Genomic DNA, 144179 nt, shown 5'->3' with positions numbered 1-144179 from the left:
AAATAAGTATTTGGTCACCTACAAACAAGCAAGATTTCTGGCTCTCACAGACCTGTAACTTCTTCTTTAAGAGGCTCCTCTGTCCTCCACTCGTTACCTGTATTAATGGCACCTGTTTGAACTTGTATCAGTATAAAAGACACCTGTTCACAACCTCAAACAGTCACACTCCAAACTCAACTATGGCCAAGACCAAAGAGCTGTCAAAGGACACCAGAAACAAAATTGTAGACCTGCACCAGGCTGGGAAGACTGAATCTGCAATAGGTAAGCAGCTTGGTTTGAAGAAATCAACTGTGGGAGCAATTATTAGAAAATGGAAGACATACAAGACCACTGATAATCTCCCTCGATCTGGGGCTCCACGCAAGATCTCACCCCGTGGGGTCAAAATGATCACAAGAACGGTGAGCAAAAATCCCAGAACCACACGGGGGGACCTAGTGAATGACCTGCAGAGAGCTGGGACCAAAGTAACAAAGCCTACCATCAGTAACACACTACGGCGCCAGGTACTCAAATCCTGCAGTGCCAGACGTGTCCCCCTGCTTAAGCCAGAACATATCCAGGCCCGTCTGAAGTTTGCTAGAGAGCATTTGGATGATCCAGAAGAAGATTGGGAGAATGTCATATGGTCAGATGAAACCAAAATAGAAAATCTCAACTCGTCGTGTTTGGAGGACAAAGAATGCTGAGTTTCATCCAAAGAACACCATACCTACTGTGAAGCATGGGGGTGGAAACATCATGCTTTGCGGCTGTTTTTCTACAAAGGGACCATGACTACTGATCCGTATAAAGGAAAGAATGAATGGGTCCATGTATCGTGAGATTTTGAGTGCAAACCTCCTTCCATCAGCAAGGGAAGAAGATGAAACCTTTCAGCATGACAATGATCCCAAACACACCGCTCGGGCAACGAAGGAGTGGCTTCGTAAGAAGCATTTCAAGGTCCTGGAGTGGCCTAGCCAGTCTCCAGATCTCAACCCCATAGAAAATCTTTGGAGGGAGTTGAAAGTCCGTATTGCCCAGCAACAGCCCCAAAACATCACTGCTCAAGAGGAGATCTGCATGGAGGAATGGGCCAAAATACCAGCAACCGTGTGAAAACCTTGTGAAGACTTACAGAAAACGTTTGACCTCTGTCATTGCCAACAAAGGGTATATAACAAAGTATTGAGAAACTTTTGTTATTGACCAAATACTTATTTTCCACCATAATTTGCCAAAAAATTCATTAAAAATCCTACAATGTGATTTTCTGGATTTTTCTTATTTTGTCTGTCATAGTTGAAGTCTGCCTATGATGAAAATTACAGGCCTCATCTTTTTAAGTGGGAGAACTTGCACAATTGGTGGCTGACTAAATACTTTCTTGCCCCACTGTATCTCTTTCTATTTCTCTCTTGCTTCATTTTGGAAGAAATGTATTTGTTCAACTATTGTTTTCTCTGAGTCAATTACTCACCACATTTTACACACTGCAGTGCGAGCTAGCTGTAGCTTATGCTTCCTGCAATCAGAATAAGAGTGACATGTCAGTTCATGCTGCAAGAGCTTTGATAGGTTGGAGAATGTCCTCCGGAAGTTCTCACAATTACTGTAAGTCTCTGGAAGGGGTGAGAACCGTAAGCCTCCTCGGTTTTGTATTGTAATCAATGTACCCAGAGGAAGATGGAAGCTAGCTGTCCTCCGGCTAGACATGGTGCTACCCTACAGAGTGCTGTTGAGGCTACTGTAGACCATTGGATAATAGTGTGTTTTAATCAATTATTTGGTGATGTGATTATATTTAGTTTTATATAAAAAGGGTAACTTTTAATGCTTAAATATTCATATTTTTATGAAATTCACTGAGGATGGTCCTCCCCTTCCTCCTCTGAGGAGTCTCTACTGCTTTTAACGTCAATTATCTATCTGTTTCAATTTTGCGTATGTTGTAGCTTAGACCCTATTTGACATAATCTGAGGTGTTTATGTTCCCACCATCGGTTAAGACACAGCATGCTCTTAAATACAGGGTTGGTGTCATTTCAATCATAGAAATAGAATTCATAGAATGGGCATGACCATTGAAGTTTTAATTGACTAAAAATGCTCACTTCTAATTACTATCACAAAGACGCCGGACCACCCACCGTCAACTTAAATGTGAATATCTCTATTTCAGTAGATTTCCTATGGAAGATTGATGGTATTTAAAGCAACTGATATACCCATTCAAGTTAACATTCTCTAATGTGTGGTCCTCCAACTGTCTTTGCTACCATTTTGAAAGTTGAAATATCAACTTTCTCATTTTAGTACAGCCAAAACATGACACCCACCCTGTGTTCAAGAGCATGCTGTGTCTCAACTGATGGTGGGCACAACACGAACACCTCAATGTAAAATAGGGTGTAAGCTACACCATGTGCAGAGTTTACGAGTTTTTAGATAATTTACATAAAAAGTTCAATAATATATTTTCTCTCAAGAAATATAGAATAGTTTGATAAGCTTTTTAAAGGATATCATTCTCAACCTTTTATATTTTCCAGTGATGAAGACATGGAGGTCTCGTGGTAGGGTGGGTAATAGGAAATAGTCTTAAAAGTTGAACAATTTTCCAATTGCTTTGGCATTCAGGTCCAAAAAGTCATTTCCTGATCTTCTCCCATGGGCATGGAAAGTTTTGTTTAAAACAAAAGGGATTCTGTCAAGTGATTGAAATCAAATGGAATGACCCCATTTAGCAGGCCTTTTCTAGCTGACAGGCCCTTAACCCAGACGATAAGGGTATGATGTTGGTAAATGTGTGCATGCCTGAATGACATGGCTAGTATAGATCTCACCTACTGAAGCTCCTTTGTTAACTGTCACAACACTCACATGTCTCTCTCTACCAATCTAGCTGTCCAGCTTTTCCAGGTATGTGTGTGTGAGAACACTTACAACTTCCAGCCAGCTGCAGTAGTTGAGATTTTACCTCTCCAACCCGCACCTCAGTCCTGACCCAGCAGGTCTGAATTCCAAGCAGGGAGGCGGGTGTTCAGCACCCGGGGGTTGGGTGTTGATGGCGCTGCCTACCTGCCACTAACCATGTTAATCCCTGTCAGTGCATGATGGGAAGGTCTGCTACATCTCACCTGCAGCAGCAGGTCTGTTCCCCCGACTCACAGAACTGCCAGAACGGAGCAGACTGACTGCCAGAACAGACATCATGAATATGTGCTGGACTCTGCTGCTATGGTAACACCCTCTGTGTATCCCAATGAAATCCAGAGCTATCAGAGAGGCACAGTTTCTCTCTCAGCCCTGTCAGCATATTATGTGATTGTGTGTGTGAGAGTGACTCGGGATTGATGCTGAGGTTGTGTGTGTTGTTGGGAAGGTTGTGCTCTGTGTGTGTGTGGCTGACGCGGAGTGTTAAGAGCACAGAGGGAGAAGGCGCTCATGTGGAAAATTCCATTAGGACAGCAGTTTGTGACCGACAGAAGGACAGACCGTGAGTGAGAGGCATTACCCAGAAAACACTGCTTCTGTCAGTGCCAGTCCCTCTAACTGTAACCAGTTAGACATTTTACACTGGAACACACTAAACTGATTCTCAATTGATCCAAAACCAGTCTACACTGATACACCATCTCACAAACCAGATTGTACTCATACACCACGATCTAGTACAGTACCCTCTGAGACAGGATTAGTCCTAGGTGACCTTGGTGCTGGAGTAATGTAACACATTACTTTTAGTTTACACAATTTATAGTATGTCCTATCAGATTTACTATAAGTACAGACTCCATTTCCTTCATTGTGTATTCACAGTGTGTATGTGTAGTTTTCCTCACCTGGTAAATCATTCTAAGTGTCTGCCTGACATTGGTTATTTTCTTCACTGTAATGGTGACATTGAGGGATTCCAGTTTCTCTTGAGTTGCATATAGTGTGGCTCTGCTATCTCTCTGTTTCTCTGCGGCAGTGTGGATTAGAGGTCGACCGATTTTATGATTTTTCAACACCGATACCGATTTATTGGAGGACCCAAAAAAGCCGATACCGATTAATCGGCCGGTTTTATTTATTTAATAATCTTTTTACATTTATTTATTTGTTATAATGACAATTACAACAATACTGAATTAACACTTTTATTTTAACTTAATATAATACATCAATCAACTCAATTTAGTCTCAAATAAATAATGAAACATGTTCAATTTGGTTTAAATAATGCAAAAACAAAGTGTTGGAGAAGAAAGTGCAATATGTGCCATGTAAAAAAGCTAACATTTAAGTTCCTTGCTCAGAACATATGAAAGCTGGTGGTTCCTTTTAACATGAGTCTTCAATATTCCCAGGTAAGAAGTTTTAGGTTGTTATTATAGGAATTATAGGACTATTTCTGTTAGGGCAGGGTGGAAAATGATTGTGGTGGGTAAACAAAAGCATCAAACCATTTTGAAGATGGCAACAAAAGCATCTGCATTTGTAGGATAAAATAAATGCTTCTGAAGTGCTGGATTTGGAGTGTTACTTTTTGCAAATGGGTCCATTGTACATTGTAGTAATTTGTCTCCGTTTACTATCAGTCTATATACACGACTGTGAAATGGTCTCATCCCTGGGTGGGGACTCTTGTCTGTTATCAGCTTAGTCTCATCTGTCGTCTGTCTTTTTATGCTCTTCATTTCATTCCCTCTTTTTATGGACGAGGTGCTCCAGTGAACCTCCTCCACCTAATCATTCCCGCACAGAGCAGACCGGGAGGCTAACGTTGACATGTGCATTGTTTCCATTTATATCAGCAGATGCTCTTATGCGGCGTGGCATAAAGGGTCAAAGTTCGAACAGACTCAGCAGCCGTGTTGCGTAATGTCCTGTAATAACCGCTGGGAAACCACCGACCTACTGAGGGGAGTAGAGGGAGGCAGGGCACTGATCCTGCTATTCCCAAGGTCACCAGTCTACTTCTCCATTCACATCCACGGTGACTGAGCTGTATGCTGGAATTAGAATCAATCTAGGTGTCCTGTCTGCTGATACATATTCATGTACGAGACCCCAGGTCACCATAAGACTAAAATCATTTACAATCACAATTTAAAATGCCACGGTTGTTTAGCGTATTGAAAGGATTACTTGAGGACAATGTGGAGCATCGCTTGGAGAGAAGCTGCCAGCCTGCACGCATTTCTCACATTTCTAAGGAAGCAGAAGCAGAGATGGTGCCAGACAGTTTGCCGGTGTTGTGCCGAAAATCTCATCTGCCAGAATTCTACCCCCCTTCGCGTGAACGCGCACACACTCAATTCGTCATTGCAGTGACTTGCTTGCTAGTTGATTTCTGCTCTTCACCGTCAGTTTAGCCTCCATTTCACTGATCTTAGTAGCAGAAAGCATGTTTTTATTTGTGTCCTTCAAGGCAGCTGTCAATGATCATGTTAGGCTGCGTTTCATTTGATATTTTTATGTTGGTTTGATCGCGGGGGGAGGCACTAGTAATGTCTGCGGTTTGATCGCGGGGGGAGGCACTGGTAATGTCTGCAGTTTGATCGCGGGGGGAGGCACTAGTAATGTCTGCAGTTTGATCGCGGGGGAGGCACTAGTAATGTCTGCGGTTTTCGGTTTGGTTACTTGTTTCAACTGTATTAGTCTATAAATAAGTCTCTTTGCCAAAATTAGTCTTCTCTCTCCCATGTCTTATTCGACTAGTTGTTCTGAAACGTTTGCTTGCCTACATTTTACTCCCTCTATGTTTAATGTAACACACAAACATGAATTATTCACTTTGGTTGCCAATCCTGAAGTTTGTTCTATAGAAATTATTTGACTCTGTGCCACAAAGTATTTCGGCACCACCTGTCAGTTGTTTAGGCCGTGAGCCGATTGCTTTGAACTTGATGTCGGCATTTGAACTCGGCCTTGTAAATCTACTAGCCTAACGGCAAACTGTTTTATGCAGCTTCATCTAAAGTCAATTGAATTGACCTTGCCAAAATTATAAAATTACTCCTGTCTATACAAAAAACACTACACCAGAGAGCATGATTTAGGCCACAGAGGATCATTAGCTTCTTTAAAAAAAATGGCTATCGATTGTATGAAAATCGCAAGGCCAGGGCATAATCTCGAGTCAGGGTAGTGTGCAATTTGGGCAGCGTGCGCAGCATTTCAAATGGCTGATTTGTTGATTTGCGGGCTGTCAGTGAAAGCATCTTAAATAAGCCTATCGCAATATTGCATAATACAATCGCTAGAAAAACAGAGGAGACCAAGAAGAAACTCAAACCTGTCTCTTTCTTTAGGCTATCAAAATCCTCATCCCAGTTGGCTACTGTTTGCTCAATATCTTATTTTATTGCCACTTGTTCTCAACTGGCCAACCAGGTTAAATAAAGGTGAAATTAAAGAAATATCCCCGGTGAGTGCACCTATTCACGGTCTTCATTGGGTGAGTCCTTTCTCTTGAATTTTTGTAATTTTTTTTTTTTGTGACAATTTCCTCCAGGTTAAACGTCATAGCCTACAGTGTGTCTCCCCTTTTCAAAAGCCTCGATTAGATTGATAGCATTCTAGACAAGGCCGTTTTTCTATTAATCCCAGTTTGTCAGTGTCAGCAGAGCAGCCTACCCTGTCATTATTTGTGGTATTAAAGATTCTGCTGGATTCACATACATTTATTGTGTCTGACTTCATAACTGTTATCCCAACAGGTTTTATTCATTCATGGAGTACATGTGGGCCACAGCAACCTCATTTAGCTGCCTCCTTTTTAGTGGGTTGGGGGGGGGGGGGGGGGGGTTGGGTTGGTTATCACCAAGCACATGGAGTCTCATCACAATAGGCATAAAATACACTAGTCTACATGTTTTTTAGCCTGGAGAAAAGTCTCGTTTTTCACTGCCTTAGATTTAATGATCTAATTAAAGTTAATCAGCCTTGATCAATACTGTGGACAGAGGGCCATAAAACACTGTACTTGGTTGCTATGGTGACCGAGGATGTGCAGTGCAGTTATGCGTGAGGAGACATATCCACACAGGGGGAGGTGTGTGTGTGTAATCCCATCTGTGAAATAGGCCAAAGTGTTTTTACCTCTTCTGTTACAACTCTAGTCCATAGTCTAAGCTCTCTGTTGAAGTTACCTTTTTACATAAAAAAAATGCTATTACCAAATCAGGTTTCTCTGGGGTTAATTTAAAAACAAGTCTGAGTCAGTGAACCAATGAGGAATATTTTGTTTGCTCATTTAGTTAATAGCCAGCAGTTGTGTGAATCTGAGTGTGTTAGGGGGAGTTGAGAACAGTGTGTGTGTGCAGCAGGATGGAGCAAAAGGAGGACCAGGACGGGGGAGAGAAAATAGTGCTTATGCTTTGCCATTTTGTTTTATCACGCTGACTAGTAGGCTGGAAAAACAATTAGAAAGTAAACAGATGAATGTTTATGGGCTCGTAAAGTAGGTTCCACCCCATCTCTGCACCAATGTGTTTGTACGTACAATCTCCTGGGCTTGCAGTCCAAAGTCTACTCTTCCCCCTCTCTGCTTTTCTCTGCATAATAAATGTTGTATGCATCCGAAATGGCACCCTATTCCCTAGTGCACTACTTTGGATGAGAGCCGCTGTGTATAGTGCACTATGCAGGGACAATAGTATTCCATTTAAGACACAGGGAAAAGACTGAGTCGTGTTATGTGTTGTAGAATCAGGAGGATCCTGGATGTGTAGGGAGGCCCTCTGTGTTAATAATGCAGTGGCCTCCTCTATTACCAGAACTGGTGTGTGTGTATATACTACCCTATCATATGGCTAATAACACAAAAGTCAGCTTCTCTGTTTTGTTGATGCATCTGTGTCTCTCTCTCTCCAGCATCAAGTTACTGGCAGTACAAGACCTGGTAGATCGGGAAGCCCTTGACAAGGTACAGTGTAGCAATCCCTTTCTTCACCTACTAGAACAAATAACTTATTGATTTGGGGAGCAAAGTTCTGTGTACCGATTAGTCCACAAGTACAGAATCTTTATGTTCGTGATAATTAAGAGATGCTCTTGTCATTAAAAAAAACATGTAGAGAACCTCCATTGTTCTCTCTCACCCACCCACTTAACCTTCTGTTTTTTCTCAATTATGCACAATTCTTTCTCGCTCTCTATCTCCTGCTTTTTCTCCTATCTTGCGCTCTGCCCCTCTAGCTCTCTCTCGCTCTGTCCCTCTCTCTCGCGCTCTGTCCCTCTCTCTCGCGCTCTGTCCCTCTCTCTCGCGCTCTGTCCCTCTCTCTCGCGCTCTGTCCCTCTCTCTCGCGCTCTGTCCCTCTCTCTCGCGCTCTGTCCCTCTCTCTCGCGCTCTGTCCCTCTCTCTCTCTCTCTCGCGCTCTGTCCCTCTCTCTCGCGCTCTGTCCCTCTCTCTCTCTCTCTCTCGCTCTGTCTCTCTCGCGCTCTGTCCCTCTCTCTCGCGCTCTGTCCCTCTCTCTCGCGCTCTGTCCCTCTCTCTCGCGCTCTGTCCCTCTCTCTCGCGCTCTGTCCCTCTCTCTCGCGCTCTGTCCCTCTCTCTCGCGCTCTGTCCCTCTCTCTCGCGCTCTGTCCCTCTCTCTCGCGCTCTGTCCCTCTCTCTCGCGCTCTGTCCCTCTCTCTCGCGCTCTGTCCCTCTCTCTCTCGCGCTCTGTCCCTCTCTCTCTCGCGCTCTGTCCCTCTCTCTCTCTCGCGCTCTGTCCCTCTCTCTCTCGCGCTCTGTCCCTCTCTCTCTCGCGCTCTGTCCCTCTCTCTCTCGCGCTCTGTCCCTCTCTCTCTCGCGCTCTGTCCCTCTCTCTCTCGCGCTCTGTCCCTCTCTCTCTCGCGCTCTGTCCCTCTCTCTCTCGCGCTCTGTCCCTCTCTCTCTCGCGCTCTGTCCCTCTCTCTCTCGCGCTCTGTCTCTCTCTCGCGCTCTGTCCCTCTCTCCCTCTCGCGCTCTGTCCCTCTCGCGCTCTGCCCCTCTCGCACTCTGCCCCTCTCGCGCTCTGCCCCTCTCTCTTGCGCTCTGCCCCTCTCTCTTGCGCTCTGCCCCTCTCTCTCTTGCGCTCTGCCCCTCTCTCTCTTGCGCTCTGCCCCTCTCTCTCTTGCGCTCTGCCCCTCTCGCTCTTGCGCTCTGCCCCTCTCGCTCTTGCGCTCTGCCCCTCTCGCTCTTGCGCTCTGCCCCTCTCTCTCTGGCTCCCTCGGTGTAAACTATATTCTATTTCCAGGCTTAAATTTAGAGTGAAGGAGGCCAGTCTCCTGTGCTTTCACCGCTATAAATAAGTTGGTGGTTGCTACAGTGTAGAGAGAGAGGGTGTCTTCTTTATGAGAGTGAGGAGATAAGAGACACTGCCCTGGAAGAATAACCTGATTCTCTATTACTGAATGTTATGTAATGTCCTCAACCCATTAGGGTTCTCTATGTATGTCTGCGCTCTACTTTGGTCATGAGGTTAGGATAATGTAGCTGTGGACAGAAGTCAGAGAAGGTCCTCTCTCTAAGGACTGCCTGATGTACGATAATGAAGCAATATGAGACTGTCTGGTGAACATCCACTCAATTAGTTAAATAGATCTATAGATTTCAGATCTAGTCTGAAGATCATGTGTGTGTTCAGAAGTATACAATTTGTTTCAGAAAGTATTCAGACCTATTGACTTTTTCCACATTTTGTGATGTTAACATAACATCAATCGACACAATGTAATTCTAAAATTGATTAAATGTTTGTTTTTTCCCCACCATCAATCAATACATAATACCCCATAATGACATAGCAAAAACACTTTTTTAAACAATTTTGCTAATTTATAAAAAATAGAAATGTAATATTTCAGGTTAACATAAGTATTCAGACCCTTTACTCAGTACTATGTTGAAGCACCTTTGGCAGTGATTACAGCCTTGAGTCTTAATGGATATTTCATTTTAACTTTTTAAAATTTAACCTTTTATTTAGCTAGGCAAGTCAGTCAAGAACAAATTCTTATTTACAATGAAGGCCTACACTGGCCAAACCCGGACGATGCTGGGCCAATTGTGCGCCGTCCTATGGGACTCCTAATCACGGCCGGTTGTGATACAGCCTGGATTCGAACCAGGGTGTCTAGTGACGCCTCTAGCACTGAGATGCAGTGCTTTAGACTGCTGCACCACTCGGGGTTTGAAGCTACAAGCTTGGCACATCTGTATTTTTAGAGTTTCTCCCATTCTTCTCTGCAGATTCTCTCAAACTCTGTCAGGTTGGATGGGGAGAGTTGCTGCACTGATATTTTCAGCTCTCTCCAGATGTTCAAGTCTGGGCTCTGGCTGGGCCACTCAAGGACATTCAAAGACTTGTCCCGAAGCTACTCCTGCGATGTCTTGGCTGTGTGCTTAGGCTCTGTGTCCTGTTGGATGGTAAAACCTTTGCCCCAGTCTTGGGTCCTGAGGACTCTGGAGCAGGTTTTCATCAAGGATCTTGCTGTACTTTGCTCTGTTCATCTTTGCCTTGATCCTGACTAGTCTCCCAGTCCCTGCTGCTGTAAAACATTCCCACAGCATGATGCTATAGCGCATATCCAAGATCGAACAAAGCCATGAGGTTGACGGAATTGTCCGTAGAGCTCCAAGACAGGATTGTGTTGAGATCTGGGGAAGGGTACCAAAAAATATCTGCAGCATTGAAGGGCCCCAAGAACACACTGGCATCCATCATTCTTAAATGGAAGAAGTGCTGCCGAGATGGTTCCCCAGATCTGTGCCTCGACACAATCCTGTCTTGGAGCTCTATGGACAATTCCTTCGACCTCATGGCTTGGTTTTTGCTCTGACATGCACTGTCAACTATGGGACCTTATATAGACAGGTGTGCCTTTCCAAATCATGTCCAATCAATCGAATTTCCCATGGGTGGACTCCAATGAAGTTGTAGAAACATCTCAACGATGATTAATGAAAACGGATGCACCTGAGATCAATTTCGAGTCTCCTAGGAAATGGCCTTTTTACATTTGCAAAAATGTCGAAAAACCTGTTTTCACTTTGTCATTTTGGGGTATTCTATGTAGATTGCTGAGGAATTTGATTTAATGAAGCAATTTTAGAATACGGCTGTAACAAAATGTGGAAAATGGGCAGGGGTCTGAATATTTTCAGAAGGCACTGTATGTTGGCATTGGAGATTATTAGGAACCCTGTCTAGGTCCTAAACCAGTGTCTGTAAATTCTATTTAAGTAATAAGGCCCGAGGGGGTTTGGTATATGGCCAAAATACCACGGCTACGGGCAGTTCTTAGGCACAACGCAAAGCCATATACCACAAACCCCCGAGGTGCCTTATTACTATTATAAATTATTAAATGGTCACTAAAATAATTAGACCAGTAAAAAAAATCATGTTTTGATACACCAAAATTGGCTCTCAGCCAATCAGCATTCACGGCTCGAACCACCCAGTTTATAATGTTGTTTATATCAGTGCTGGAGCAGACTTTTAGAAACAGCTGTAGGAGCTGTTTGGGATGAGAGGGAGAGAGATGAGCCTCCCGTCTGTCGGTCTGTCTGGTACAGTATGTGAATGTGAGGCGCTCCTGGAGAGAGAAATAGGTCGACAGAGCAGAGCTGCTGTCTCTCAGAGAGCGAGAGAGTTAGAGTGAAAGCTCCTCTCTGAAGAGAGGGATTGATCATTTCTTTCTAAAAGAGGAAAGGAGAGCGGGAGAGAGAATGGAGGTGAGAGGAAGATATTCTTTCCTAAGGCAGAGAAGAGAGCTGGATTGGAGGATGCTTTATAAAGAGAAATGATCCATCTCGCTCTATTTCTCTTTCCTCATCTTCTACAGATAAAATGTTCCCTCCCTCTATCGCTGCAGTACAGGCAGCCAGTGAGTCACGAAGTGTGCGTGTGAAATCAGAACCATTATGTCCAAACCCACAGGCTCCTCAAGCTCCCAGAAATGGTCTCAGTCACGACTCCAACACCACACTGGTCTTGTCTTTTCCCTCCATTCCTCAACTCCCTGTAGAGATTTAACTGCCCACTGGAATTTCACAACTTGGAATATTCCATAAAATTTAAAAACTGAAATCCCCTTTTTCTGGTTTCATTACTTGCAGTGGAGAGTTCCCCCCATGATAAGACAAAACAAGATATAACTGTAAATACAGGCCTACATGAGAATAACATTAAAATGTCAAAATATAGGCAAACATTAACGGTACCTACTCTTTCAATAAGACTGATCAGGTGAATCCAGGTGAAAGCTATGATCCCTTATTGGTGTCACTTGTTAAATCCACTTCAATCAGTGTAGAGGAAGGGGAGGAGACCGGTTAAAGAAGTTTTAAGCCTTGAGACAATAGAGACATGGATGCTGTATGTGTGCCATTCAGAGGGTGAATGGGAAAGACAACAGATTTAAATGGGGTATGGTAGTAGGTGCCAGGCGCACCGGTTTGTGTCAAGAACTGATTGACCGATAAAGATTAGAAAATGAGACGAGGAGATGAATGAGAGGGATGAAGTGAGTGGTGGGGGATTGAACTCCAGGACAATGTGGTTCAGGGACGGCAACACTACCACTCGACCAGCGCCCCATAATGTTTACCTTTAATCTCTATATGGTAAACACATCAACGGTCTACATCTGTGATGCTGCATCACACACCACACACTGACTAAACCGACATTTTGAGTTGGCATGTTTACTAACAGTTGACATTTTTCACTGTTTAGTCACTCTAAGCACGTGAAGCAGTATTATTCACTTTTTTTCACTGTTTTGTAGCTAAGGAACCTTCTGTGGTTTGGTGAATCACTGAGCGATGAGGAGTCTTTTCCCCCAAAATATCAGTCTTGGTCTTATTCTAGTTGTTTACCAGACTTCGCTAGTTTGAAGTTCAAAACCACGACTTTGTCCACCTGAGTGACATTAGGGCTGATTCTGACTGACATTAGGGACTTTCACACACACACATTTTCTTAGCGCAGTGTTATCCTTAACCCTGGGTTAAATCTGACCCAGAGGTGGCTTAAACAACATGCAGGAGTAGAGTAACATGGTGGGGTAGCCATCATCTAGCCAGTTGGTTACATCACAACACACCCACACTATTTACCAGTTCACTCTCACACACACTAATACACACCCACACTTTCTCTCTTCCCGTTTCACACTCCTACACACTTCCTTTGTTTTCTTTCCCTCAGACCTATATTATCTATTGACGCAACATGGTGGGCAATGGACATGTTTTTATTTGCCACAGCGATTATTCCTTATTTCCATTAAAACTTGTAACGATTGGAAATTAAGCTTAATTTCCTCTTACTCACTGCTGCTAAAACGTGCGTGTGTGTGCCAGCCAGCCGGACTGTTATCCATACCAAGAGGACTCTGGCCACTGGAAATCTATGTCAGTAGCAGCATATCGGTTAGAAACAACAAATCGACAGGGTCTGGAAAATCTGAACTGTTATGCTTTGAATCCCAACCCTTCTGAGTGTGTGAAGTGGTATGTTGTGTACTCATGTTTCAAGTGTTGCTGCAGAGTAGAGACTGAGGAACTATAACTGAGCTGGAGAAAATGGACTGTCAGTCTGCCTGTGGTTGTAGGGAGTAACCTGTTAAAGTAGTTTTATTTTTTTAATAATGCGACTCAATCATATTCAGAATAAACACATTCAGGATAGATTTAAGAAATATTTCACAGCGCCTCCCTTTTTACTGCACTACACATCCGTGGTCTCCATGGTGACCAGAAATGATTTATGGCCCCCATTCACAGTATTGATCAACACCGATCAACTTCAATTAGATAATTACCTTTACGGAATTGAAAAATTTTACTCCATTTTATTCCGGGATAAAACATTTAGTTTACTGTAGATGGCAATCTCCATCTGTGTGCTAGCTAGGTGATTACACATATAGTACCAGTCAAACGTTTGGACACACCTACTCATTCAAGGGTTTTTCTTAAATTTCTCTGTTTTCTACTTTGTATAATAAAGTGAAGACATCAACTATGAAATAACACATGGAAACATGTAGTAACCAAAAAAGTGTTAAACAAATCTAAATATATTTGAGATTCTTCAAATAGCCACCCTTTGCCTTGATGACAGCTTTGCACACTCTTGGTATTCTCTCAACCAGCTTCATGAGGTGCATTTCAATTAAAAGGTGTGCCTTGTTAATTTGTGGAATTTCTTTCCTTAATGCATTTTAGCCAATCAGTTGTGTAGTGACAAGGTAGAGGTGTTTTACAGAAGATAGCCCAATTTGGTAAAATACCCAATTCCATATTATGTCAAGAACTACTCAAATAAGCAAAGAGACAACAGTCCATCATTACTTAAAGATATGAAGGTCAGTCAATCCGGAACATTCAACAACCGTGAAAGTTTCTTCAAGTGCACTCACGAAAACCATGAAGCACTATGACGAAACTGGCTCTCATGAGGACTGCCACAGGAAAGGAAGACCCAGAGTTACCTCTGCTGCAGAGGATAAGTTCATTAGTTACCAGCCTCAGAAATTGGCAACTAACTACACCTCAGATTGCAGCCCAAATAAATGCTTCACAGAGTTCAAGTAACGGATACATCTCAACATCGACTGTTCAGAGGAGACTGTGTGAATCACAGGACACCAATAAGAAGAGACTTGCTTGTGCCAAGAAACATAAGTGATTGACATTATCCTGGTGGAAATCTGTCCTTTGGTCTGATGAGTCCAAATTTGAGATTTTTGGTTCCAACTGCCGTGTCTGTGAGATGCAGAGTAGGTGAACGGATGATCTCTGCATGTGTGGTTCCCACCGTGAAGCATGGAAGAGGAGGTGTGAGGGTGCTTTGCTGGTGACGTTGTCTGTGATTTATTTAGAATTTAAGGCACACTTAACCAGCATGGCTACCACAGCATTCTGCAGAGATACCCCATCCCATCTGGTTTGCGCTTAGTGGGACAATGTCCCAACACAGCGCCAGGCTGTGGAAGGGCTATTAGACCAAGAAGTAGAGGTGATGGAGTGCTGCATCAGATGACTTGGCCTCCACAATCACCTGACCTCAGCCCAATTGAGGGTTTGGGATTAGTTGGATTGCAGAGTGAAGGAAAAGCAGCCAACAAGTGTTCAGCATATGTGGGAACTCCAAGACTTTTGGAAAAGCATTCCAGGTGACTACCTCATGAAGCTGGTTGGGAGAATGCCAAGAGTTTGCAAAGCTGTCAAGGCAAACAGTGGCTACTTTGAAGAACCTAATAGAAATATATATACAAAATATTTAGAGTTTAAAACATTTATTTGGTTACTACATTATTCCATATTTGTTATTTCTTAGTTTTAATGTCTTAACTGTTATTCCATAATGTAGAAAATAGTCAGAATAAGAACCCCTGGAATGAGTACTGTAGGTGTGTCAACTTTTGACTGTTACTGGGTGTAAGATATGTCTGTATATCTCGCACACACGCACACACACACACACACACACACACACACACAGGTTTTGGGAGCTGTGCCAAGGCCTCCTCTATACCCACGTCTTGGTTCATCACTGGTTGAATTATGGCTGTGGGTTTGTTCAACCTAGAAATAGCTGCCTTCCATCCATCCTCATCTCTCTCCACTTCTGCCGGATCCAGGCGTCATGACGATAGTAAATTGTTTGTTTTCTACCGGCTGCCATTTTGAAATGTTATTAGCGTCCTTTATTATAGGCTGCTTGGCACTGTGTCAGCTGGAGTTGGTGCTTGACATTAATATAGGGCCTGCAGGAGAGAATGATGGGGTATTTATTGATGATAGTCACTGGTACAGGTAGCTTTCTTTCCCCAGTCAGAGAGACGGTATTAGCAGACAGTATGAGGACACACACCCATTAGTAGGAGAAAGTCAGACTGACAATAGGAGCAGTATGAGAGACCGGGAACTGACCTGATCAATGACAGTTGCTGAGGTGTCTCTTTCTCTCTGAACAGGAAGACAGGGAAGTGAGTGGATATAACCAGCATGAAATGACAGCTGTGCTATAGGTTAATTCATGTCACTGTCTTCAACAATCTCCCTGGGTGGGGTGGAGGTGAGGGCTAGGTAAGAGCCAGGGAAGGGACCCTCTTCTTATGCCCCCATAGGGAAGCTCTCCCTCTGGGACCTGGTAGCAGGTCAGTGAAGGAATGCCAGACAGTCTCAAAACCAAGTTTTCTTCTCCCATTCCATCACTGCCAACTTCTTCAGTGACCTCTCACATTACAACACTGCTGGTGTCTGAGGCACACTAAAATACATTTGGTAATTTTTCTTCTCTTTCCAAATCATATGGTACTATTTTAGGTCATTTCAAAAGGTGTCATTTGAGGAGTCATTTCACTTCATACCCAAAACGGTGCTAATTTCAAGTCGTTAAATATCTGCTGTGACTGACTATTTAAAAAAACGATTGTAGCGGATAAATAAACGCAGAGACAAAAATAGTGTGTTGACAGTAGTTGTGATCTACTACTGCTATGTCCAGTCAGCTGCTGTTTAACATGCCCCTACATCCATTGCATTGCCCACTGCATAGAAATAGAATGACTGAATGACTACTACACTATTTCTATGGTCTTCTGTCCAGTCTGGTGTTGTGTAATAATACAAATCCCTCTATTGTGTTGCAGTTCTGTGTGGAACTGAACCAGGGCTCGTTGGACAGCGTGAGGAAGTGGAGAGGACCACGGGGGGTCTGGAAGAGTACCGTCTCTGAGAAACCCACAGTACTGTCCAACAAGGTAAGGATACTTGTGACCTCACTGCACGAAACACGAATTTCTTCTGTCTTTCTTGCTTCTCTTCCCCTCTCTCTCTTTCCGTCTCTCTCCCGCTCTGTTTCTTCCACCCCAGCCCCTCTTACAATCTCACATCCCATCTGAAACAGACCACCCTTCTCAATTAGTTCACACAGCCCAGAAGTAAACAGACATTATTGCTGAAAAATATGCTAACCCTTTACGCTCAAACATAACCTCTTTACTAAGGGTCTGTTAACAGTGACCAGATGTGGCACAATAGATCCCTTGATCTAAGGCCTGCTGTAGTGGTCAAAGGTCAGATGGTCTAGTACAGTATGATTTAAAGCTGGTTGATTTATGGGAGCCTTAGAGAGGTCCTTTCTGTTCCCATAATGTCTGTCCAACACCATAAAGAATCTCTGAGGGCACACACACTCTGTCTTCCCAAACACCACAAGGACTAGATAGCAGTGTTTAACCTCCAAGGAAGCCTGTCTTGAAATTGACCCTTGAAGTAAACTTGAGCTTTATTCTGTCTCTGTGCCTGATGGCTCCTGTCAAGTAAGAAGGATAATACAGATAATGTGGAGGGGGGTCAGTAAACAAACCCTCCTAGTCCTCCCCTCTGACCACACTTACTGTCAGCCTCCCAGCCCTGTCCTCACCTCTGACCTCTAGTACTGTCAGCATGAAATCCCTCCCTCTCCTAGTCCTGCCACTGTCAGCCTTCCAGCCTCCCTCTCCTAGTCCTGCCACTGTCAGCCTTCCAGCCTCCCTCTCCTAGTTCTGCCACTGTCAGCCTTCCAGCCTCCCTCTCCTAGTTCTGCCACTGTCAGCCTTCCAGCCTCCCTCTCCTAGTTCTGCCACTGTCAGCCTTCCAGCCTCCCTCTCCTAGTTCTGCCACTGTCAGCCTTCCAGCCTCCCTCTCCTAGTTCTGCCACTGTCAGCCTTCCAGCCTCCCTCTCCTAGTTCTGCCACTGTCAGCCTTCCAGCCTCCCTCTCCTAGTTCTGCCACTGTCAGCCTTCCAGCCTCCCTCTCCTAGTTCTGCCACTGTCAGCCTTCCAGCCTCCCTCTCCTAGTTCTGCCACTGTCAGCCTTCCAGCCTCCCTCTCCTAGTTCTGCCACTGTCAGCCTTCCAGCCTCCCTCTCCTAGTTCTGCCACTGTCAGCCTTCCAGCCTCCCTCTCCTAGTTCTGCCACTGTCAGCCTTCCAGCCTCCCTCTCCTAGTTCTGCCACTGTCAGCCTTCCAGCCTCCCTCTCCTAGTTCTGCCACTGTCAGCCTTCCAGCCTCCCTCTCCTAGTCCTGCCACTGTCAGCCTTCCAGCCTCCCTCTCCTAGTTCTGCCACTGTCAGCCTTCCAGCCTCCCTCTCCTAGTTCTGCCACTGTCAGCCTTCCAGCCTCCCTCTCCTAGTTCTGCCACTGTCAGCCTTCCAGCCTCCCTCTCCTAGTTCTGCCACTGTCAGCCTTCCAGCCTCCCTCTCCTAGTTCTGCCACTGTCAGCCTTCCAGCCTCCCTCTCCTAGTCCTGCCACTGTCAGCCTTCCAGCCTCCCTCTCCTAGTTCTGCCACTGTCAGCCTTCCAGCCTCCCTCTCCTAGTTCTGCCACTGTCAGCCTTCCAGCCTCCCTCTCCTAGTTCTGCCACTGTCAGCCTTCCAGCCTCCCTCTCCTAGTTCTGCCACTGTCAGCCTTCCAGCCTCCCTCTCCTAGTTCTGCCACTGTCAGCCTTCCAGCCTCCCTCTCCTAGTTCTGCCACTGTCAGCCTTCCAGCCTCCCTCTCCTAGTTCTGCCACTGTCAGCCTTCCAGCCTCCCTCTCCTAGTTCTGCCACTGTCAGCCTTCCAGCCTCCCTCTCCTAGTTCTGCCACTGTCAGCCTTCCAGCCTCCCTCTCCTAGTTCTGCCACTGTCAGCCTTCCAGCCTCCCTCTCCTAGTTCTGCCACTGTCAGCCTCCCAGCCTCCCTCTCCTAGTTCTGCCACTGTCAGCCTCCCTCTCCTAGTCTTGCCACTGTCAGCCTCCCTCTCCTAGTCTTGCCACTGTCAGCCTCCCTCTCCTAGTCTTGCCACTGTCAGCCTCCCTCTCCTAGTCTTGCCACTGTCAGCCTCCCTCTCCTAGTCTTGCCACTGTCAGCCTCCCTCTCCTAGTCTTGCCACTGTCAGCCTCCCTCTCCTAGTCTTGCCACTGTCAGCCTCCCTCTCCTAGTCTTGCCACTGTCAGCCTCCCTCTCCTAGTCTTGCCACTGTCAGCCTCCCTCTCCTAGTCTTGCCACTGTCAGCCTCCCTCTCCTAGTCTTGCCACTGTCAGCGTCTGCAGTTTGTCAAGGAGCCGTATTGTATTGTGAAGATGCTCTGGAATGGGCCTATAACTCTTCTGCTGCTGCTCTGACCTGTTCACTATAGAGCAGGATCTCCGTGTACGATTCGATTAGTTTTTATAATGGCTTTTGGTGTGTGTGTGTGTGTGTGTGTGTGTGTGGTGCAATTTGATTGATTCGTTTTTTTGTTCAAGTGTTTGTGTCTGCTTTCTGGTTTAGAAAGCTCCAATAGCAGCAGGAAGATGTAGCCAGTGGCTATCATATCTGTCTGAGGCTCCGCTGCAGTGGCCTTGTTCTCTGGCTTTAATTATCTATGACACACGTCTGTCTGTTTCTCGCTCTCTGTCGCTCTCTGTCGCTCTCTCTGTCTGTCTCAGTCTGTGATGCTGACCATGTCTCACCCTCCTCACCCTCCTGCCCCAGGGGCAGACCCACCAGAACTCAGAGAGGCCTATACTTCCCTAGGTGAGAGACCTCATTTAACTAACAGAGAGGAGAACTGAAGATACAGCCATGCCTTCATCTTCAGTATACAGGCCAGACATCCCCAGGCTCTCTATATTTAGAGAGGGCAGATCAGGAAACACTTAGCCTCCCCCTTCTCCCTAGTAATATAGAGACTGAGCTCAGGCTTTGGGAACTTCACTGAAAACTGAGTTGACTCCAATTCTGGTTCAAGGGTTTTCTGGAAGTTTAACTAGTCTCCTTTCTTCACTGCTGTCTGTCTGTCATCTCTTCCATCAGGGAGTCAGTTATTCTGGGTTCCTGTGGGACAGCTCTTCTGGGATCGACCTGAAAGATGCTTCTGTCCTGGAGAGTCCTGTTGGCAACGGGAAACACGCCCGGCTGTATCTTGCCCACTTTTATGTAAGTCAACATGGAGTGTGTGTTTTGTGGGATCTCCCTATGCTGAAATGTTGATCATAAAATGACTAACATAATGCATTACTCATTTTATTGCCCCTATCAATACCATTATAACCATATAATGTCCTGCCGGAGAGACTAACATTATGTTAATGATTAATATGTGACTAGATTAGATCGTCTGAGCTGACGATTGTCAATGTCCACATGAGAGCTCCGGCCGTATCTGGGGCTGAGGAGTCCAACGTTAGGAACCACCACTCGGAGGAAGTCAAGGCCCACAGACTGACCTCTAGTATCCAGAAGGCACTGAAAGGTCAGTAGCTAAAGGTCACCCTATTCTGTCTTTTCAAAACTTATGTCCTCTTTCTCTTCCATTATTCTTACCCTCTTTCTCTTCCTCAGTGGGTTATTGCATTAGGGTATTTGATGTCGCTACATGGCTAATGTCCATCTGTGGTTTCTGTGTGACAGTTCAGAAGGGCCTGGTGGTGTTGGGGGACTTTGGCCTTTCCCCCCAGAGCAGTGAGCTAGATCAGCTGAGGAAGGAGCGGCTGAGCCCCCTGGTTCCCCCCAACATGTTCACCAACATCAGCACCCGCTTCCCCCAGGGCTCCCTCTGTCTGGACAACATCTGGGTCAGCAAGTCACTGAAGAAGATCTACGCAGGTACGTCTGTCTACAGATGTAACTGTGTGTGTCAGAATATGTAGCATTCTTACCGTTCTATTTATGCCCACTGCAATAAGATACCAATCTAACCATTGGCACATGAATGCTCGATTTACATGTCTGTTATTGTGATGAGCTTGGCTATGGGGTGATTTGAGTGACACCAAGAATTTTATCTGAATGTTTAACCTCTGACCTGTATGTATCTCCATGTATATGCTGCCCCCTGCAGGTCATTGTGTGGTGGTGCGGGAGGGCCTGACCAACCCCTGGATACCTGACAACTGGTCGTGGGGCGGGGTGGCGTCCGACCATTGTCCTGTCATGGCCGAGTTCTTTGTGGACGTGGCGCTGAAGGAGCTGAGAAACAGAGTTAGCGTGGTAGAGAGAGGCGAAAGTATGTCGAAACACGAACGGTGACGACCACTCGCCGGCGCCACGGACATACAGATGTGGCGGTTGTGGAAGGAGATTGTGACATCATGACATGTCAAACTGACCTGACTTTGCTCTGGACTGGATCCTGCTTTGGCCTGGTTGTTGCAGTGGAGCAAAGGGTGGATTTACCTGACAAATGTGAATTGAAGCACCGAGATTGCCTTTTTAGTTTCCTTTATCAATGTACAGTAGACTACCATGACATTGTTTTTGAGTAAATCATTTAAGAGGCGTGTGTGTGTGTGTGTGTATATATATATATATATGTGTGTATGTTATAGACAGACATGAGTGTGCCAAAAACATTTTTAATATGTATATGAAATAAAAGGAAATTAACAGACATTCCCTTTGTGTCCAGTCGACTGATCTTAGATATGAGATCCAACCACCGGAGCCCTGGCTTGTTCAATACAATATGATACAAGCAAACACAACTAAGGTGAATTTCACATGATTCTATTGTACTTGTGCCTGTGACCTACCTAGTGGCTGTAGCTTATAGCTTGCACACTGCTGCACAGTAATAGTAGTACATTGAAGTCAGTGAGTGAAATGGGAGGTTGGAGCTTAGCTGTTGAAGCCATTTAAAGCTGTTCTATTCGTGTGTGTGTGTGTGTGGAAAAATGAGGAAATTTGGCATAGCATACAGTGTGTGTATGCATACACACACAAACAACTCTGAACTACTGTATACAGTGCCTTCAGAATGTATTCACACCACTTTACTTTTTCTACATTTTGTGCTATGTGGGATTAAAATGGATTTAAATGTATTTTCTTGTCAATTACACAACATACTGTTTTCTTTTTAAATGAAAAATAAAACCCTAATATATCTTAATTACGTAGGGGGTTGAACAATTGAGTCAACATGTTAGACTCTCCTTTTGCAGCGATTACAGCTGTGATTCTTTCTGGGTAAGTACCTCACAAAAATTTACAGATGCACCATTGACAGCATCCTGTCGGGCTATATCACTTCCTGGTACGGCGACTGCACTGCCCACAACCGCAGGGCTCTCCAGAGGGCGGTGCGGTCTGCACAATGCATCACCATGTGCACTGCCTGCCCTCCAGGACACCCACAGCACCCGATGTCGCAGGAAGGCCCAAAAGATCAAGGACATCAACCACCTAAGCCGTGGGCTGTTCACCCCTCTATCATCCCGAAGGTGGCCAGTGCATCAAAGTGGAGACTGAAAAACAGCTATCTTAAATAGCCATCACTAGCTGGCCTCCACCCAGTACCCTGCCCTGAACTTCTTCACTGTCTGTAGCTGGCTACCACCCGGTTACTCAACCCTGCACCTAAGATGCTGTTGCCCTATGTACGTGTATATAGACATGGAATCACTAGTCACTTTAATAATGTTTACATACTGTTTTACCAATTTCATTTAGTAGCAGTCAAAAGTTTGGATACACCTACTCATTCAAGGGTTTTTCCTTATTTTTACTATTTTCTACATTGTAGAATAATAGTTAAGACATCCAAACTATGAAGTAACACATGGAATCATATAGTAACTTTTTCTTTTTAACAAATCAAAATATACACTGCTCAAAAAAATAAAGGGAACACTTAACATAATGTAACTCCAAGTCAATCACACTTCTGTGAAATCAAACTGTCCACTTAGGAAGCAACACTGATTGACAATACATTTCACATGCTGTTGTGCAAATGGAATAGACAACAGGTGGAAATTATAGGCAATTAGCAAGACACCCCCAATAAAGGAGTGGTTCTGCAGGTGGTGACCACAGACCACTTCTCAGTTCCTATGCTTCCTGGCTGATGTTTTGGTCACTTTTGAATGCTGGCGGTGCTTTCTAGTGGTAGCATGAGACTGAGTCTACAACCCACACAAGTGGCTCAGGTAGTGCAGCTCATCCAGGATGGAACATCAATGCGAGCTGTGGCAAGAAGGTTTGCTGTGTCTGTCAGCGTAGTGTCCAGAGCATGGAGGCGCTACCAGGAGACAGGCCAGTACATCAGGAGATGTGGAGGAGGCCGTAGGAGGGCAACAACCCAGCAGCAGGACCGCTACCTCCGCCTTTGTGCAAGGAGGTGCAGGAGGAGCACTGCCAGAGCCCTGCAAAATGACCTCCAGCAGGCCACAAATGTGGATGTGTCTGCTCAAACGGTCAGAAACAGACTCCATGAAGGTGGTATGAGGGCCCGACGTCTACAGGTGGGGGTTGTGCTTACAGCCCAACACCGTGCAGGACGTTTGGCATTTGCCAGAGAACACCAAGATTGGCAAATTCGCCACTGGCGCCCTGTGCTCTTCACAGATGAAAGCAGGTTCACACTGAGCACATGTGACAGAAGTGACAGTCTGGAGACGACGTGGAGAATGTTCTGCTGCCTGCAACATCCTCCAGCATGACCGGTTTGGCGGTGGGTCAGTCATGGTGTGGGGTGGCATTTCTTTGGAGGGCCGCACAGCCCTCCATGTGCTCGCCAGAGGTAGCCTGACTGCCATTAGGTACCGAGATGAGATCCTCAGACCCCTTGTGAGACCATATGCTGGTGCGGTTGGCCCTGGTTCCTCCTAATGCAAGACAATGCTAGACCTCATGTGTCTGGAGTGTGTCAGCAGTTCCTGAAAGAAGAAGGCATTGATGCTATGGACTGGCCTGCCCGTTCCCCAGACCTGAATCCAATTGAGCACATCTGGGACATTATGTCTCGCTCCATCCACCAACGCCACGTTGCACCACAGACTGTCCAGGAGTTGGCGGATGCTTTAGTCCAGGTCTGGGAGGAGATCCCTCAGGAGACCATCCGCCACCTCATCAGGAGCATGCCCAGGCGTTGTAGGGAGGTCATACAGGCACGTGGAGGCCACACACACTACTGAGCCTCATTTTTGACTTGTTTTAAGGACATTACATCAAAGTTGGATCAGCCTGTAGTGTGGTTTCCACTTTAATTTTGAGTGTGACTCCAAATCCAGACCTCCATGGGTTGATAAATGTGATTTCCATTGATAATTTTTGTGTGATTTTGTTGTCAGCACATTCAACTATGTAAAGAAAAAAGTATTTAATAAGAATATTTCATTCATTCATATCTAGGATGTGTTATTTTAGTGTTCCCTTTATTTTTTTGAGCAGTGTATTTTAGATTCTACAAAGTAGCCACCATTTGCCTTGTATACAGCTTTGCATACTCTTGGCATTCTCTCAACCAGCTTCACCTGGAACACTTTTCCAACAATCTTGAAGGAGTTCCCACATATGCTGAGCACTTGTTGACTGCTTTTCCTTCACTCTGCGGTCCAACTCATCCCAAACCATCTCAATTGGGTTGAGGTCGGGTGATCTGATGAAGCACCATCACTCTCCTTCTTTGTCTAATAGCCCTTCCACAGCCTGGAGGTGTGTTGGGACATTGTTCTGTTGAAAAACAAATGATAGTCCCACTAAGCGCAAACCAGATGGGATGGCGTATCGCTGCAGAATGCTCTGGTAGCCATGCTGGTTAAGTGTGCCTTAAATTCTAAATAAATCACAGACAACGTCACCAGCAAAGCACCCCACACCACCTCCTCCATGCTTCACTGTAGGAACCACACATGCGGAGATCATCCGCTCACCTACTCTGTCTCACAGACACGGCGGTTGGAACCAAAAATCTCAAAGTTGACGACTCAGACAAAAGGACAGATTTCCACCAGGATAATGTCCATCGTTTATGTTTCTTGGCACAAGCAAGTCTCTTCTTATTGGTGTCCTTTAGTAGTGGTTTCTTTGTAGCAATTCGACCATGAAGGCCTGATTCACACAGTCTCCTCTGAACAGTTGATGTTGAGATGTCTGTTACTTGAACTCTGTGAAGCGTTTATTTGGGCTGCAGTCTGAAGTGCAGTTAACTCTAATGAACTTCTCTGCAGCAGAGGTAACTCTGGGTCTTCCTTTCCTGTGGCGGTCCTCGTGAGAGCCAGTTTCATTATAGCGCTTGATGGTTTTTGCGACTGCACTTGAAGAAACTTTGAAAGTTGTTGAAATGTTTCAGATTGACTGACCATGTCTTAAAGTAATGATTGACTGTCATTTGTCTTTGCTTATTTGAGCTGTTCTTGCCATAATATGGACTTGGTCTTTTACCAAATAGGGCTATCTTCTGTATACCAACTGATTGGCTAAAATGCATTAAGAAGGAAATAAATTTGACAAATGAACTTTCAACAAGGCACACCTGTTAATTGAAATGCATTCCAGGTGACTATGGTTACTATTGCTCAATACTGCCGGTCACATTATGACTGAATGTGTTCAAAGTAAAATGCTCCTTTTGTAATATTCATGATTCTACTTTCATCATTGACATGATGTTCATGATTCTACTTTCATCATTGACATGATATTCATGATTCTACTTTCATCATTGACATGATGTTCATGATTCTACTTTCATCATTGACATGATGTTCATGATTCTACTTTCATCATTGACATGATGTTCATGATTCTACTTTCATCATTGACATGATGTTCATGATTCTACTTTCATCATTGACATGATATTCATGATTCTACTTTCATCATTGACATGATGTTCATGATTCTACTTTCATCATTGACATGATGTTCATGATTCTACTTTCATCATTGACATGATGTTCATGATTCTACTTTCATCATTGACATGATGTTCATGATTCTACTTTCATCATTGACATGATGTTCATGAATCTACTTTCATCATTGACATGATGTTCATGAATCTACTTTCATCATTGACATGATGTTCATGATTCTACTTTCATCATTGACATGATGTTCATGATTCTACTTTCATCATTGACATGATGTTCATGAATCTACTTTCATCATTGACATGATGTTCATGATTCTACTTTCATCATTGACATGATGTTCATGATTCTACTTTCATCATTGACATGATGTTCATGATTCTACTTTCATCATTGACATGATGTTCATGATTCTACTTTCATCATTGACATGATGTTCATGATTCTACTTTCATCATTGACATGATGTTCATGATTCTACTTTCATCATTGACATGATGTTCATGATTCTACTTTCATCATTGACATGATGTTCATGATTCTACTTTCATCATTGACATGATATTCATGATTCTACTTTCATCATTGACATGATGTTCCTGATTCTACTTTCATCATTGACATGATGTTCCTGATTCTACTTTCATCATTGACATGATGTTCATGATTCTACTTTCATCATTGACATGATGTTCATGATTCTACTTTCATCATTGACATGATGTTCATGATTCTACTTTCATCATTGACATGATGTTCATGATTCTACTTTCATCATTGACATGATGTTCATGATTCTACTTTCATCATTGACATGATGTTCATGATTCTACTTTCATCATTGACATGATGTTCATGATTCTACTTTCATCATTGACATGATGTTCATGATTCTACTTTCATCATTGACATGATGTTCATGATTCTACGTTCATCATTGACATGATGTTCATGATTCTACGTTCATCATTGACATGATGTTCATGATTCTACTTTCATCATTGACATGATGTTCATGATTCTACTTTCATCATTGACATGATGTTCATGATTCTACTTTCATCATTGACATGATATTCATGATTCTACTTTCATCATTGACATGATGTTCATGATTCTACTTTCATCAATGACATGATATTCATGATTCTACTTTCATCATTGACATGATATTCATGATTCTACTTTCATCATTGACATGATGTTCATGATTCTACTTTCATCATTGACATGATGTTCATGATTCTACTTTCATCATTGACATGATGTTCATGATTCTACTTTCATCATTGACATGATGTTCATGATTCTACTTTCATCATTGACATGATGTTCATGATTCTACTTTCATCATTGACATGATGTTCATGATTCTACTTTCATCATTGACATGATGTTCATGATTCTACTTTCATCATTGACATGATGTTCATGATTCTACTTTCATCATTGACATGATGTTCATGATTCTACTTTCATCATTGACATGATGTTCATGATTCTACTTTCATCATTGACATGATATTCATGATTCTACTTTCATCATTGACATGATGTTCATGATTCTACTTTCATCATTGACATGATGTTCATGATTCTACTTTCATCATTGACATGATGTTCATGATTCTACTTTCATCATTGACATGATGTTCATGATTCTACTTTCATCATTGACATATTCATGATTCTACTTTCATCATTGACATGATGTTCATGATTCTACTTTCATCATTGACATGATATTCATGATTCTACTTTCATCATTGACATGATGTTCATGATTCTACTTTCATCATTGACATGATGTTCATGATTCTACTTTCATCATTGACATGATGTTCATGATTCTACTTTCATCATTGACATGATATTCATGATTCTACTTTCATCATTGACATGAGGTTCATGATTCTACTTTCATCATTGACATGATGTTCATGATTCTACTTTCATCATTGACATGATATTCATGATTCTACTTTCATCATTGACATGATGTTCATGATTCTACTTTCATCATTGACATGATGTTGGGGGCTAAGTTTACGCTTTATTTCCGTTTTTAAGTGATTCTTCACATTTCAGTCAAATCATTTCTCTCCCTTATGGAGTTGTGGAGAAAGTAGCAGACGTGACGGTCCTCTAGTGGTGAAGAATGTGGACTGCAGAGGCCTCCCCTCCTTCAGCCCACCCACACTTCAGCTGTCACCCCTGTCCTAAAAACATCTAACCCACTTCGACCAAACAAGCCTCTAAAACAAAATGTCTCTGTGAAATATTTATGGTTGGCTTCCAAGCCATGTGAAATACACTTCACGCCCTAACAAAATGAAAACTCTTAACTGGAGCAGAGTGGAAGCCCAGGATAAGAGGCCCTGTTCTTGTGGGTCGTCTCCGTGTGGACAGAGGCCAATTGTCCAGCATGTCAGTGCTTGTAGGTGCCTTTTAACATGGAGCCCCAATGGAGTCCAGTTTCACAGTGAAACCTGAGATGAATGAATGGGACAAGGCGACTTCAACACCTCTGACCCCAGATTAAGAACAGACAGAGACACAAAGCCAAGTCTCCAAGGTGATAAATCCACTTTATTAGGGATTCCCAGGGCTTCAGTGACCATCAGGAGGCATTAAGATACAGTACAGTTACAGTACAATACATAGCGCAATGTCACTTATAAACACTAGTGCTCATCATACAGTTAGATCATACCCAGGGCCATTTGTGGTGAAGTAGCGGCAGCAAACATGCTACCTACATCAGGTCAAAGTTATCCTGGTCCCAGATCAGTTTGTGCTATCCTGCCAACTCCTATGGTCATTGTAAATAACTTTTGGCAAGAGAGCACAAACTGATCTAAGACCAGGCTAGTTGAAAGTGTCAATTGAACAATATTTATCAAATATCACAGTGTTCAGTTCTCAAAACACGTACCAAAAGCCATAAAATCAACAACCTGTCAATCATGTTTGACAAAAAGGAGAAAAACATTACAGTACAATATTAGTTACACCCTGCCTTTAAAAACACTATGCCTATTGGTTTGTTTTAAAATGCAGGAGGGAGAGTTCATCAGTGTAAGGTTATAAGGTTATCTCTAAGGAAACTGCCAGAAATAAAGCAGTTCAACGCTGGAGAAAAAAGTGCAAATCGTAAGAAAGTGGTTGTTTTGGAGGGATTGCTGCGCCAAGGTAACCTCTTGCAGGATATGTCAACAGGGGACAAATACATATGATTCGCAATGCATTTCTATACTGTCCCAATCCTACTATCTCAGCACTATGCTGCCGTCTTGTGCTTCATTAGTTTTGCCTCTTCCACATGCCTTTCTCCACTGTGACCTGGCCACATCATGAGTCAATGTTGTGCTTTTATGATACCATAGCCGTCTCTCTTCTGTATGTCTCTCACTGCAGCCCGACCCTGACAAACACACACACTCTCTGGTTCATGGGTCATTACCTGAACATCAACTATAACAACAGCAACCAACCAGTACGGTAAAACTCTGTTTAGAAACATTAGTATAGAAACCCCTTAGTCTTTTGAACAGGAGATTGAAAATGCAATTACACTTGGCTTTGGGGTGCATATAGAAATGGAGAGAGAAACCCTACATACAATACAGTACACTGCACAAGTCATGTCACGTCACACAGCTACCATATGTGGTGGAAAGCCAGTTTACAACCAGGAAATGACATCATCATGACATCACATGCAATTTTGCCTGTGTTGGGGATGGTACTGGTGGTGAGATGCAGGAATGTCACTGTGAATGATGCCACTGACTTTAATGAGGTTCCGGTAGCTCATTAGCTTGGTGGAGGTAAGGTGTGCTGGAGGGTCAGGGGTCACCTCTTTCTAGGCATGCTCAGATGAGGAGCGTATCATCACTTCTCATAGGGTACCCGGGCCAGAAGGACCCGCACATTCACTTACTTCAACACATACCTCATAACAACCTCTATGCCTTTGTTATATACATAACATTTCAATCCCAAATGGATCTTGGTCAGGTTGCTGTTAACCTGTACAAGCTATGTGTTGGAGTAACTGAGTGGGCAGGCCCTCTACTCCTCCATGTCTCAGATGAGCACCCTGAGCTCCTCGTCAGTCAGCTGGTTGACCTCCATGATCTTCTCCAGCTGTTCAGCGTAGCACGTCATGTCCTGCAAGAAGTGAGGTATCCTCACATGCTCCATCAGCGCCAGGCCTTTCAGACGATCCACGTCCTCGTACGACACCTGGGCAGGCGGGCAGACAGGAACAATCAAGATGGAAATCATGCGAATGTATTTTAGAACAAGCAAAATAAAACAGACAGACAGAAACAATCAAGATGGAATTTGTGCTAATTTAATAAAATAAGGTTTCTATTAAGCAGGGAGTGCCAGTGGCCAACCCCCTCCTGGCAGGCTTTTGTTCCAGCCTTACTCTAACACACCTGGAACTGCCCAGATGAGCAGCTCATTGATGTGTTCGAGCAGGGCAGGAACAAAAGCCTGCATACCAAGTAGCTCTCTAGGAGGGTTGGCCACCTGTGCTATACAGATAAGCCTAGGAGGACAGACAGTAGTAACACTGGAAGCCTATCTGTGTGAAACACATTGTGAGTCATGTGTTCCCTCCCTATGCCTGAAGTCATTCTTCTTCTCAGGCAGAATCACATGGTCTGCTCTGCTCTCTCATACAGCTGTAGTTACATAAGCTTATTCAACCTGGCATCTCATTCAATTTCATGTGCAAATAAGCATTGTCGTTATGGTGAAGGAGAGAGGAAGAGAGGAGAATAATATGAAAGCTGTGCAGTCAAACACATCCAACGTATTGCCTTTGTCTCCTGTCTGCAGTGTAATGCAAACCCTTTGAAAAATAATAATTATGCACAAAAAGGCATAGGATGCAGACCATAGAATAAGAATTGGTTACCTTGTTAGCCGGTTAGGCAGCCTCCTGATAAACCTACTCTAGTCTGACACATTAAACAGACCCCGTTACCCACCTTCCCCAGGGACATGAGCAGCTGGAAGTTAATCCTCTCTCTGTGTCTTAGGATCTTCAGGATGCCGTCCAGGTACACCTGGTCCTTCCTGAAACAGCCTGAAATATACAACAAGCCCATCAAGATGACAGCAGTACGTACTGAAACAAGCTGAAATATACAACAAGCCCATCAAGATGACAGCAGTACGTACTGAAACAAGCTGAAATATACAACAAGCCCATCAAGATGACAGCAGTACATACTGAAACAAGCTGAAATATACAACAAGCCCATCAAGATGACAGCAGTACGTACTGAAACAAGCTGAAATATACAACAAGCCCATCAAGATGACAGCAGTACGTACTGAAACAAGCTGAAATATACAACAAGCCCATCAAGATGACAGCAGTACGTACTGAAACAAGCTGAAATATACAACAAGCCCATCAAGATGACAGCAGTACGTACTGAAACAAGCTGAAATATACAACAAGCCCATCAAGATGACAGCAGTACGTACTGAAACAAGCTGAAATATACAACAAGCCCATCAAGATGACAGCAGTACGTACTGAAACAAGCTGAAATATACAACAAGCCCATCAAGATGACAGCAGTACGTACTGAAACAAGCTGAAATATACAACACGCCCATCAAGAGGACAGCAGTACGTACTGAAACAAGCTGAAATATACAACAAGCCCATCAAGATGACAGCAGTACGTACTGAAACAAGCTGAAATATACAACAAGCCCATCAAGATGACAGCAGTACGTACTGAAACAAGCTGAAATATACAACAAGCCCATCAAGATGACAGCAGTACGTACTGAAACAAGCTGAAATATACAACAAGCCCATCAAGATGACAGCAGTACGTACTGAAACAAGCTGAAATATACAACAAGCCCATCAAGATGACACCAGTACGTACTGAAACAAGCTGAAATATACAACAAGTCCATCAAGATGACAGCAGTACGTACTGAAACAAGCTGAAATATACAACAAGCCCATCAAGATGACAGCAGTACGTACTGAAACAAGCTGAAATATACAACAAGCCCATCAAGATGACAGCAGTACGTACTGAAACAAGCTGAAATATACAACGAGCCCATCAAGATGACAGCAGTACGTACTGAAACAAGCTGAAATATACAACGAGCCCATCAAGATGACAGCAGTACGTACTGAAACAAGCTGAAATATACAACGAGCCCATCAAGATGACAGCAGTACGTACTGAAACAACTGAAATATACAACGAGCCCATCAAGATGACAGCAGTACGTACTGAAACAAGCTGAAATATACAACGAGCCCATCAAGATGACAGCAGTACGTACTGAAACAACTGAAATATACAACAAGCCCATCAAGATGACAGCAGTACGTACTGAAACAAGCTGAAATATACAACAAGCCCATCAAGATGACAGCAGTACGTACTGAAACAAGCTGAAATATACAACAAGCCCATCAAGATGACAGCAGTACGTACTGAAACAAGCTGAAATATACAACAAGCCCATCAAGAGGACAGCAGTACGTACTGAAACAAGCTGAAATATACAACAAGCCCATCAAGATGACAGCAGTACGTACTGAAACAAGCTGAAATATACAACAAGCCCATCAAGATGACAGCAGTACGTACTGAAACAAGCTGAAATATACAACAAGCCCATCAAGATGACAGCAGTACGTACTGAAACAAGCTGAAATATACAACAAGCCCATCAAGATGACAGCAGTACGTACTGAAACAAGCTGAAATATACAACAAGCCCATCAAGATGACAGCAGTACGTACTGAAACAAGCTGAAATATACAACAAGCCCATCAAGATGACAGCAGTACGTACTGAAACAAGCTGAAATATACAACAAGCCCATCAAGATGACAGCAGTACGTACTGAAACAAGCTGAAATATACAACAAGCCCATCAAGATGACAGCAGTACGTACTGAAACAAGCTGAAATATACAACAAGCCCATCAAGATGACAGCAGTACGTACTGAAACAAGCTGAAATATACAACACGCCCATCAAGAGGACAGCAGTACGTACTGAAACAAGCTGAAATATACAACAAGCCCATCAAGATGACAGCAGTACGTACTGAAACAAGCTGAAATATACAACAAGCCCATCAAGATGACAGCAGTACGTACTGAAACAAGCTGAAATATACAACAAGCCCATCAAGATGACAGCAGTACGTACTGAAACAAGCTGAAATATACAACAAGCCCATCAAGATGACAGCAGTACGTACTGAAACAAGCTGAAATATACAACAAGCCCATCAAGATGACACCAGTACGTACTGAAACAAGCTGAAATATACAACAAGTCCATCAAGATGACAGCAGTACGTACTGAAACAAGCTGAAATATACAACAAGCCCATCAAGATGACAGCAGTACGTACTGAAACAAGCTGAAATATACAACAAGCCCATCAAGATGACAGCAGTACGTACTGAAACAAGCTGAAATATACAACAAGCCCATCAAGATGACAGCAGTACGTACTGAAACAAGCTGAAATATACAACAAGCCCATCAAGATGACAGCAGTACGTACTGAAACAAGCTGAAATATACAACAAGCCCATCAAGATGACAGCAGTACGTACTGAAACAACTGAAATATACAACGAGCCCATCAAGATGACAGCAGTACGTACTGAAACAAGCTGAAATATACAACGAGCCCATCAAGATGACAGCAGTACGTACTGAAACAACTGAAATATACAACAAGCCCATCAAGATGACAGCAGTACGTACTGAAACAAGCTGAAATATACAACAAGCCCATCAAGATGACAGCAGTACGTACTGAAACAAGCTGAAATATACAACAAGCCCATCAAGATGACAGCAGTACGTACTGAAACAAGCTGAAATATACAACAAGCCCATCAAGAGGACAGCAGTACGTACTGAAACAAGCTGAAATATACAACAAGCCCATCAAGATGACAGCAGTACGTACTGAAACAAGCTGAAATATACAACAAGCCCATCAAGATGACAGCAGTACGTACTGAAACAAGCTGAAATATACAACAAGCCCATCAAGATGACAGCAGTACGTACTGAAACAAGCTGAAATATACAACAAGCCCATCAAGATGACAGCAGTACGTACTGAAACAAGCTGAAATATACAACAAGCCCATCAAGATGACAGCAGTACGTACTGAAACAAGCTGAAATATACAACAAGCCCATCAAGATGACAGCAGTACGTACTGAAACAAGCTGAAATATACAACAAGCCCATCAAGATGACAGCAGTACGTACTGAAACAAGCTGAAATATACAACAAGCCCATCAAGATGACACCAGTACGTACTGAAACAAGCTGAAATATACAACAAGCCCATCAAGATGACAGCAGTACGTACTGAAACAAGCTGAAATATACAACAAGCTCATCAAGATGACAGCAGTACGTACTGAAACAAGCTGAAATATACAACAAGCCCATCAAGAGGACAGCAGTACGTACTGAAACAAGCTGAAATATACAACAAGCCCATCAAGATGACAGCAGTACGTACTGAAACAAGCTGAAATATACAACAAGTCCATCAAGATGACAGCAGTACGTACTGAAACAAGCTGAAATATACAACAAGCCCATCAAGATGACAGCAGTACGTACTGAAACAAGCTGAAATATACAACAAGTCCATCAAGAGGACAGCAGTACGTACTGAAACAAGCTGAAATATACAAAAAGCCCATCAAGATGACAGCAGTACGTACTGAAACAAGCTGAAATATACAACAAGCCCATCAAGATGACAGCAGTACGTACTGAAACAAGCTGAAATATACAACAAGCCCATCAAGATGACAGCAGTACGTACTGAAACAACTGAAATATACAACGAGCCCATCAAGATGACAGCAGTACGTACTGAAACAAGCTGAAATATACAACAAGCCCATCAAGATGACAGCAGTACGTACTGAAACAAGCTGAAATATACAACAAGCCCATCAAGATGACAGCAGTACGTACTGAAACAAGCTGAAATATACAACAAGCCCATCAAGATGACAGCAGTACGTACTGAAACAAGCTGAAATATACAACAAGCCCATCAAGATGACAGCAGTACGTACTGAAACACCCAAGGCCTGGTAGAAAATGCTGACTCCAGGAGGATACAAAGCTAAAGCTAGAGATAAGTGTGTGCCTGCATGCAGGAATGCCTATGTATGGGCGTGTGAACAAATGTGTGTCTGTGTTAGTTACCAGGCTGTGCGGTGTCGCTCTGCCCCCTCTTGGCTCGTACACAGTAGTCCCAGCGTGTGTTGGGTTCCTGGACGAAGCGTCCCAGGCTGTGGAACAGCTGAGAGAAGGACATGCGGCTGGCCTGGTACACAGTGTAGTAGAGCAAGGCAGCCCTCCACAGGGTAGGGTCCTTACGGAACAGGACAGAGTGTATGCTGGCCAGCCCCTCCTCAGTAGGGTTCAAAGGTCGGAGGTTGTGCTTTTTCCTTCCGACTCCGCTGCTCCACGGCTGCTGGGCGTTGTTGATGCCCCGGAAGTAGTGTGTGCCTGGGGAGAGGGCACAGACACAGGAAATGACCACAGTGGCTACATTGCACCAACAGGGTGAAGAGACCCATTGACAATGTACTTGGAAGCTGAACTCATCCTCGAAAAAATAACTGTGCTGCTGAGTACAGCAGAGCAGACTAGTGGGCCGAGGCAGCACACAGCAAGTTCAGTATTGAGTGGACCAGTACCATGAGTAATGATTGTGTTCATTTAAATGTGCTGTGGTTGAGTATGTGCTTCTTATGAACCAAGACATGTTTTGAACCTAACACTCCTGACCCGTTCTCCGTGATCCAGGAGAAACTCTGTGCATCGAAAGACCCTTGAAAGACATTACTGTGTGGCTGTAATACTGGAAAAACACTGGGATTTGTGCACCTCTTGACAAAACTAAGCATGATAGAGGTATAATGGAGTTATACTACCCACTGATCTCATGTCGTAGCATGCCCTCCAGCCAGTGTTCCCGGGCTGTGGCAATGTTGATGGTCAGAGTAGGCCGGCTGTTCACCACCGTCATGGACGCTCTGGAGAGGAGGTCGTCTGTCACATTGACCACTATCTGACAACAGACAGAGGGAGTGATGTTGAGACTCACTTTATATGGAGCACTATCTGGTAAAGACACCACAGAGAGATATGTAGTTATGGAATGTGTACCTTAATAAGCGCTACGGTACCAAAGCAGGATATGGGGTTACTATGTGAGGAGGGGACTGTGTGGCGGTTACGTCATATGAGGGAATTGTTTTGATTGGGGTGTGCAGAATGTTAATGTTAAAACATAGCTGACCCAGGATCTGTGGTAAGGGGTACCTTCTACCTTTCTCCAGGTAAAAGTTGCCCTTGACCACAGATCTAGGATCAGATTACTCAAGACGCTCTCTCACCTCCCCAATACAGCCCTCCTTTTCCATGTACTTCTTGACCAGGTACCAGATCCGGCCCTTGGTGAGCAAGTTTCCCCCTGTGGCCTGCTCAAACTTCTCATAGTTCCCATACTTCTGGAGGGCCAACTCCATGATACGCACCGCCTGTAGGGGGAAACACAATGACATGCCGTCAACTAACAGACAACATTAGGCTCAAATCTAATGATGGACTCCGGTATTATCTTGGTAAGGATACAGCTATAAAGGCTTGATTCCATTCGAGTGCAATTTGTGTTCAGATGATATTGAGGGAAATAACAAGAACTTGTCTCGTCCTTCAGTTGATTTGTTTGAAGGGACATACTGCATAGAAAACAGCTCCCTATAATTAGGCTATATCGGGGATGGGCAACTTTAATGGGGGTTGGGGACTCTAAAAATCTGAACTCATCATGAGGGGCCACAGTTGCCCCTAAGTTTTAGAGTTAATTTTGTGCAATTCCACACATGTTTCCATAGGGTGTAGAGAAAATGCCATTTTACAGCTAATTTCCTACAATTCTACACATTTCACCACAGGGCTTTAATTTGCCCTTGATTACTTCACATTTAGATAGCAGTCCGCTAGAATAACTTAACAATTGACAAATGTTTTGCTGACATGGGCTAATTGAGTGACTATCAGTGACTGACATAACAATAGAAAAACTGTTGATTTTTGAATTCGCACCTTGAGCAGGGCCCTGTGGGCTACCAGTTGCCCCTCCCTGAGCTATATAAATAGCTCCCTATTGGGAATTGCACTTGGAGTCATTTTGTCCAGTAGCCAGGGCAGGGCAGAACAGGTCAGTGCTTTCTCCATTCTCTCTAGTGTGTGTTCAGGGCTGTGGACTAGGCTTAAGAGACAGTCCCTACTCTCTACAGGTCATTAGAGATCATCCTCTCTCTCGCCCCAGCACACACGCCACAGAGATCAAGTAGAGACCAGAAATCAAGTCAGTTCTGTGAAATGTACAGTAACTGGAGTTGTTATGCAATAGTACAATTACCTGTTCACATCACATAGAGTAAATCAGTTTCTAAAGTTGGGCAGATAGCCTAATTTGTGTTTCATCGTTTATTTAAGTTTAATAACAGTTCATTCTGATCATGGAGTATGTAACAAAAAAGGTGTCCTTTTCTACATTAAATCTACATCAGTAGAATGAATGGACACACAGTTGTACATACTGGGAGTGTGTAAAACAAGACTGGTGCCAGGAGTGGAAGAAAGAAAACATGATAGCACAAACGGCAATATCCTCCACAGGATCACTTTACAGTGCATTTCCTGTAGTCTTCACTCAACTAAAGAGGCTGCCATATGTTACTATCAGTATACTAGTGTTACCCAGGTAGCTAGTATGCAACAGAACACCTCAGGGGATGCTACTAAGTTCAAACTGCACTCGAAACACTAGACCAGACTACATTCTATTAATTCTACAGAACTATAATTTAGACAGAGGCCTATCTATTACAATCCTTGTGATTTACAGTAGTACTCATTACTTTAAAGCATAAACCTCAGGCCTTTTATTGGAAACGTATTTGTCCCTCAATTCATTCTTGTAGCTCCGCTAACTATCTATGTATCGTACAAAGATGTGCATTCCAATTCATGTATCCATTAAGCTATACGGCGTCTGATTTCTCTTGTCTTTCCTGTTGGCGTAATCACAACATGACTTTTAACATACTCAACTATTGATCTGTCGGTAGAGTAGCTTGTTGGATATCTGCCCAGAATAAGGGCTAATGTGGATATCCATTTGATACATACTAATGTGGATAGATATTTTCTGCCTCAACCCTACAGCTCAGACAGAGAGAGCACTGGTGTCTTTTTCTATCTCCTGACTGGTGTGCTAAACTGGAGTTTTAAAGCAAGTTTTTCCCAAATAATCCATCCAATCTTGTCTGACAGGATTTGTCTGCTACCTGGTTGCGTGGCTTTCACTGAGTGGCCAGATTTACTTCAGCTCAGTCTACCTCTTGCCTTTGCTGAAAATAGTTGTATAAAACCTGTGTCCCGTTCCTGGCCTTACACTTACCTGTGACAGTAATTGACATGGTAGTTCACTCCTCACCTCTCCACTGTGTTAGCTGATGTGTAGGTAGATTTCTGATTTAAAATGGCCGAAAAGTGCTATTAATTCATTAACATGGGTCTCACCTGTGTCAGAAAGCGGTCGGAGGCGTTGTTGTGGCGAGCCAGCACCAGCGGAGACACAGGGTTGCTGTACTCAAACTGAGGATTGTAGCTGAAGTCCGACTTGAAGAACTTCACCTTCTCCTTCTCCACGTTGGACGGCTTGATGGCAGTGAGGATGCAGAGCTTCTTGACCCCGGCATTCTCCCCTTCCCGCATCACCCCTCCTCTGGGCAGAGAGGGCAGCTTGGTACGGGGTGAGCTGGTGAAGCATGTTTTCCGGGGCCGGGAGACAGGGCTGGGGGACAGGCACGTGGTGCTACCCAGGACCTTGATGCTGTGGGCTGGCTTGGGCCCGCTGGGGAAGCCCCCTGAGGCGGAGGAGAAGACATGGTGGTGGGAGGAGAGCCTGGTGTCTCCGCTGCCCTGCTGGCCCAACAGTAACAGAGGAGTTACAGACGGACGGCGGTGGCTGTTGTGTGACCTGCAGGTTGTAGAGGCACATCTCACAGTCTTCTTGGGCCTGCGGTACGGGGAGTGCATGGGGCTCTGTCTCTCCTCCTCCTCGGCCTGCAGGAGTACATTGTAGCTGCTGGTTCCCGTGGTGAAGAGGTCCTTGAGTATGCTGGATGACAGCTTCTCCAGGCACACCTGAGTGGGGCTCACAGGCCGCTTGTCTGGCACCCTGGGGCTCGAGTACTTCTTAGAGATCTCCATCTCTACCGGCACCATCGAGCTAAGGAGGAACTTCTTAGACTGCTCCATCTTTGGCCAATGGAGCCTTTCTGAAACAACAAGTGATGATGACTGACCGAGGGTTGAGTCAGTAATGCTGACGCAGCAGCTTACTTATTTTAGATTCTCTCACTCGCTCGCTGAACAGTACCTACATAGAATAATCCTCTTACAGAACAAGACACAGAGGAGTGTCTTCAGTCTGCAGCCAGTTCAGCTCTAAAGCTAGACTTATGTGAATTCTGTCATGTGTGCGTGCGTTGTTCAGAGAACCCTAACAGAGGTTTATTCAATAGCTCAGAAGGTGATATCATCGGTTTGGGTTTGCAGTGCAACACTGACTCAATCAGCCTCGGGCAATAAAGGCTGCTACTATCCTCCTCCCCTTCATACAATCACAGTGCATAGACCTCAAATGGACATATCCAACATACTCTGCAGTTACAGCTTTATAGCAATTGTATCAGCAGTCCTTAGTGGGACTAGCAACTATGCTTCATTGATTTCTCTATGCACAAAGCACAGTCAGTTATGATGTAGGCCTAGTCACCTAATTATTCCCATCATGTCTCCAGAGTCTGACAGGGTAGCAGCCCTTGTGCAGAGCCTTGTGTCCTGACCTCCAGTGGGATGGCTGGATGACCAGGAGCATCATCACACTCTGTATAACCACTCTGTTCAGACAGGAGCGCTGATGTGGAAGTTATGCAACCACTGCACTAACAACACAACCACTTCAGGGCTTCAGCAGATCACATGGCAACAACAGATTTGAAAACAAACCATTCCAGATAACATTGCCAAGCTGAATCATTCCAAAAGATAAGGGAGTCAGTAGCTGGTCACAGAACAAATACATTAAGAATGGATAAATATCCCTTTTGACCATGTCAATGTTTTCTGCTTTATTACAGCAACAGGTGTCTTTTGCAGTTCTTCTACAAAATAATTGTCGTGGTGCACTGCAAAATAGCTTCGATTTTTGAGGAAGTATAGTTCCGACAAGTAATGCAGTACAATAGCTACTGGAAGTTAGAATGCATATTTAGACTGTTATAACAATTTGGCTGTACTTTTAAATAGCTATTTATTTGAATGTGTGATTTTATTTAAAGTGACGTTGGGCGTCTTGAAAAGCGCTTAAAATAAAATGCATGATTATTATTAAGCATGTAATTACTTTATGACAGCTTTGTAATTATGTCTAAAATAACTTAGTGTCAAAACAGTTGCAGAATGATAGGAAAATGGAGCATATATGCAGCACAACTGTTATAAACCTAATAACGAAGACACTTTAAAGTCATCATAAAGTATGCTTAGCTACATAACAGTAACCAATAAAGCATTGTATCTGTTTGAAGTTCCGTGTGTTTCTGTTGCTGCCGGCGTTCTGACCAGGTTGGACATATTCAAGTGAATTCAAGGCATAACACAGATCAAGTGCATACATACCAGTGACGTTTATTGATTCGAGCATCCTCTGAGACTTTGTTCCGCGGACAACCACTTGACAACGTCTTCCAAGCAAAAAACAAGTAGCTTGCTATTATAGCTAGCTAACAATTAACGTTAGCTAGCTAACAAGCTTGCCAACAGTCACTAACCTAACCTAGCTCGCTAGTTAGCTAGGTCAAACTGAACAAGACTAGCTGGCTATGGTCGATAACAGCAGCTACCCAGCTAGCAGAGAACGTCCTCCGTTGAGCTCCTCGGCATCAGTCGTGTCGCTGTAGTTCTGGAGCTGTGACAAGATACGAGCTGTTTCCATGGTGCCCCGGCAACGTCACACAGAAACACTTGTGCTTCTGTGAGACTGTTATTTTCAGTAAAAATAAGATACAAGATTTTTTAGTTATAGTTATACATAGTTTATACTAATGTATCGCTGAATATAGGGCTTTGAATGTGCAGGATACAGCTAAGTAAGCTGTCCCATTGGCTTTGTGTGGTTGAGAGAAAGTACAATCGACAGACACAGACAGACAGACAAACTATTCTGTTCTATTCTAGAGATATATAATATAGAAAAATTCAGCTGATCAGATTCAGAGATATTTCTCTACATGTGACATCGGCTCTAAATGGTCTCTATGTACTGTGTGTGTGTGTGTGTGTGTGTGTGTGTGTGTAATGTTTACTGTTCATTTCTGATTTCAAATCAAATCAAGTTGTATTAGTCACATGCGCAAAATACAACAGGTGTAGGTAGCCCTTACAGTGAAATTATTACTTAAGAGCCCCTAACCAACAGGGGGGGTAGCCATTTGACTAGATGTTCAAAAGTCTTATGGCTTGGGGGTAGAAGATGTTTAGAAGCCTCTTGGACCTAGACTTTGTTATTTCACTTTGGTTTATTATCTATTTCACTTGCTTTGGCAATGTAAACATATGTTTCCCATGCCAATAAAGCCCTTTGAATCGAATTGAGAGTGAAACTTGAATCTGATTGGCTATAATGCGTCTGTCTACGCCCATTGTGTTCATCATTGGCTGTTTCGTGAATCCTGCGCGATTCCAACCGTCGGAGTCTGCGCAGTGAACAAAGCGCTGAAATTCAAATCTTGAACAGATGTTTCTTTAAAAAAAAAAAACAGGAACGGAGGCGACTGGTTTGGAGAAACGTCGGTTCATAAACTTTCCGCGTTTGTGGAATTAGGATAGATAAACGATAATTATTTAATATAGCTAAGTCAGTAGATTTGAACAAAGATAAACTATTATTGGAATGGATCCGTTTACCGAGGTGAGTGCACATTTTCTTTATTTTATCTACTATAGCTAATAAATAATGGTTAACATTTGCTAGCTAACGTTAGCTACCATGCCATGGCCAGCTAATGTTAGCTTTCAAAAACTATTTGCTTGTTGCATTAAGATGTTAAACTGGTTTGATAACCACAATACTCAGTGACTGTCATTAAACTACATATTTGTAGCACTGAAATAATGTTGTAAAACCTGCATGCAAGCTGGCGTTAATCGCGTGTTAACTTAGTGGGCGTTAGGTAGCTGTTAACTACCTCGTTCATTTGTTCTTCAACAAAAGGGAATTTAAATATTTTGTTAACTAGCTAAAACTGGCCGATTTCAAATGTATAACCTCAACTGAACGTTGTTGGAAACGTTGCATGTTAGATAGCCAAGTCAGCTGTTTTAGAAGTTACATCTAAACTCTGACACCTTCCATACCGTAGCTCCTGTTCTGAAGGTATTTTTCCTCTTCATAATTATAATGCTGTACGTAACATGCCCGCATAAAGCAGTCGGGTGATTCTTCTTGTCAACAAGCCCCTCCCTTAACGTGCGAGCAGGGAGAGAGAAATCTACAATTCCCTTATTGGGAATGAATGAATGAATGGATTCCATTCTCCCCAGGACAAGTTGGAGCTTGGTATAGTTCCAACCTTTGACTCCTTTAGTCAAAACTACTATGACAAAATTAAGAGTTTGAATATGAATACAGGAATTAATGTTAGTGTTTTCAGTTACACTGTGTGTTTTAACCTTAATTTCCATACAGCAGCTGCATGACAATTTCACTATCAATTTTACCAAATGCACCATGAGGACTAGCTAGATTTCATTTTAAAATTCACCCTGGTTTGGTACTGGTTGTGTTCCATGACAACTCCGATATAGAAGAAGCAGCGGCCATCGGCAGTATACAAAATCCCTCAAATTTCCACTCCAACCAGTAGAAAGGCCTCTGGGGATTTCAAATCCAGTAGCTACAACATGACAGGGGTGGCTCATTCCTAAGGAATGACGACCACTTTAACAAGTTTTCCACACAGCCTGGCCGGGTGAGAGAGCTGTTAAGGGAACTCTGAAACAGGCAGGAATGTGTTGTCTTGCACTGTAGCAGTCAGGGCTCTGGCCCATGGCAATAAATCATGCCTCAGGACTGTTTGCCTTGGACTGGGGGGCCAGCTAGGGTTTTAGTGTACAGATGAGAAGAACAGACATGACATGAGGAGGCCAGGGAGAATAAGGTTCGAGGCAATGACAGCCTTTTATCGCTGCCAGACCCAGTCATTTTTGTTGACCCTGTGATGTGGACGAAAACGTTTTCACTATTTGAAAGCCATAGACCCCCTCCATCCACTGTTCACTATGGGTTCAATAAAATAGAACAGAAAGGAAAACATACTAAAATGGCACCAACTTAAAGGGCAACTCTACCACTTTTCAACCTCATGTTCATTATCTCCAGCACCAAACCAATGTCTACATATGTGAAAACAGTGTGTTTCTGATGATGTGGTTAAAAAGATGAGAAGGTCCTAATCAATGTTTCTCTGTGATATCAGTGTAGAATTTAAACGTAAGAAAGTGATTTTCAAAACCTGCAACTAGTTTCTAGCCAGAGGGAGTGTATTTTCTTGCCCACCACATCACTGCAAATCTGTGTTTGAAAATAACTGTCATTGGGTAGAGCTTTATACAGTGATATTTTTCTAGACATTTGCCACTAAGTTACAGTACCAGTCAATAGTTTGGACACACCTACTCAAGCGGTTTTCTTTATTTTGACTATTTTCTACATTGTAGAATAATAGTGAAGACATCAAAACGATGAAATAACACATGGAATCATGTAGAAACCAGAAGGGTGTTAAACAAATCAAAATATACATAATATTTTAGATTCTTCAAAGTAGCCACCCTTTGCACACTCTTGGCATTCTCTCAACCAGCTTCATCAGGTAGTCACCTGAAATGCATTTCAATTAACAGGTGTGCCTTAAGTTAATTTGTGGATTTTTCCCCCTTAATGCGTTCAAGCCAATCAGTTGTTGTGACAAGGTAGGGGTGGTATAGAGAAGATAGGCAAAATAAGCAAAATAAGCAAAGAGAAATGACAGTCCATCATTACTTTAAGACATGAAGGTCAGTCAATCCGGAACATTTCAAGAACTTCAAGTGCAGTCGCAAAAACCATCAAGCGCTATGATGAAACTTGCTCTCGTGAGGACCGTCACAGGAAAGGAATTCCCAGAGTTACCTCTGCTGCAGAAGATGAGTTCATTAGGTACTAGCCTCAGAAAGCGGCAATTAACTGCACCTCAGATTGCAGACCAAATAAATGCTTCACAGAGTTCAAGTAACAGACACATCAACATCAACTGTTCAGTGTGAATCAGCCTTCATGGTCAAATTGCTGCAAAGAAACCACTACTAAAGGACTCCAGTAAGAAGTGACTTGAAACATAAGCAATAGACACATAGGCAATAGACATTAGACCGGTGGAAATTTGTCCTTTGGTCTGATGAGTCCAAATTTGAGATTTTTGGTTCCAACTGCCGTGTCTTTGTGAGACGCATTTTAGATTCTTCAAAGTAGCTATTATTTGCCTTGATTACAGCTTTGCACACTCTTGGCATTCTCTCAACCAGCTTCACCTGGAATGATTGTCTAACAGTCTTGAAGGAGTTCCCACATATGCTGGGCACTTGTTGGCTGCTTTTCTGTTACTCTGCTGTCCAACTCATCCCAAACCATCTGATGCACTCCTTCTTGGTCAAATAGCCCTTACACGGCCTGGAGGTGTGTTGGGTCATTGTCCTGTTGAAAAACAAATGATAGTCCCACTAAGCGCAAACCAGATGGAATGGCTTATCACCACAGAATGCTGTGTTAGCCATGCTTGTTGTGTGCCTTGAATTCTAAATAAATCAGTGTCACCAGTAAAGCACCCCCACACATCACAATTCCTCCCCCATGCTTCACGGTGGGAACCACACATGCAGAGATTATCCGTTCACCTACTCTGCATCTCACGGCGGTTGCAACCAAAAATCTCAAATTTGGACTCATCAGACCAAAGAACAGAGCCTCTCAGAGCCTGGTTACTCTCTAGGTTTCTTCCTAGGTTCTGGCCTTTCTAGGGAGTTTTCCCTAGCCACCTTGCTTCTACACCTGCATTGCTTGTTGTTTGGGGTTTTAGGCTGGGTTTCTGTATAGCACTTTGTGACATCGGCTGATGAAATAAATGTGATACTCTATGTAGACATAGGGCTGGGCGATGTGGCCTAAACATCTAGATAAAAATAATAAATAAATATAGATTTAAAATTTTTATTTTACTTATGGGCAATCCAAAATATCAAGATTTGTGAAATTTTAAATGTAAAATGCACTGTATTCAAAAAGTCAGCAATAATCTATTAATTCAGGTCTTGTGAAATTATGCCTAGGTTAAGAGTAAGCCTTCCACAACCATACAACCCACTAGTAATTTGTTGCAATAATCACTGATCTGACTTTCAAGTACCCTTTTGTTTACACATTTTTACCAGAACCATGCATAATGGACCAACTTCTTGTAGCAGGCATTATGGAAAATTAACACAGGTCTCATAAACAATCTCTCAAGCAACAGCCCACATGCTTGTGAGTAGCAAGCTGATCTTTATATTTAAAGTATAGCTAACTTGGATCTATTTGCTAGCTAACAAGATAGAACAGTTGAATTGTTATGAACACACCGTTCTGTTAGTCTCCAACTGTTTGAACAGCATGTTAGCCTGTCCACTTTGTTCAGATGTTGACATCAAGTGGCCTACCTTATTTCTCAGAATGAGAATGAGTTGCCAATTCAATTTTATGCTTATTGCACATTTACAAACAGACTAGACAGCTACTATAACAGTCTGTGGCTAAAATGCTTCTAGTTGTATGTTGGACTGAGCATCAGAAACGTAGCATGAATTTTCCAGAATCCGTGTTAATTGATACTCCCGTTTTAGTGCAGTCTGCTCTGGAGGAGTTGGAATTTGAGGATTTGATACATAAAAAGGCTGTTAGTAATGTTAAATTCTCCTTTATTACAGTAAAATGTATTCATGTGTTTGTGTCCATATGACCGATTCTGTTGGACCAATGCAAATAGTGAGTTGAAAGAAGTGATCGTTCATATTTGTTACTGTGAGTGGGATGGGCTTGGTGTGCATGTGTAATTGGGAATATGCTCAGTAACGGTAGATGGGGCGAAGGAGACGAGACCCATAAGACATGAGAACAGACGAACATAAACGCTCATCAAAAATGTTTACAAAATATGGAATATCGCACAAAAACATGCATTAGAATTAATCAAATGAATTTGATATCACCCAGCCCTATGTGGACACTGGTTGGGTGTTGGAGATAATGAATGAGGTTGAAAAGTGGCGGAGTTGCACTTTTACAATGGTGTGGAATGTCCCTCAGGATGTCACTTTTATGTGCTAGTCAATGCTGACTGGACAGTACGGTGGCTACTACTAAGTCCTGTTCTGATTAGATTCAATCAAATTAGAAAATAAGAGAATGCACACAGTGCTCTAAATGTAAATGTTATGTCATAATGAAGTATTGTTTTTCTTCCCTGTTCAGAAACTCCTGGAGAGGACCCGTGCTCGCAGGGAGAACCTGCAGAAGAAAATGGCAGAGAGGTCCACTGCTTCCAACAGACAGATGGCCAAGAGAGCTAGGGAGCCTCTGGCTGAGACCTGCAACAGCCTGGTCACAGAGCCTGTCGTCGACAAAGGTAAGGAAGGCTTTCCTACAAAAAGATCATGCATTTCATGTTGTATCCCTTTGAGAATAAAAGTGTATCAATTATTATTTGCGAGCGCAGTGCTCCCTCTGGTTGCGAAAGTGAATATGGCGTAGATTAGTTTTGTTTTATTTGAAACCCCAGATGGTTCCATTAGCCTTCAGGAAGTGGTTGAACTTCCTGACCTGCATGTGCAGAGCTTTCCATACAGGAAGCTTGACTGTTAAAACTGCTCAGAGAATGATCTGATCAAATCAGAGTGGGATGTGTCTAGTCTTGCAGCTTTCCCGGTGCTGTGTACAAAAATAGACAAAATGGTGACGTTTCAGATTGTCTGTATATCAAATACTTATATTCATTTTATGGATTGGAAATCTTCCAGTGTGTGAACTTAACTGGTGATGTTTCTTACTTGTCCCCCAGGCCCCCAACATTCCACCAAGCACTCTCCCTCCAAGCGGAGTCGTTCAGGTGAACTTGACAAGCCCACCATTATTGGTGAGGAGAACAGGGAGCCTGCAATGCCTCCTCGCAACCTGACCCCTACTCTGTCAGATCCCCAGACTGACCGGAAGCCCCCAACGGGCCCAGCCAGCATTCTCTCTGCCTCTTCTCTAGAGAGGGTGGATGTCTGCCCTGCTCTTCCCGTTCCTGAACCAGAGCCCATGGTGGCAACACGGCTTGTCCCAGAGCAGGTCAGGGCCACGGAGGTAGAGCGCCCTGCCCCAAAACCAGAGAAGTTGGCTGTAAGTGCTGCTCCACAGAGTACCAGGGATGTGGAGGTGGTGCCTACTAGCACAGTTCTTCAGAGGAACAGAGAAGAGCAGAGGGAGGCTCCCACCTCCTCCACCCCTGCTGCCATGAAGTCTCGCCTGGCCAGACTAGCTGAACAGAGGCATTACTGGGACTCTGAAGGTAAGGAGCATGATCTTTTGACTAACTTGATCATTTCATTTGTACATGCAGCACCTGCTAAACCATTTATAGATGACCTGGAAAAACATTTTTTTTATGCAACTTCTAATATCAGTTTTGAATTATACTACAACAATCATACTAAACAGTGTTTTGGGCTAACAAATTTGAATATCTATGTTTTTCCTTCCAAGGTACCTCTGAGGTTCCAGACATCCCAGCAACTCTGTCCCCAGTGAAGAACCAGACCCAGCCGAGGCAGGCCGTAGCCCCAGTCCCCACACCCGTCCATGCTGCTGCGTCCTCAGAGGCCCCTGTAGGCAGGAAGGGTCGGCTGGCCAACCTCGCAGCCACCATTGGGTCCTGGGAGGATGACCTCAGCCACGCGGCCCCTCGCAGCAGCAGAGACAATGCACAAGAGAAGCCTGGTAGTGTCAGTAACGCCACCCCTGCTTGGAGGAGAGAGGCTGGTGCTGGAGCCAAACCCACCTCTGCTGCTGCAGACCGTCCACAAATGACTCAGTCATCAAACAGAAAGCCTGCTCTGGATTGCAACCAGGTGAGTCACCAATCAATCAAATGTATTTATAAAGCCCTTTTTACTTCAACCGATGTCACAAAGTGCTATACAGGAACCCAGCCTAAAACCCCAAACAGAAAGCAATGCCGATTTAGAAGCACGGTGGCTTGGAAAAACTCCCTAGAAAGGCAGGAACCTAGAGAGGAACCAGGCTCTGAGGGGTGGCCAGTCCTCTTCTGGCCGTGCCGGGTGGAGATTATAACAGAACATGGCCAAGATGTTCAAATGTTCATAGATGACCAGCAGGGTCAAATAATAATAATCACAGTGGTTGTAGAGGGTGCAACAGGTCAGCACCTCAGGAGTTCATGTCAGTTGGCTTTTCATAGCCGATCATTGAGTTTGAGACAACGGGTGCGGTAGAGAGAGAGAGTCGAAAACAGCAAGTCCAGGAAAAGGTAGCACGTCCGGTGAATGGGTCAGGGTTCCATAGCCGCAGGCAGAACAGTGAAAACTGGAGCAGCAGCACGACCAGGTGGACTGGGGACAGCCAGGAGTCATCAGGCAGTCCTGAGGCATGGTCCTAGGGCTGACAGATTTTTTTTTCTCACACCAAATAAGATGGGAGAAATACTCCAGATATAACAGACTGACCCTAGCCCCCTGATGCGTAAATACAACAGTTGACTTAGTCACTAATCATAATGTTCCTAACTGTATGTCAATATGTCAATGCATGGGAGAAACTGATTCTATACAGCCATTTTGAAATTGAAATATAAGAAATGAAGATATGTATTGGTGATGCTTTGCAAGAAAGCGGTGTGCAATAACTTATTTTAAATAGTTATGTTTCAACGCACATGCACAGGACTTTGAGATTTACTGAACAGTTTGGTTAATTATTTCCCTCTTGCATTTCTTCAGCAGCCTGTCCACTCTCCAGTCAAGTCCACCAGAGCATTTCCCCCCAGCCCTCAGAAGACTGAAGTACCTGAAGCCAGACCAGCTCTACGGACAGGCAGAGGTCTCCCCTCTCCTGTATCCAATCCCCAAAGGAGTTACCAGGGGAGAGCCTCAGCCTTCACCCCCAGCCCCGAGAAAGGTGCTCTCTCCTCAGCCTCACCTGTGCCTCAGAGCCCCCTGAAGAACCAGGCCCTGTTCCGAGCCATGGAGATCAACGGTAGCCCCGAGAAGCCAGAGCTCCCCACACAGCCCTCTACCATAGGGCCCACTGGACCCTCTGTCCTGCAGACCAGGGAGAGGTTCACCAAGGAGACCACCCCGGCCACTCCCCTGCAGCAGAGAGGCACAGCTGGAGCAACTGGACCATCTGTCCTGCAGACCAGGGAGAGGTTCACAAAGGAGACCACCCTGGCCACTCCCCTGCAGCAGAGAGGCACAGCTGGAGCAACTGGACCATCTGTCCTGCAGACCAGGGAGAGGTTCACCAAGGAGACCACCCCGGCCACTCCCCTGCAGCAGAGAGGCACAGCTGGAGCAACTGGAACTCCAGGTGAGCGAGAATTAGCACTCAACTTAGCTTTGTTGTGTTTCCTACGCTAAAGTCGACAGCTTATTAGGATGTTCTGAAATATCAGATGTTTTAATATGTCCACTTCCATTGTCCTCCAAGAGTTACTGAATATTTTCTATTCTATTTCCAGCAGATGTCAAGTCGTTCATGGAGCGTTTTGGGGAGAGGTGCCAGGAGCGTTCTGGCCTGAGTTCCCCTGCTACCTGCCATGGAGCAGCCACTCGTAACCCAAACATAGTGAACCCGTCTGGGGCAGACCTGGCTGGTCGTACCCCTGTAGTGAGCCAGTCTGTGACCCCCAACACCAGGCTGGTGCAGGAGAGGCTGAGAGGTGCCCAGGCTGCCAACACTGCCACCACTGCCCTTACACAGAAACATAAACTGGTATGTACAGTTCACTTTATTTACCTAGACCATCTACCTTAATGTCTTTAGTTTTGCCTTTGTATAGCACTTAGGTGTTTATTTTTGTAATAAATAGCTTATTTAATTTTTAAATTAAGTATTACATTTATGACATTTGTTTTGTGACCAGACTGATGGAAAGTAGTCCTTTTCTTGTTCTTTATTGCAGGAGCGTGAGTCAGAACTGGCTCAGATTCGTAACCGTTTCCAGAAAGGGAACAACATTTGGAAGAACAAGGAGGAGGTGGCAGACACCAAGAAACTCACACAGGCCAAGGTTGGTGGGGAAGTATATTTCTTTCGATCCCGCTTGGACAAAACTTAATATCTGCAGACTGGTGTATGATGGATGACTGCAAAGCACTTATGAAGGAAATGTTATTGAGCCTGTAATAATTTCTCTCAGGATCTGATTGAGCATCTTGAGGAGAGAGGGCCTGTTGTCTCTAAGCCTGATGAGCCAACAACTTCCACTCTGGATAGCCTGAATGCTGCACCCAAGAAACCTTCTGAGGAAGAAACACAGGAGGAAGAATCGGGTACTGTATTTACTGAGTACACTACTTGATCATACTGACTTGGCTTTCTTAAGATTACACTGATCATAGAGGTCTTTGGATGCTTTATTCGGAAATTTTCGGTCATTAACAAACTTAATCAGAGCAGTCCCCCTTATAGTTTAAGTGATGGCCTCACGGTAACATTCCACTCACTATTGTCTCACTGCAGATGAAGAAGAGAGTCATGAGATGGAGATGAAAGTGGACCCGTCCAACAACTCTGAGATCAACAACTTTGATGGGTTCCATGACCAGATTGAGGAGCTGAGTGGTGAGGAGGGTGAAGGAGAAGAGGAGGAAGATAAACTGAACATCTCCTCGATGTCCATCCTGGCCCCCTTCTCTGAGTCGGTGGCTGCTGTGATCAAGAGCCCAGTAAGGAAGATGATGGTGAGTTACAGTACAAAGCTGGAAACCAAATGGGGGGGGGGGGGAATGCTAAGCATACAAAGTATAATAATCTTTCAGCTATTTAATGTATTGGACTGCTTTTGAATGGAAGCGTGTCATATTTTGTTTGTGCCCATGGACTAATGTCATGGCTAATAATGACATTTTTGGGCCAACCTAATACATCTTTATGTATATCCCTGCCCAGACGTCGACCCCAGCCAGTTCATTCAACGCTAAGAGCCAGACTCCTGACATTGTTTCCAGACCCAGTAAGTTCCAAAGGGCTCGCTTGCTCCGGGCTGGGTCATCAGACAGCCTAGAGACAGACGAACATGAGGACCACAACCTGCCCTACAGGTAACCAACCACTCAACGCCACATATCCTAACTGGTGCCTTACTGACTTGATGGTATCTCTACTGTAACTGTCTGAGTTTCACCCCTTCAAATGATACGTCAACTACTTTTTTTATTTGTCACTTTAGTTTCACTGAGTTCAAGATAACGACCCCTAACTATTTTCTCTTAGGTCGTTCAGACTCTTGTATCCAATTAACACTCTGATACTCTTTCTTCTAGTATTGATGCGTACAGGTCGACCAGGATCAAGGAGAGTACCGAGAGGCCCTGTGTGAAGCAGGTCATCGTGAAGGAAGACGTGTCTCGGAGAGCAGCAGAGGAGCCCAGGAGCCAAGGACACACCAGCATCAAACAGAAGATGAAGGTAAAGGCACGACAGACCGGTCGTGACAACAGACTGCTCCAAAACCGACATAAAAAAGCCAGGGGCTGGCAGAATCATGTTGTGGGGGTGCTTTGCTGCAGGAGGGACTGGTGCATTTCACAAAATAGATTGCATCATGAGGCAGAAAAATGACGTGTATATATTGAAGCAACATCTCAAGACATGAGTCATGAAGTTCAAGCTTGCTCGCAAATGGGTCTTCCAAATGGACAATGACCCCAAGCATACTTCCACAGTTGTGGCAAAATAGCTTAAGGACAACAAGGTCAAGGTATTGGAGTGGCCATCACAAAGCCCTGACCTCAATCCCATAGAACATTTGTGGGCAGAACTGAAAAAGCGTGTGCGAGCAAGGAGGCCTACAAACCTGACTTAGTTACACCAGCTCTGTCAGGAGGAATGGGCCAAAATTCACCCAACTTATTGTGGGAAGCTTGTTGAAGGCTACCCGAAACATTTTACCCAAGTTAAACAATTTAAAGGCAATGCTACCAAATACTTATTGAGTGTATGTAAACTTCTGACCCACTGGGAATGTGATGAAAGAAATAAAAGCTGAAATTGTTCTCTACTATTATTCTGACATTTCACATTCTTAAAATGAAGAGGTGATCTTAACTGACCTAAGACAGGGAATTTTTACTTGAATTAAATGTCAGAAATTGTCAAACTAAGTTTAACTGTATTTGGCTACGGTGTATTTAAACATCCGACGTCAACTGTAGGTGTTCCTTTTGTCAAGATGGGAAAGGGCAGCGTTGAGTGCAATAGAGATTGCATCATCTGTTGGGGGGCTATGCAAATTGGATTTGGGTCTAGGGATTCTGGGATGATGCCTACAGACGTGAGTGCTACTGGTCGGTAGTCATTTAGGCAGGTTACCTTTGTGTTCTTGGGCACAGGGACTGTGGTGGTCTTCTTGAAACGTGTAGGTATTACAGACTCTGCCATGGACAGGTTGAAAATGTCAGTGAAGACACTTGCCAGTCGGTCACCGCATACTCGGAGTACACATCCTGGTAATACGTCTGGCTCTGCGGCCTTGTGAATGTTGACCTGTTTAAAGGTCTTACTCACATCGGCTACCGTTAGCGTGATCACTTAAGAGAGAATCTCAGAGGTGGCCCTGTCATATTGTTGGGAATAGTAAGGGATGTAGTAGTAGAGTATAAAATGTCATTCTGTACAAAAACAGACTTCATAGATTCAAGGTGTAAGTGCTCTGAGTGCAAAATATGTTACTACTTATAAGTACATCCCTTGGGATCTATTCCCCCTCATTCCATGTTGGTTCTTCTGACCACCGATGTTGATTTCCTCGTGACCAATAAGATTTTTCTTTCTGATTGATTACTTGTAGGTTCTGACCTATGAGATGAACCTGCAGCAGACTGTGATCAGCCAGGCCAGCCAAGCCTTGAACTGCTGTACTGATGAGGAGCATGGGAAAGGCTCGCATGTGGAGGCAGAGGCTGAGCGGCTGCTGCTCATAGCCAGTGAGTTCCCTTCCGCCCCTACAACATCGGTGCCCACACTTACAGCCAATCCCAATTTGCTCCATACCCCTTGGGGATGGGCTTTTATATCTTAAGATTATCGACATGCATTTCGCATAAACACTGCTTTCTGTTTTCTTCAGTCTTTCTTATGTTTTTTTCTTGTCACCCTCCAGCGGAGAAGCGGGGGGCACTGAAGGCTGAGTTGGACCGTCTGAAGGGAGAGGGTCCTAGCAGTCATAGGAGGGGGCAGGGTGGGGACATGGGGGTATCCGCCTCCAAGGGATCCATCTCTCTCCTGGAGCTACGATTGCCCCTCAAGGCTGACTTTGTCTGCTCCGCTGCTAGCAAGCCAGGTAGAGAACCAACAATTGTTACTTAATTATCTCTTCTAACCACCTTTTTAATTTTTGTTGGTGAATGATGTATGTCTTTAGTGTGCAACGTGCCTTCAACCAAATTGCCTTTGTGGACAATACAGTTATATTGATCTCCTGTTTTCTACATTGTACTGTCTGATACAAGTACATTGTTCAATCCAATTGTAATATACATCATGTATAGTGTTAGACTGAACTCATGACATTTTCCACTTTATGTATGTGTTTATTCCAGAGTGTTCCAGCCATTACTTCTTCATCATGATCCGTGCTGGAGCTGAGAATACAGTTGCTACTCCCCTAGCCAGCACAAGTAGCGCTATCAGTGGAGACGCAATCACCTTCTCTACCAAGTTCACCATGTGAGTTAAACTGCACCGATTCTCTCTGAAATTCTGTAGAATAGTACCACTGTCATGTTCTAATGCCTTTCTCGCTCTCTTCCATTTTAGGCCTGACGTCTCTAACGACTTTGCAATTGATATTGAGGTTTACTGCCTGGTGAGTTTTTGCTGCTTTTTGTAAATGAAAATGTGATGATTGTTATTGTTTGAGGAGGACTCTGACTGAGCTGAGATATTACTCACTCTAACCCTGGTTATTTCTTCAGGTACAGAAGCGTGAGTTGAACCCTGACAAGAGGAAGAAGCCCAGCAAGTCAAAGGTGTGATTTAATCAAATATAGTGTAACAAACTGTACAATTCAGTTTATTGAATATTTGAACTGGGAATAGTCTTATTTCCTTCTAGTTTCTACTTGAATACAGTGCAATTGCTATGTATCAGAATATGCATTTAGACCATTGCATTTACAGATATGTTTAAACCACATCCTGTCTCTAAGATGAGATTTGGTGGAGCCGTGTTCACGAGGCCCATGAGTTGTGCTTGGCAGTAGGGACTCATTTTAAAAACCCCACTCACCTTTTGGTGTGGGTGTACTGTAATTTTACTGCTCGGTAGTAGAACAGCTAGCTGTAGGCATACCTGGGCCTACTGTTTCCCAACACACATTAGGCTCCACGTTCCATTCCAACACACAGTGAAGGGTCTCTTTTTGAAAGGCTTTGTTCACAGCTCTCCATGGCAGGGTTGGCTTAGTCAGTGTTTTGAATTACCCATTCATTCACTTGTCTATGTCCTGATGTAACCATTCTGAAACGGAATCACCTTTTCTCTTTCTAGGCCATCACTCCCAAGAGGTTCCTTTCTGTAAGCTTTCATTCTTACCCTCCTTCTCTAATACTGCCTTCTGGTCATATACAGAATGTTTGTTTGAACACTTATCCTATCTGTTTGGTAGGAATGATCACCACATGGAAAATGTAGAAATTCATTATACTATTATTCTGTTACTGTTGTCATATATGATGTATGCAGTATGTAAAGTCAGCGATCTTGTAAATTATTCTAAACATGCCTCCTCTTCATAACCTCTCTTTGCCCCTGTAGAAGAGCAGTTTGACTCCAGGTAAGGATACTTTTTAAATAACTGCTGCTGTTGGATAATGTTAATTTTTCTACTTGCAGTAATTGTGATGTGTGGTTCAGTTGAAAATTCTAGTTAATTTTGCAAGTCTCGATGTGACAAATGTAGCTTAAACAAAAAATCATCTCTCTTTGCAGTGGTGGCTAGTCCCGGGGGCCCTAATACTGTCCGCACCAGTAACTTTGTCCTGGTCGGGTCTCACAAGCTGACTCTTGCCTCAATTGGGAAAAACAAGTTCCTATTGGAGAAGGTAAAATCCGAAGACTTTTGTAACATTTTAACTTTTCTGTTCTGACTCTTCACTTCCATCTCTATCCTGAATTCACCCTCTATTTCCACTTAGGCTGACCTCTGCTGTGTCTCTGCACATAATACCAGCTGTCCAGGGTAATCGTAGGGTAGGGGGTAACATTTGTACAAGTTAGAACTGACAGTCCTGATAGAGGCCGGAACAGGGAGGCTGGCCTCCAAATCTGAAACACAACACACACACAGTCTTTGTTCTCCCACCTGCACTGTCTGTGTGCTGCCTGCCCGCCTCGGACGCTTATTTACTCACGCACTCTCCTTGTTTCTCTCTTTTAGATCAAATATGAAGGCATTGAGAGAGCGCTTCTTAGAGACATGTTTCACAGCAAGGTTGCTACTCCATCCATGACCACTTTAATATTTTGGGGTGTGTGTGGTGGTTTGTGACAAAAGAATCTGCTTCTGTTGTGGCACTAACATTTCTAACCTCAATCTACAAGTTGGTTGGTATTGTCGTGAGGAAAGTAAGTTGTGCTGGATGTCTTTTGTATGTTTTTTTTTTATGGGTGTTTCAGGCACAGTGTCCAGTTAAGTTCTCACCATCCAGCCAATTGACTCTTATTAGAAGACAACAGGCTTGCAATTCTGCCTAAAACCTCATTAACCCCATCTGTCCTGTCACCCAGCATTTTGTGGAGGTGTTTGTTTTTCAGCTGAGGCCTGTGTTACATGTCCTGTGTAATCTGTTCCAGGTGCCTTTCCTGTGCCCCATGGAGGGCCATATCTACCTGAAGATGCAGTGTGAGGTGGGCTCCCTGGTGGAGGAGAGAGGCTTCCTGGTGAGTACACGAATGCATCAGATGCAGTGTAAACATAGCCTAAACAGATTTACAGATCACCCATGCCCTCAGGTTGTCAGACTAACATTTTGTTATTTAGAGGGGAGACGTATGAGATTTCACGTTTACTTAATCTGTTTTTTGTTTTACAGACTATGTTTGAGGATGTGAGTGGATTCGGAGCATGGCACAGGAGATGGTGTGTCCTGTCAGGATACTGTATCTCCTACTGGACCTACCCTGATGATGAGAAACGCAAGGTAGGAGGATGTTGAAGCCAACTATTGGAGTTTAGTTTTGAATGATGAGCCCTGTGAGTCTTAATTTTTCAATACCGTAGGACCGGTGGGAATAGGCATTCGGGTTTTGTGGTTATTGTTGACGGTTTTAATGTACCAGTATGTCAATTCATGTTGCTACCAATTAGAGTAGCTTTTTATGTATTTTAATTGTCATTTACATTTCTTTGGGTGGGTTCATGTCTTTCTAGAACCCAATGGGTCGCATCAACTTGGCCAACTGCATCAGTCGTAAGGTGGAGCCAGCCAACCGAGAGTTCTGTGCCAGGCCCAACACCTTCGAGCTGATCACTGTCCGGCCTCAGAGAGAGAACGACAGAGAGACGCTCGTCAGCCAGTGTAAAAACACCATGTGTGTCACCAAGTAAGTCACTGGTCGAAGTTGCTATAGTACCCTGTGTTGTTTTGTAGGCAAATACCTTGTGTGGAGGAGTTATTTGAAGTCTTGAAGATTGATGGCTGATTTTATGACATTTGACACACTGAAGCTCAAGTTTTCTATTTTCTGTACTCTACTCCCTGAAGTGAGCACTTGATTTCCCCCCCCCCCCCCCCAGATTAAAAAACAATTGGATGTGTGTATGCAGTGTTTAGTGTTACCATATTTCTTAAACCAATCCAATGCCTTTAAATCATTCAGGGAAGTGACTTGGGTCTCTGAAACGCATAATGACTCTTCCCGTGTACCTGCAGGAACTGGCTGTGTGCTGACACAAAGGACGAGAGGAACCTGTGGATGCAGAAGCTCAACCAGATCCTGGTGGACCTGCGCATGTGGCAGCCAGACTCCTGCCACAGGCCTGTGTGAGAGCACAGCTCCCCCGCCTGGACTAGAGGGCTAATAACACCCTGCATGGTTATGGGTCTCGCATATGGACTGTCACAATCAGTGACACTTACGATGACTAAGTGCAATACAGTATTCAAGTTATTAAATAGGATTTACATGTGTATTATATTTTTAGATGCTTTAGTGGACAGTCAAGACAGTTTAAGTCAGGGATGGGCAACTGGGGGGCCCCCATTCTCCAACTCATTCTGGGTCTCATCCAGCCACATTTTAATTTACAAGACATTTTGAGAAATCTGCCGGACCCATATGTATTGGGTGCGTAATCTGATTATGGTGTCCACCCACAGTGCTCAGAATGACAAATCACATTTTGTTTATGGTAATTCATATTAACAGACCATTCAAGTCAGATACAACGATGTGCGGTCCTGATTCTGATGGCCACTTTGAAGATGTTAGAATAAGTGTCTACATTTATCTTTCCTCGGCCAACAACATGAGCAACGGACAGCAAAACCACTAGCTATGTTAATCTGCTATCCTTCATAGTAGAAAAGTTAACCTATTTTATTGGTCAGCTTGTTGAGAAATAGCCTATTCCAAATAGACTCTGAGACTGTTATGGGAAGATGGCGCCCAAATTCATACAATCAGTAGGTCTAGGCTACATTTAAAAAATTACCTTAAAGCAATGAATCTGAAACAACCAATCCAAACGTTTAGCTTAATGTTGATAAACTATGATCCCATGGCGCTTGCAATGCCAGGGTTGTGGGTTCAATTCCCACATGGGACCAGTGCGAAAATATATGCACTCACTACTGTAAGTCCTACTGAATATGAGCGTCTGCTAAATGACAATTGTATTGACATTATAAGCTATGTGCACATGTTTGTTCCATAGTACAGTTAGTGGGAAAACACCAAAAGGGCACTGCACCTGCAAGCAGTTTCATGTGATCGATGAAAATATCTGTTAGACATTTAAAAAGAGGAGATCTAATAGGCTAGGTTCAGGTTTCAAACAATTAAGTATATGTTTTCAAAATGCATAGCCTACTGCCTCCAAAGTGGTGTGACGCGCTGATGAAGCCTGCCTTCTGTTGCCATTTGAGATGCTGCAGCAGCTCTCACTGTCTGACATATTTTCCGCTCTGTCTGCATGCTTTAGGTGTGTGATAAATAAGATGCATGAAGAATGTACTGTAGCCTATGCATGCGCCAATAAATTCCACTAAATGAGGCAAATGAACCTATAGACCTATAAGCATAAGTCAAATGTATTTCCATCAATGAATAGTCCCCCCCAAAAAAAATCACAAAGGGATCCCCCTGGACAATTTGCAGGTGCAACTTTTATATCGGCTTTTCTATTTACTGGTCTCAACTTACCGTTGAGAGATGAAAAAAAATGAAATTTGGTTGTGCATCAGCAGTTTCTGTTAAAGCAGTCACTCAATTATCCCATGGTAAGTTAGTCATGGTCAAATTACAGATTGGGGGGCCCCATTTAGATATTTTGTTACTCAGATATATTAACTGCAAATACTCCTCTCCGCCGCCTGGCAAAATGTGTAGAATTGCAGCAAACTTGCTTTAAAACTGACATTTTCTTTGTGCTCCATAGCAAACTGCAGAACATGTTCTCCCAAACGTACTTTTCTTCTCTCCGCTGTCAAGGGGGGGGGGCGTTTAAAAATATTTTTCTCAAGGTCACTGCATGTGTGGTTATGGATGTGGGTACTCAGACCCACAAGCCACTGGAGCCCCTCATGATGGGTTAAGATTTTGTAGCCCCCACCCTTATCAACGTTGCCTATCCCTGGTTTAAGTTGTGAGAGAAATATCAGTAAAGCCATACTTGTGTAGATATTTCAGTATTGACTAGGGCTGCTGGTGCTTTTACACAGTCCACACTGACCCTGTATTTTATACGCATGTCCAAAGTTTTGGGAGGCCATACCCTCAAATATTTGAGAGAATTGAGAAAGTAGGATTTTGGTTGTCTATGCTTATACTCCCACGATGCAGCTTGCTGACAAGATATGGCTTCATACGTTGACTTTGTTTTGTCTGATTTAATGTTTTGAATCAATATTTAACTTGATGTGTCACAACCAATTCTAGAATTGTCTGCGTCGGTGCCAAGGTTATGCACCAGAATGTTGTGTGTTTTTTGTGATTCCCTTTTTTCTTCCTTTGCAATCTTAGCTAACCTTATATTTATCATGTGGTGCACTGTGGGTAGAAACTTCTGAGCTGTCGAGACTACCGAACAAAAAAGCCTTTAATATTGTTTGTATTTGTCAATGTTTTCTATTTTTGTGTCCAGGTTTTAAAGGGTTACAGTTAAACAGGGGGTGTGGATCTGCAGGTATTGGTATAGTATACCACCATTCTATTGTAATGGATAACTTTGACAGTTGAGATTATTGCAAATCCTTTTTTGTATGAGCAGATTTCTATTCTCATTTTAGTATAGCTAGCTCTACACTAAGTTGAAAGCTTATTCTCAGTTCAAGTTTTAAGCATGTGCTTGGAGGACTGAAGATGCTACTTACGCTTGTGATTTTACAGTGATGTTTTGGGGAGGATAATATGCCTTATCTACCCATTAATTAGTGCACAAAATGTTAATTATTCTCCAAATGTTGACAGGTCTATCATATCCCCTGATCTGTCCTGTCTAAATGCCAGTCTTTCATTTGAACAACAAGCACTCCAAAGATTCATTGAATGTACTGGTATTTCTAAAATGAGACTTAAATAAATGCCAGCTTTAACCAAAATAGTTGGTTTTCTTTCAAGCTGATCAGAGTTGCAGTTTCATGTTCTTTAGGGTACTTTTTCTTTTTTTTAGACCATGTAGAAGAGCATGTCAATATAAAATAGGCTATTAAGGGTGAGAAACTTTACATTTTTCTGTGTTTACTTGCCTGGAACCATGTACAATTTAACCAAATAGAATGGCTAAATTTAAACTGCATGTCCTCGATAGAATAAAGCCGAAACCACACAGATTCAGTAAACGGTGTCGACATTTGCGTGAGATTAGAGCGCATTAATTCACACACTGCTTAGCTTAAGCCATGTGGAATATGTGGACACCCCTTTTTTAAATGTGTGGATTTGGCTATTTCAGACACAAACGTTGGCAGTAGAATGGCCTTACTGAAAGCTCAGTGACTTTCAACATGTCACCTCTGTAGAATGCCACCTTTCCAACAAGTCAGTTCGTTACATTTCTGCCCTGCTCGAGCTGCCCCGGTCAACTGTAAGTGCTGTTATTGTGAATTGGAAATGTCTAGGAGCAACAACGGCTCAGCCCCGACGTGGTAGGACACACAACTTCCAGAACGGGACCGGCGAGTGCTGAAGCGCTTAATGCGTAAAAATCGCCTGTCCTCTGTTGCAACACACACCACGAGTTCCAAACTGCCTCTGGAAGCAACATCCGCACAAGAACTGTTCAGCCGGAGCTTCATGAACTAGGTTTCCATGGCAGAGCAGACGCGCACAAGCCTAAGGTCACCATGTGCAATGCCAAGCATTGGCTGGAGTGGTGTAAAGCTTGCCTCCCATTGGACTTTGGGGCAGTGGAAATGCGTTCTCTGGAGTGATGAATAGCGCTTCATCTGTCAGTCCAACTGAAGAATATGAGTTTGGCGGATGCCGGGAGAATGCTATCGGCCCAAATGCATTTTACCAACTACATTTTGGTGAAAGGAATAATGGTTTGGGCTAAGCCCTATAGTTCCAGTGAAAGGAAACCGTAACGCAAGAAATGCATAGTGACAGAATTCAGAACATGGCCTGTTCTTAGTGTTCTCCCTGTACACCCACACAGACAGTATAGTGAAAAAGGCGCTACAACGACTCTTCAACCTCAGGATGAAGAAATGTGGCTTGTCACCTAAAAGCCTCACAAACTTTTACAGATGCACAATTGAGAGCATCCTGTTGGGCTGTATCACCGCCTGGTACGGCAACTGCACCGCTCTCAAACGCAGACTAACAATAACGAGGCTATATACAGGGGGCACCGGTACCGAGTCAGTGTGCGGGGTACAGGTTGAGGTCATTTGTACATGTAGGTGGTGTTGTCGTGACTATGCATAGGTAACAAACGGCAAGTAGCAGCAGTGTGCAAAAGGGAGGGGTGGGGGATCCATGTAAATAGTCTATTGCCGATTTTAATGAATTGTTCAGCCAACTTATGGTTTAGGGGTAGACGCTGTTGAGGAGCCTTTTGGTCCTAGACTTGACGCTCTGGTACCGCTTGCCGTGAGGTAGCAGAGAGAACAGTCTATAACTTGGGTGACTGGAGTATGACAATTCTATAGGCTTTCCTCCGACACCGCCTACAACATAGGTCCTGGATGGCAGGAAGCTTGGGCCCCAGTGATGTATTGGGCTGTTCACACTACCCTCTGTAGCACCTTACGGTCAGATGCCGAGCAGTTGCCATACAAGGAGGTGATGCAACCGGTCAGGATGCTCTCGATGGTGCAGCTGTAGAACCTTTTGAGGATCTGGGGACCCATGCCAAATCTTTCAGTCTCCTGAGGGGGAAAAGGTTTTGTCATGCCCTCATCACGACTGTCTTGGTATGTTTGGACCATGATAGTTTGTTGGTGATTTGGACACCAAGGAACTTGACTCTCGACCCGCTCCACTACAGCCCCGTCGATGTTATTGGGGGCATGTTCGGCCCGCCTTTTCCTGTAGTCCACGATCAGATCCTTTGTCTTGCTCACATTGAGGGAGAGGTTGTTGTCCTGGCACCACACTGCCAGTTCTCTGACCACCTCCCTATAGGCCGTATCATCGTTGTCGGTTATCAGGCCCACTACTGTTGTGTTGTCAGCAAACTTAATGATGGTGTTGGAGTCGTGTTTGTCCACGCAGTCGTGGGTGAACAGGGAATACAGGAGGGGACTAAGTACACACCCCTGGGGGGCCCCAATGTTAAGGATCAGCGTGGCAGATGTGTTGTTGCCTACTCTTGTCACCTGGGGGCTGCCCTTCAGGAAGTCCAGGATCCAGTTGCAGGAGGTGTTTAGCTTAGTGATGAGCTTCGTGGGCACAATGGTGTTGAACGCTGAGGTCAATCAACAGCATTCTCACATGGGTGTTCCTTTTGTCCAGGTGAGAGAGAGCGGTGTGGAGTGCGTTTTAAAATTGTCATCTGTTGGGGTGTTATGTGAATTGGAGTGGGTCTAGGGTGTCCGGGAGGATGCTGTTGATCTGAGCCATGACCAGACTTTCAAAGCACTAAATGGCTACTGACGTGAGTGCCACGGGGCGGTAATCATTTAGGCAGGTTACCTTCGCTTCCTTGGGCACAGTGACTATGGTGGTCTGCTTGAAACATGTAGGTATTACAGAGTCTGTCAGGGAGAGGTTGAAAATGTCACTTGAAGACACTTGCTCGCATGCTTTGAGTACAAGTCCTGGTAATCCCTCTGGCCCAGCGGCTATGTGAATGTTGACCTGTTTAAAAGTTTTGTTCACATTGGCTCCGAGAGCGTTATCACAGTCATCCAGAACAGCAGGTGCTCTCGTGCATGATTCAGTGTTGCTTGCCTCGAAGCGAGCATAAAAGGCATTTAGCTCATCTGGTAGGCTCACGTCACTGGGCAGCTCGCATCTGGCTTTCCCTTTTGTAGTCCGTAATAGTTTTCAATCCCTACCACATCCGGCGAGCGTTGGAGCTGATGTTGTAGGATTCAATCTTAATCCTGTATTGACGCTTCGCTTGTTTGATCAAATCAAATCAAATTTATTTATATAGCCCTTCATACATCAGCTGATATCTCAAAGTGCTGTACAGAAACCCAGCCTAAAACCCCAAACAGCAAGCAATGCAGGTGTAGAAGCACGGTGGCTAGGAAAAACTCCCTAGAAAGGCCAATACCTAGGAAGAAACCTAGAGAGGAACCAGGCTATGTGGGGTGGCCAGTCCTCTTCTGGCTGTGCCGGGTGGAGATTATAACAGAACATGGTCAAGATGTTCAATGTTCATAAATGACCAGCATGGTCGAATAATAATAAGGCAGAACAGTTGAAACTAGAGCAGCAGCACAGTCAGGTGGAAGTTGAAACTGGAGCAGCAGCATGGCCAGGTAGACTGGGGACAGCAAGGAGTCATCATGTCAGGTAGTCCTGGGGCATGGTCCTAGGGCTCAGGTCCTCCGAGAGAGAGAAAGAAAGAGAGAAGGAGAGAATTAGAGAACGCACACTTAGATTCACACAGGACACCGAATAGGACAGGAGAAGTACTCCAGATATAACAAACTGACCCCAGCCCCCCGACACATAAACTACTGCAGCATAAATACTGGAGGCTGAGACAGGAGGGGTCAGGAGACACTGTGGCCCCATCCGAGGACACCCCCGGACAGGGCCAAACAGGAAGGATATAACCCCACCCACTTTGCCAAAGCACAGCCCCCACACCACTAGAGGGATATCTTCAACCACCAACTTACCATCCTGAGACAAGGCTGAGTATAGCCCACAAAGATCTCCGCCACGGCACAACCCAAGGGGGGGGAGAGCCAACCCAGACAGGATGACCACAACAGTGAATCAACCCACTCAGGTGACGCACCCCCTCCAGGGACGGCATGAGAGAGCCCCAGCAAGCCAGTGACTCAGCCCCTGTAATAGGGTTAGAGGCAGAGAATCCCAGTGGAAAGAGGGGAACCGGCCAGGCAGAGATAGCAAGGGCGGTTCGTTGCTCCAGAGCCTTTCCGTTCACCTTCCCACCCCTGGGCCAGACTACACTCAATCATATGACCCACTGAAGAGATGAGTCTTGATGGTTCATCGGAGGACTTAGCGGGATTTCTTATAAACGTCCAGATTAGTGTCCCGCTCCTTGAAAGCGGCAGCTCTAGCCTATAGCTAAATGCGGATGTTGCCTGTAATCCATGCCTTCTGGTTGGGATATGTACGTACAGCCACTGTGGGGACGACGTCATTGACACACTTATTGAAGCCGATGACTGAGGTGGTGTATTCCTCAATGACATTGGATGATTCGTGGAACATATTCCAGTCTGCTAGCAAAACAGTCCTCTAATGTAGCATCCGCGTCATCTGACCACTTCCGTATTGAGCGAGTCACTGGTACTTCCTGCTTTAGTTTTTGCTTGTAAGCAGGAATCAGGAGGATAGAATTATGGTCAGATTTGCCAAATGGAGGGTGGGGGAGCGCTTTATGCATCTCTGTGTGTGGAGTAAAGGTGGTCTAGGATTTTTTCCCCCTGGTTACACATGTGACATGCTGGTAAAAAATAGTTGAAACTGATTTAAGTTTGCCTGCATTAAAGTCCCCGGCCACTAGGAGCGCTTTTTTTCCCTTTGCTTTTGGCATTATAGAATTGCTTGAGGGTGGTCTTAGTGCCAGCTTTGCGGTGGTAAATAGATGGCTACAAATAATACTGATACTCTCTTCGTAGATAGTGTGGTCTACAGCTTATTATAAGGTACTCTCTCAGGTGAGCAATACCTCAAGACTTTAATATTAGACATCGCGCACCAGCTGTTATTGACAAAGACACACACCCCCACCCCTCGTCTTACCGGAGGTAGCATCTCTGTTCTGCCGGTGCATGGAAAATACCGCAAGCTCTATATTGTCTATCTTCGTTCAGCCACATCTCGGTGAAACATAAGATGGTACAGTTTTTTATTATTTACCTTTTATTTAACTAGGCAAGTCAGTTAAGAACAAATTCTTATTTTCAATGACGGCCTAGGAACAGTGGGTTAACTGCCTGTTCAGAGGCAGAACGACAGATTTGTACCTTGTCAGCTCGGGGGTTTGAACTTGCAACCTTCCGGTTACTAGTCCAACGCTCTAACCACTAGGCTACCCTAGTGTCCCGTTGGTAGGATAATCTTAATCGTAGGTCATCCATTTAATTTTCCAATTAGCAAGAAGAATGGAAGGCAATGGGGGAGTATACTTGCTCGCCTCCGGATTCTCAGAAGGGTGTTTCCGGAGTCTTTTCTTCACAGAAAAGGTGTGGATCTGGGCCTGTTCCAGTGAAAGCAGGATATTCTTCTCGTGGGACTCGTTAAAGGGAAAAGTTTCTTCCAGTCCGCGGTGATAATTGCTTTTCTGGTGTCCATAAGTTATTTTTGGTCATAGGAGATGGTAGCAGCAACATTATGTACACAATACGTTTTTTGTTAAACAAGTTAAGCAAAAAAAATAGCACAATTGGTTGGGTGAATGAAAAACGTCATCAATGTTCTTCGGGGCCATCTTATAGACTCAATCATTGGCCGCTTTAATAAATGGATCACTAGTCACTAAATAATGCCACTTTGATAATGTTTACATATTTATTGGACGCCAACCGCCATTAAACATCGAAGAAGACAAAGACCGAAGAAGCCTGAAGGAGGTGATTACTGGAAACGAACTCGGGTTGCCCTTTATCTGTGGAATAGTAGAGGAACTTGTATTTCAGGTCAAACAACAACCCAATGTTTATATCCCAGGACAAATTAGCTAGCTAAATTGCTATAATGTTCAATGCTTTTCGACCTGTTTCCAAATGAACATAGTTGGTTCAGAGTTCGTTTTGATATTTCCACCTGCGTGTACAGTTCGCATCTGTTGTGGTTGGACAAAATCAACATGCGCGCGCGATGACTGATGCACGTGAGCGGTCTGTCTGACGCGCAGTAGAAGCTCGCGGTCTGTTTCCGCTCATTCATTACGGCGCATTTTAATTCACGTTTGTTCACGTCCGTCATTCCCCCCACCAATTAGAGGAACAAATATCAGAATTGGGCTGCCTGTGTGAACTCAGCCATACGAGAGAGACCTTTTTTTTATTAGGTTGACCCCATTTTGCCATTTTGAAATCTAATACCATTCGCATTATATATGTATCTATGTTTATATAAGAACATATGTCTATTGTCACATGTCACCTTTGGCTGGAAAACTAACTAGAATGTATGTGAAATCTGATTATCTCAAATTTAAGTGTAAATTGATGTAATCTTAACCTGATGTTGCAAGTCACGCCCATCTTCCAGTTCAGGAAGTACGTTTTCAGTGCACTAGTTTTTTCTCCGTTGCATCTTCCGCCGCTGAGAATAATAATTCTGCTTCACCCTTTTGTGTCCACGAAATAAAGGTATGTCTTTCGGTATACTCTCTGCCATGCCTTTTAATCGAATGTGTCTTTCATTTCTCGTATGGAGATAACTGTTACTCGTTCTTTCTATTGCCGGGTGTTTTGTGCGTCATGATAAAGCCAAATGGAATATACCTTTACACAGTATTTGTTTATTAAATGTGATGGGGACTCACATTATGAAACAGTTTCCGGTGTGTAACTTGCCTAAACGGTTTTTTACCATTTTTATATATGGGTAATGATCTGGATCCAACTGTGTTTTTTTTTTGTGTGTCACGAATCGATAAATAATACTAAGTAACATGACGTCAATGATACTGTAAAGAAACAGGCAGGGAGCTGGTCTCGAACCCTCAACCTTCTGGCCCGAAGTCCAGCACGCCATCAACTGTGCCCCAAAAGTATGCTCAAGGGGTGAAGTCGATATCAGCACTCATAAACCCAGGGTCGTTACAATACATCTATCGTGAGGCTTGTCCAATTCTATCATCGGCATTCCTGGATGTGATTCAGCACTCAAGCAGCTGTCAATCTGCTAATGCTGTAGTACAAAGTTTGGAAAGCAATGTTTTAAAATCTCACTTACTGCTGAATTATATTAAATCCACAGCATAATACTTTTTTGACATATAGTTTAGTAATAAAGTATGACAGTGGTATTTTATTGAACCTTTATGTAACTAGGCAAGTCAGTTAAGAACATTCTTATTTACACTGACGGCCTACACTGGCCAAACCCTGGGCCAATTGTGCGCCGCCCTATGGTACTCCCAATCACGGCTGGTTGTGATACAGCCGGGATCGAAGTTGAACATTTGAAAAGAACAGTTGCTGAAGGGGCACTAGTCTCTTGTTGCATGTATTTATTAACCCCCTGTCTCTTTCTCCATTTATCCTTTCCCTCCCCCTCCCCTCTCTCTCACCTCTTCAGGTCCAGGATGTGTGGTATTTGGGCCTTGTTTGGCAGTGATGAGTGCATGTCGATTCAGTGCACCAACGCTATGAAGATCGCCCACCGGGGCCCAGACGCTTTTCGTTTTGAGAATGTCAACGGCTTCACAAACTGTTGCTTCGGCTTCCATCGCCTGGCTATAATAGACCAGCTGTATGGCATGCAACCCATCCGCATCAAGAAGTTCCCCTACCTGTGGCTTGTCTACAACGGGGAGATCTACAACCACCACACGGTATGTCTAGCCTGGAATCCACATTGTTTCACAAATCCCAGGCTCAATAGGTCTACAAACCCCACAGTAGTTATGGCCAATAGACACAAGGTATAGCCTGGGAATTGTGATGTGAAACTACGTGGATTCCAGGCTATACCTTGTGTCTATGGGCCATAACTACTGTGTGGTTTGTAGATCTCCTACCATAGCCTGGAATTTGTGACGTGAAACTAGGGTAGGAGATCTACAAACCACATAGTAGTTATGGCCCATAGACACATACGGTATAGCCTGGAATCCAAGCTTCTGGACCACAGGCAACTGTCGGTATTGAGATGGGACTAGGCCTCTGGGAACTGGACACGTTTTGGTGTGGAACATATTCAGTTTCTACTTGCTAGTCACGAAGCAGGGACATACTAACGTTAGTGGGTTGATGGCTTTAGGCCAGGCAACTCCTCTTTTCTTGAAAAGGCACTATCTTTTTGCCAAAGGGACTTAAAGTACCAGTCAAAAGTTAGGACACACCTACTCATTCAAGGGTTTTTCTTTATTTTGACTATTTTCTACATTGTAGAATAATAGTGAAGACATCAAAATATGATATGACGTTTTTGGCCTATATGATATCCGATATTTTCCTTGCCAAAAAAAAGATACCGATAACCAATAAACATATTTAGGGGCCTTTTAAGTGTTCTAGTACAGTTAAATAGTTTACACACACACATGGACACAGCGGTCTAAGCCACAGTCCCTGGTTCAAATCTAGGCTGTATCGCATCCGGCCGTGATTAGGAGTCCCATAGGGCGGTGCACAATTGGCCCATCGTCGGCCGGGGTAGGCGGTCATTGTAAATAGGAATTTGTTCTTAATAAATCCTCTTAAATATTGGCCCCTTTTTTCAATTTTCACCTAAAATGACATACCTAAATCTTAACTGCCTGTAGCTCAGGCCCTGAAGAAAGGATATGCATTTTATTGGTACCATTTGAAAGGAAACAGTTTGACATTTGTGGAAATATGAAAGGAATGTAGGAGAATATACCACATTAGATCTGGTAAAGAAAATGCAAATAAAAAAACTTTTTTTGTACCATCTCCTTTGAAATGCAAGAGAAAGGCCATAATGTACAGTTGTGGCCAAAAGTTTTCAGAATGACACATATATGAATTTTCACAGTCTGCTGCCTCAGTTTGAATGATGGCAATTTGCATATACTCCAGAATGTTATGAAGAGTGTTCTGATGAATTGCAATTAATTGCAAAGTCCCTCTTTGCCATGCAAATGAACTGAATACCCCAAAAAATATTTCCACTGCATTTCAGCCCTGCCACAAAAGGACCAGCTGACATGTCAGTGATTCTCTCGTTAACACAGGTGTGAGTGTTGACGAGGACAAGGCTGGTCATGCTGTCATGCTGATTGAGTTCGAATAACAGACTGGAAGCTTCAAAAGGAGGGTGGTGCTTGGAATCATTGTTCTTCCTCTGTCAACCATGGTTACCTGCAAGGAAACACGTGTCGTCATCATTGCTTTGCACAAGAAGGGCAAGGCTAGGATATTGCTGCCAGTAAGATTGCACCTAAATCAACCATTTATCGGATCATCAAGAACTTCAAGGAGAGCGGTTCAATTGTTGTGAAGAAGGCTTCAGGGCGCACAAGAAAGTCCAGCAAGCGCCAGGACCGTCTCCTAAAGTTGATTCAGCTGTGGGATTGGGGCACCACCAGTATAGAGCTTGCTCAGGAATGGCAGCAGGCAGGTGTGAGTGCATCTGCACGCACAGTGAGGCGAAGACTTTTGGAGGATGGCCTGGTGTCAAGAAGGGCAGCAAAGAAGCCACTTCTCTCCAGGAAAAACTTCAGGGACAGACTGATATTCTGCAAAAGGTATTTTTATTTTTTTATTTCACCTTTATTTAACCAGGTAGGCTAGTTGAGAACAAGTTCTCATTTGCGACCTGGCCAAGATAAAGCAAAGCAGTTCGACACATACAACAACAGAGTTATACATGGAATAAACAAACATACAATCAACAATACAGTAGAAAAATCTATATACAGCATGTGTAAATGAGGTAGGATTAGAGAGGTAAGGCAATAAATAGGCCATGGTGGCGAAGTCATTATAATATAGCAATTAAACACTGGAATGGTCGGATGTGCAAGTTGAGATACTGGGGTGCAAAGGAGCAAGATAAATAAATACAGTATGGGGACGAGGTAGATCTACAGATGAGATATGTACAGGTGCAGTGATCTGTCAGATGCTCTGACAGCTGGTGCTTAAAACTTCTTAGGGCTGCAATCCCGTTAACGGGAGCGATATGACAACAGCCAGTGAAAGTGCAGGGCGCCAAATTCAAAACAACATAAATCTCATAATTAAAAATCCTCAAACAGACATGTATTTTATACCGTTTTAAATGTAATCCTGTTGTTAATCCCACCACAGTGTCCGATTTTCAAGTAGGCTTTACAGCGAAAGCACCACAAACGATTATGTTAGGTCACCACCAACTCACAGAAAAACCCAGCCATTTTTTCAGCCAAAGAGAGGAGTCACAAAAAGCACAAATAGAGATAAAATGAATCACTAAACTTTGATGATCTTCATCAGATGACACTCATAGGACTTCATGTTACACAATACATGTATGTTTTGTTTGATAAAGTTCATATTTATATAAAAAATTCTCAGTATACATTGGTGCGTTACGTTCACTAGTTCCATAAACATCCGGGGATATTGCAGCGAGCCACATCATTTTAGAGAAATACTCATTACAAATGTCGATGAAAATATAATTGTTAGACATGGAAATATAGATATACCTCTCCTTAACTTGTTATGGCTGCAATCCCAATATCGGGATAAGTGTCATCAACAACCGCTGAATAGCATAGCGCTACATACAATAAATATTACTATAAATATTTGTATTCATGAAATCACAAGTGCAATATAGGAAAACACAGCATAGCCTTTTGTTAATCCACCTGTCGTGTCAGATTTTGAAATTATGCTTTACAGCGAAAGCAATCCAAGCGTTTAAGTTTATCGATCGCACGATAAAACATTAAGTACACTTAGCATCAGGTAGCTCGGTCACAAATCAGAAAAGCAATCAAATGAATCGTTTACCTTTCGATCTTCAGATGTTTTCACTCACGAGACTTCCAGTTACACAACAAATGTTCCTTTTGTTCCATAAAGATTATTTTTAGATCCAAAATAACGTGACAAACAAGCAGAGGTATGTTCAGAAATCCACAGGAAAGAGCGGTCACGACAATGCAGACAAATTCCAAATAGTTTCCATAATGTCCACAGAAACAACTTTGATTTTCCTCAGGGTTTTGCCTGCAATATCAGTTCTGTTATACTCACAGACAATATTTTGACAGTTTTGGAAACTTTAGAGCATGTTCTATCCAATACTAATAATAATATGCATATATTAGCAACTGAGACTGAGGAGCTGGCCGTTTACAATGGGCACCTTTTCATCCAAGCTACTCAATACTGCCCCTGCAGCCATAAAAAGTTAATGCAACCGCTGTGTCAGATTTCAGAAAAAGCAAACCATGCAATAATCTGAGACAGTGCTCAGGAAAAAAAAAATTGTCCGCCATGTTGGAGTCAACAGAAATCAGAAATAACATTATAAATATTCCCTTACCTTTGATGATCTTCATCACAATGCACTCCCAGGAATCCTAGTTCCACAATAAATGTTTGATTTGTTCGATAATGTCCATTATTTATGTCCAAGTAGCTACTTTTGTTAGCACAGCCGAACGTCGGACGATAACTTCAAAAAGTTATATTACAGGTCGAAGAAACTTGTCAAACTAAGTATAGAATCAATCTTTAGGATGTTATCGTATATCTTCAATGTTCCAACCGGAGAATTCCTTTGTCTGAAGAAAAGCCTTGGAACGCAGGTCGCTATCATGTGAAATGAGCGTGACCAGGACCTGGCTCTCTGCCAGACCACTGACTCAAACCGCTCCCATCCGGCCCCACATCACAGTAGAAGCCTCATTCAAGTTTCTAAAGACGGTTGACATCTAGTGGAAGCTTTAGGAAGTGCAACATAACCAATATCCCACTGTGTATTCAATAGGGGCTGGGTTGAAATTGACCATCCTCAGATTTCCCACTTCCTGTTTGGATTTCTTCTCAGGTTTTTGCCTGCCATATGAGTTCTGTTATACTCACAGACATAATGCAAACAGTTTTAGAAACTTCAGTGTTTTCTATCCAATACTAATAATAATATGCATATATTAGCAACTGGGACTGAGGAGCAGGCCAATTTGTTGAGTAGGGTGTTGGAGGCCACAGAAGGGGAGTTGTATGGCATTGAAGCTCATCTGGAAGTTAGCCAACACAGTGTCCAAAGAAGGGCCAGAGGTATACAGAATGGTGTTGTCTGCGTAGAGGTGGCTCAAAGAAGCACCAGCAGCGAGAGCGACATCATCGATGTATACAGAAAAGAGTGTCGGGCCCGAGAATTGAACCCTGTGGCACCCCCATAGAGACTGCCAGAGGTCCGGACAGCAGGCCCTCCGATTTGACATACTGAACTCTATCGGAGAAGTAGTTGGTGAACCAGGCGAGGCAATCATTTGAGAAACCAACGGATTGGACTGCTGAGGACTGGGGTAAAGTCATTTTCTCTGATGAATCCCTCTTCCGATTGTTTGGGGCATCCGGAAAAAAAGCTTGTCCAGAGAAGACAAGGTGAGCGCTACCATCAGTCCTGTGTCATGCCAACAGTAAAGCATCCTGAGACCATTCATGTGTGGGGTTGCTTCTCAGCCAAGGGAGTGGGCTCACTCACAATTTTACCTAAGGACACAGCCATGAATCAGGAATGGTACCAACACATCCTCTGAGAGCAACTTCTCCTAACCATTCAGGAACAGTTTGGTGACAAACAATGCCTTTTCCAGCATGATGGAGCACCTTGCCATAAGGAAAAAGTGATATCTAAGTGTCTTGGGGAACAAAACTTTGATATTTTGGGTCCATGGCTAGGAAACTCCCCAGACCTTAATCCCATTGAGAACTTGTGGTCAAGCCTCTAGAGGTGGGTGGACAAACAAAACCCCACAAATTCTAACAAGCTCCAAGCATTGATTATGCAAGAATGGGCTGCCATCAGTCAGGATGTGGCCCAGAAGTTAATTAACAGCATGCCAGGGCGGATTGCAGAGGTCTTGAAAAAGAAGGGTCAACACTGCAAATCTTGACTCTTTGCATCAACTTAATGTAATTGTCAATAAAAGCCTTTGACACTTATGAAATGCTTGTAATTTTACTTCAGTATTCCATAGTAACATCTGACAAAAATATCTAAAGTCACTGAGGCAGCAAACTTTGGAAATTAATATTTGTGTCTTTTGGCCACGACTGTATTATTCCAGCCCAGGTACAATTTAGATATTGGCCACTAGATGGCAGCAGTGTATGCAAAGTTTTAGTCTGATCCAATGAACCTTTGCATTTCTGTTCAAAGTTTTACTGCCCAAATGTGCCTAATTTGTTTATTAATAACTTTTCTTGTTCAAAACTGTGCACTCTCCTCAAACAATAGCATGGTATTCTTTCACTGTAATAGCTACTGTGAATTGGACAGTGCAGTTAGATTAACAAGAATTTAAGCTTTCTGCCATTATCAGGTATGGCTATGTCCTGGGAAATGTTCTTGTTACTCACAACCTCATGCTAATCACATTAGTCTACGTTAGCTCAACCGTCCAGCAGCGGACCCACCAATCCTGAAGAAGTTGTTCATCTGACTTGCCTAGTTAAATAAAGTTTACACACACACCACACTAACCAAAAAGTTATTTTGTTGGTATTTACATATGTCCCCATTTACTAGTAAAACATAATCAAAACCTATTTCTTTCACTTACTTGCTGTGCGGTTTCATTCATTTGTTCAGTCGTTTCATTCTAAACCAGGATTCATCATACTATGTAACGCCGTTTGGGTGTTTGCGTGTCAAATAACACTGTTTGACATGTCAAATAACACTGTTTGACATGTCAAATAACACTGTTTGACATGTCAAATAACACTGTTTGACCAATCAAGACCTGAATATGACTGCATATCCCAATAATTTAATGCATTATTTTTTACGTAGTTATTACACGCCCTCGTATTTCATATGTCACAACTATTCATCGATACATATGCTATGATGCTGGTAAAGTTGTCTCGCGCATCTACAGTGCTGGTCATAAAAAAAAGCTATCTAGCTCTTGGATGCAAACAATGTTCTTCCACAAAAACATAGCAAAATGACATCTGTTTCCATAGCTATAGTAAGCAAAATTTTAACAAGGCACACCTGTTAATTGAAATGCATTCCAGGTAACTACCAAGAGTGTGCAAAGCTGTCATCAAGACAAAGGGTGGCTAATTTGAAGATTCTCAAATCTATAATATATTTTGATTTAACACTTTTTTTTGGTTGAGTAGGTGTGTCCTAACTTTTGACTGGTACCAGTGTGTGGCCAAAGAAGTTTAGGCAATCTTTTGTTCATGTGAGTTTGAGACCCAGGAGCGAAGATAGTAGGAAGATCATATTGATAATGGTTTTCTCTGTCTTTAAAAACAATGCACTAACTTATTATATTGCACATCTTATGTACCCTGGGTTTGTTGGATTTGATTGTGCATACCCTTCCTACAATCCATTGTGATTATCAGCCTGTATGTCATGAGCATGTACACTCCCCTATGTATTTATGTGGACAGTGAAGCTGAAACTTTTCACTAGGCTCTATACGCCACCTTTTTATTTTAGGTTATTTTCATACATATCTGTTGTACCGTTTAGATAATGAAGAGTGACCGCAATTACATTTTATAATACCTGGCAACCTTTCCTATCCTTTGTAGGAGACATGGACCTAGCTAATTTCACAACTCCATAAACCAACCCAAATGACAATATATCACCTTTTTAAAAACTTTTAGTTTGAATATATCTTTGTTTCTTTTTGTTATTTGATTATATTACTGAAATTCTATATCATGCCTGCTTTAAGTCTGATATTGGGATGGGGGGATCTGTGTGTATTCTGTTGGAGTGGGTTTAATGTGGTAGGGGATCTGTGTGCGTTTTGCCCTCTGCCCATTTGAGAGGGAACTAAATGACAAATGAGAAAGTAACAGAAGCATAAATAGCATACCCCCCAACTGAAAATGCTAACGGCCCCTGTTATTTGTTGTAGTGAGAGGATGGGATGTTCTGGTGGCATGATCTTTGTCACTCATCATTATTTAAGATTTCAATCATGATTATCTGTAATCATGGTATCATCCACATTAATGTAGAAGTGTTGCGAAACAATTCCATTGTTAATTGCAATAAAAGTGATTCCAAAATGACACTACATTATTTACTATTAATTTCTATTGGGCACAAACTGCAAATGCATCCAAGTTTGTAGTCACAAGCTTGGTGCAGTCATTACGTGCTAGGAATATGGGACCAAATACTATACTTTTGACAATTTAATAAACTATAAAAAATGTGTCCAAATACATATGACCCCTTCAAATGGGGAGACAACATACATAAGGCACATTAATTTCTAATCGGTAAAACAGATATGTATGAAAATACCTTCAAATAAAAGGTGGTGTTCTGTCGCCTCATAGAAAACATTTCATCTCAAATCCAAAATGCTGGAGTATTGAGGCAAAAAAATGGTGCTTCACTGTACAAATTTTTATTTATTTACCTTTATTTAACCAGGTAGGCAAGTTGAGAACAAGTTCTCATTTACAATTGCGACCTGGCCAAGATAAAGCAAAGCAGTTCGACAGATAAAACGACACAGAGTTACACATGGAGTAAAAACAAACATACAGTCAACAATGCAGTATAAACAAGTCTATATACAATGTGAGCAAATGAGGTGAGAAGGGAGGTAAAGGCAAAAAAGGCCAAGATGGCAAAGTAAATACAATATAGCAAGTAAAATACTGGAATGGTAGTTTTGCAATGGAAGAATGTGCAAAGTAGAAATAAAAAAATAATGGGGTGCAAAGGAGCAAAATAAATAAATAAATAAAAATTAAATACAGTTGGGAAAGAGGTAGTTGTTTGGGCTAAATTATAGGTGGGCTATGTACAGGTGCAGTAATCTGTGAGCTGCTCTGACAGTTGGTGCTTAAAGCTAGTGAGGGAGATAAGTGTTTCCAGTTTCAGAGATTTTTGTAGTTCGTTCCAGTCATTGGCAGCAGAGAACTGGAAGGAGAGGCGGCCAAAGAAAGAATTGGTTTTGGGGGTGACTAGAGAGATATACCTGCTGGAGCGTGTGCTACAGGTGGGAGATGCTATGGTGACCAGCGAGCTGAGATAAGGGGGGACTTTACCTAGCAGGGTCTTGTAGATGACATGGAGCCAGTGGGTTTGGCGACGAGTATGAAGCGAGGGCCAGCCAACGAGAGCGTACAGGTCGCAATGGTGGGTAGTATATGGGGCTTTGGTGATAAAACGGATTGCACTGTGATAGACTGCATCCAATTTGTTGAGTAGGGTATTGGAGGCTATTTTGTAAATGACATCGCCAAAGTCGAGGATTGGTAGGATGGTCAGTTTTACAAGGGTATGTTTGGCAGCATGAGTGAAGGATGCTTTGTTGCGAAATAGGAAGCCAATTCTAGATTTAACTTTGGATTGGAGATGTTTGATATGGGTCTGGAAGGAGAGTTTACAATCTAACCAGACACCTAAGTATTTGTAGTTGTCCACGTATTCTAAGTCAGAGCCGTCCAGAGTAGTGATGTTGGACAGGCGGGTAGGTGCAGGTAGCGATCGGTTGAAGAGCATGCATTTAGTTTTACTTGTATTTAAGAGCAATTGGAGGCCACGGAAGGAGAGTTGTATGGCATTGAAGCTTGCCTGGAGGGTTGTTAACACAGTGTCCAGAGAAGGGCCGGAAGTATACAGAATGGTGTCGTCTGCGTAGAGGTGGATCAGGGACTCACCAGCAGCAAGAGCGACCTCATTGATGTATACAGAGAAGAGAGTCGGTCCAAGAATTGAACCCTGTGGCACCCCCATAGAGACTGCCAGAGGTCCGGACAGCAGACCCTCCGATTTGACACACTGAACTCTATCAGAGAAGTAGTTGGTGAACCAGGCGAGGCAATCATTTGAGAAACCAAGGCTGTCGAGTCTGCCGATGAGGATATGGTGATTGACAGAGTCGAAAGCCTTGGCCAGATCAATGAATACGGCTGCACAGTAATGTTTCTTATCGATGGCGGTTAAGATATCGTTTAGGACCTTGAGCGTGGCTGAGGTGCACCCATGACCAGCTCTGAAACCAGATTGCATAGCAGAGAAGGTATGGTGAGATTCGAAATGGTCGGTAATCTGTTTGTTGACTTGGCTTTCGAAGACCTTAGAAAGGCACGGTAGGATAGATATAGGTCTGTAGCAGTTTGGGTCAAGAGTGTCCCCCCCTTTGAAGAGGGGGATGACCGCAGCTGCTTTCCAATCTTTGGGAATCTCAGACGACACGAAAGAGAGGTTGAACAGGCTAGTAATAGGGGTGGCAACAATTTCGGCAGATAATTTTAGAAAGAAAGGGTCCAGATTGTCTAGCCCGGCTGATTTGTAGGGGTCCAGATTTTGCAGCTCTTTCAGAACATCAGCTGAATGGATTTGGGAGAAGGAGAAATGGGGAAGGCTTGGGCGAGTTGCTGTTGGGGGTGCAGTGCTGTTGTCCGGGGTAGGAGTAGCCAGGTGGAAAGCATGGCCAGCCGTAGAAAAATGCTTATTGAAATTCTCAATTATGGTGGATTTATCAGTGGTGACAGTGTTTCCTATCTTCAGTGCAGTGGGCAGCTGGGAGGAGGTGTTCTTATTCTCCATGGACTTTACAGTGTCCCAGAACTTTTTTGAGTTAGTGTTGCAGGAAGCAAATTTCTGCTTGAAAAAGCTAGCCTTGGCTTTTCTAACTGCCTGTGTATAATGATTTCTAGCTTCCCTGAACAGCTGCATATCACGGGGGCTGTTCGATGCTAATGCAGAACGCCATAGGATGTTTTTGTGTTGGTTAAGGGCAGTCAGGTCTGGGGAGAACCAAGGGCTATATCTGTTCCTGGTTCTAAATTTCTTGAATGGGGCATGTTTATTTAGGATGGTTAGGAAGGCATTTTTAAAAAATATCCAGGCATCCTCTACTGACGGGATGAGATCAATATCCTTCCAGGATACCCCGGCCAGGTCGATTAGAAAGGCCTGCTCGCAGAAGTGTTTCAGGGAGCGTTTTACAGTGATGAGTGGCGGGCGTTTGACCGCTGACCCATTACGGATGCAGGCAATGAGGCAGTGATCGCTGAGATCTTGGTTGAAGACAGCAGAGGTGTATTTAGAGGGGAAGTTGGTTAGGATGATATCTATGAGGGTGCCCGTGTTTAAGGTTTTGGGGAGGTACCTGGTAGGTTCATTGATAATTTGTGTGAGATTGAGGGCATCAAGTTTAGATTGTAGGATGGCTGGGGTGTTAAGCATGTTCCAGTTTAGGTCGCCTAGCAGCACGAACTCTGAAGATAGATGGGGGGCAATCAGTTCACATATGGTGTCCAGAGCACAGCTGGGGGCAGAGGGTGGTCTATAGCAGGCGGCAACGGTGAGAGACTTGTTTTTAGAGAGGTGGATTTTTAAAAGTAGAAGTTCAAATTGTTTGGGTACAGACCTGGATAGTAGGACAGAACTCTGCAGGCTATCTTTGCAGTAGATTGCAACACCGCCCCCTTTGGCAGTTCTATCTTGTCTGAAAATGTTGTAGTTTGGAATTAAAATGTCTGAGTTTTTGGTGGTCTTCCTAAGCCAGGATTCAGACACAGCTAGAACATCCGGGTTGGCAGAGTGTGCTAAAGCAGTGAATAGAACAAACTTAGGGAGGAGGCTTCTAATGTTAACATGCATGAAACCAAGGCTATTACGGTTACAGAAGTCGTCAAAAGAGAGCGCCTGGGGAATAGGAGTGGAGCTAGGCACTGCAGGGCCTGGATTCACCTCTACATCGCCAGAGGAACATAGGAGGAGTAGAATAAGGGTACGGCTAAAAGCTATGAGAATTGGTCGTCTAGAACGTCTGGAACATAGAGTAAAAGGAGGTTTCTGGGGGCGATAAAATAGCATCAAGGTATAATGTACAGACAAATGTATGGTAGGATGTGAATACAGTGGAGGTAAACCTAGGTATTGAGTGATGAAGAGAGAGATATTGTCTCTAGAAACATCGTTGAAACCAGGAGATGTCATTGCATGTGTGGGTGGTGGAACTAATAGGTTGGATAAGGTATAGTGAGCAGGACTAGAGGCTCTACAGTGAAATAAGCCAATAAACACTAACCAGAACAGAAATGGACAAGACATATTGACATTAAGGAGAGGCATGCTTAGTCGAGTGATCAAAAGGGTCCGGTGAGTGGAGAGGTTGGTTGGTGATTTAGACAGCTAGCCAGGGCATCGGTAGCAAGCTAGCATAGGATGGAGGTCTGTTGTTAGCTACCTCTTGCGTTCCGTCAGTAGATTAGTGGGGTTCCGTGTGGTAGAGGGGATTAATCCAAATCACACAACAACAAAAATAAAAACAATAGATATAGTTATAGAGGCCCAAGAAGAAAACATAATAATAAAAAATAAAAAAATATATATATAAAAAAAATTGTCCGATTGTCTATTCAGATAGCAGCCGGTAAGACAGCTAACGGTTAGCAGGCCGCAGATGGGCGTTCAGGTAACGTCGCGACGGAGGAGCCAGCCGAATAACTCCTTCGGGTAGATAACGTCGGCAGTCCAGTTGTGAAGGCCCGGTGGGGCTCCGCGAAAGCAGTAAAACGGGTCCGGATAGGTGACTGCAGCCCAGGTGTGATTGATGGAACTCAGGAGTGATTGACGGAGCTTGCTAGCTCCGGAATAATTGATGTTTGCTCCGGAATCGACGAAGGCCGATAGTCACACGGATAGCAGCTAGCTAGCTGTGAGATCCGGGTATGAATGTCCAGAGAGCAGTCGAAATCCAGGGACATGGAGAGAAAAATTGGTCCGGTATGTTATAAATAAATATGTAGGGGAGTGTATGTCATGAGCATGTATGACCACTTGTAATGTCTTATCTCATAATAACGCTGATACTTTTCTTCATATTTGTCCTTCTTTAGCTGAAGAAGCAGTTTGAGTTTACGGACTACCAGACCAAAGTAGACGGTGAGATCCTGCTTCACCTGTACGAGCGGTTCGGCATTCAGAAGATGGCGACCCTATTGGACGGCGTGTTTGCCTTCATCCTCCTGGACACAGCCAATAGGAAAGTGTTCCTGGGGAGGGATACGTATGGTGTGCGGCCCATGTTCAAACTACTGACCGACAACGGCTTCCTGGCTGTGAGCTCTGAGGCTAAAGGTGAGGGGGGACTACTTACTTGACATCTCATTTGGGGTTGAGTGGTTTTAGTTGCTACACAAGTGGATTAAAGAACAATCCCTATTCAGAATAGAATTAACTTTAATGTTTGCGTAAAAAATATATATATTGTGTAATTGCAAAAACGGCTCAATTCTATTGCTATGCAACTGAAATTCAATTAGTAAAGTACAATGTAACAGCTTGTTAAAGATGATAGTAGTGTCTAATGATAGTGTTACTACACGTTTAACAACAACGTCATGTAAAGTGTTACCATGTTAGTTGTTAAACATGTATTGTGTGTTTGTTCCCAGGTCTGACTGATATCACCCACTCCATGTCTTCTCCTCCTAAGATCACTCCGTTCCTCCCGGGGCACTTTGAGGTGTTTGACCTGAAGCCCACTGGGAAGGTAGAGTCTATTCAGATGGACCGCTTCCACTACTGCACCCAGGAGCCCAGCCACGCTGTCTATGACACGGTAGAAATGCTACCCTCCGGTACGCACACACACACACACACACATCCATAGTATTTCCATAACGTCAGCATCTTGATTGACAGCAACCATAATGTGGGTCAAGGTTACTGATTATGTAATAGTACCACTACCTGTAGCTAGCTATCAGTGAAAGGTGATACATGTTGTTTGACACCTAAGATGAAGGGAGGAATGGCTTACTGATTATTGTTTCAGGATGTACGTTTTTGGTATTGAGGGTATTGCCATGAATGAAGCCTCTTGTCCAACTGAAATCATTGTAGTCACTGACAATAGGAGTTGGATGTGTAGTATGTCGGAGTTGATTTGCCGGTCCTTAACCATTCAGTTGACCGGTCCCTGTGTGATGACAGTAAGATCTCTTGCTGTCTTCTGTAGGTTTTGTCCCAGAGACAGTGAAGAGCAACATTCGGTTGTTGTTTGAGAACGCTGTCCGGAAACGCCTCATGGCCCACAGGAGGATCGGCTGTCTTCTCTCAGGTACAAATAATGGCTATTGCAGAGTATTTTTGTCTTCTTTGTGTAGTGTCACACATGGAATCTTGCGTAAGTAATGCTTCAGATCTGTTACTTGTCTTTTTTCACTTATGCTTGTCTGTGCAAATACATTATAATACTTGCTAATTATCATTACACCAAAGGTCAAATTACATGTTTGATAAGCTAGTAAATCATGTTCATGACTGTTACTATATATTTCTACCAGGTGGTCTGGACTCCAGTCTGGTGGCAGCTATGCTGGTCAAACTGGCCAAAGAGGAGAAGTTGAAGTACCCCATCCAGACCTTTGCTATCGGGGCTGAAGACAGCCCAGACATCCTGGCTGCTCGCATGGTGAGAGGCTCCCTCCAGCCTCCATAGAGAGACTGCATTATAATAATAATGATTATGATATTGTGATGAACAGTTTGTGTAGGTTAGGTCTTAGCAGCATGATTCGACACTTCCACACTCCATCCCCCAGGGGGCAGCAGCAACCGTGTCTAGGTACTCTGTCTAGCCTTGATAAAGCGCAATCAGGTGCAGGCGGAATCCTTCAGAGGTGGCCGTAGAGCCTGCCGGCCTTTGTTTTTTTTGTTTGATATCTTTAGTTTTGGAGCGGCTTTAGAAGTTTATTTTTGTAAGTATCTATGTTGTTCACCCTTTTCAACAACAAACAATAATCATTTTGGGCTAGCCAACCCATAAGAGTCAGGACGGAGCCGGCCCTGGATCCTGGTAAGTTTGCTGTCTCCTGGGCACATGTACATACAACACGGTCCTCATACGCTGATTTCTCACATAGATGCACACCTTAAATCTAGGACTCCTAGACTTAGCTAGTGCAACAATATTAGCAGGCTAGTCAATTGGTTTCATAACAGTATAACGTCATAATCAGTAATAGCTCACAGGCCATTACAAATGAGCGTTTCAATTAATACAGAAATAACAATAGAATACAAATATAATGATAAATACTCCTTTGTGTAGCCGCTTGTGAACTCACTGCTCCCTCTTGGTCAGGCCGTAATTGGAAAAGAGAATTATCTTAAGTTGAAGGCAATAAATAGATAATACGTGAATGAATGTCTTGGTGAATGTCTCGTGGTGTTCCAGGTGGCGTCGTACATCGGCAGTGAGCACCACGAGGTCAACTTCACCCCTGAGGAAGGTTTCAAAGCCGTGGAGGAGGTCATCTTTCACCTGGAGACCTATGACATCACCACCATACGCGCCTCTGTCGGTGAGAGAACACTATCCCGTCTTACATCAACCTCAATCTCCAAACACCAAGCAGAAGTGCTGTCCCACTTAAGCTAAATGAATAGGCTACGAGGGTGACGCATTTGTGAAATACCTAGAAACTAGACAGTTTTGTTGTACCTTCTCAATGTGCCCACTGACCTGGACAAAGGGAGTCTGGTCAGGCTGCATACCTTTTCCTTCTGATTGGCTGTTTTGAATCTTAGTGGAATCCTGGGAGATTAGTGAGTGTGGCCTACTTCAACTCAATCCTGTTTCCAATAATCTTTTCTCATTTTGCAGGCATGTACCTAGTGTCAAAGTACATCCGTGAGAAGACTGACAGCGTGGTGATTTTCTCTGGGGAGGGCTCTGATGAGCTGACACAGGGGTACATCTACTTCCACAAGGTAAGTTTGTTGCACATCAGAGATGTCATTCTCTCTCACTCACCAATTTCCATGTACCAGTCAGGGTTGTGCTGAATGCAGCAGTCAATTCAGGAAGTGCATGAATAAATAAAAAAAATGGAAATAAAAAGGAAATTTGTGGTTAGACTAAATTGAAAATGGAATTGAACCCAACCCTGGAACCAGTTGTTATGTCTGGGAATATGAACTGAGTTGTTGCTTCCTGCTCCAGGCTCCCACACCCAAGGCAGCAGCAGAGGAGAGTGTTCGTCTGATGAAGGAGCTCTACCTCTTTGATGTCCTGAGAGCCGACCGCACAACCGCTGCACATGGGCACGGGCATCTTCTTTTTCAATACATTCATTCCTTTTTACATCCTTTCCTCAAACTCATCAGACCACTATCTGCTCTCTTTCTTTTGAGAAGCCATAGATAATTACAGAAGATGTACGTTTTAAAGATGGCACCTAACTGACTTCCTCTTCTCTCCTCTACAGTCTGGAGCTGAGAGTGCCTTTCCTGGACCACAGATTCACAGCGTACTACCTCTCCCTGCCTGAGGAGATGAGGCAACCTAAGGTCAGTCTCCTCCGCCCCAATCACCATATCCTCACTCCCTATCCTGTAGATGTGGCTCTGATGAGATAATGGAGTATGAAAGTAATGTATTATTGCAAAAGTCTCTTGAGGGATTGTTGTCAGTGTTGTGTATCCAAATCAGAGTCCTTGAAGCAAATATCAGTTTCCAAACATGTAAAGGATTCCGGTGCTATAATTCCAAACACGGTTCAGTTTCACTAAGGGGTATATATGTGTGTGTGTAACCAGGATGGAGTGGAGAAGCACCTCCTCAGAGACTCATTTAAAGGTCTGAACCTGATCCCAGACGAGATCCTATGGAGACGTAAAGAGGCCTTCAGCGACGGAATGACTTCTGTCAAGAAGTCCTGGTACAACAGCCTGCAGGACCAAATGGAGTCTGAGGTACACACACACACACACACACACACACATGCATGCAGCAGGCACGCACGTACACACACAGGCACGCTGGCATACATGACATATGCACACACACATTCTGACTCCTTCTTTCTCTCCTCCAAGGTGAACGACTACGATCTGGAGAAAGCTCCTAAGACATTCCCGTTCCTCCCTCCCAGAACCAAAGAGGCGTACTTCTACCGCCAGGTGTTTGAGAAGCTTTACCCGGGCCAGGCTAAGTGGCTCAGCCACTACTGGATGCCCCGCTGGATCAATGCTACAGACCCCTCAGCCAGAACCCTCTCCATCTACAAGCCTGACAAAGACCAGTGATACAGAAACAAGTGGCTCTTTTCCATTACCCTCACTAGCGTAGCACTTAGAATGAAGCAGTCCATTGAGCATGCATGCATTATAAGTGGTATGCTAGTATGGATATTGGAACCTAGACCGTGTCAGCTGTCAATTACCCCTGTCACCATTACTACAACTCCTCTTCACAACAAACCTATCTAGAATTTGTCTCATGCTAGAGTTGTGACGATTGTGGGATTTTAGGGTAACAAATTGTAATTTTTGTTGAAAAATGTTTTTGACCTTGTAATGCATCTTTAGCTACTACATACCTAATGAATACAACACTGCTTTGGAACTTTGGAAATGAACCTGACCGTGCTGCTAGCAAAATGCTATTGGATAAACTATGTCTACTTGAATTTAAAGTTGAATCCCCTCTTCTCCTAAAATAAAGGCATTAAGACTATGATGAAAATGATTTATTCACAGTTATTGTCAGTTAGATGATTAGATGATAATTGTGCCAGGCCTATGCAGGAATCATCTAGTTCTTGGGATCAGTGTGAATTACAGTTACAGGGTCAGTTCTGATTTGGGGAAACTTGTTTCAGTAGGAATAGTCGATAATATTAGAAGACTGGAATGATGCTTAGTTAAATAAACAATGCTGTCGTTTATCTCGCTGGGGTTCAGTAGCACTACTACTGAAATGCTTTCATACATTATAGTACCATACCTAGATATGATTACATAATACAGATGTATATATAGATGTAAATTACATAAGCTTCAGACATAAGCCAAACCTTAACACAATTCTTAACCGTTCCTAATGAGTTCTGTTGGCAAAATATGTCTTTTCCTCTCATTCACATTATTATGAAGTTGAATGCATATAACAGGTAATGTAAAGATGTGTTTTTTTAAAGCCACTTACCCAGAGGTTAGATATAACCTGTGATTTCTGTCTGTTTGCCTCTGACCCAGACAGGAAGGAGGCAGCCTTTTAAAATAAAGTAAATGTTTCTTTCCTGCCTGCTGTAATTAGGTGACATTTGTCAGGTCCAGTTCTGTGCAGATGAGGCTGGGCTAATTGTAATGGCTGGAATGGAATAGTCCAAGGTGATTGCCATGTGTTTGATACTGTTCTGTTTATGCCATTCCAGCCATTACAATGAGCATGTCCTCCTTTAACTCCTCCCAAACTGACAGAGAGGTACCCTAATTGAACTAATTTACCTTTTAAACATCTTTTAAATGTCAGAACAGTTATGATGAAACTTAAGCTTTCATGCATTGATCAAGCCCCAAAGTTATCTTTCTTATTGAAAAGGAAAAGGCACAACATTCACAGTTTATTGAATCAACTATTGAATCAACTATTGAAAGCTTGATTGTTTGTCCTTCATCAGGATATGAATTTGAACATTTCTTACTCATTTTGTCTCCCCCACTGTTTTTGTTTTAACTTGTCATCATACTCATGTCATATGAGAAAGGCTAATGCTTCTGATGTGACTTAGCCATTCTGTACTTAATAAGTGGCCACACAAACTGATCAGACAGATAATGTACCTATCTGGAATAACGATGACAAAAGGACGAGGTGTTTGTTGCCCGTTACATACTGTCCTTTACTGGAGTGTGTTGTGTTAAAGAGAGCAAAGACCATGGCATGGCGTAATAATGGTCTATAAATCATTTTCACAAACGTTTACGTAAACTGTGCTATGCGTGTGTTCTTGCGTGAGCGTGTCATTAAGATAATGATAGAATGTGTAACAGATTGAATATCACGCTGGGAACAACATGAATCAATTGAAGATGAAACATGATTGGGACAGGCTGGTATAATGGGTTCCATAAGGAAGCCCACTCAGACCAAAACAGGTTTGGATGCTAAACATATTGCATTGATTGCACTTTGTTTTCTGAACTGCAATCCATCTAGACTCTAGATGGAAATGTATGAAACTATAGCATTACATGTCTAAAGTGATAGTATCTATCTGCTGTATTAAACTGCTTCTGAAATAAATGTGCTCCACACCCTTGACAATATCTATCTCACTTGTTATTGTTTTGTTTTTTGTGTGGTCATGATTATAAGTTTGCATTACAATATTCACACTGGTATACCACTTAAGTACAAAGCAATATATTGGGCATGTATTCTAAGTGGTATGGATATTGGGTCATATGCACTTGTGTGAGAGGGAGGGGTTGCCCAATTTGGCAACTGCGTGCTACTTTCTTTGTCCACTAGAGGGTAGACCACTCCACATTATCAACACCCTCTACACAGCATAGTCCACCAGTGAAAATAAGAAATTAAAGTTCCACCAATAAAGAAAATAGTTTTAATGTATCAAGCCACAATTACATACAAGTATTCTGTCATACCATACATCTTGGTTTCATAAACATGACAGTTTGATTTACAGTCAATTTAAATGAGAGCATGTCCTGATGGAGCAGCATGTCTGTAGTGTACCATAGTATTTAGTTTATTTACAGCACAATCAGTTGTGATTAAAACAGTTGAGGCACTAGACAGTGGGATTGGCAGTGCAATTTTCTACATACCCTGGGGTAGAGCTTTGCTTTGATGGTCCACGACAACAGTATTCTCTGGAACCGATGATATGGTGATGGTACTAATACTTTGACATACATTAAATAACATAATGTTTCTGTAAGGTACGGTAGGAATATCAGTTCACACCGAGGGTGACAACAGTCCACTATCTTCCACAAATTTACCAGGTTTTCCCAGAAATCCTAGTTGGAATATTCTGGAAATGTCCGTCTTATGATTTCCCTTCAAATTCCCATCTTTCAACCGGAATTTCTGGAAAACCTGGGAATGATTGGGAAAACGAACAGAATTTTGTAACCCTATTCAGATCACACTCCTGCATTCTTCCTGAACAAGTCACATTGGCACAGTCAGGTACAGTACAGATACAGCACCACGATGTGAAAACAGACATTTTATTACGGTAATTTACAATAAATTTGACGACACATATTTTGGAGGAAACAAAACTACGCATCAGACACCCCTTCCAATCTTCTGTAGGAATGACTTGTTGAGAGGCGGACCAATAGCAGAGGACTGAATACAGATTCACTGGTTAGCGGCGCTTGTTCTGTTGTGTGTTCCACTCAAATGAATCTATGGTTGAAGAGAAAGCTTGTAAATAACACAGCACAGATTCTTAGCCCAGTTCCAGCAATTATTGTGGATTCGTAACCAGGCCAGCTAAGAACAGCTTGGTTCAGCTCGGTTCGACTCAGTAGTGTAAAAAGCCAATATGAGGCTTGTACCTGGTTCGTCTTGGCTCCTCTTGCCCATCAATCCAACAAAGGAGTTAATTTTATGCCCTGAAAGAGAAGACAGCCAATACCATTGACACTGCAATTACAGACAATGAGTGATGCAGTGACTAGTGTGCAGAGCAAAAAGGTGCGAGTTCTTCCAGTAACTGCCAATATTGTTTACATCCTGACCCTAAACTTAACCCTAGCCCTAACCTTAACCCTAGCCCTAACCGTAACCTTAGCAAGCGGTTGCTTATCAACAGATAGTGTGTTGACTCTACGACCATCTGTAGAACATCTATCTGGACTATCCAAATAACGTGTGACCAATCATTTTCATCAGTGATGCAATGAATAGTGTATAACCTAAATGGTGAGAGGAGAGTGTGTAGAATAGTGTAGAATCATATCTACACTCCTCCTACTCTGGCAGATATCTAGTCTTGTGCAAATTGATGGATGGACTCAGTCCCCGTCCCCTTGCCCTAGTGACTGAGAGATATAGAAGCCGCCACCCACACGTTTTGGAAGGAAGGGTAGTGGTTGGAGATTGTTTTTCCTAGGAGGGCGGGATAGGATGCATGTACTGAGGGGACACTTGCGTCACAGACTGACGGATGTCTCTGTCAGACTCTGTCAATCACACTAATGGAATAGAATATAAAGGTGGAGGGAATGGGGGAGACAGGGGAGAAGGGTAGGTGGTGTGGTTATAAAACTCTGCGTGAGACCCCTGGGATACCCTATCTGTCAACATACCCTCTCTGGCAACACATCAGGGGTTTGGGAATCATGATGATCGTAGCGGGGCGACGGCATCCTGTGCCATTTCCATTGGTGGTCTAGTCACGAGTCACTTGAAATTTCCCCTCCGGACGTCATAAGTGCTTGGCCCCTCCATTGTGTGTTATATACTGTGATATATTATAATGTATATATTATATGTATACTGTATATATATAATATCTATACTGTATAATGTATATATTATATTCAACAGTTTGTGTGGAAGGGTGAGATGCTTGGGTCCATCTTTCCATCATCCGCGTAACCAATCTAATTTAATGCCTAAATGTCCTTGGGGCATTGATTGAAGCACTCTCTCTCTCCCCCTTTCTCTGTCTCCCTCTCTCGCTCACCTTTGCTCTCTCCCCATCTCTCTTCTTCCATTCATCTCTCTCCCCTCTCTCTCTCTTCTTCCATTCCTCTCTCTCCCCTCTCTCTCTCTCTTCTTCCATTCCTCTCTCCCCTCTCTCTCTTCTTCCATTCCTCTCTCTCCCCTCTCTCTCTCTTCTTCCATTCCGCTCTCTCCCCTCTTTCTCTCTCTTCTTCCATTCCTCTCTCTCCCCTCTCTCTCTCTTCTTCCATTCCTCTCTCTCCCCTCTCTCTTCTTCCATTCCTCTCTCTCCCCTCTCTCTCCCCTCTCTTCTTCCATTCCTCTCTCTCCCCTCTCTCTCTCTTCTTCCATACCTCTCTCTCCCCTCCCTCTCTCTTCTTCCATTCCTCTCTCTCCCCTCTCTCTTCTTCCATTCCTCTCTCTCCCCTCTCTCTCTCTTCTTCCATACCTCTCTCTCCCTCCCTCTCTCTTATTCCATTCCTCTCTCTCCCCTCCCTCTTTCTACTTCCATTCCTCTCTCCCCTCTCTCTCTCTTCTTCCATTCCTCTCTCTCCCCTCTTTCTCTCTTCTTCCATTCCTCTCTCTCCCCTCTCTCTTTCTTCTTCCATTCCTCTCTCTCCCCTCTCTCTCTTCTTCCATTCCTCTCTCTCCCCTCTCTCTCTCTTCTTCCATTCCTCTCTCTCCCCTCTCTCTCTTCTTCCATTCCTCTCTCTCCCCTCCCTCTCTCTTCTTCCATTCCTCTCTCTCCCCTCTCTCTCTCTTCTTCCATACCTCTCTCTCCCCTCTCTCTCTTCTTCCATTCCTCTCTCTCCCCTCCCTCTCTCTTCTTCCATTCCTCTCTCTCCCCTCTCTCTTTCTTCTTCCATTCCTCTCTCTCCCCTCTCTCTCTTCTTCCATTCCTCTCTCTCCCCCTCCCTCTCTCTTCTTCCATTCCTCTCTCTCCCCTCTCTCTCTTCTTCCATTCCTCTCTCTCCCCTCCCTCTCTCTTCTTCCATTCCTCTCTCTCCCCCCTCTCTCTCTTCTTCCATACCTCTCTCCCCTCGCTCTCTCTTCTTCCATTCCTCTCTCTCCCCTCTCATTCCTCTCTCTCCCCTCCCTCTCTCTTCTTCCATTCCTCTCTCTCCCCTCCCTCTCTCTTCTTCCATACCTCTCTCTCCCCTCCCTCTCTCTTCTTCCATTCCTCTCTCTCCCCTCTCTCTCTTCTTCCATTCCTCTCTCTCCCCTCCCTCTCTCTTCTTCCATTCCTCTCTCTCCCCTCCCTCTCTCTACTTCCATTCCTCTCTCTCCCCTCCCTCTCTCTTCTTCCATTCTTCTCTCTCCCCTCTCTCTCTCTTCTTCCATTCCTCTCTCTTCCCTCTCTATTACTCTCTCATTGCTTCTAATGATGAGTGATGTACAGTCATGCCTGCATTAAGGCTCCTGCCACACATTGGTCTATACCAGATATTCAGTCAATTCAGAACATATTCAGACCCCTTGACTTTTTCCAAATGTTGTTACGTTACAGCCTTATTCTAAAATGTATTGTTTTCCCTCAACAATCTACACACACATTACCCCATAACGACAAAGCGAAAAACAGAAATACCTCATTTACATAATAACACAATAATAACAAAATATCAAATCAAATTGTATTTGTCACATGCGCCGAATACAACAGGTGTAGACCTTACCACGAAATGTTTACTTATAAGCCCTTAACAATGCAGTTCAAGAAATAGAGTTAAGAAAATATTTACTAAACAAACTAAAGTTGAAAAAAAAAATCTGCAAATCAAAAAGTAACACAAGAAAATGACACAACAATAATGAGGCTATATACAGGGGGAACCAGTCCAGCAACATTTTCTAAAGACCCCATGGGAAATATCACATTTACATAAGAATTCAGACCCTTTACCCAGTACTTTGTTAAAGAACCCTTGGCAGTGATTACAGCCTCGAGTCTTTTTGGGTATGACACTACAAGCTTGGCACACCTGTATTTGGGGAGTTTCTCCCATTCTTCTCTGCAGATCCTCTCAAGCTCTGTCAGGTTGGATAGGAAGCGCCGCTGCACAGCTATTTTCAGGTCTCTCCAGAGATGTTAGATCAGGTTCAAGTACGGACTCTGGCTGGGCCACTCAAGGACATTCAGAGACTTGTCCCGAAGCCACTCCTGCGCTGTCTTGGCTATGTGCTTAAGGTGGGTCCTAAATGCCCCTGGAGCAAGTTTTCATCAAGGATCTCGTAGTACTATGCTCCATTCATCTTTCCCTCGATCCCGACTAGTCTCCCAGTCCCAGCCGCTGAAAAACATCACCACAGCATGATGCTAGCACCACCATGCTTCACCGTAGGGATGGTCCCAAGTTTCCTCCAGATGTGATGCTTGGCATTCAGGCCAAAGAGTTCAATCATGGTTTTATCAGACCAGGGAATCTTGTTTTTAGGTACCTTTCGGCAAATTCCAAGCGAGCTGTCATGTGCCTTTTACTGAGGAGTGGCTTCCGTCTGGCCACTCTAACATAAAAGTCTGATTGGTGAAGTGCTGCAGAGATGGTTGTCCTTCTGGAAGGTGCTCCCACCACCATAGAGGAACTCTGGAGCTCTGTCAGAGTGACCATCGGGTTCTTGGTCACCTCCCTGACCAAGGACCTTCTCCCCCGATTACTCAGTTTGGCTAGGCGGCCAGCTCTAGGAAGAGTCTTGGTGGTTCCAAACTTCTTCCAATTGAGAATGATAGAGGCCAATGTGTTCTTGATTTTTGCTCTGACATGCACTGTCAACTGTGGGACATTATATAGACAGGTGTGTGCCTTTCCAAATCATGTCCAACCAATTGAAATTACCACAGGTGGACTCCAATCAAGTTGTGCAAAAAATTAAAAAAATCAGTTTTTGATTTGTCATTATGGGGTATTGTGTGTAGGTTGATGAGGATTATTATTTTTAAATCCATTTTAGAATAAGGCTGTAACTTAACATATTGTGTTAAAAGGGATTAAGTCTGAACACTTTCTAAATGCACTATACAGTATGTATTTATGCTGCACTTGCTGCCTCCTTTCGCTGAGTAGGGGAGTCTTTTAAGAAATACCTAAATGACTGAACAGAGGGGATGTGGGATATCCCTCTCTCTCCCCCACTGGGCACAGATGTCATTTCAAAGGCTAGTTTTGATTTACATTTGGTTGAGTTAACTACAGTGAATTCAGCATGAAAAAAAATATGATATCACCATGTAATTGGATTTAGGTTCAAAGTTATTTGATAAATTTCCTTTCATTGATTACTTTTTCCATGTTGATTCAACAACATCACATCTTTTTACTCAGTGGGGGTCAAGGGGTCTTCAAGGCAGAATTAACACTACCATCCTAGTGAAGAAATGGAGTGGTCTCCAAGGCAGAATTAACACTACCATCCTAGTGAAGAAATGGAGTGGTCTCCAAGGCAGAATTAACACTACCATCCTAGTGAAGAAATGGAGTGGTCTCCAAGGCAGAATTAACACTACCATCCTAGTGAAGAAATGGAGTGGTCTTCAAGGCAGACTTAACACTACCATCCTAGTGAAGAAATGGAGTGGTCTTCAAGGCAAAATTAACACTACCATCCTAGTGAAGAAATGGAGTGGTCTTCAAGGCAGACTTAACACTACCATCCTAGTGAAGAAATGGAGTGGTCTTCAAGGCAGAATTAACACTACCATCCTAGAGAAGAAATGGAGTGGTCTTCAAGGCAGAATTAACACTACCATCCTAGTGAAGAAATGGAGTGGTCTTCAAGGCAGACTTAACACTACCATCCTAGTGAAGAAATGGAGTGGTCTTCAAGGCAGAATTAACACTACCATCCTAGTGAATAAATGGAGTGGTCTTCAAGGCAGAATTAACACTACCATCCTAGTGAAGAAATGGAGTGGTCTTCAAGGCAGAATTAACACTACCATCCTAGTGAAGAAATGGAGTGGTCTTCAAGGCAGAATTAACACTACCATCCTAGTGAAGAAATGGAGTGGTCTTCAAGGCAGAATTAACACTACCATCCTAGTGAAGAAATGGAGTGGTCTTCAAGGCAGAATTAACACTACCATCCTAGTGAAGAAATGGAGTGGTCTTCAAGGCAGACTTAAGACTAGTATCCTAGTGAGGGAATAGAGGTCTTTATTAAGGCAGAATTTAAAGGATGTACCCTAGTGAGGGAATGTTGGGGTTTTCAAGGCATTGAAGACCACCTACTGGCTCCTTAAATCCCTCAAACAACCTGTTAGCTGTGTGGGTTGTGATTTAATTAAAACATCTGACATTTTTTTTTCTCTCTCTCCCTCTCTTTCGTTTGACTTTTACTTACCATTATGCAAAATAAATATAAATTTTTCAACCCATGCATTTTCTTATTTTGCTGCTGGGCAACATTTGGTGTGTGTTCTCCCTCCCACGCATGGTTAGCACGAACCTCTACAACCCACATGGTGAACTACAGGTGAACAGTACTCATGGCGTCAACGTCATCAAACGTCATAACTTGTAACACCTGACCTGATGTGCAAATAATCCCCAACCTTGCCTGACAGGCTACCAGCACCTGCCTAGCCGACACACGTGTGCCTCACATGCTCAGTTATGCACAGTCCTTGTGCCTTTGTAACATGTCAGTAAAACTAATTATAACTTAATAAACCATGGCTTCATATTTCGGTATGCAAGGACAATTATTGGGAAATATTCTCCAATATTAATGAAAAAGATGAATTAATTATGAGTTTGTCACTTACTTTTTCGGGTTATCTGTGCATTCGCTGTTGGAAGAAAAGGGGGAAAAGCATCAATCAATGTAGGCCTACAATAATGTAATTTCCTTTATGAATAGACAAAAAACGTGCGTAAAGATATTGATATACAGTTTGTAATTATGAATTGCAATAATACTGCATATCAATTCATGTGATTCATTTTAATGGCAACAAACGGGAAAGTGTCTTATAGAGACTGAAGAATGGCGACAGGGCGAGGCGCGAGGAGGCACGGTCTTACCGGAGGAGCGTTTCCCCATCAGGCCAAAGAACTGATGAGGCCGCGGTTTCCGCGTCATCCTCCGCAGTATCTCTCTGAACGGGTCAGACGACAGCCACTCGTCCTGCACGAGGGAGGAAATCAAATTAACGGAACATTAGACATAGGGTATAGGAGGAGGGGGAGACAGACTCCTTTATAGCCTACAAGCCTATAGCTCTGCGTAAAATATCGTATTTTTTTTTAGCTCTAGATCTAATCTCGAAGGGCAATCTATATATATCAGTAAAGACACCCCGTGTGAACTTTCATATCCGATCCTATTTTTATCTGACGATGTAGCCTATATTTCTAGAGTCAACATTAGTCTAAAAGCAGGGGCCCAACAGCTGCTAATGACCACGGGCTCATTAAAGTGTCCATCACTTATCCAAGACATCCCAGGTCCTTTGGTTCCTTCCTTATTGAATAATATAACCCACCCGCCTTGTTACAACGCTCTGTGTTTCCTCAGCGGCGAGGCAATGATTACATAGGCCTACCTGCTGAATGTTCCCAATCTGACTGAAGTTTATGAGAAATATGCCCCAAGATCCGCCCAGAGACTTGGCAGTCGCCCAACCCGCAATGTCAAAGGTTGAACGTGCGCTACATGTGAATGAAGCTTCAATCTGGGACTAAAGTAAACTGAGCTAAAAGCTCACAATTTACGCCCAATGAATCATAACAAATCTTTCACCCGACATTATGTTTAATCCCTATACATGCTTCATTACGCATCACCAAACTCTCCGAAACAGGTGAATTAAACTATAACAGACATCAGCATACAAATATTTTATAACATGTGTGATAAAAAAATTGGTTTAAACAATTTTGGTGAACAAAACACAAGGCTGTGCCATTAAATAAACAGTATTTTTTTTGTCCAATAGTTAAGCAATCATACATTTTTGCATGTTCATTTTTTAAATTCGTTTAATAGACGATTCTAACGGAAAAAAAACAATATAATTGTCTTGTTATGTCAAATCATTAAATCATTCCTACCGTAATTTGATCGTTTGTCCAATAATCAAGATCTTCTTTTGGACCAATTTCTTCACAAAAAAATTGGGCAATAGCAATAAAAGCTATCACAAGCGGTAGAAGTAATTTCATGATGCAGCTATCTGTTGCGCGCAACTCTTCCGCCCTAAAACTATTCTTTCTTCGTTTGTTTCTATTTTAAAAAGTAGAAATAGGCTATTACAGCACTTGTAAACTGAGTTTAAATGTTTTTCAACCACTCTCTATGACTTTTGAGAGCTCGATGTTTACACCTGCGGAAATTGGTATCGTCTCCTCTCCATATAAGTGTCTTAAGCGTACGCAAAAATGAAATGTTCCTTCCTTGGTTGAAACCTCCGCTCAGTTCCCTCTCTACTCCAGTCCGCGCGCTCTGCCGCTCTACAGCGCCTACACCTTGGTCCTGTTGGGTCTTTGTGACAACACTGTAGTACTGCACTAGGTTATATAGCAAGGGGTAGAAGTGCGACAGGTATCTTAATTCTCTTTAAATCAAGTACATTTACTTGACATGCACTTCCTCGGAGCTGTGTGATGACTAACATCCGTCGTGGTATTTTGCATATGGTCGATATTACTTTCAAACGTTCCCCTATGACCCTCCTTAGCACTCTGCTTATTGTTCCCGTTGTAATCGGAATGTCCAAGTGAAGCGAATGGAGTAGGAGAGTCTGATGACGCACTGAAGTTCAAGGTTTCTACGTAAGTACTTATGACTGTCCTACGCCAAAGCAACAAAATCATTATAAAACGTAAATTGATTTGCATCTTATATATCAGTGGAAGATGTTTTCAACAAACATTCCATAATCTTCACATTGCAGTTGACAAGTTTGGATTCTAAAAGTCACTTTTCTAAACTTGTAAAAATGAATAGTTGTAAATCGAATAATTAGAATTGCTAAACCATGTCAACAGGAGTCTCATCTTTTTTTCTGATTTCATATATTACTTTAGAAAGTAAACATGTTTAAATAAAATCTTAGATAGGCCTATAGAACTTTATACTTTTTTAACCCCCCTAACAACTCTAAAATCACACAGACAAAGTCCCCCAATCACTTATAGGCTTCTCTCAGAAGAGGATGCTGTGTGCTTTCTTCCTTTCTATCCAGATATAGGCTATTTGACAATGGTTCTGGACACATAGTGCTGTAGGCCTACATGACACTCCCACAGAGCTTTTAAACAAAGTCTAAATCATGGAGGTTGAAAGAAAGAGAAAGAGAGAGAAAGAGAGAGCAAAAACATACAGTGCCTTGCGAAAGTATTCGGCCCCCTTGAACTTTGCGACCTTTTGCCACATTTCAGGCTTCAAACATAATGATATAAAACTGTATTTTTTTGTGAAGAATCAACAACAAGTGGGACATAATCATGAAGTGGAACGACATTGATTGGATATTTCAAACCTTTTTAACAAAGCAAAAACTGAAAAATTGGGCGTGCAAAATTATTCAGCCCCCTTAAGTTAATACTTTGTAGCGCCACCTTTTGCTGCGATTACAGCTGTAAGTCGCTTGGGGTATGTCTCTATCAGTTTTGCACATCGAGAGACTGACATTTTTTCCAATTCCTCCTTGCAAAACAGCTCGAGCTCAGTGAGGTTGGATGGAGAGCATTTGTGAACAGCAGTTTTCAGTTCTTTCCACAGATTCTCGATTGGATTCAGGTCTGCACTTTGACTTGGCCATTCTAACACCTGGATATGTTTATTTTTGAACCATTCCATTGTAGATTTTGCTTTATGTTTTGGATCATTGTCTTGTTGGAAGACAAATCTCCGTTCCAGTCTCAGGTCTTTTGCAGACTCCATCAGGTTTTCTTCCAGAATGGTCCTGTATTTGGCTCCATCCATCTTCCCATCAATTTTAACCATCTTCCCTGTCCCTGCTGAAGAAAAGCAGGCCCAAACCATGATGCTGCCACCACCATGTTTGACAGTGGGGATGTTGTGTTCAGGGTGATGAGCTGTGTTGCTTTTACGCCAAACATAACGTTTTGCATTGTTGCCAAAAAGTTCAATTTTGGTTTCATCTGACCAGAGCACCTTCTGTGTCTCCCAGGTGGCTTGTGGCAAACTTTAAACAACACTTTTTATGGATATCTTTAAGAAATGTCTTTCTTCTTGCCACTCTTCCATAAAGGCCAGATTTGTGCAATATATGACTGATTGTTGTCCTATGGACAGAGTCTCCCACCTCAGCTGTAGATCTCTGCAGTTCATCCAGAGTGATCATGGGCCTCTTGGCTGCATCTCTGATCAGTCTTCTCCTTGTATGAGCTGAAAGTTTAGAGGGACGGCCAGGTCTTTGTAGATTTGCAGTGGTCTGATACTCCTTCCATTTCAATATTATCGCTTGCACAGTGCTCCTTGGGATGTTTAAAGCTTGGGAAATCTTTTTGTATCCAGATCCGGCTTTAAACTTCTTCACAACAGTATCTCGGACCTGCCTGGTGTGTTCCTTGTTCTTCATGATGCTCTCTGCGCTTTTAACGGACCTCTGAGACTATCACAGTGCAGGTGCATTTATACGGAGACTTGATTACACACAGGTGGATTGTATTTATCATCATTAGTCATTTAGGTCAACATTGGATCATTCAGAGATCCTCACTGAACTTCTGGAGAGAGTTTGCTGCACTGAAAGTAAAGGGGCTGTATAATTTTGCACGCCCAATTTTTCAGTTTTTGATTTGTTAAAAAAGTTTGAAATATCCAATAAATGTCGTTCCACTTCATGGTTGTGTCCCACTTGTTGTTGATTCTTCACAAAAAAATACAGTTTTATATCTTTATGTTTGAAGCCTGAAATGTGGCAAAAGGTCGCAAAGTTCAAGGGGGCCGAATACTTTCGCAAGGCACTGTATATAGTCCCTTGACTTTTTCCAAATTTCGTTACGTTACAGCCTTATTCTAAAATTCATTCAATTGTTTTTTTCCCCTCATCAATCTACACACAATACCCCATAATGACAAAGCAAAAACAGGTTTTTAGAAATTTTAACAAAGTATTAAAAATAAAAACTGAAATGTGACATTTACATAAGCATTCAGACCCTTTACTCAGTACTTTGTTGGCAGCGATTACAGCCTCAAGTCTTCATGGGTGTGACTCTACAAGCTTGGCACACCTGTATTTGGGGAGTTTCTCCCATTCTTCTCTATAGATCCTATCAAGCTCTGTCAGGTTGGATGGGGAGCATCGCTGCAGAGCTATTTTCAGGTCTCTCCAGAGATGTTAGATCAGGTTCAAGTCTGGGCTCTGGCTGGGCCACTCAAGGACATTCAGAGACTTGTCCCGAAGCTACTCCTGCATTGTCTTGGCTGTGTGCTTAGGGCCGTTGTCCTGTTGGAAGGTGAACCTTCGCCCCCAGTCTGAGGGACCTGAGTGCTCTGGAGCAGGTTTTCATCAAGGATCTCTCTGTACTTTGCTCCGTTCATCTTTCCCTCAAGCCTGACTAGTCTTCCAGTCCCTGCCACTGAAAACATCCCGACAGCATGATGCTGCCACCACCATTTCTTTACATTTGATATTGATTTATTTCACCTTTATTTAACCAGGTAGGCCAGTTGAGAACAAGTTCTCATTTACAACTGCGACCTGGCCAAGATAAAGCTAAGCAGTTTGACACATACAACAACACAGAGTTACACATAAACAAACATACAATCAATAATACAGTAGAAAAATCTATATACAGCATGTGCAAATGAGGTAGGATAAGAGATGTAAGGCAATAAATAGGCCATGGTGGCAAAGTCATCACAATATAGCAATTAAACACTGGAATGGTAGGATGTGCAGAAGATGAATGTACAAGTTGAGATACTGGGGTGCAAAGGAGCAAAATGAATAAATAAATAAATACAGTATGGGGATGAGGTAGATTGGATGGGCTATTTACAGATGAGCTATGTACAGGTGCAGTGATCTGTGAGCTGCTCTGACAGCTGGTGCTTAAAGCTAGTGAGGGAGGTAAGAGTCTCCAGCTTCAGAGATTTTTGCAGTTTGTTCCAGTCATTGGCAGCAGAGAACTGGAAGTAGAGGCGGCCAAAGGAAGAATTGGCTTTGGAAGTGACCAGTGAGATATACCTGCTGGAGCGCATGCTATACTTCACCATAGGGATGGTGCAAGGTTTCCTCCAGATGTGATGCCTGGCATTTGGGCCAAAGAGTTCAATCTTGGTTTCATCAGACCAGAGAATCTTGTTTCTCATGGTCTGAGAGTCCTTTAGGTGCCTTTTGGCAAACTCCAAGCGGGCTTTCATGTGCCTTTTAGTGAGGAGCCAGGCACCCCAGCATTGCACACTCCTGCCATCATCATTACGCACACCTGCCTTCCCCCGTCACGCATGTCAGCGATGATTGGAGTCACCTGGACTCAATCATTACCTTCCCTATATCTGTCTGGTTCACTGCTCTGTTCCCTGCTTCTGCATTGATTGTCATATGTCCTTGTATACCCGTGTGCTGACGCTGGTCCTGTCTTGTTTTCTGTGTTTCCTGATTATATGTTTGACTCCCCGTACCTGCTTCTCATCCCCGGCGTCGGTCCTTACATGTGGTGTTGATGGTACCCTAAATTCAATTATAAAATATACAGACCACACATTCCAATTGGCTATACTTTTAACATCACCCTCAGCTCTGGCATCGCCCACAATATTTGGAACCAAGAACGGATCATCCCAATCCACAAAAGCAGAGACAAATTTGACCCCAATAAATCCAGCGGGAGATGCATTAACAGCCACCTTGGGATAGTCCTCTGCATTATCATCAACAGCCACCTTGGGATAGTCCTCTGCATTATCATCAACAGCCACCTTGGGATAGTCCTCTGCATTATCATCAACAGCCACCTTGGGCTGGTCCTCTGCATTATCATCAACAGCCACCCTGGGATAGTCCTCTGCATTATCATCAACAGCCACCTTGGGGCAGTCCGCTGCATTATCGTCAACAGCCACCTTGGGATAGTCCTCTGCATTATCATCGACAGCCACCTTGGGATAGTCCCCTGCATTATCATCAACAGCCACCTTGGGATAGTCCTCTGCATTATCATCAACAGCCACCTTGGTAAAGTACTCTGCATTATCATCAACAGCCACCTTGGGATAGTCCTCTGCATTATCATCAACAGCCACATTGGGATAGTCCTCTGCATTATCATCAACGGCCACCCCGGGATAGTCACCTGCATTATCATCAACAGCCACATTGGGACAGTCCTCTGCATTATCATCGACAGCCACCTTGGGATAGTCCCCTGCATTATCATCAACAGCCACCTTGGGATAGTCCTCTGCATTATCATCAACAGCCACCTTGGGACCGCCCTCTGCATTATCATCAACAGCCACCTTGGGGTAGTCCTCTGCATCATCATCAACATCCACCTTGGGATAGTACTCTGCATTATCATCAACAGCAACCTTGGGACAGTCCTCTGCATTATCATTAACAGCCACCTTGGGACAATCCTCTGCATGATCATTAACAGCAACCTTGGGACAGTCCTCTGCATTATCATTAACAGCAACCTTGGGATAATCCCCATGCATTATGATTAACAGCAGACTCACACATTTCCTCAGTGAAAACAATGTAATGACCAAATTTCAGATGGGCTTTTTACCAAATTACCGTACGATAGACCACTTATTCACCCTGCACACCCTAATTGATAAAACAAACAAACCAAAACAAAGGCAAAGTCTTCTCATGCTCTGTTGATTTTCATATGAGGATCTGCTATACAAATTGATGGAAAGAGATGTTGGGGGAAAAACATACAACATTATAAAATCCATGTACACAAACAAGTGTGCAGTTTTTAAAAACATAGCCCATGACAACAAAACTTAGTAAGAAAAAAATATAGGCTTGCCAGTTGCCAGCACCACAAATACAAGTTCCGTCTAGACACCGTTACCCTAGAGCATACAAAAAACTATAAATACCTCGGCCTAAACATCAGCGCCACAGATAACTTCCACAAATCTGTGAATGACCTGAGAGACAAGGCAAGAAGGGCCTGCTACGCCATCAAAAGGAACATAAAATTCGACATAACAATTAGGATCTGGTAAAAAAAATACATGAATCCATTATTGAACCCATTGAACCCTTTATTGAACCCTTTATGGCTGTGAGGTCTGGGCTCCGCTCACCAACCAAGAATTCACAAAATGGGACAAAGACCAAATTGAGACTCTGCATGCAGAATTCTGCAAAAATATTCTTCCTGTACAACGTAAAACACCAAATAATGCATGCAGAGCAGAGTTAGGCCGATATCCGCTAATTATCAAAATCCAGATTCTACAACCACCTAAAAGGAAGCAATTCCCAACCTTCCATAGCAAAGCCATCACATACAGAGAGATGAACCTAGAAAAGAGTCCCGTAAGCAATTTGGTCCAGGGGCTCTATTCACAAACACAAACAGACCCCACAGAGCCCCTGGACTGCTACACAACTAGACCCAACCAAATCATCAGAAAATAAAAAGAGAATTACTTGACACATTGGAAAGAATTAACAAACAAAAAAAGAGCAAACTAGAATGCTATTTGGCCCTAAACAGAGGGTACACAGTGGCAGAATACCTGACCACTGTGATAGACCCAAAATTCAGAGAAGCTTTGACTATGTACAGACTATGTACAGTGAGCAGAGCTTTGCTATTGAGAGAGGCTGCCATAGTCTGTCTTCTCTTGGGAGCCAGGTCTGCCTATGTGCACACTGCCCAAAAAATGAGGTGGAAACTGAGCTGCACTTCCTGACCTCCTGCCAAATGTATGACCAGATTAGAGACACGTATTTCACTCACATTACACAGACTCACAAAGAATTAGATACCAAATCCAATTGTATCTAATGTCCCATATCTATTGGGTGAAATACCACGGTGTGCCATCACAGCAGCAAAATGTGTGACCTGTTGCCACAAGAAAAGGGCAACTAGTGAAGAACAAACACCATTGTAAAATACCACCCATATTTCTGTGTATTTATTTTGTACTTGAACCCTTTGCCTGGAGGTGAATAACCCTGCAAAGTGGAGAGGAGCCAGGTCATTTGTTTTGCAGAAAGTTGTTGGCTGTGAAGAGAGAGATACACCGACAACACAGTGTCCACGCAGCTCAATTAGTGCTTGACAACTCAAGTGCCTTTATCCCAGCAATAATGGACTCCTTTTATTCAATCAATGGCAAAATTCTAATGTTAATAATATAACACGTGAGTTGCAAAGCCTGTCTGTCATTCGCAATAGATGGAATGTCATTGTCATGTACATGTACTGTATCTATAGTCTATGGATTATATAAAAGGTCACCCAGTGACTATTAATCACATAGTGGGATGTGTGCATTTCTAATACATAAACCATGATGTAAATAGTCCTGAGTACATGTACAGACAGAGATACAATGATGACGTTATGTCTGAACTGAAATCCACAGGTTATTCATGTACTTTAGGATCGACCCAGTCAGAATGTGGCCTTTTTACAGAGATCCAACCTATAGGATGTGTTGTAATGACACCTGAATCTACTCCTCTTTTTGACATTTGACCTTTTGCCACGTCACATTGTGCCTGTCGTCAGAGCACATACATATATTATTAAAATGTTCTGTTTATAAATAACAAATATTACATTTATGGATCAGGATTAATAAATCAGCAGTGACTTAAAATTCCCTGCTGCCTGGCAGGTCTGGAGACAAAGTTATGGTGGATCGATTTACGCTGCTGCTAATATTAATGACATTATCCGTGATGCCATGGTATCTGTGGTCACCAAGACGCTTTAGATGGATATTAATCATCTGATTAACAGAGGGAAGAGGAGAGGGAGGAAGGGGAAAGGGCTATTAAATCAGAAGAAGCGGGTATCCTGTAGGATAAAAAAATGGGAGATGGAGACAGAGAGAAAGAGAGTATGAAAGAGAGAAGAAGAGAGGCAGGGGGTAGAGGGGGAGGTGTGGGAGGTAGAGGGAGGTAGGGGGGAGAGGTGGGAGGTGGGAGGTAGAGGGGGAGAGGTGGGAGGTAGAGGGAGGTAGAGGGAGAGAGATGGGAGGTAGAGGGGGGAGGTAGAGGGGGAGAGGTGGGAGGTAGAGGGAGGTAGAGGGAGAGGGAGGGAGGTAGAGGGGGAGGTAGAGGGGGAGAGGTGGGAGGTAGAGGGAGGGAGAGAGGTGGGAGGTAGAGGGAGGGAGAGAGGTGGGAGGTAGAGGGAGGTAGAGGGAGGTAGAGGGAGAGAGGTGGGAGCGGAAGGAGAGAGGTGGGAGGTAGAGGGAGAGAGGTGGGAGGTACAGGGAGGTAGAGGGAGAGAGGTGGGAGGTAGAGGGAGGTGGAGGGAGAGAGGTGGGAGATAGAGGGAGGTGGAGGGAGAGAGGTGGGAGGTAGAGGGAGAGCCGTGGGAGGTAGAGGGAGAGAGGTGGGAGGTAGAGGGAGGTAGAGGGAGACAGGTAAGAGGTGGGAGATAGAGGGAGAGAGGTGGGAGGTAGAGGAAGAGAGGTGGGAGGTGGAGGGAGTATAGACATAGATAGAGGGGGAGGCAGGGGTAGAGGGAGGTAGAGGGAGGTAGAGGGAGAGAGGTGGGAGGTAGAGGGAAAGAGGTGGGAGGTAGAGGGAGGTAGAGGGAGAGAGGTGGGAGGTAGAGGGAGGTGGAGGGAGAGAGGTGGGAGGTAGAGGGAGGTGGAGGGAGAGAGGTGGGAGGTAGAGGGAGAGGGGTGGGAGGTAGAGGGAGGTGGAGGGAGGTAGAGGGAGAGAGGTGGGAGGTGGGAGGTGGAGGGAGGTAGAGGGAGGTAGAGGGAGAGAGAAGGGAGGTGGGAGGTAGAGGGAGGTAGAGGGAGAGAGGTGGGAGGTAGAGGGAGGTAGAGGGAGTATAGACATAGATAGAGGGGGAGGCAGGGTGAAGAGGCAGGGAGAAACAGACAGAGATATGCTTATTATATAGAGAACTGTGGTGATACGATGGCAGGAGGGCAATACGACACGGCATGGCAGGTGACCGGGTGAGGCTCTATGTCACCACCATGTAGATAACAGAATCAGCTTGATCCCCAGCAGGTATCACTCAACATGTCACTATCTCCATCTGATAACAGGACAAGGGATCGAATGGGACTCTGAGATTACAGAATCACAACCCATCATCATCAAGTTGACTACCATGTCAGAAAACCTGGTGGAAAAAAACATTTCATATTTCTGTGTTTGGGCTTTAACTTGAACAAAATCATGTTTTCTTGCTTTTTTTTTTTTCATTCTACCTCTCTTTCTCGCTCTTTCTTTTTTCCTCTCCCTCTCCCTCCTTTCAGAAACAGAGTCTCTCCCACAACAATGAATCATAAAATATACAGTGCCTTGCGAAAGTATTCGGCCCCCTTGAACTTTGCGACCTTTTGCCACATTTCAGGCTTCAAACATAAAGATATAAAACTGTATTTTTTTGTGAAGAATCAACAACAAGTGGGACACAATCATGAAGTGGAACGATATTTATTGGATATTTCAAACTTTTTTAACAAATCAATAACTGAAAAATTGGGCGTGCTAAATTATTCAGCCCCCTTAAGTTAATACTTTGTAGCGCCACCTTTTGCTGCGATTACAGCTGTAAGTCGCTTGGGGTATGTCTCTATCAGTTTTGCACATCGAGAGACTGAAATGTTTTCCCATTCCTCCTTGCAAAACAGCTCGAGCTCAGTGAGGTTGGATGGAGAGCATTTGTGAACAGCAGTTTTCAGTTCTTTCCACAGATTCTCGATTGGATTCAGGTCTGGACATTGACTTGGCTATTCTAACACCTGGATATGTTTATTTTTGAACCATTCCATTGTAGATTTTGCTTTATGTTTTGGATCATTGTCTTGTTGGAAGACAAATCTCTGTCCCAGTCTCAGGTCTTTTGCAGACTCCATCAGGTTTTCTTCCAGAATGGTCCTGTATTTGGCTCCATCCATCTTCCCATCAATTTTAACCATCTTCCCTGTCCCTGCTGAAGAAAAGCAGGCCCAAACCATGATGCTGCCACCACCATGTTTGACAGTGGGGATGGTGTGTTCAGGGTGATGAGCTGTGTTGCTTTTACGCCAAACATAACGTTTTGCATTGTTGCCAAAAAGTTCAATTTTGGTTTCATCTGACCAGAGCACCTTCTTCCACATGTTTGGTGTGTCTCCCAGGTGGCTTGTGGCAAACTTTAAACAGCACTTTTTATGGATATCTTTAAGAAATGGCTTTCTTCTTGCCACTCTTCCATAAAGGCCAGATTTGTGCAATATACGACTGATTGTTGTCCTATGGACAGAGTCTCCCACCTCAGCTGTAGATCTCTGCAGTTCATCCAGAGTGATCATGGGCCTCTTCATCTCTGATCAGTCTTCTCCTTGTATGAGCTGAAAGTTTAGAGGGAAGGCCAGGTCTTGGTAGATTTGCAGTGGTCTGATACTTTCAATATTATCGCTTGCACAGTGCTCCTTGGGATGTTTAAAGCTTGGGAAATCTTTTTGTATCCAAATCCGGCTTTAAACTTCTTCACAACAGTATCTCGGACCTGCCTGGTGTGTTCCTTGTTCTTCATGATGCTCTCTGCGCTTTTAACGGACCTCTGAGACTATCACAGTGCAGGTGCATTTATACGGAGACTTGATTACACACAGGTGGATTGTATTTATCATCATTAGTCATTTAGGTCAACATTGGATCATTCAGAGATCCTCACTGAACTTCTGGAGAGAGTTTGCTGCACTGAAAGTAAAGGGGCTGAATAACGCCCAATTTTTCAGTTTTTGATTTGTTAAAAAAGTTTGAAATATCCAATAAATGTCGTTCCACTTCATGATTGTGTCCCACTTGTTGTTGATTCTTCACAAAAAAATACAGTTTTATATCTTTATGTTTGAAGCCTGAAATGTGGCAAAAGGTCGCAAAGTTCAAGGGGGCCGAATACCTTCGCAAGGCACTGTATATAACATGATAATGTCTCTTGGCTGGGATCATATTGTGGTTTTTATACCATATTGAAAATGTCAGTGGATTTGAAGTGCAAGCCATTACGTGGTGCATAAAATGTGTAATTAACAAGTCAGCCTGCTACAGATAGATACAAACAGCCGGTAAGCGTAGAGGACAGTCTTATTGTGTGGACATTTTTACACATCTCACAGTGATGCTGTTTGGCAAAACGGAGTGAATTCTGAATTGTTCTGTCAAAAAAGACCGATTCCATCAGATTGAGGTAACAGCTTTGTTCGACATCCGCATAGCAGATGTTTAGGCAGCTTTGCAGGTGTAAGTACGGTATGAACTGACATATCGGTGAGCCGCTGCTCTCCTGAGTCACAAACCAGTCCCTTCCTTATTATCCCTACTGCGTTAGAAGTTCAAAATGGTGCTGGAAAGTGCAGGCTCTATTGATGTGAGAAGTAATGGCTCTCAAATGTCAAACCATTGATGTTAGGATAAGGCATGTCTGTGTTTGTCCTGTGGGAATTGAAACAAATTCAGCTCCATGTGTCCATGATAACTAGGGTTGTGTCTGAAACGGCACCCGATTCACAATATAGTACACCACTTAGTGCACTATATAGGGAACAGGGTACCAGTTTGGTTTCAACCTTGGGTCACAGCAGGGGAAACTGCTCTCCATTCATGTGCGTCGTCTCTCCTGTCACTTGATTCATTGTAACAGTGTTGTATAATGAGTTTGAGTGAGATGATTGATGACTTGGCTTAGTTTAAGCAAAATGGCGTCTCCGTCACGAAGGGATGACATCAGTGTTCATGCTAACAAGGTGACCAATCATACCGGACTGGTGGTCTGACCACACTGCAGTGGTTCACTCTATATTTAACAGTAGGGTTATTTAGTCTGGTCCGACCACACTGCAGTGGTTCACTCTATATTTAACAGTAGGGTTATTTAGTCTGGTCTGACCACACTGCAGTGGTTCACTCTATATTTAACAGTAGGGTTATTTAGTCTGGTCCGACCACACTGCAGTGGTTCACTTTATATTTAACAGTAGGGTTATTTAGTCTGGTCCGACCACACTGCAGTGGTTCACTCTATATTTAACAGTAGGGTTATTTAGTCTGGTCCGACCACACTGCAGTGGTTCACTCTATATTTAACAGTAGGGTTATTTAGTCTGGTCCGACCACACTGCAGTGGTTCACTCTATATTTAACAGTAGGGTTATTTAGTCTGGTCCGACCACACTGCAGTGGTTCACTCTATATTTAACAGTAGGGTTATTTAGTCTGGTCTGACCACACTGCAGTGGTTCACTCTATATTTAACAGTAGGGTTATTTAGTCTGGTCTGACCACACTGCAGTGGTTCACTCTATATTTAACAGTAGGGTTATTTAGTCTGGTCTGACCACACTGCAGTGGTTCACTCTATATTTAACAGTAGGGTTATTTAGTCTGGTCTGACCACACTGCAGTGGTTCACTCTATATTTAACAGTAGGGTTGTTTAGTCTGGTCTGACCACACTGCAGTGGTTCACTCTATATTTAACAGTAGGGTTGTTTAGTCTGGTCTGACCACACTGCAGTGGTTCACTCTATATTTAACAGTAGGGTTGTTTAGTTTGGTCTGACCACACTGCAGTGGTTCACTCTATATTTAACAGTAGGGTTATTTAGTCTGGTCTGACCACACTGCAGTGGTTCACTCTATATTTAACAGTAGGGTTATTTAGTCTGGTCTGACCACACTGCAGTGGTTCACTCTATATTTAACAGTAGGGTTATTTAGTCTGGTCTGACCACACTGCAGTGGTTCACTCTATATTTAACAGTAGGGTTGTTTAGTCTGGTCTGACCACACTGCAGTGGTTCACTCTATATTTAACAGTAGGGTTATTTAGTCTGGTCTGACCACACTGCAGTGGTTCACTCTATATTTAACAGTAGGGTTGTTTAGTCTGGTCTGACCACACTGCAGTGGTTCACTCTATATTTAACAGTAGGGTTATTTAGTCTGGTCTGACCACACTGCAGTGGTTCACTCTATATTTAACAGTAGGGTTATTTAGTCTGGTCTGACCACACTGCAGTGGTTCACTCTATATTTAACAGTAGGGTTATTTAGTCTGGTCCGACCACACTGCAGTGGTTCACTCTATATTTAACAGTAGGGTTGTTTAGTCTGGTCTGACCACATTGCAGTGGTTCACTCTATATTTAACAGTAGGGTTATTTAGTCTGGTCCGACCACACTGCAGTGGTTCACTCTATATTTAACAGTAGGGTTGTTTAGTCTGGTCTGACCACACTGCAGTGGTTCACTCTATATTTAACAGTAGGGTTGTTTAGTCTGGTCTGACCACATTGCAGTGGTTCACTCTATATTTAACAGTAGGGTTATTTAGTCTGGTCCGACCACACTGCAGTGGTTCACTCTATATTTAACAGTAGGGTTGTTTAGTCTGGTCTGACCACACTGCAGTGGTTCACTCTATATTTAACAGTAGGGTTGTTTAGTCTGGTCTGACCACACTGCAGTGGTTCACTCTATATTTAACAGTAGGGTTGTTTAGTCTGGTCTGACCACACTGCAGTGGTTCACTCTATATTTAACAGTAGGGTTATTTAGTCTGGTCCGACCACACTGCAGTGGTTCACTCTATATTTAACAGTAGGGTTATTTAGTCTGATCCGGGCAACACATTGGTGGTGGATGAGGTGACTTTCTCCAGTATTATGTAAAGCACTTTGAGGTATATGAAGTTTTAATTTCCTTTTCAATAACTTTCCATCTTGACCAACTGAATCACAAACATGAACTGGCTCCTGTAATAATCTCCAAGCAATCGTTTTCAGTTTATTAACAGTTTCGGTTGTCAACTATTTCACCTGTTTCTCCTATTCATTTCAACTTCAGCCCAGGACTGACTGTCCCGCCATCAGCCACCTTATATGGGCAACACAAGACAAAGATCCTATTAGTGTCTGCCTGTTTCTCAGAGGGAGCCTCATCATCATTCAGATTGTGGTTGGTGAGTCACAGACAACATCACTACATTGGCTCCGCTCCAGTGTTGTCATTGATGGTGTGCCTGTGTGTGTGTGTGTGTGTGTGTGACAGGTTGTGTGTGGCGGAGTGTGTGTAAGAATACAGAGGAGGAAAAGGAAGCTTGCTGATGGATATAAAGGTTGAGGACAGTCCATAGACACATACTGTGTTGAATATTGAGTTCTTTGTTTCCATCCATAGATTGTTAAAGCCTCAAGCCTCTTTGAAAGGCAAGTCAGCAATATTCTGCTTTAGGGAATCAAATACTTATTGGTTCTTGTTTGAATCCCAGTAGATATCTGAAGAGTGATCAACAACACAGACAATCCTCTAAGTTGCCAATTAATTCAACCTTTCCATTCATATTTATGAGTTGGAGGGGTCGATAACACCTTATTTGGAATGTGGCCTACAGGTGGTTTGTAGATGTTCAACTAACTATCTAGCTACCTTTACTCTAAACCTACACCAAAAAGTTTATTTTTAGTGTTCATACATTTTCATGATGTAGACAACTTTGTCTTTGCAGCTTGCCATATGGGACCTCAGTCAGAGAGGGATGAATGGAGGGCTGGCTACAGAGGGAGGGGATGAGAGTGACTGTGTAACGAATCTCTTCATCATCTGAGGAAGAGTAGTCAAGATGGGACCAATATGCAGTGAGGTAAGTGTCCATGTTAATTTATTAGAACTGAACACACAAAACAAAATAACAAAGTGAATGAAAGAAACGAAACAGTCCAGTCAGGTGAAACAACACACTAAACAGAAAATAACTACCCACAAATCCTAGTGGGAAAACAGGCTGCCTAAGTATGGTTCTCAATCAGAGACAACGATCGACAGCTGCCTCTGATTGGGAACCATACCAGGCCAAACACAGAAATACCAAACCTATAAGAAAAACATAGAATGCCCACCCCAACTCACGCCCTGACCAAACTAAAACAGAGACATAAAAAAGGAACTAAGGTCAGGACGTGACAGACTGAGTACCGTGCTGTACCTCCATTAGACTTGGCAAGCCCTGCCGTCGCCCGCCAGCCTAAGTTGCCCAACCACCTTAATTAAAAGCACTCCACTAATATAAACTCTGCTATCAATGATCCTGAATGGAACGTGACCCTGAGCGGAATGCTGTCCAAAAACCACTTCCTAGTGTCTTTTATCAATATTTCCTCCACAACAGCCTATCCTCCAGCTACAGACTAGACTGACTCCTTCAGATGTATCTCAGAAGACCATCGGAGCAGAAGGTCACATCATTGTCCAGGTAGAAGAGGAGCAGACAAGAGCAGAGTGGCAATATTGAGCTTGTCTGAAAGGCCATTGTATATCACTAGCCCACCTGACACCCTCGTCTTACTTATTCCCACAGATCCAGTCAAACAGACAAACTTGAAGACCCGGGAGAATCAATTCTGGAGAGAAATAGAATATGAATGAAACAAAGACTCCACCAACCAGTGCCTTGGCTTTACCACTGATCTATGCCACCACAAATAGTCCCTCCAGGCCATATTTGTTCCTTGATTCTTCGTCTAGTACAGTCTTTTGGTCAGCTAGTTCTGGATCCAGCAGCAGTAATACTGTGACATGACGTGTCTCCTCTCTGTTCTATCCGTTCTCCTGAGCTGTATGCATTTGTCCAGAATCAATCTAACCCGACCATTACATTGTATGTAGATTATTGAGAGACCAGAGAAGGACGTTTTAGACGTCAGGAAATCCAAACGGTGGTGGATAAAGTAAGTAGAACATTGTAAGAGATGTCCTCCTCATGTCAAGAGAGAGATCAGATACACCTTTGATGGGAAGGGCTGTGCAACTGGCCCCAGACATCATCACTTACTGTCAGACAGACAGGGGAATATGCAGGAACTCCCCTTGGTAGAGGGAGAGAGAGAGGAGGGGGAGAGAGATACAGAGAAATAGAAAGAGAGTTTTGGGGACTGGTTATAGGGAGGGAAAGAGAGAGCGAGAGAGACAGAGAGAGAAAGAAAGAAAGAATGATAGAGAGAGAGGGAGAGAGAGAGAGAGTAGGATTAGGGGGAGAGAAGTTGTGAGGATGGAAACAGAAAGGGCCATGGTAGAGGGTGTGTTGCACTCGGTAGGTTTGCAGTAGTAGGCTGCATAGCATGGACGTATGACATGCCCACTTGTGTCAACAGAGGGAAAAGAGAGTACTCGTCAAACTACCCCAATTATACTAAAGAACAACAGTAAAGACATTTTCTACCTTACTGGTTCTTTTGTCTTGTCTCTAAAGACACTGTAGCTGTTCCACTTCAGATTGAATACGAGTGACCACTACTGATCCCCGTCATGTCTCCTTTATGCCTCCTTTGTTGCATGTCTGGTCCTTCTCAGAGCCAGATCCATACATAGAGATTCCCTATATAAAGAGATGTCTATAGATATACACTGAGTATGCTAAACATTAGGAACGTTTTGCTCCTTCACCCTCTGAATGGCACACATACGCAATCCATGTCTCAATTGTCTCAAGGCTGAAAAATCCTTCTTTAATCTCCTCCCCTTCCTCTACACTGATTGAAGTGGATTTATCAAGTGACATCAATAAGGGATCATAGCTTTCACCTGGATTCACCCGGTCAGTCTGTCATGGAAAGCGCAGGTGTTCTTAATGTTTTGTTTACTCAGTGTACATAATATACAGTATGCTTGTATAGAGAGAGATGTATTATGGCTCTGGTCCTATTCATGTGCTCTTCATGCACGTCAGTTCAGGTGGATTGGATTATAAAGTCCCCAAATAGACAGACATGGCTCTCCTCTCTTTTCTCTGGAGCTTTGGCAAAGTAATCAGATTCACAGATTGTCTGTCAGAGTGAATCAGGTGTGGGACTGCTTGATTGCTTTATATTATGCAAGCTAGACAAAAATAGAAAATATATTCTGAGTGAAATTTTACAGCCTGAATGGTTGTGGTTCAATAAGAAGGGTTTTGGGCCATATTGGAGGGATTACTGAACCAGATCAACCTAGACCTTTGTGCTGTTGCTATCTTTTTTTAGGTGATTCTAGACTCGGTAAGACTGTAAGACAAAAATCCTGTCCCTGTACATGACTACAAAGAAGCCTACCAGAGTGCATAAACACTTGATAATAGCTTCTTATTTCTGCTTGTCTACTTTCTATATAAACCCCCACCCTAAGCGTCTGAACCCCTGAATAACCTTTTGGTTTCTCAACAATGCTTTTTGTTAAAACAGTTGACAAAGCCCATTAACAATAAATGCATGTCTATTTAACTCGTCACTTGTCTCTGTTCCATTGTCTTTGTTATAATTACACTGCAATTATGTGATGCTTGTGGAATTCTGTTGCTCATTTCGTGTTCACAAGGCTGTGGAGTCATTGACTAATATACAGTATTATCCGTAGTACACAATATGCAGTATTATGCTACACTTGACATGCTACAGATCACTCTTATTGTTATTGGCTTATGTCTATGCTACTGTAGGGTGTATGATTGGCTGGTTAAGCACATGCAGTATATTGTGCTTTAGAACAACGTAAACATGTGAAGCATCCTTAGCTTGTTTACTCCTCTTTGACCCTGTAGTGGAGAAGTGCCTGTGATACAATGTCAGATGTGTCAAATGAAATGTCTATCGCCATGAGTCTCTTGACCGCTTTCACTTCTTTCACTGCTTTCAATTATCTGAACTCTGTTTTCAATGTATTTTCTGAAACAATATGCATCAGAGAAATCCCAATCAGAAAGAGATACAGTAAATTGCTCTGTGCAGTGCATCCCTAGTAGGTATGAAATTCCATGGAGTGTTAACGCAATAGAGTACCGTGAGGAGATTGTTTTTCAACCGAACACAGTCTTTGCATATGACACCATTTTATTGACAAAACTCTCCCGAACACTCGTAAAAAAATGACAACCTGAAAACATGTCCTTCAGTCCATGCACAGAAAATTAAGTTGATAAAGGTAGTGCATACGCCCATAGACACAGTTGAAGTCGGAAGTTTACATACACCTTATCCAAATACATTTTCACAATTCCTGACATTTAATCCTAGTCTAAATTCCCTGTTTTAGGTCAGTTAGGATCACCACTTCATTTTAAGACTGTGAAAAGTATGCTTGGGGTCATTGTCAATTTGGAAGACTCATTTGCGACTAAGCTGTAACTTCCTGACTGATGTCTTGAGATTTTGCTTCAATATATCCACATACTTTTCCTCCCTCATGATGCCATCTATTTTGTGAAGTGCAAAAGTCCCTCCTGCTGCAAAGTACCCCCACAACATGATGCTGCCACACCCGTGCTTCAACGATTTTGATGGTGTTCTTTGGCTTGAAAGCCTCCCCGTTTTTTCCACCAAACATAACTATGGTCATTATGGCCAAACAGTTCTATTTTTGTTTCATCAGACCAGAGGCCATTTCTCCAAAAAGTACGATCTTTGTCCACATGTGAAGTTGCAAACCGTAGTCTGGCTGTTTTATGGCGGTTTTGTAGCAGTGGCTTTTTCCTTGCTGAGCGGCTTTTCAGGTTATGTCGATATAGGACTTGTTTTACTGTGGATATAGATACTTTTGTACCTGTTTCCTCCAGCATCTTCACAAGGTCCTTTGCTGTTGTTCTGGGATTGATTTGCACTTTTCACACCAAAGTACGTTCATCTCTAGGAGACAGAACGCGCCTCCTTCCTGAGCGGTATGATGGCTGTGTGGTCCCATGGTGTTTATACTTGCATACTATTGCTTGTACAGATGAACGTGGTACTTTCAGGCATTTGGAAATTGCTCCCAAGGATGAACCAGATTTGTGGAGGTCTACAATGTTTTTTTCTGAGGTCTTGGCTGATTTCTTTTGATTTTCCCATGATGTCAAGCAAAGAGGAACTGAGTTTACAGGTATGCCTTGAAATACATCCACAGATACACCTCCAATTGACTCAAATTATGTCAATTAGCCTATCAGAAGCTTCTAAAGCCATGACATTATTTTCTGGAATTTTCCAAGCTGTTTAAAGGCACAGTCAACTTAGTGTATGTAAACTTATGACCCACTGGAATTGTGATACAGTGAATGATAAGTGAAATAATCTGTCTGTAAACAATTTTTGGAAAAATTACTTGTGTCATGCACAAAGTAGATGTCCTAACCGACTTGCCAAAACTATAATTTGTTAACAAGAAATTTGTGGAGTGGTTGAAAAATGAGTTTTAATGACTCCAACCTAAGTGTATGTAAACTTCCGACTGTACACATGTGGGGGAACATCCTTGACTCAAGGGAAGGTTGTAATTTGTCATTTCTCTGTCACTGAATGGATTACTTTTAAAAAATTGCTTTGTGAAATATAAAATTGCTTTGTGAAATTTAAGACTACACTAAACCTAATGCCCATAAAAAATCGACTGAAGAAGGAAGTACGAGTAAAAGTTTTATTTTGAAAAGGACCTTGAAAAGGGTATTTTTCTTAATTCCTCATTTTTTATTCTTAATTCCAATAAGGAATTCCAATAAGGAAATATATGCCTATTGATAAAAGATAATGGCAAACATGTCCAGTGAAATGTTTGTTAAGGTTTCTCTGAGTATCAACATCAACATCCATGTTGTAATAAAGTAGAATTAAAGTAGATGAATCCAGGAATGTCCAAAAGCCTGAAAGAGGATGGCTCCCCTACAAACATCTGTTTCCCATTCAGCCAGATATTGACTTTACAAAGCCCAACTTTAGAATTGTTCAAAATAGATCTCTCTGTTTATGATTCTTTTAAAATCCCAGCCACATAGGCCTACAGGTAGGCAATAACGTAGTATTAGAATTAAATCCATGAACACACACACGTACGCACTCACGCACGCGCACACACACACACACACACACACACACACACACACACACACACACACACACACACACACACACACACACACACACACACACACACACACACACACACACACACACACACACACACACACACACACACACACACACAGATATCTTTAGCACAGGCCATATCTTCCTCCTGTGTCCACATAAAATATATAATTTCCTGGCTGCTGACATTGTACACACAAACTCACATTGTACACACAAAGCTGAGCCAGAGTCATTCAATTGATATTGGCAGATTTTAGGGCAAGAGATTAAACTATTGAAAAACGTTTTTGTTTTTTATGGTGCTCGGCATTAAATGTACTACTTACAGAAAGTTATTTGATCTTATTGTTGAAAGACTGAGTCTGTCAATGGAAATGACCTGTCTTACTGTATTTACTTGACAGTACTTTACTGTATTACTGTATTTGCTGACGTGTCTCATTACTGTGTAGTCTAGACTGTATACCCCTGTCTACAGCCACAATGTAAGCCAAATATTGTTCTATATACCATAAATGGTAGACTATTAAGATAAGAGTAAGATACATGACATGTTATTGGCATGGTTTAAACAGCTCTACAAATAAGGCCATGTTTTAGTTCTTTAAGAGGTATCAGAGGTGTATGTACAGTTTGACAGACCCTTCTTCACGTCAGTGTCCCCCCCTCCCCCCCACACACTTTAGATGATAGAGTGCAAAATCATTTACATGTGATTAGAACGGTGGTCAGGACACAATATCTCTTTTACAGCATTAGTCTATGAGTTGTGTGTCGAAAACCTCACTCTGTTTTAATAGCTCAGGTGTTCGAAAAAGGGTTTTATCTGAAAGCTTATTTCCAGTTTTCTTAGAACTCAACCGTGTAGATGAAGTGACCAGCAGTGCAGACAACTAAGCTACAATGCACCTGCGCCAACTATTACACAGAGAAGGGTTTGTGATCTGTGATCATGTGACATCTTAACCTTCAAGTTCTCGATAAGTCGAGTACATGTTCTGTTCCAATTTGAAGATAAGTCCTATGAACAAAGTCAATGTCACAACCTCCTCTACTGCCTAACGTCACAACACATTCTGCATCATTGGTCACACTTCAAGAACGGTTGCATGTCTGATCCCTTGTACTCTGATCCCTGTGCTCTGTGAGTCAACGATCCATCGTTTGTAAAGGTGGCAGGGATTAACCTGGGATAGCGGTGTCTAAAGAGGCCTCTTTCTCCTCGTGCTATTTGACTTGGTTACTTGACACGTACAGCACATTGGCCTGTAAAGAAACCCAACAACTCTATCGTTGTCACGCCCTGGCCTTAGTATTTTGTGTTTTCTTTATTATTTTGGTCAGGCCAGGGTGTGACATGGGTGATTATGTGTTTGTCTTGTCTAGGGGTTTTTGTAGATTAATGGGGTTGTGTTTAGTAGAGTAGTCTAGGTAAGTCTATGGTTGCCTAGAGTGGTTCTCAATCAGATGCAGGTGTTTATCGTTGTCTCTGATTGGGAACCATATTTAGGCAGCCATATTCTTTGAGTATTTCGTGGGTGATTGTTCCTGTCTCTGTGTTTGTTGCACCAGATAGGGCTGTTTCGGTTTTTCACGGTTCTTGTTTTTTGTATATTGTTCATTTATCATCTTCATTAAAGATGTATAAAGATAACCACGCTGCGTTTTGGTCCTCCTCTCCTTCGATGGAAGAAAACCGTAACAATCGTTCATCAGAGTCACATTAATATGGATCAGTACAATAGGTTAGGATAATGCTAAACGTATGCTGTTGATCATGGCCTTGATGTGGCCTCTTCTCATCCCTTTAATTAAATGTTTTAGTGTTCTGTGACGGATGGCTGTAAATAAAGATTTGTCTCATTTGGGAGGGTGGAAGGGGGATGGTATGAAGAGCTTTAGCTGCTTGTAATGGATTGGACAGGGACATGGGGTATGTGTCAAAATGCTACAGAGTTATGCATTCACAGAATACGTGTCATGCTTGTTGATGGTATACCCAGTACTGTGGCAGAGGTGACACCATGGACGTTAACATAATGTATACAAGTATATGAAATATGTACACTTACAATCAAGTGGGATGTGGCCTACAATACAATATCATCTTGAACAAGGATTTTTCATTATACAGCAATGTATCACTATCAATGGAGTTCAGAGAAGCAGTGACTAAGAATGATTGCATGTTGCTTTCAAGAGACGATTTTGAGCTTCACCCAATTTGAGTGCTGCAAGTTTGAGCACAGCTAGTTAGTCACGAAGCACCTGACACATAGGTTGTGTCCCAAATGGCATCCTATTCCATATACGCACTAAATTTAAAGAACGACATAGGGAATAGGATGCCATTTGGAATGCAGACATCTTTAATCGAGTTTTTCCAATTTCTGAGTAATGTTATTCCCTTACGAAGCGAAGCCCGCATCTGAGGAGTTTTTGGCATCCATTCTCCCCATCCTATCTTTTCATTGTTACACTAATGTTGTCGGTATAAATCATTGGCATCGCCATAGACAGTGTCATCCACCAAACAATTTAAGCCGAGCATCGAGGCAGAAGGAGCGAGAGTGAATATTCTCATTACTTAGTGCACACTGGCATGCAGTGTATCCTCTCCTTTCCTCTCCCTCACTAAAGCTAAATGATTTACTGTGTCTCGGAAAATGTATTTGCTTTCTATCCTCCTCATCACTGTGTCCCTTTTTACCAGAGTCGATAGATCTTGTGAGCGCTTTTGCTCAAATATTTTGTGCCACATGACCTAGTGTAAAACATTGTCATCTGGCCATCTCTTTTCTCCCCCTCAGAGCATGCCTTCTTATATTTTAAAGACCATTGTTCCAGGTTTGATAGATAGATGGATGTAAGCCAAGTCCTCGCCCCAACTTTACAACCCTGCTTTACTCAAGGGCTCAGTAAATTGTTGTCTAAGGTTTCCTCTGGAGAGCTGTTGACGTGTATTCAGATAAAACACACGTGTGTGTGTGTGTGTGTGTGTGTGTGTGTGTGTGTGTGTGTGTGTGTGTGTGTGTGTGTGTGTGTGTGTGTGTGTGTGTGTGTGTGTGTGTGTGTGTGTGTGTGTGTGTGTGTGTGTGTGTGTGCGCGCGCGCGCGTGCGTGCGTGCGTGCGTGCGTGCGTGCGTGCGTGCGTGCGTGCGTGCGTGCGTGCGTGCGTGCGTGCGTGCGTGCGTGCGTGCGTGTGTGTGTGGTGCATTGTGTGCCCTGCCGAAAATAAGGTTTAGCACCGATTAATATTTCAGACCCTCGCCCTCCAGAACACAATAATTATAGTAGATATTATTATTAATCTTCACAGCTATACCAGACACCCTTGTACTGCCATGGGACACAGTGTTTACAGTCATTGTACAGTCATTGAGTTATATAATGCTTTTAAATGGTCACATTTTTACTGTGATGATTAAGCATATGATCCTCGCCTGCCTTGGGGATGGCCATTTTCTGTTTGGCATTCCGGGCAGACATCCTTCACAGAGTCTCAGACAGTTTAACTGCAACCACTCAACTGGCCCTCTAAACTCTCTCTCTCTTCATCCTGCTCTCTTGTTCTCCCTCCCTCTCCCATATCCTCTCTCCCCTTTTCTCTCTCTCCATAGCTTGATGTCCCTTCCCATCTCACTTTCTCTCTCCTTCTCTTTCTTCCCCCTCTCTCTCCCCCAGAACTCTGTCCAACAGAAGTGAATATTTCCCTTTAAATGCCTATTCCCAGGAGATGTTCAGTAAAATGCCAGTGCCCGCTATGTGTCTCTCATGTAATTCATCAGCCTGGTTTGGCCGAGCAGAGAGCAGGAGCCTCATCTCTCTCTCTCTCTCTCTCTCTCTCTCTCTCTCTCTCTCTCTCTCTCTCTCTCTCTAGATTTATGTTCAAGATTATTAGGTGAGCCATCACTGCTGTGGCTGTGACACACTTCGACAGTGCTTCATCCCCACTTCAGATGTGTCAGGAAAAACAAACGATTGAAGTAGGTTGTGATGAAGAGTAGGGTGTGATGAAGAGATAAATCAATCAATCAAGGGCCAAATACCAATGTGAGGTAAAGTTGCCATGCCAATCTCAACATCAATGGCGGAAAGTTGAGTATCATGTGTAGGATTCAGCCATAGCTCACTGCATTGCTCCTTGCATGATCACCTTTTCAATAACATGTTTGTATTCAGACCAACATTTTTCTCAGTCCTCTTACTTCCTTACAGCCTTCAACAAAATTCAATTAATTTTGCATTGAAAACATTTCTGTGCCCTTGAGAGCTTCTTCAGGATGAATGTGGGAAACATGTCTTTTGTTTCTGACCACACTGACAGTCTTACATTCCACTGACCTAGTACTGTGGCGGATTCAAGGCTAGAGTTTTCAGCCGCGGTTAGGAAGTTGTTCTCTGGTGTGTGTGTGTTTGTATGTGTGTGTGTGTGTGTTAGAATGAGAGGCATGCACCTTAGAAAGGGGGGTCTGTTCTCATCAGGGTCATTATGCTCAAGGTAAGTTAACGTCCCTGAGCCAGCAGGGATGATGGAGTTTTGTCCTTTTATTTGAATACAGGCATGTGTGCTTGCGTGTGTGCATGCGCATGTGTGTGCATTGCATGTTTGGGTGTGTGCGTGCACGTGTGTGTGTGGTGTGGCGAACGCACTGTGGAACAATAGCTGCTTGTGCTTCATGAATTGAAGCATTCTTGATATATTTGCCATTTTGACCTCAGTACTGTACAGTACGTGCTTTCATGACGTGTCTGACTCAGTTAGTTCTCAACAGATTATATTCGATGAGCACTTAATCGCTGGGTAGTGATGGGTTGTAGTGGCAGGTGTGTTTGCACAATGGTTTGCTGTGTTTATCAAGAGGAAAATTTGATATCGAAAGAGCTGGTCTGTCACCCACACAGAAGCCATGTATCTAAATTAAAACAAATAACGTGATCACACATTTAGACGGGATGTAATGTCCTTTATCTATGTTAGTAAAATAAAACAAGCATCAAAGTATTACTTCTCCCACACAGGAGATCTCAGGTCTATCTCACATTTCTCCATTATTACTTGTCTAGAGAGTTGTGCCAAGTCCTTCTGCCAAGCCCTTCTGCCAAGCCCTTCTGTCAAGCCCTTCTGTCAAGCCCTTCTGCCAAGCCCTTCTGCCAAGCCCTTCTGTCAAGCCCTTCTGCCAAGCCCTTCTGCCAAGCCCTTCTGCCAAGCCCTTCTGCCAAGCGCTTCTGCCAAGCCCTTCTGCCAAGCCCTTCTGCCAAGCCCTTCTGCCAAGCCCTTCTGCCAAGCCCTTCTGCCAAGTCCTTCTGCCAAGTCCTTCTGTCAAGCCCTTCTGCCAAGCCCTTCTGCCAAGCCCTTCTGCCAAGTCCTTCTGTCAAGCCCTTCTGCCAAGTCCTTCTGTCAAGCCCTTCTGCCAAGCCCTTCTGCCAAGCCCTTCTGCCAAGCCCTTCTGCACTAGGACAATAAACCTTCTCCTGAGACGTGGAAATACATTTTTGTCCTATCGAATAAATGTCCCCTCCAGTAGACATCAAGATGCACAACGTTTGTTTTTACCTACTGTCCTCCTTTACTGTAATGTAAAATGTTTCATATTTACTATTAACCAAGTCCTAATTGGCACTACAGTGCAATAACAAATAAATACAATTATTCTTTCAGATTTTGTTCTTTGTAACATGTTTTTTTTCACCCAACACAAATAAATGAATCCGAACCTTTTTTTCTCTGGGTCTGAGGAGAATGTAATACACTCACAACATGTTTCACAACCTTGTAAAGAAAATCTTGAAATTTACCAAGAGTGAAACATAACACATTTACAGTTGCTGTCTGAATATCTGTCACCAGCAACATACTGTATGTACTTTTAGACTGTTCCTTTCACTTCAGTTCTCTGCACTATATTCCAGGCATACATAGGTCAACCTCATTATACAACACTGACCACCTGATCGCCGGGTCGTTGTGACTCACAGAATGCCGCCTTCAGTGGTAGGCTATGTGTGACCACAGAAACTTAGTTACCTCAGCCCTCCATCCCCTTATCCCTTCATCCACTCATCCCTCCATCCCTTCATCCCTTCACCCACTCATCCCTCCATCCCCTCATCCCTTCATCCCCGTAACTTACAGTCCTTTATATGGTTTTCTTTCATAATTATGGGATGGACCCCAGAGACCCCAGAGACAGGCAGTCTCTGAAAATGAAAACAGTTTCTCTTGAAAGCAAGGAGCTTCTCGATCTGACAATGTACAGTATAAAGGGTTTTAGGGATTGGGTTTGGGTGGAAGGTAGCAAGGTCCTTGACAGCTGAAAGCACTTGCATGTCAAATGCCGTGATTCCCAAGGTAAAGGGAGAGAGAGACAGTCGCTAGAGTGCGATGGGACAAGGACATCCCGACCAGTCAAATCCTCCCCTAACCCAGGCCAATTGTGCACTGCCTCATGGGCCTCCCGGTGGCTGGCTTCGAAACAGGATCGAACCCGTGTCTGTAGTGACGCCTCTAGTGCGTCACTAGTGCCTTAGACCGCTGCACCACTTAGGAGGACAAGTACTACTTTTCAATACGAAAGGTGTCGTCTATTGAGACATTTTACTGAGATATGACGCCATTTCCCTCCTTTTTGGTGGCCCGAAAAGACGGGCACATGAAATTGGGCTGATCTGTCCCAGGAAAAATGGGATGGTCACCCTAATACACACTGTCAACTGACTAGACTGGGCTACAATGGGTATTACCATGAACTTCACATAGGCCTACCGGTAGTCAGTGATGTAGTGTAAAGGGTCAAATTGGTGGGTAAACTCGGATTGCTGGTCGTGGTGAAAAAAGTATGCTTCCCTACACTTTCAATGCATTTTCATGAAATTGTTGGGTAAATGGCGTTTACTTGAGTTTAACACAGGAGGTTTGTGGCACCTTAATTGGGGAGGACAGGCTCGCGGTAATGGCTGGAAGGGAATAAGTGGAATGATATCAAATTCATGTTTAATGCAATTGCATTTTCTCCATTCCAGCCATTATAATGAACGGTCTTCCCCTCAGTATCCTCCAGTGGTTTACCTTCCACTAGGCCTACACCACTACCCACAGCCTGCCCACTCAGATGAGACAATTTTACACACATGAACATGAACACAATCAAAACGTGTTTTATACCCTAGTTGTCCATAACTCATGAGTTATTGCTCGGAGTCTTCACAGATCGTGTGACATAAAATGCTACCTTTCTTTCCTTACATTAATGACATTTATGACAGTATTGTTTGTCATTATTAAGCATTTAACATTTGAATTAGCGCATTGAACTTAATTAAACCCTGTGGATCTTGGAGATCTGGGAAAATGCACTGTACGTGTAACTATACCTACGTAACATTTAATGATGTTTCACTGTAAAAACAGTTCTCATGGGCACACAAATTCTAAATAATGTTGGCCTATGCCATTGCAAAATCAAATGCTTCTAACCGAAAGAATCAACTATAAGCCTAATGTCTTAACGTATACTTGTTGGATGAATTGGATGCACATTGGTGTCTAGCTGTAGGATAGTTGTCTAGTGATATTGTCATCCATCATCAATGGATCCAGGAAAGAAAACAAATATTGACAGAAAATAAAAAAGCTAAATAAATGGATACGGATGGACACGGACAACACCATTAACCACACCCACCTGAAAACCAAAGCAATGAGCGCTCTAAACAGCTGACTGACTAAAGCAAACAAGGATAAATGTAATGCATTGGAATAAAGGCTATTTTTTTTATCAAGGGACACATGGCAAACAAATGGTGAAAATGAGGAAGTACAAAGGAAAATCTATGCGTAAAGGAGCTCAGCTGAGGTGGAAATTCAGCACTACTGAGTGGACAGCGCCTCCACATAGAAATAAATGGTTTAAACCACAGGTGTCAAACTCATTACACAGAGGGCTGAGTGTCTGGTTTTGCTCCTCTTGATTGATTAATTAAGGTCAGTAATTAGTAAGAAACTCCCCACACCTGCTTGTCTAGGGCTTAATTGAAGAAAAAAGAAAAAATATCTGCAGACACTAGGCCATCCGTGGAATGAGTTTGACACCCCTGGTTTAAACCATGATAGAGAGGTGGGGGTGTTTATTTCATTTGTAAGATTTTATTTTCATATTTACCACTGTAAAACCTATTTACCAATGCATTTGAACCAAATAGAAGAATGATTCAATTAGCATTATTTAGAGATCCCCCAAAGTTTGACCTTTGTTGCAAAGGTGGAGCCAAGCCGCCTCTTTCTCCACTGTAATTCCTACCCTGCTTTAAGGTCATAATAAGTGGACCTGCTGCTAGCATGTTGATGTCATAATAAGTGGACATCATGCTAGCATGTTGACATCATAATAAGTGGACCTGCTGGTAGCATGTTGACATCATAATAAGTGGACCTGCTGGTAGCATGTTGACATCATAATAAGTGGACCTGCTGATAGCATGTTGACGTCATAATAAGTGGACCTGCTACTAGCATGTTGACATTATAATAAGTGGACCTGCTGATAGCATGTTGACGTCATAATAAGTGGACCTGCTACTAGCATGTTGACATTATAATAAGTAGACCTGCTGATAGCATGTTGACGTCATAATAAGTGGACCTGATACTAGCATGTTGACATTATAATAAGTGGACCTGCTGATAGCATGTTGACGTCATAATAAGTGGACCTGCTACTAGCATGTTGACATTATAATAAGTGGACGTCCTGCTAGTATGTTGACCATAGAGACCATAGCCTCAAGTGGTCAAAATGCTGTATTAGTATGGGCAGTGCCATTGTGGGCTTGCACCATTTTAATATAATCAACTGGGTGGGACTTCCAACTTCATTGGCTGATCCATCCTGGTGACCCTGTTGGAGTCATGCCCAACCAGGTCGTCAGGTGGGATCAGCCAATCGTGAAGAAGAAAATTGACTACTTGGAGATAGCCTCAATGGTGCTGCCCATGCTGTCACAGACACTATTACGGCACAAATAGAAAGATGAGTATCTATCTCTATGATGTTAGATTGTAGGATATTCTCTCTCTTGGCTGGTCATATGACCCCCAGCTGACAGGATAATTGCGGCTGCATGGAGATCATGTAGGCAGTGTTTATGAAGGCATTGCTATCCTTGTCTCCCTTTCTCTCTCAGGGGGATGTTGTGTTGAACTCCCGTGACTTTACCCATAGTAGTAAAGAGCTGGGCCATGCATGTACCTACGCACATAGGAACATCATCGCAAATATGCATGCGGGCACATACACAGACACGTACACGTAAACACACACACATATACACACATACACACATCAAAACATTCTGGTGCTTTAAGCTCACGTTGGCACCAGTCCTCATTGACACAATTGGCTCTATCTATTCAATCAGATCCGCTTTAGCTGACAGACGCATAGCGGTTGTTTTGATGGTGTCAGAGGTGGAACTGCATTAGAGCTGTCAAATCCACAAGTGCCTCCTGGCATTACACCTAAAGCTGACTTTGCCATTGGCTGCACGAAGTCGCATTAACAGAAATCCCAAGCAGCCTTGTTTACAACTTGGAACACTGGAATGTGAGATGTAATCTACACCTCAATTAGGATGATAGAAACCCTCATTATTTTGTTTAATGATTTTTTCATTTGAGTGTAATTATTTCAATATACTCTACACCAGGGATGGACAACTGGTGGCCCGTGGGCCACATCCTCCTTTTGAAGGTCCTCAGATAACCCCCCACCCCCCTCTCAGTCGGGGTCTCAACTTACTGTTACAAGTTAGAATATTTTAACAGTGACCGTACGTACACATCTGACCGAGTCTGTAATACCTACAAGTTTCAAGCAGACCACCATAGTCCCTGTGCCCAAGAAAGCAAAGGTAACCTGCGTAAATTATTACTGCTCCGTAGCACTCACCTCTGTAGCAATGAAGTGCTTTGAAAGACTGGTCAAGACTCACATCAACACCATCATGCCAGAAACCCTAGACCACTCCAATTTATATACTGCCCCAACAGATCCACAGATGATAGAATCTCAATCGCCTTCCACAACGTCCTTTCCCACCTGGACAAAAGGAACACCTATGTGTTGCTTATGGCCTTATAGAGCTTGTTGAGTGCGGTCTTATTGCCACATCGGTTTGTGGTGGTAAATATATGGCTATGAATAATATAGATAAGAACTCTCTTGGTAGATAGTGTGGTCTACAGCTTAACATGAGGTATTCTACCTCAGGCGAGCAATACCCCGAGACTCCTTTAATATTAGACATCGCCCACCAGCAGTTATTGGCAAATAGACACACACACCCCTCGTCTTACCAGACGTAGCTGTTCTGTCCTGCCGAAACACAGAGAAGCCTGCCAGATCTATATTATCTGTGTCGTCGTTCAGCCAAGTCTAGGTGAAACATACGATAATACAGTTTTTAATGTCCCGTTGGTAGGATAGTCTTCCTCGTAGATCATCCAGTTTGTATTCCATTGATTGCACGTTGGCCAATAATACGGAGGCAAGTGGTGGTTTACCTACTCGTCAGCGAATTCCTACAAGGCACCTCGCCCTCCTCCCCCTTTTCCTCCGTCTTTTCTTCATGCTGATGACGGGAATTTGGGCCTTGTCTTGACAAAAAAAATCTTTGTCCAGTTCGAGGTGAGTAATCGCTGTTCTGATGTCCAGAAGCTCTTTTTGGTCATAAGAGATGGTAGCAGCAACATTATATACAAAATGAGTTACAAGCAATGCAAAATAACAAACAAAATAGCACATTTGATTAGGAGCCCGTAAAACTGCAGCCCTCCCCTACGGAGCCCCAGCTATTCCGCTTAACGCTTGATCTGATTGAATCTAGGACTAATTGTGACATAAAGGGATCATCCAACGTCTCCCCCAGCAGGGCCAAAGCTCATAGCCCAGTAGGTGCTGATCCAATAGAAGGAAGTGTCTCTGATGTCTGCCCGACTCTCATAAACCCCGTGTAGACCAATTATCTAATTCACACTGAGCAGGCTGCTTTATTCTCAGGCATTTCTATCAAAGTGGGACAAATGCCATGTCACTAACTAGAATAACCTAAACCTGCTGTGATCTCTTCTGAATTTCTCATGGATGTTCCATCAAACTAGAGATGTGATTAGAATGACTAGGTGATTAGGTGATCATCTCATGACCTGGTTAAGAAAATGAAAGCTACACTGTTTGAAAAAAGGGTTCCAAAAGGGTTCTTTGGCCATCCCCATAGGAGAACACTTTTTGGTTCCAGGTAGAACCCATATTGGTTCCAGGTAGAAACCTTTTGGGTTCTGGAAAGGGTTCTTCCTGGAACTGTAACGATTCTCCTCGTCATCTGAGGAAGAGTAGTCAAGATCGGACCAATGCGCTGCGTGGTATGTGTCCATGTTAATATTTAATAAATCAACTGAACACTGAATAACAAAACAACAAAGAGAGTGAACGAAACAGTCCTGTAAGGTGCAAACACACAAAACAGAAAACAACTACCCACAAACAAGTGGGAAAAACAGGCTACCTAAGTATGCTTCTCAATCAGAGACAACGATTGACAGCTGCCTCTGATTGAGAACCATACCAGGCCAAACACATAGAAAACCAAAACTAGAACAACACATAGAATGCCCACCCCAACTCACGCCCTGACCAACCTAAACAAGAAACATAACAAAGGAACTAAGGTCAGGACGTGACAGGAACCAAAAGGGTTCTACCTCGAAGCAAAAAGGTTCTTCAAAGAGTTCTCCTATGGGGACAGCCAAAGAACCCTCTAGATAGCACCTTTTTTCTAAGAGTGTATGCTTCAGGTAAGAGTTTGAAAGGTGAAGAAATACATCTGTAAGACCTTATCTGACAGTACAGAAACGACCAAGTATAGACAGTATTAACATAACACAATAGTATGATTACCAACCAATGATCATCTCCATTCATTCAAAAATATACTACATTCTTTAAATTCTTAATTCATCACTTCACTGATATTAAAAAAAAAAGTATTCCATACAATGTACGCAACATTCTAATTCATAGTCCCCAGCATAAGCACTAAACAAAAAGGAAAGAAATTAGTCCTAAGTATTTGCTTATCGAAAAGTTCAACAACTTGAAGGTACATTTTTCCTCTCAAAGAATAATGAATTGATTGGTATGCTGAGAGAATTGAGGCATACATAGATTAATACACAGCATATGTCTATACATTATCCATGCATCCCACATACATAGAACTGCAGTTGGTCAACAATGAAAGGTTTTCCTCTCAGTCAATCAATATGGCCGCCAGTCCAGTAGCAGCTTATTACCCTGAAACCACCAGTCCAGTAGCAGCTTATTACCCTGAAACCACCAGTCCAGTAGCAGCTTATCACCCTGAAACCACCAGTCCAGTAGCAGCTTATCACCCTGAAACCACCAGTCCAGTAGCAGCTTATTACCCTGAAACCACCAGTCCAGTAGCAGCTTATCACCCTGAAACCACCAGTCCAGTAGCAGCTTATCACCCTGAAACCACCAGTCCAGTAGCAGCTTATTACCCTGAAACCACCAGTCCAGTAGCAGCTTATTACCCTGAAACCACCAGTCCAGTAGCAGCTTATTACCCTGAAACCACCAGTCCAGTAGCAGCTTTTTACCCTGAAACCACCAGTCCAGTAGCAGCTTATTACCCTGAAACCACCAGTCCAGTAGCAGCTTATCACCCTGAAACCACCAGTCCAGTAGCAGCTTATCACCCTGAAACCACCAGTCCAGTAACAGCTTATCACCCTGAAACCACCAGTCCAGTAGCAGCTTATTACCCTGAAACCACCAGTCCAGTAGCAGCTTATTACCCTGAAACCACCAGTCCAGTAGCAGCTTATCACCCTGAAATGGCGCAATACATTTATGTAATTATGAAATTCAATGCAAAAATCCTGCATCCTGCATTAGCTAAACATATGCATGATCGAGAACCAAATTGGAGATCCACCCACTTCCATAGTATGATGTTTGAGGAGCTTTCTGAAGAACATGCTTAATTAAGTGGCGAAGAGGAGGGAGTGAGACCTCACAATGTGTTTGTGCGTACGTACACAGTAGGAAACGTGGGCCATATCGGATGACACGTGGCGCTGTGCAGAGACCATACGAGTGTCCAGAATTCTAAGCAGCATTCTTCCATTGATCCCTGGTGCTCAGTTACAGCGGGTGATATCTCTCTCAGACCTGTCTGGCAGGGGGGAAACTGGAGAGAAGGAGAGGAGGAGAGGAGACCCACTCCCCATCACAACGATAATTACTCAGGTATTACTCAATGTCCCTCCAGCAGTGTGATTAGACCCAGTGGATTATGCCCACAGCCACATGAGAACAGTATTACCATAAAAGGTCAGTGAAACCATGTGACCCACACAGCATCTTACATCAAAACACACTGACTAAGACCAGGATATGAAAATGTCGTAGTTGCGTCATTTTATCGGATTTTTCTCTCTTCTATCCTTTTTTGGAAGACACAACCAGACACTGGTTGTTGTTGAAGAACAACGTGTTCAAATAGTATTTTAATGCTGAATAATAGTGGAAAGGCATATGAATGTAATGTTTGAAACCTACTTTTTGTTCTCGACTCAGCAGACGGTGGCACCAGGTGGTTCATCACAAGACAAGGGACATGTTATTCTCACAGCAATTCATGCAGAAAGCGTTCCGTTTCTCCCCATTTTAAAAGGAATGTTTTCCTCATCAAATGGAGATATCTCCAAGACATGATAATATCACTGAAATAGGATAATTGCTTCCGTTCCTTTCTGAGGTGACTACCTTTGTGAGTGTGTGGGTTCGTTCCAGGTGTCCTTTTTCTAGGAGTCCTAATACCTTGCCCCTATTTGACCCTCTTCTGAAACCTCTCTCCCACTCCTTCCTTTCTCTTCCCTTTCTTCTTTAAGTCACCATCCTCCCCTTGATCCACTTCTTGTATTCATTCAATCCTTCCTCCACTTCCATGCCTCTCATCTGACCTGGCTCTGAGCTCTGAGCTCTGAGGTCATGATGGATCATGTTTCTCATGTGTGCATTTCTGGATGTGTGGACATGAGCATCTTACAGGATCATAATTCACTTCCGATGTCTTTCATTGTATTACTCTCCACAGTTTGTCCTTGGAGTGATGCTAACATGTCCATGTTCAATGACCGTGTGGTATTTGAATCACCTCCATTTTTTATAATAACAGTAAATCAAATCTTGGTTTGTCATTTGTCACCGTGCATGAGTGGGTTTGTTAACAAATGCCAGAAAGAGAGCCTATTCAAAATTGTGTCATTGTTTGTTGATGTTTGAGTAGGTTTGTTAACAAATGCCAGAAAGTGAGCCTATTCAGAGCTGAGTCATTGTTTGTGATATTTGAGTAGGTTTGTTAACAAATTCCAGAAAGAGAGCCTATTCAGAGCTGAGTCATTGTTTGTGATGTTTGTTTAACGTCTTGGTCGTGTCGTCCGTGCAAATTGGAAAGGACCAACAGTAAGGTGTGTATTTAACTTCTTTATTCAATTATTCAAGTTAACCCTCCTCTTACCTCTTCTACAACCTTGTTAGATGAAGGTTACAGATATTGATATTGATACACATGTGTAATCTGTAAATTGTAAACTCATTGTCCAATACTATACTCCCCAACTCTGTTGAACTAGCATCCAGGAAGTAAAGGACATTTGGTGCATTCAATAGGAAGAGATGAACACCTGATCCAAATGACAGCTGCTCCATGGCATCTCCAGTGAAATTGGTTAATTGTTTACAAAATGTCTATGAATATTCATATACTGTGGCCCATGTACACACACCAAATTACATTTCCTGGAATTCCGTCCAATCATCACATGAAAAATGACCTTGACCAAGTCTGCACATGTGATAACTTACTTTCGCAGAACTTTACTATAGGGCATTTGCTAAAATAGTGTTCAGATCGTATTTGACATCTGGTCACACCCTGACAGCAGTTCCTGATGGAATAAACATTGACTGAGTCTACAGTACATGTGATGACTTATACGCGTCGCCACAATCATTACATAAAGCTGTACCATGATTGTTACATTGCTACCCCTAACCATAACCATATTCTCCCTGACACCTAAAGAGAACATGAAGATGCTCTAACCCTATCTCAGACTATCAGATAGATAATCTTGAGTGTTGGAACCTGTCTGTTCAGAGTGGTATGTTGTTGAGGCTCCGTACTGATTGAGTTGTCGCTGTGCTGTGTCTGTGTCTGTGTGCCATGATGCTGGCCTCATCATCTGTGTGTCACCGTGGCAAGTGTGCAGAAACATGGGGATGGATGGAATGTCATGCCTCCTCAATGAGGTGTCACTCACAACGCTGACTCTATTCTCTCCGCTGCCTCTTCACATTAGCCTTCTGATTAGCAGCAGGAAGATACACTCTGCTCCCTGTCTCCTCTCCTCTCTCTGTGACGGGGTCAGTGTGTGTGTGTGTGTATGCATGTGTGTTCATTTAGGGTGAGACATTCTTCCTGTCTCTGTATGGCCCAGCTTCTCTGATGCTCTATCTTTGGCACAAACATGGTGACCTCACTGCAGCTTTGTTTCTTTGATCAGGGGGTCAGAGTATGTGTGCCGCCTATGCAGAACCTACAGAACCCTGCATTACTTACTAATTAATGCTGTCCATGGTGCTGAATCTGTGATGTAAATTTCCTGTACAACACTGAATGCGGAGCTATCCACGGTGCTGAACTTTATACTGTCTATATATGGACACACTTGTGGTTACTTCAGGATAGTGAGATGTCATTACCTCGCCGCTTCTCAGAATCTGTATAATGACTGTTAGTGTCTCTTAGTCTGACACCTACACTCTTAGGGAAAAAAGGTGCTATTTAGAATCTTAAATTGTTCTTTGGCTGTCCCCATAGGAAAACCCTTTGAAGAACCATTTTTTGTTCCAGATAGAACCCTTTTGGGTTAAATATAGAACCCTTTCCAAAGAGGGTTCTACATGGAACCAAAAATAGTTATCCTATCAAGACAGACAAAGAACCCTTTTGGAACCCTTTTATCTAAGAGTGTAGTGCAGTATAATATCTAACTGCTTCAGTATAAATGTGGCCTTGCACTCCTCCATGAAGCCCTCATCTGACCTGCTATATTATACAGCTGATCTGAGATAGGGCCGCTGTGACCGCTGACCGCCTGGGTCTCCTACTAGCCACAAGACTATGTTACCCGCTAAACTAAAGCCTAGGCAGCCTAGCCCAGGGGAGCTAACACAAGTCATTGGGTCTCACAGAAAGTTTACTCATCATAAGTGTGATTCACCGAACCACCTCTGTTACAGCGCCAGAGACACTGTGGACTGGAGGAAAAGGTGGGCTGGGTGGAGAAATAGGCCCGTCAGAGGAATTAATGTTAACTCAGTAAAACGAGAGTTTTTCTCCCTTCCTGAACAGATGGCGTCTGTAATGAAATTGCCTCTGCTCCTCAGAGTTTTGACCGTCTGTGCTGAGAAAGGCCTTTGATAGTGTGAATACCACACTTTTACCTTGAGAGATGCTATCATCTGGGCTTGGATGTTTCCCTGCAGAGTATTCCTGAGAAAGTATTGTTAGTGAAGAGATGTTTGTTGAGAACATGGGATGACCCACTGTTCCCTAGAAACCATGCTTCCACAAATCAACCTCCATTAAGATTGCCCTCTCAATTCTTATCTCTTTTAACAAGGGAATGTTGGAATTTGCTTTTTTCAGCGGGGGAAAATGTGGTTGTTCATTGAGCTTTAAAGCAATCATGCTTTTTAAACCCTATTTCTTTCTGATTTGCAAAAACAACCAACAGGTGATTTTATCACAAATAAGTATTGTCTGGATCAGTGTATTGATTTTTACGTCTTAGTATTGTCATTCCTCCAAAATCCTTTAAGTGGATGATGTACATTCTGTCTCAAGATGGCTGACGCCGTGTATCACTCCAGAGAGAGCATCTCTTGGGACTCTTACTTACTTGTATCAATGCCAAGGCACCAACAAATCAATGACATTATCAATGCCTTCATTAGAATCACCTCTTACCTCTGAACATTTCTCTCTACATCTCAAAGAGAGAGAGAGAGAGAGAGAGAGAAAGAAAATGAGTAGAATGAGAGGAAAAGGGAGAGAGAGAGAGAGCGTAATGAGAGAGCAAGAGCGAGAGAGAGAAAGGAGAAGAGAGAGAGAGCGAGACCATAGTTATCCAACATGTATGGTAAAAATAACTGAAGAATCGCAACTCCACCGAGGAATCCTGTTGAATTAATTGACTTTTAATAATTAATAGATTTTCACATATTAATTCTGTTGAAGGGTAAGTGTTACTGCTGAAAAGGGGATGAGAAGAGGCTGAACTATGATCATTGCTCAGTCTGAAAGAAGTAATGCATGCAGGGAATTCAGAAATAGAGAAGAGAGTGTCAGAGCGAGTGAGAGAGAACGAGAGAGAGATGGTGGGGGGGGGGGAGTGAGAGGGGGAGAAAGAAAGATTTCCTTACATCAAAAATGTAGACGACGTGTGAATGTAGCAGGCTGAGTTGAGGAAAAAAGCTAATCTGAAAATAAACTAAAAGCATAGTATAATATAGAAGTAGTTTCCATAAGTATTTCAGGCAGCAACTCTGTAAATGACTTGTATTCTCCACAGCTAAGCTAAGCTAAACAGTAGGTCTGCCTCTTGTATTTGTGATTAATTAAGTATAGAACATGACACGCCACCTGCACTGTTGGATTGGGACAAAGACAGAAGAAAACAACATAACACACAAACAACAAAACACCTAATGCTTACAATACATTGGAGCAAATGAAGCAAATGTAATATAAGGCACGACAGCTTTGTGTATTTAGGATTTCAACACACATCTGTAAACAAATTCAATGCTTGGGCAGAGGGGTTTGATTGTTCACACTCAACATTGCATGAAAAGGGAGCATCATTCATCTTGAATGGAAATGCGTGGACAGCGTTCTAGAATAGAGGCTGAGCCTTGTTGCAGAGTGACAATAACAAGCGTGTGAGGACCAGGAGTGGGTGTACAGTATGACGACACCTGCCGTGAACTTTACATAGTGATAACAGACGATGCGGTTTTCACTAGTGCCTACCTTAAATACAGTGCATTTAATTGTCATTTTTTTTGTGTCAACAATCTACACAAAATACTATGTCATATTTATATATTTATTTTATAATTAAAAAAAAATCATAACTAAAATATAGTAATTACCCTGTGGATGATGTATTAAACCACCCAGACACATTAAAGATACAGTCGTCCTTCTGAACTGAGCTGCAGGACAGAATCACTGACGTGGTCTTCCTGTCCGGGTTGCCCCCCCCCCCCCCCCCCCCCCCTTGGGTTGTGCCGTGTGGGAGATCTTCGTGGGCTATACTCGACCTTGTCTCAGGATGGTAAATTGGTTGTTGAAGATATCCCTCTAGTTGTGTGGGGGCTGTTCTTTGGCAAAAGTGGGTGGGGTTATATCCTGTCTGTTTGGCCCTGTCCGGGGGTATCGTCGGACGGGACCACAGTGTCTCCCGACCCCTCCTGTCTCAGCCTCCAGTATTTATTCTGCAATAGTTTATGTGTCGGGGGGCTAGAGTCAGTCTGTTATATCTGGAGTATTTCTCCTGTCTATCCGGTGTCCTATGTGAATTTAAGTATTCTCTCTCTAATTCTCATCTCTTACTTTTTCTCTTTCTTTCTTTCTCTCTCTCTCTCTTGGAGGACTTGAGCCCTAGGACCATGCCTCAGGACTACCTGGCCTGATTACTCCTTGCTGTCCCAAGTAAACCTGGTCGTGCTGCTGCTCCAGTTTCAACTGTTCTGCCTGCGGCTATGGAACCCTGACCTGTTCACCGGACGTGCTACCTGTCCCAGACCTGCTGTTTTCAACTCTCTAGAGACAGCAGAAGCGGTTGAGATACTCTGAATGATCAGCAATGAAAAGCCAACTGACATTTACTCCTGAGGTTCTGACCTGTTGCACCCTCTACAACCACTGTGATGATTTAGATTTGACCCTGCTGGTCATCTATCAACATTTTAACATCTTGGACATGTTCTGTTATAATCTGTATCCGGCGCAGCCAGAAGAGGACTGGCCACCCCTCAGAGCCTGGTTCCCCTCTAGGTTTCTTCCTAGGTTCTGTCCTTTCTAGGGAGTTTTTCCTAGCCACCGTGCTTCTACAACAGCATTGCTTGCTGTTTGGGGTTTTAGGCTGGGTTTCTGTACAGTACTTTGTGACATCAGCTGATGTAAAAAGGGCTTTATAAATAGATTTGATTGAATGAAACTGCTCAGAGATGTTACCATGAGGCCAATGGTGATTTTAAAACAGCTACAGAGTTCAGTGGCTGTGAAGAAAACTGAGGATGGATCAACAACATTCTAGTGACTCCACAATAATGACCTAAAAGACAGAGCAAAAAGAAGAATACAAATATACAGAATAAATATTCCAAAACATGCATCTTATGCAACAAGGCACTAAAATAACAGTGCAGACAAAACACAGCAAAGGAATACACTTTTTGGCCTAAATGCAAAGCCTTCTGTTTGGAGCAAATCCAACACAAAATTTAGAAACCTTATTTTCTAGCATAGTAGTGGCCGCATCATGTTAAGGGTATGTTTGACATCAGCAAATCCTGGGTAGTTTTTCTGGATAAAAAAAAACGTGATGGAGATTCCTAAAGAGGAATTCACCTTTCAGCAGGACAATAACCTACAACACAAGGGCAAATCTACACTGGAGTTGCTTACCTTAAAGAGAGTGAATGTTCCTGAGTGGCCATGTTTGAAAATGTATGGCAAGACTTGAAAATTGCTGTCTAGCCATGATCCCCAACATCTTGAACAATCCCTGTCTGCAAAGCTCTTCTAGACTTAACTAAGAAGACACAGCTGTAGTCGATGCCACAGGTGTTTGTAACATTTATTGACTCGGGAAGATGAATACCGATGCAATAACTACATGTTAGTTCTTTATTTATATTCATGGAAAAAAATAGAATGTTTCTTCCACTTCGACAGAGTATTTTCTGTACATTTTAATCCCACTTTTTAACACAATAAAAATGAAGAAGTCCAAGGGGTCTGAATAGTTTCTTGAATACTTGATTAATTTTGTTGGGGATTGTCACGATCGTCAGAATGAATGGACCAAGGCGCAACGTACCTGGAGTTCCACATGTTTAATAAAGATGAAAATCACCAATAAAAAAAACACGTGACATTCTGGGCTGTTCACAGGCAGCTACACAAAAACAAGATCCCACAATCAACAGGTGGGAAAAGGCTGCCTAAATATGATCCCCAATCAGAGACAACGATAGACAGCTGACTCTGATTGGGAACCATACCAGGCAAACAAAGAAATAGAAAACATTGATTGCCCACCCTAGTCACACCCTGACCTAACCAAATAGAGAATTAAAAGAATCTCTAAGGTCAGGGCGTGACAGGGATCTTAATAATAATACGATTATTTCAATTATCACATTGTTCATGACCATATTTTTTACAACATTAATGTTTTATCTTTTTTGTCATATTTAGTTGTCTAACAATTGCTGATGAAATTATTAAATACAACTTCCGCATAAAACGCTTTAGAAATAATAAGAAAAACTCCTTCAAATGCACTTGAACTCCATGGTGCATTGTGAGTAGTGTGTCGTGCTTCAGTGTGTATTATTTATTAATTTTTTTAAAGAGAAAAAGCGAGAGAAAGAGAGAGCGAGAGAGAGAAGCAGCTCTTTAGCCTACATGTTTGTTAAACACTAGTGCAGAATGACAAAGAGGTAGAAAAGGAGAAAGAGAGAAAGAACGAGGGAATTAAAGGAAGAGATAGAGCTCTTCAGCCTACATCCCTTGTTTTGTCAACAACACGGCTATCGTGTCACTGATGACCCTAACACCCTATGGTCCTCCAAGTCAACCTCACACACACTCCTCTTTCTAAGGTTACACAAACTATTAACATTTGAGCCGTTTCTTTAATGAAAAGTAACAATTATCCAAGGTCTGCCAAGATGTCAAGTAAAAGTTACGCAAGGCTTTCCTTTCAAAGCACTGTGAAAAGCCTTGAATCCCCAAATTAATGCCTGTGTTTTGGAAGCAAGTGTCCTTGTGTCGTCCTTCAAAGATTGTGAGTGAATTTGCACAATACTTTTGGAGTTTAGAATGAGTTATGAAAGGAGTCTTTAGAAACTAGTTGAAGGACTGTCTTCACAGACATAGAATTACAAACTGATTATAGGTCTTGATGAATTCACCATGGTTACACACTTGAGTCACAACGTTGTATTGTAGTAGTACTAACTTAAGACCTTATCACACTTTGGGCATCCAAAATATAATTTTGTTTACCATTGGGATCCCAAAATATACAGTAATTGTACAGTGCCTTGAAAAACTATTAATCCCTGTCACGCCCTGGCCTTAGAGAGGCTTTTATTCTCTATTTTGGTTAGGCCAAGGTGTGACTAGAGTGGGCATTCTATGTCCTTTTTTCGATGTTTTTGTATTTCTATGTTTTTGGCCGGGTATGGTTCTCAATCAGGGACAGCTGTCTATCTCTGTCTATCTCTGATTGGGAACCATACTTAGGTAGCTCTTGCCCACATGGGTTTTGTGGGTAGTTATTTTCTGTTTTGTGTGTCTGCACCAGACAGAACTGTTTAGTTTGTTCCGCTTTGTTATTTTTTGTTCTAGTGTTCAGTTTGATTAAAAATCATGAACACGTACCACGCTGCACCTTGGTCCACTTCTTCAAACCGACATTACAATCCCCCTTGGCGTTTTTCCTTTTTTGTTGCATTACAAACTGTAATTGAAATGGATTTTTGTTTGGATTTAATGTAATGGACATACACAAAATAGTGCAAATTGGTGAAGTGAAATAAAAAAAGAACTTGTTTCAAAAAATTCTAAAAAACTGAAAAGTGGTGCGTGCATATGTATTCACCTCTATGCTACCTCTATGCTATGAAGCCCCTAAATAAGATCTGGTGCAACAAATTACCTTCAGAAGTCACATAATTAGTCAAATAAAGTTCACCTGTGTGCAATCTAAGTGTCACATGCTCTCAGTATATATACACCTGGTTTGACAGGCCCCAGAGTCTGCAAAACCACTAAGCAAGGAGTACCACCAAGCAAGCGGCACCATGAAGACCAAGGAGCTCTCCAAACAGGTCAGGGACAAAGTTGTGGAGAAGTACAGATCAGGGTTGGGTTATAAAAAAATATCAGAAACATTGAACATCCCACTGAGCACCATTTAAATCCAATATTAAAAAATAGAAAGAATATGGCACCACAACAAACCTGCCAAGAGAGGTCCGCCCACCAAAACTCACGGACCAGGCAAGGAGGGCATTAATCAGAGGCAACGCAGAGACCAAAGATAACCCTGAAGGAGCTGCAAAGCCTCACAGCGGAGATTGGAGTATCTGTCCATAGGACCACTCTAAGCCGTACACTCCACAGAGCTGGGCTTTACGGAAGAGTGGCCAGAAAAAAAGCCATCGCTTAAAGAAAAAAAAAGCTCAAACACGTTTGGTGTTCGCCAAAAGCCACGTGGGAGACTTCCCAGAAATATGGAAGAAGGTGCTCTGGTCAGATGAGACTCAAATTTAGCTGTTTGGCCATCAAGGAAAATGTTATGTCTGGTGCAAACCCAACACCTCTCATCACCCTGAGAATACCATCCCCACAGTGAAGCATCGTGGTGGCAGTATCATGCTGTGGGGATGTTTTTCATTGGCAGGGACTGGGAAACTGGTCAGAATTGAAGGAATGATGGATGGCGCTAAATACAGGGAAATTCTTGAGGGAAAGCTGTTTCAGTCTTCTAGAGATTTGACACTGGGACGAAGGTTCACCTTCCAGCAGGACAATGACCCTAAGCATACTGCTAAAGCAACACTCGAGTGGTTTAAAGGGAAACATTTAAATGTCTTGGCGTAGTCAAAGACCAGAACTCAATCCAATTGAGAATCTGTGGTATGACTTAAAGATTGCTGTACACCAGCGGAACCCATCAAATCAAATCAAATTCATTTAGATAGCCCTTCGTACAACAGTTGATATCTCAAAGTGCTGTACAGAAACCCAGCCTAAAACCCCAAACAGCAAGCAATGCAGGTGTAGAAGCACGGTGGCTAGGAAAAACTCCCTAGAAAGGCCAAACCTAGGAAGAAACCTAGAGAGGAACAAGGCTATGTGGGGTGGCCAGTCCTCTTCTGACTGTGCCAGTTGGAGATTATAACAGAACATGGCCAAGATGTTCAAATGTTCATAAATGACTAGCATGGTCGAATAATAATAAGGCAGAACAGTTGAAACTGGAGCAGCAGCACGGTCAGGTGGACTGGGGACAGCAAGGAGTCATCATGTCAGGTAGTCCTGGGGCATGGTCTTAGGGCTCAGGTCCTCCGAGAGAGAGAAAGAAAGAGAGAATTAGAGAGAGCATATGTGGGGTGGCCAGTCCTCTTCTGGCTGTGCCGGGTGGAGATTATAACAGAACATGGCCAAGATGTTCAAATGTTCATAAATGACCAGCATGGTCGAATAATAATAAGGCAGAACAGTTGAAACTGGAGCAGCAGCACAGCCAGGTGGACTGGGGACCCATCCAACTTGAAGAGGTTGGAGCAGTTTTGCCTTGAAGAATGGGCAAAAATCCCAGTGGCTAGATGTGCCAAGCTGATAGAGACATACCCCAAGAGGCTTGCAGCTGTAATTGAGTGAATGCATGCATGCTCAAGTTTTCTATTTTTGTCTTATTTCTTGTTTGTTTCGCAATTAATATATTTAGCATTTTCAAAGTGGTAGGTGTCTTTTGTAAGTCAAATGATACAAAAAATAAAATACATTTTAATTTCAGGTTGTAAGGCAACAAAATAGAAAAAATGCCAAGGGGGGTGAATACTTTCGCAAGCCACTGTAATCAAATTAGAAGGGAATGGTTAAGATGGGAAACTGGGGACAAGACTGGGGACAAGAAAAAACCTAGCAAAATAAACTGAAGGAGCAATCTTTAGTCTGCATTGTGGATCGAGCAGCAACTGTACTGCTCCTGATTATGGTAAATTAAAAAGTGACCCTTTTAGTGATGCTTAACGCTCCCTCAAAGAGACTATTTCCATTGAGAAACATTGTGTCAACCATAACTCAATACTTTCCCATCTCCTTTTGTCACGCTAAGTTTTTTACTTGGCCTGAGTGTTGTTTGTTGTCCCCTGTTCATTAATTATTCAATGTGTAAACAAGTGTGTCTCTGGGCCCCTTCAGATAACACACACACATGCACGCACACACACACATGGACCCCCCCCCCCCCCCCCAATAACAGTATAAGATCTATCTTATTATAATATTAGGGTCAATTATGGTCAATAGAGCTCATTAATGCCAGGATATGCAAAGAAATTTAATCGATTTGTGTATGTCTCAGACATATTCATTTACCACTGATAACTTACTCTCTTCTCAAAATCAGAGTAAGGTCTGTAAAGTCAGCCCTTTCGAGTCAACCAAAATCACAGTGTTTCTGTAAGCTAAACATTTTTACATATGTTCTCCTGTTTAAACTACCTGAAGACCAGTGGAGGCTGCTCAGGGGAGGACGGCTCATAATAATGGCTGGAATGGAGTCAATGGAAACCATGTGGTTGATACTATTCCATTGACTCCATTCTAGCCATTATTATGAGCCATCCTCCCCCCAGCAGCCTCCACTGGTGAAAGTAGAAGGACAGCATGCATCGCAGGAGGCACTGACCTATTTAGTCGTTATTTCAGGTAACCTGGCTAATTACAGGCTGTGTGTGTGTATGGAGACTTTCCACACTAACAGTATGGAACATCACTAAGAACATCTATCCTGAAACTAAGGAACATTTAATTGACTGTAATAAATCAATGCTGTCTCAATTGCTTCCTCCCTTATGGATGGTGTTCCAAAATAGAGACAACCTCCTTCCTTACAGACAGATCTACCACTTCTTCACCTCAAAGCTGCAACCTATTTTACACTGAACAAACATTTAAATTTAAATGCAACATGTAAAATGTTGGTCCCATGTTTCATGAGGTGAAATTTAAAAAAAGCATATTTCTCTAAAATGTGGGGCACAAATGTGTTAACATCCCTGTTAGTGAGCATATCTACTTTTCCAAGATAATCCATCCAACTGACAGGTATGGCATATCAAGAAGCTGATGAAAAAGCATGATCATCATTGCATAGGTGCACCTTGTGCTGGGGACAATAAAAGGTCCCTCTAAAAGGTCCCTCACACAACACAATGCCACAGATGTTTCATGTTTTAAGGGAGTTTGTGTAATTGGCATGCTGACTGCAGGAATGTCCACAGGAGCTGGTGCCAGACAATTACATTTTCATTTGTCTACAATAAAATGTCTCAGTTCTTCCATGTCCTGCATACTCACCAGACATGTTACCCATTGATCAGGTGTGGGATGCTCTAGATCGACGTGTACGTCAGCGTGTTCCAGCAAATCGTAGTCACACCAGATACTGACTGGTTTGCTGATCAATGCCCCTACCTTTTTTTAAGGTATCTGTGACCAACAGATGCATATCTGTATTCCCAGTCATGTGAAACGCATAGATTAGGGCCTAATGAATTTATTTCATTTGACTGATTTGCTCATATGAACTGTAAATCAGTCAATTCTTAGCAAATTTTTGCATGTTGCATTTATATTTTTGTTGAGCTTAGATCTGAAAGGGTGTCCCTGCAGATAGATATACTGACTTGTATCACAGGTTTCGACATCAATCCATGTCTGAGGATGTCAGGAGAGGACATGGACACTGGTCACTACGGGCCACAGTGAGCGCAGTTACCTTCAAGTAGGTTTGGGTTTAGCTAGGGAGTTGTGAATTGGTGAAACCATCTGCCTCTGATTCCAAATGGTACAAGTTAGAATCCAGTGATGGAAAGTTGTTTTTGCGATTTCTGTTTTAAGCCTATCCTAAATCTTAACCCTTACCTTAACCATTCAGAGTTAATCCCTAAACTTAACCTCAAACACTTTTACGTTTGAGAAACATGGATGAAGATCTACAGTGCATTCGGAAAGTATTCGGACCCCACAACTCTTTTCACATTTTGTTACATTACTGCCTTATTCTAAAATTGATTAAATTAATTGCTTTCCTTATCTACACAAACACACACACTCACACAGACAGTATCCCATAATGACAAAGCGACAACCAGAAATAACATATTTACATAAGAATTCAGATCCTTTGCTATGAGGCTCCAAATTGAGCTCAGTTGCATCCTGTTTCCATTGATCATCCTTGAAATGTTTCTACAACTTGATTGGAGTCCACCTGTGGTCAATTCAATTGATCTGACATGATTTGGAAAGGCACTCCTCAGTAAAATGCATATGACAGCCCGCTTGGAGTTTGCCAAAAGGCATCTAAAGACTCTGAGACCATGAGAAACAAGACTTTCTGGTCTGATGAAACCAAGATTGTACTATTTGACCTTGAATGCCAAGTGTCACATCTGGAGGAAACCTTGCACCCACAGTGAAGCATGGTGGTGGCAACATCATGCTATGGGGATGTTTTTCAACGGTAGGAAATGGGAGACTAGTCAGGATTGATGGAAGGATGAACAGAGCAAAGTACAGAAAGATCCTTTATTTATTTTTGTATTTTTTATTTTACCTTTATTTAACTAGGCAAGTCAGTTAAGAACAAATTCTTATTTTCAATGACGGCCTGGGAACAGTGGGTTAACTGCCTATTCAGGGGCAGAACAACAGATTTGTACCTTGTCAGCTCAGGGGTTTGAACTTGCAACCTTCTGGTTACTAGTCCAACACTCTAACCACTAGGCTACCCTGCCGCCCCAAGGTGAAGGTTCACCTTCCAACAGGACAACAACCCTAAACACATTGCCAACACAATGCAGGAGTGGCTTCGGGACAAGTCTCTGAATATCCTTGAGTGGCCCAGCCAGAGCCAGGACTTGAACCCGATCTAACATCTCTGGAGAGACCTGAAAATAGCTGTGCAGCGACGCTCCCCATCCAACCTGAGAGCTTGAGAGGATCTGCAGAGAAGAGTGGGAAACTCCCCAAATACAGGTGTGCCAAGCTTGTAGCGTCATACCCAAGAAGGCTCGAGGCTGTAATCGCTGCAGAAGGTGATTCAACAAAGTACTGAGTAAAGGGTCTGAATACTTATGTAAATGTGATCTTTCATTTTTTTTAAATACATTTTCAACTAAAATAAAAATCTTTTAATTTTGTAATTATGAGATATTGTGTGTAGATTGATGATGAAAAGAAGTAATGTAACCCCTTTAGAATAAGTAACGTAACAAAAACAAAGGTCAAGGTGTCTGAATACTTTCTGAATTCACTGTAATTCTGATGTGAGACTAAGAGCAAGTTGGTCTCTTTACTTCCGGTCTAGCTCTCATATCGATACATAGCCTCTATCACGATGGTAGATTAGACACACCATACTAATGGAGGCTATAGGGGAAACTGTATGAGATACAGTACATACAGTGTAAATGGACTGGAAATCCATCTAGAAGAAGACACATTTCTCTTTTTGACACGGGGGCTGGGATTCCAACCAACTCGGATAAACAAGCTGTGCATTGCGGTGTACTTTTAAAAGGGGATATCCACATCAATCTCCATGCACAGGCTGTTGATCTGTGTTGGCTTGAATCCTCCTATTTGACATATTTGATCCAGGTCGGTTTTTGATCCAGTCTTCCTCCACCATTGCCATTTAACTCTAGTATCACGATGCTTCTAAACTATGGGATCATGATGCGTCCTTGTTTGTCTGTGCTCTGGGTATCTATTGGTCTCATTAAGATGTTAGTATTACCACATTGACCGGAATTGACCAGTGCAAGTGGCGAGTGGGGTTAAAGGGAACATTCCATCCTTTACATTCTGCTCACATAAAGACAGCAAATAAAGCTGTACTGGGGCCATTGATTTCTGTCTCTTTATTCCAGGATCCTCTCCTCCCTCTTTTCTCCTCTCTACAGTAGAAGCAGCAGCAGTGTGTCTGAAAGGTTGACAGAGAACAAGCCTGGTTTATCACTCTTTTCCTCCTCTCCCAGTGCTCACAGACAAACAGAGAGAGAGAGGGAGATTACCCAATACGCCGCTCCTCTCACCTCCTAATCCCCTGGCTTGTCAGAACTGCTCAGAGCCAGGTGACATGTCCTTCTGCTGTCTGGTTCCGTATTGATCTAGCCCCCAGTGTGTGAATCTTGTTAAAGTAAAGAGCGCTGCTCTTTATGGCGTGCGTGTTCATGTGTGTGTCACATTATGTGTGTGTGTCAGTTTGCGTCTCCTCAGCAGGGTGTGATCTTTAAGACGTATTGATACCTATAGTTGAAGTTGGAACGTTACATACACTTAGGTTGGAGTCATTAAAACTAGTTTTTCAACCACTCCACAAATTTCTTGTTAACAAACTATAGTTTTGGCAAGTCGGTTAGGACATCTACTTTGTGCATGACACAAGTCATTTTTCCAATATTTCATATACCGACAAATTATTTCACTGTATCACAATTCCAGTGGGTCAGAAGTTTACATACACTAAGTTGACTGTGCCTTTAAACAGCTTGTAAAATTCCAGAAAATGATGTCATGGCTTTAGAAGCTTCTGATAGGCTAATTGACATCATTTGAGTCAATTGGAGGTGTACCTGTGGATGTATTTCAAGGCCTACCTTCAAACTCAGTGCCTCTTTGCTTGACATCAACAAGTCTGGTTCATCCTTGGGAGCAATTTCCAAATGCCTGAAGGTACCACGTTCATCTATACAAACAATAGTATGCAAGTATAAACACCATGGGACCACGCAGCCATCATATCGCTCAGGAAGGAGATGTGTTCTGTCTCCTAGAGATGAAGGTACTTTGGTGCGAAAAGTGGAAATCAATCCCAGGACAACAGCAAAGGATCTTGTGAAGATGCTGGAGGAAACAGGTACAAAAGTATTTATATCCACAGTAAAACGAGTTCTATATCGACATTACCTGAAAGGCCGCTCAGCAAGGTAGAAGCCACTACTCCAAAACCTCCATAAAAAAGCCAGACTACGGTTTGTAACTGCACATGGGGACTTAGATTGTACTTGTTGGAGAAATGTCCTCTGGTCTGATGAAACAAAAATAGAACTGTTTGGCCATAATGACCATGGAGGAAAAAGGGGGAGGCTTGCAAGCCGAAGAACACCATCCCAACCGTGAAGCACGGGGGTGGCAGCATCATGTTGTGGAGTTGCTTTGCTGCAGGAGGGACTGGCGCACATCACAAAATAGATGGCATCATGTGGGAGGAAAATTATGTAGATATATTAAAGCAACATCTCAAGACATCAGTCAGGAAGTTAAAGCTTGGTCGTAAATGGGTCTTCCAAATGGACAATGACCCCAAGCATACTTCCAAAGTTTTGGCAAAATGGCTTAAGGACAACAAAGTCAAGGTGTGGCCATCACGAAGCCCTGACCTCAATCCTATAGAAAATGCGTGGAAAGAACTGAAAAAGCGTGTGCGAGCAAGGAGGCCTACAAACCTGACTCGGTTACACCAGCTCTGTCAAGAGGAAATTCACCCAACTTATTGTGGGAAGCTTGTGGAAGACTACCCAAAACGTTTGACCCAAGTTAAACAATTTAAAGGCAATGCTACGAAATACTAATTGAGTGTATGTAAACTTCTGACCCACTGGGAATGTGATGAAAGAAATAAAAGCTGAAATAAATAATTCT

The 144179-nt window shown here is 43.1% G+C and overlaps 5 protein-coding genes across 12 annotated transcripts in view; 3 read left to right on the top strand and 2 right to left on the bottom strand.

The window, feature by feature from the left end:
- Positions 1-21362, top strand: part of LOC109908643 (endonuclease/exonuclease/phosphatase family domain-containing protein 1) — a 28346-nt gene extending 6984 nt beyond the window's left edge. Inside the window, exons 2-7 of the mRNA XM_031793410.1 lie at positions 7855-7906; positions 16615-16725; positions 19782-19904; positions 20076-20220; positions 20379-20573; positions 20809-21362. Coding sequence (XP_031649270.1) covers positions 7855-7906; positions 16615-16725; positions 19782-19904; positions 20076-20220; positions 20379-20573; positions 20809-20996 — 814 coding nt within the window. The 3' untranslated portion in view covers positions 20997-21362. The remainder of the gene's footprint in view (positions 1-7854; positions 7907-16614; positions 16726-19781; positions 19905-20075; positions 20221-20378; positions 20574-20808) is intronic.
- Positions 21363-28126: 6764 nt separating this feature from the next.
- Positions 28127-40826, bottom strand: LOC109907369 (uncharacterized protein KIAA0895). 2 transcript variants are annotated; one of them, XM_020505302.2, is made up of 7 exons: positions 40406-40826; positions 38240-39000; positions 36043-36186; positions 35582-35714; positions 34844-35149; positions 30571-30668; positions 28127-29812 (listed from the first exon to the last, which is right to left on the bottom strand). In XM_020505302.2, exons 1-7 carry the CDS (start codon positions 40428-40430, stop codon positions 29654-29656), a joined length of 1626 nt encoding a protein of 541 aa, XP_020360891.1. In that variant the 5' UTR covers positions 40431-40826; the 3' UTR covers positions 28127-29653. The 2 variants fall into 2 exon arrangements, with proteins under 2 accessions (XP_020360891.1, XP_031649269.1); XM_031793409.1 differs by having other exon boundaries at positions 38240-38996.
- Positions 40827-41494: 668 nt separating this feature from the next.
- On the top strand, positions 41495-59923 carry LOC109907368 (anillin). 6 transcript variants are annotated; one of them, XM_031793408.1, is made up of 25 exons: positions 41495-41696; positions 46332-46485; positions 46918-47409; positions 47604-47968; positions 48857-49204; positions 49385-49445; positions 49597-49850; positions 50041-50148; positions 50278-50410; positions 50601-50821; positions 51030-51181; positions 51404-51548; positions 52930-53065; positions 53242-53421; positions 53681-53807; positions 53898-53946; positions 54056-54109; positions 54631-54657; positions 54898-54916; positions 55072-55184; positions 55520-55573; positions 55936-56022; positions 56175-56282; positions 56513-56685; positions 57015-59923. In XM_031793408.1, exons 1-25 carry the CDS (start codon positions 41679-41681, stop codon positions 57127-57129), a joined length of 3693 nt encoding a protein of 1230 aa, XP_031649268.1. In that variant the 5' UTR covers positions 41495-41678; the 3' UTR covers positions 57130-59923. The 6 variants fall into 6 exon arrangements, with proteins under 6 accessions (XP_031649268.1, XP_020360887.1, XP_020360886.1 ...); XM_020505298.2 differs by having other exon boundaries at positions 48860-49445; XM_020505297.2 differs by having other exon boundaries at positions 48857-49445; positions 49600-49850.
- A 5933-nt stretch (positions 59924-65856) lies between these two features.
- Positions 65857-85896, top strand: LOC109907366 (asparagine synthetase [glutamine-hydrolyzing]-like). Of its 2 annotated transcripts, XM_031793406.1 has the most exons (13): positions 66173-66278; positions 67213-67468; positions 68834-69346; positions 79674-79914; positions 80232-80417; positions 80798-80899; positions 81126-81253; positions 82019-82145; positions 82448-82554; positions 82787-82887; positions 83052-83133; positions 83383-83538; positions 83662-85896. In XM_031793406.1, the coding sequence occupies exons 3-13, from the start codon at positions 69206-69208 to the stop codon at positions 83869-83871; spliced, it is 1581 nt and encodes a 526-aa protein (XP_031649266.1). In that variant the 5' UTR covers positions 66173-66278; positions 67213-67468; positions 68834-69205; the 3' UTR covers positions 83872-85896. The 2 variants fall into 2 exon arrangements, with proteins under 2 accessions (XP_020360884.1, XP_031649266.1); XM_020505295.2 differs by lacking the exon at positions 68834-69346 and having other exon boundaries at positions 65857-66278.
- Positions 85897-86181: 285 nt separating this feature from the next.
- LOC109908489 (protachykinin-like) lies at positions 86182-95003 on the bottom strand. Its single transcript, XM_020507143.2, has 5 exons — positions 94327-95003; positions 93298-93400; positions 93039-93062; positions 87166-87222; positions 86182-87013 (listed from the first exon to the last, which is right to left on the bottom strand). Exons 1-5 carry the CDS (start codon positions 94435-94437, stop codon positions 86973-86975), a joined length of 336 nt encoding a protein of 111 aa, XP_020362732.1. The 5' UTR covers positions 94438-95003; the 3' UTR covers positions 86182-86972.
- Positions 95004-144179: the final 49176 nt, after the last annotated feature.

Source organism: Oncorhynchus kisutch, linkage group LG17 (assembly GCF_002021735.2).
Source record: "Oncorhynchus kisutch isolate 150728-3 linkage group LG17, Okis_V2, whole genome shotgun sequence".
Lineage (NCBI taxonomy): Eukaryota > Metazoa > Chordata > Actinopteri > Salmoniformes > Salmonidae > Oncorhynchus > Oncorhynchus kisutch.
Note: the sequence above shows the minus strand (reverse complement) of the source record. Positions and strands in the feature narration are given on the sequence as shown.

Excerpts from the sequence above, each read along its gene's own strand:
- LOC109907366 (XM_020505295.2), top strand. The coding sequence starts at position 67,220 with ATGTGTGGTATTTGGGCCTTGTTTGGCAGTGATGAGTGCATGTCGATT. Across the intron at positions 82,555-82,786 it reads GGTACATCTACTTCCACAAG|GCTCCCACACCCAAGGCAGC; the intron begins GTAAGTTTGTTG and ends TTCCTGCTCCAG. Across the intron at positions 83,134-83,382 it reads AGGAGATGAGGCAACCTAAG|GATGGAGTGGAGAAGCACCT; the intron begins GTCAGTCTCCTC and ends GTGTGTAACCAG.
- LOC109907368 (XM_020505296.2), top strand. Across the intron at positions 53,422-53,680 it reads CTCCGCTGCTAGCAAGCCAG|AGTGTTCCAGCCATTACTTC; the intron begins GTAGAGAACCAA and ends TGTTTATTCCAG. Across the intron at positions 53,947-54,055 it reads ATATTGAGGTTTACTGCCTG|GTACAGAAGCGTGAGTTGAA; the intron begins GTGAGTTTTTGC and ends TTATTTCTTCAG.
- LOC109908489 (XM_020507143.2), bottom strand. The coding sequence starts at position 94,437 with ATGAAATTACTTCTACCGCTTGTGATAGCTTTTATTGCTATTGCCCAA. Across the intron at positions 93,401-94,326 it reads GGACAAACGATCAAATTACG|GACGAGTGGCTGTCGTCTGA; the intron begins GTAGGAATGATT and ends TCCCTCGTGCAG. Across the intron at positions 87,014-87,165 it reads GAGGAGCCAAGACGAACCAG|ATTCATTTGAGTGGAACACA; the intron begins GTACAAGCCTCA and ends CTTCAACCATAG.
- LOC109907369 (XM_020505302.2), bottom strand. The coding sequence starts at position 40,430 with ATGCTCGAATCAATAAACGTCACTG. Across the intron at positions 30,669-34,843 it reads GAGCGACACCGCACAGCCTG|GCTGTTTCAGGAAGGACCAG; the intron begins GTAACTAACACA and ends TGTATATTTCAG. Across the intron at positions 29,813-30,570 it reads TGCTCATGTCCCTGGGGAAG|GTGTCGTACGAGGACGTGGA; the intron begins GTGGGTAACGGG and ends CCGCCTGCCCAG.